Raw genomic sequence first — 125,807 nt, 5'->3', positions numbered from 1 at the left:
CACTTCAGCAAATTCAACCTCTCCATGATGGCAGTGGCTTCCTTCCATGCTCCCATAGAAAATAGCTTTCTATGGTGGGCACTTGCTGAAGAGGAGGAGCCAGGAGCCCAGTTGGGCACCAGAGAAGAGTAGGATCGGGGCTACTCTGAAGGTAAGTATAACATGTTTATTATTTAAAAAAAACAAAGCTTTAATATCACTTTAAGGTCTGAGGTGGGGGTTCCAGATTATCTTAGGTGAAAAACCTAGGAGGGAGTTAGGCAAGTACTTTAGATTTTTTTGCACATGAAAATTTTTATAGACACATTGCCACAACAACACCGAGCTGTGTGCAATTATATTATAATATGCTTTTCATCAGTGGTATTTCACTAATAATGTTTTTATAATATAATATATTGATGTGGATGAACTTACACTATAATATTGGGATACCTGCTTACCCAAACATACCAAAGGTATTGGGACGCCTGCCTTTACATGCACATGAACTTTCTTGGCATCCCAGTCTTAGTCTGTAGGATTCAATATTGAGTTAATCCACCCTTTGCAGCTATAACAGCTTCATCTCTTCTGGGATGGCTGTCCACAAGGTTTAGGAGTGTGGGAATGGGAATGTTTGACCATTCTTCCAGAAGCACATTTGTTGAGGTCAGGCACTGATGTTGGATGAAAAAGAGAGGAAGGTGCCTCTAAGTGCAGTATAGACAATTTATTAGTGAACAATAGATAAAATGAAGTGTGGAGGTCTTTAGCTAGTTACTCTGCACACAGTTGGTGACTTCTGCGCACTGTGCGCTTCAGCATGCGCTGATCCCGCTCTGTCATTTTACGTGGCCTGTTGTCATTTTATGAATTGCTGTTATTCCCAGTTGCTTCCACTCTGTTATAAACAGTTAACCATGGAATATTTAGTAACAAGGAAATTTCATGGATGGGCTTATTGCACAGGTGGCAACCTATCATGGTACCATGCTTGAATTCACTGAGCTCCTGAGAGCAACCCATTATTTCACAAATGTTTGTAGAAGCAGTCTGCATGCCTAGGTGCTTGATTTTATACACTTGTGGCCATGGAGGTGATTGGAACACCTGAATGATTTGGAGTGGGGAGTCTATTGACATTTACACTTGCTATTTGTGATAATGGCTCCATTAATGGGGAGCCATGCAAATTAGAATTTTAAGGCTAAAATCCTAATTTACAGTGCATCGAATGTGGAGAAGAGGTAGTGCAAGCACAATAGCACACAGCCTCCTAGCACAGTGAAAAACAAGATTTCTGCCCAGCCACCACTGCTAACTGTCCAGGTTATCAAATGATCTGAAATCTATAGTGGGAACTATTAATCATATGGGGAGGGTGAAGGGGTCTGGTTGTTTTAAGTATAGATAAAACTAAACATAATGCAGATAGAAAATCTCCATTTAGTCCAGCTAGTTATTCATTACCAAATGATAAGTTTTAAAAACTAGTACAATTACTTGAAAAGGACTTTAGCTTACTGCAAACCTCTGCACAATAGCACTTTGATTACATGAGGGTTTTGTTTCTTTGCACAGTGCTGTTTGAACTCATTTACACAATGGGAGTGCACTGAGATGACCTCATCACTGTGCTAATACTCCTTTATTGTCAAGGGCTAGAAAGGGTCCTGTTCCCTACTTACAGTACGAAAATAATAGGTCTTATGTTAGCCATACACTGGGCAATTCCCATGCCAATTCAACTAGCAACATTTTGCTTTGTAATCAACGGGGTCTAATATGCCTGAAAATTGCAAATCATATGTGTATTGAACCTTGCTATGCTGACTTGCAGGGGTGCCTAGATCTCAAGATTGGCTAATCAGATTTACAAATCTTTAAGTAGGTAAAACAGTTTGCATCTGCCTATCAGGCTGCTTATACCATGTTCAGCTTTAATAAGTCGTACTTAAATAAGCACATCATAGATGCTCTTCGGCAGGGGCGGACTAACCATTTGGAAACTCGGGCACTGCCTGAGGGCCCGGGTCAGTAGGGGGCCCCATGAGATGCCCCTGGTACCTTTTTCATAGGCTTTTTTGAGTTTGGGCAAGGACACAGGGGCCCCATGATCCCCTATTGCCCGGGGGCCCCATGAGTTGTCAGTCCACCCCTGCTCTTCGGTTCAGATCAAATATCTAACAAAGGATTTCCAAGGCTTCAGTCACTGGCTACTTTTCCATCAGATTCATATCTGTTCATTGGTGGCTTCAGAGTCCCCCATGCTGTGGCTACCAGTGCAGTAGATTCATGTCTGCCCAACAGTACCTGCAATTTCAGTGCTGAGAATGACTGGGTGGATTGATTTCTGATTGAAGGTACCCCTTCCAGAAACTGATATCACCATTGTAGAGCCGCACTGGTCTTCTAGGTACGTAACATAGGATGGAAAAGGAAATCATTAAATACCAGCGCAGATGATATTTTTGCCACTGAATGCTATTGCAAATGTATTTTTGCCACTAAAAGGCAATGCAAATATATTTTTGTCACTGAATGTCAATGCAAATGTATTTTTGCCACAGAACTCAGTATGTACCACTGGACGTGAAGAAAAAAAGTGATTTTACTAATGAATGCCTATGCAAGTGTATTTTTACCCCCTAATGCCAATGTAAATTTATTTTTTGCCATTAAATGCCAATGCAAACATATTTTTGTTACTGAATGCAAATGCAAATGTGTTTTTGCTACTGAATCTTTGTGCAGCAAAAAAAAAAAAAAAACAAGCAGAGGTTTCACATTGAAATAGTTGATTTTATTATTATCTTTTAAACAATTATATCTAAAATCACTGATCACAGGTACAAAGTTAAAGTACCATGAGATGTAGTTCTGAAAATTATATCAGGGGTTTCCCAGGGATTTAATATTTTAGGAGGGTTCCTACAGTGTAAAGAGGTTGAGAAAACATGTATCCAATTCTTATGCCAAGATTCACACAAGCAGTGATCAATATTATACATATGTGCAGCCTATTTCAGTAGGGTGTGCACCTCCAAGTCCAAAGCCAAGGCGAACAGAGGGTGTGGCCAAATTGTGTTTACAGTGTGGGGGGGGGGGCTTAAAAAAAACAAAAGCTTTATAGTACCCATAAAATATGCTTTTGTTCTTCTCTCCCACTGCTGCCTGTGGCCCAAAAAAAAAAAGTTCCATGGATGCCGGTACCGCCAGGCCTCAGGAAAATGTGGTCAACTTATTTTTATTTACTCCATGTGGGCAGAATGTGTCAGGGCACAGTGAGACCCTTTAACCTTGGGGCTCTTGTGCTCCTCACACACTGCACAACTGGATGAAAAGCCATTGGGACACGGGGAGATTAGGGTGACACACCTGGCGCACCCCGTGTGCATGCCTATGTCAATAACACATGTGCAGTCATGTGCTGATGTGTGTTGCAGTGCGCTGAGTTAACCCTTTGAGGACCGTAAGATTTTGCAACATCAAAAGAATCAATTTTTTTGTTTTTAAAGCTCGTACACTTCAGTTGCTGTAACTAAGCCATTTCACAAAATAATTGGCAAAAAACAAGATCCATTTGTTGTCTGTTGATAAGAACTAATATTTTGACTCAAACCAAAAAAAAAAGAGTTTAAGTTCTTAACCAGATGATACACGCAGATAAAAACATGTGACAAATACGTCCCTTGGTCCTCAATTAAACAGACTATTCATAATGAATGGGCACATGCATTTTGACTCCCAAGGCAAGTAAAACACAAAGCACATTTATAACATATATCTCTGTGCTTTTTAAATGTGCAAAGCTTTTTTTAATTTCACAGTAGGGCCATGGATTGGTATCGCTGCTTTCTAAATATACTGCTTAGCACATGCACAATAAAAATGCAAACAGTATAACCAGCTTACAGCAGGTTTAAAGTCAAAAATTGATTTTAAGTCAACTGTCCCCTTGGATGCTGCCATAAAAAAGTTAATAATAGACTCCCCTCTCCATATTCCAAATAGTTATTTATCTTCTGGAGCAGGTTCTGGCTGATTGACATTCTGTTGCTTGACTACAGCTGAGGTTAAAGTGTTACTAAACCCACAACAGTAAAATCAGTCTGGATATGCAGTAAAGCATGCTTGTTATGCTCACTGCAGAACCCTGGGGGTTAATCCTCCACATTGTTTAAAAAGGATGTTTGATCCTGTCTTCTCTAATCCTCTCCTTCTTCCAGTGTCTCCTAAGTATCTCCTGATAGAACAGAGGCTCCGGGGCAAAGCTGCACATGCTCGGTTTGGTGTGTATTGCTAGAGAGTTTTTTTTTTCCTCGGGAGAGTGCATGTGATCAGCACTCTCCAGACAGAGATCAGGGTCCTGTATCCTCCTACAGGAGAATGAAAACTCCTTCTACAAATTGTAACCAGTGCTCTGCCAGACACTGATAGAGGTAACAAGACTGCTCTAACTGCTGATGAGAAAAATTTAGCAGTTTATATTTACTTAAATAATTAATTTTCCATGTTCTGTGTACTGTGGGAGACTGGATGTAGTGAATGCAGGGTCCTGGGTTTAGCAACACTTTAAGGTCTCTGTGAGTTAGAGGCAAGGTTGGCTCACCCTGGGCAGTGCAGCTGATCAGTGTCTCCTTTTCCCACAGAATACAATCTCAGCCGTGACATACAGGCAACATATATAACACATTTGTGTAGAGGTATGAAATTAAGTGGGTACTGTAGAATTCCACATATTTTTGTACCTCTAGACATTTAATCTTTTTCAGATGTGATACCAAGATTTACACCCATTTCTCTATGGTACTAATTTTTTTTTTCACAGCCTTGTTGGACTTCAAGCCAAATTCTGACTTTAGGTACACTTTAACAAGTAGCTCTTAGCATCCCTATCCCAGATTTTCTTATGTTAGTGAACTCAAATTACAATGCTGCAGCATGTAAATTAATGATGCTTTGTGAATACCGTATAACTATATAAAACACATAGATTTAGACATATCAAAACTATATTTCACAATGCAGTGTGGGTATACCTAGATAGATATCATATGAATGGATTGTTTGGGTAGGAACCCCACCACTGTACTGAGTTGCTGGTAAATATTATTGATCTGAAAGCTCAAAACCTATGTGTTTCAAATGTATGGGGATATATTGGTCTACTGTATTTTATGAATGATCTTTTCACTAACAATTCGTGTTCATTCACATGGGTACACAGCCTGAAGAGCCAGTTGCATATTTATATGTACTAGCTCTGAGCTAAATTTATTGCTGATCGGTATAACTGTTTATCAGAAAAAAAAGAACAGATACATTCTTCTTCAAAATTTCAACAATTTCTGGATATTCTGCTGATTAGGTTGTTACAAAAGTAACACTTCTGTTTGTAGCTTGCTTCAATTTGGATACAATGTTTCTTGTTATTAAGAAAGCTCTCAGGTTCTATCAGAAGCAATGTTTCTTCCCCTTCCTATAGGCCAATCGAGGTAGCTTCTCTCATTTATTCTTTTTTGTATATTGTACATTCTTCATCAAATACATTTTCTATAGAACAGTTTCTCCTAGCTTGAATGAATTTACCCAACAGTATTGATTTTTTTAGTATGGGCAGGGTGACATCTTTGAGCCAATAATGCAGAATTATCTGCACAGGATTTACAAAAAATCTAGTAAATACAGTCTATTACCTGTTTCTGTATGACCTTCCAATGTCATAACTAAAAAAATGCATCTCTTTTTCATTACACCCATATGTAAATTTTACATTTAAATCATTCTTGTTCAGATACTTGACAAAATTGTACAAATGATTAGTAACTAAGATTACTCGTGCCCTTCCATAACAAAAGCAAGCTGTCTACAAATCTGAAGTGAAAAATAGTAAAAAATATTATAAAAGTGACCTGATCCACATGAGATCCAAATGAAAATATTATTAGTGTATAAAAGTGACCTGATCCACTAGGGATCCAATTGTGAAAAAGGTGAATAGTAATCCACTAAGGGATCTAAAGTGATAACGATAACTAAAATGTACACACCAATATTCTCACAAAGTATAGTGTATATGTGAATTGATCCTAAATTGGATCTATAGTGATGGTGAACAATCCAAACAATAAGATTGAATAGTCCAAATGGGACTAAAAAATGAACACTGTCCAAAATAGGACTACAGACCGAAGAATATGCACATACATCCAGGAGAAAACTCCTTAAAAAAATGTGAACAATCACTTACAAAAGAAAAATAACCCCCACAAAACAAATATCTACCCAAACACATAAATTATGTGAAAAGATCAGAACAAATACCATGTGACAATATAAATAAACATGGAAGTGAAATAACACACCATGTCACACTAAGTCTGATTAACATGCATAAATGATAAACGCATGACACTATAGAAAATATATATAAAGGTGAAAAACGTCCAAATTGATGTTTAGACACCACTAGTCCAATGTATAAAACACTTTTGCAGGTGGATAGTGGATGTGCACAGAAGTATATCCACAAATAGCTGAAATACCCGCTCACCTCCTTGCTTCGACCCATAAGGGTCAAAACACCTGTAGGATCACCAAACAGGATCCTCCATGTACAAGACTCCTCTGCCACTGAGCACCTCTCTGCAGCAAGCTTCCCCTCAGGAATATACATAATGATGGCAAAATCCTCTCCAGGTATACAGGTGTGGTATAGCCAATTTCTCAGTGAAAAACATAAGCAGAATCTCCCATAGTGTATTACCTTTTTAATGTATATAGAATAGAGCAGAAACCTCCAATTTTGCACTCACATTTCAAGCACAGATATACAAGCATTTAGAACCTCATGTTATGGGTGTACTTGCATGGGTTATACTCACTGTGGAACCAGAGGTTAATCCTCTGCATTCTGTAAAAATGCTGTTTGATCCTGACATCTCTGATCCACCCCTTCTTTCAGTGTTTCCACAGACAGAGATAAGGGGTTCTGAATCCTCCTACAGGAGAATGAAACTCATCTTACAAGCTGTAACCAGTGCTCTGCTTAACATTGATAGAAGTCACAAGACTGCTATATACTGCTGATGAGAAAAGGTATTTGCAGTTTATATTTACTAAAATAATTGCACTTCCATGTTCTGTGTGCTCTTTGAGACCAGATATAGTGAATGTGGGGTCCTGAGTTTAGTAACACTTTAAGGATTTTTTACCTTTGTGCATTCTCTGCATACTTACCTGGGCCTGATCTTGATTCAGCGATGTGCACATAAGCAGTGGATCTCTCCCTTCTCATTGGCTTAGAGACAGCGTGGGCTCCAGCTACTGTTAGTCACATCCAGTGAGGAGAGAGCTGGGGCAGGGATAGACCTGTTCTATGTGTCAATGGACAAGCAGGAGTGACAAGCCTGCAGGTGTGGCCCCCATAGCAATCAGCTTGCTATGGGAGAACTCATGGGGGACTGTTGAACACTGACGGGGAACCTGAGAAGAAGGGGATAGGCTGCTCTGTACAAAACCATTACACAGAGCAGGTAAGTATGGCATGTTTATTATAAATCAAAATGTTTTAAGGTTTACAATCACTATAAAGCAAAACTAAAGTCTGCTATTGGTGTTCAGGGGTTTAGCATATAAATATGCACAACGATGTAACAACCATGATTTTGCTTGTTTTCCGTTCAAGATTGACATCTTTCTTCAGGATTTGAAGTTTTCTTTCATCTTGAACAAATGAAAATGACTATTACATCAGAGTACACCCTTGCATCAGAGTACTCCTGTACATCCAATTTCCCATCAGAGTTCCCCCTTATATCAGTGTCCCTTACTACATCAGGGTCTCCATCACTGTGGCCATTACATCAGGGTCCCAATCAGTGTCCCCACTTACAGAATCTGGGTGTGGGTTGGGGGAGGGGGGTTGAAACGGAGACCATAGGCAACCTCTGCAGACCTTAACCATCAATCTGTGCACATTGAGGATATGCCACTGACCCCAGCAGAAGGCCAGATGTGGCAAAAAGGCCATAGATTGGAGAACCCCAATTAAATGGTAAGTATCCTTAAATTAGGAGGTTTATATGTAGGCATGTGCCTACAAGGGGGATGTTGTGTGCAGGGGCGGATTGACAACTCATGGGGCCCCCAGGCAATAGGGGATCATGGAGCCCCTGTGTCCTTGTCCAAACTCAAATAAGCCGATGAAAAAGGTACCAGGGGCATCTCATGGGGCCCCCTACTGACCCTGGGCCCTCGGGCAGTGCCCGAGTTTCCAAATGGTCAGTCTGTCCCTGGTTGTGTGTTAACAAGATAGTCAGTCTGCCCAGGATGGGAAGGGGTTAGGCATAGGAGGCCAGGTTCCCAGACTTTTCAGGTCCTGCCTTTTCTCTCATTCCAAATATAAATAGAAGGAAGGTGAGACTCTAGGGTGGAAGCTGGCACATAGGTTGGCTGGAGTAGGGCTGCTGCATCATGTAAGCTGACGAGGATCCGTAATCATGGAGGAAGATCACTAGAATTGGACGACACCAAGCAAGGACTTGCACATTTTCAGGTACCACCCAGGCCGTCACGACACAGCTAGTTAGGGATTGGGACTATGTCGCACTTAATCTTGTACTGCTACAAAAGGTTCCAGTAAAGTTAAGTAAATTGTTCGTAAGCCTGGTCTGAAGTTACTCTAAAGGGGTACAAGATGGTTTCTAGCGTATGGGAAGAATGGGGCCTGTAAAGCACCTACTGGGTACAGAAGTTTGGGCCTTACAAAGGGTTAACTTGGCAGAAGAGTCAGAGGAGGCTAACAGTTTTCTCAGGTAACCATGAACTGGCGGGAGTGTATAGCAGCCTGTCATTAAAGCATAGTACCTGGCTTAGGTGATTGGTCCTCCGGTAGTGAGAGGGTCAGTGTTTTGGCTCCCTCCCTAGTGGTCAGTTCACCAAAAGTATCTGGGACCAACCCTGTGACACAGAGCCTATGTACCTAGCCACATGATACGAGATAGCTGAAGAAGTTAACTAAGTGCAAGGTCGGGGCCCCATTCTATCACTGGGGATGAGGTGGCAGAGGTACGCTGGATGGATGGAGAGGGCACAGGCTCAGCAGTGTCCCTCCTAAATGCAACATACTTCAAGGAAGGTGTGTAATGACACAGGACAGAAGGAGGTAAGAGATTAGGAGAGGGGAAAGAAAAAAGAGGGTGAAGGAAGGGGGCTGAGTCGGATGCATCCTGTTCACAAATGATCTTAGGCATGTAAGAGAAAGTAAGTATCTGTCAAGGTGGGGATTGTGGTTATACTCCACCCAAGGAAGCCATGTTTTTAGGAATTTAGAATGAGTATCATTTCGTATCATTCAGTAAAGATGGAAGTTTTCATGTACCATGGTGCCCATTATTCATTGCTTCATCTTATAAGGTCCAGGTTGTCTCCAAACCTTACAATTGTTTGGTGTGTGGCTATGAAGCAGTGGTGGAACTATCAGGGTCATAAATGTTGCCCCTGCAGTGTGGGCCCTGGCGTTCTGCTTCCATGGGGGGGGGGGTCCGATGCCTGAAGGTTCTTCGAGTTACACCTCTCGGATGATGGGAGATTTGTATATTCTGTACACTGCCATAGTAACACTTGACTGCCCACCCTGCCTCTCTGCCAATTGGATAGATACGTTTGTCCACAACAAAGATGGTGGAGGTACAAGCAGATGGTGCATGGCTGTCTGGGGGCAGAACCTGGAAGAGAAAGTCAGCTGACCCATTAAATTAAGGGGTAGGAGCTAGAGGAGGTCTCTGTTGTGTGAAAAGGTTTGTCCCATCTCTGGAGACACATCCAGAGAGACACTGAGCATGGAGGTGGAACTGATTCTGAGAGCAAGTGATCACCCCCACCACTGATCCCATCCCCACCCAGCACTGCCACTGATCCCCTCCATATCAGCACTCCCACTGAACCCAATCCCCACCACTGCTACTGATCCCACTCCCCCCCCCCATCAAAACACTGCCACTGATCCCATCCCCTCTCTCCCAGCACAGCCACTGTTCCCAGCCATCCATCTCCCCCCAGCACTGCTTCTGATCCCATCCATCACCCAGTGATTCCATTCCCCCATGCACTGCCACTGATCCCATCCTGCCACCAGCACAGACATTCATAGCACCCCCCCAACACTGACTCTCATCCCATCCCCCTCCTATATCAACACTGCCACTGATCCTAACTCCCCCCAGCACTACCACTTCCCCTATTCTCCCACACAGCACTGCCACTGTTTCCATCCCCCCGACACTGCTACTTATCCCATTCTCCCCCACCGCCAGCACTGCCACTGTTTCTTTCTCCCCCCCCCCTTCCCAGCGCTGCCACTGCTTCAATCCCACCCCATCCCTGCAAGTGATCCCATCCCAGCACTGCCATTAATTTCATCCCCCCCCCCAGCACTTGGTGGGGATTAAGGGGGCCCTTTATGGTTTCTTTCACTGGGACCATAAAGGTTCTAGATATGCCTCTACTCAGAAGATAAGAGACAAGTTCCCATAGTTTGATGGACTCTCAGCCCTGGATCACACTAGTGCGCCCGTGCGGCCCACAATTGCTCTGGCACAGCAGGCCATTCATTTGAATGGGCTGCTGTGCTGTGTGTCCCACACAAAAAAGGAGCATGCACCTTTTCAAAAACACATCTGCAGAGAAATCACGTGGTCTTTTTAACAATGCGGTTTCCCTGTGGTTCTGAGATGCTTGGAGGTGCTGATCAGAAGAAATGGCAGCCCCCCCACGTCTGCCAAGTGCAGCATGATTCGGCTGGGGTTGTTGCGGGGGAGCACAAACAGATGTGATTCCTGCTCCCGCAGCCTGTGGGCCAGTGTGAACCTAGGGTAAATCACTCAGAAGGGAAGTTATGGATATACCATTGTTTGCAGATTTGATGGTTTAGGTTCCATTACACATTGATGGGATAATAAATGGCAGTTGGAAAGTTTGCTGGAATACGACATGTACCAAAGATCTTCACAGGGAATATTTTATTTTCAGTGTATTACATTACAAAAGCGAGGGTTTAACACCGCGTTAGGGCAGAAGTGCTGACACAGCACAGATCACAGCTCTGATACAAAGTTCAGCTCTACCAAGCAACTTTTCAACATCCTGAGATGACTTTGTATGAGACAAGACTCCATTGTGTCACCCTCCTCTGTGTCTGATACCAGGAACAGTTATCAGGGAGGGAGCAGCAGGAAGTTCTGTCCTGAAACCAGACAGCACAAGAGTATGAGAGAACAGAGACATCTTCCCGGCCACCATGACTAAGCCGTGACGCTGCCATGTTGTGACACACAAAACGTGCTATGTGAGGCCGCTGCGCCCCGGGGTACAACAGTCAGCGTACACTCAGGGCGCTTCTCATAGGCCCAGACGCACCACGTGACGTGAGACAAGCGGGGCTGCTGTAAGGGTGGGAGGGAGTTTCTCCTCCGTCAGGGCTCGGCTCCGCCCCCTGCTGGTGTATAGACACAACGCTCTTTCTCACGCACAGGAGACACACTCAGGGGGTCGAAGGGAACGCATCTATAGCCGAGCGGGCCGTTCTTTGTGCTGGCCTAGGCCTTATAGGTCGGGAATATACGTCTAAGCGGTGGGATAGAGCGGCGAGGGCCCTTTCTATATCGGCACTTCCAAAGCACGGTCGGATTAGAGCGAAGACAGCGTTCCATTGGCCGCCTGTGGCTACAACACTAAAAGACGTAAGGCTCGGACTTTGTTGTATGCGGAGGGAGGGAGAGCGAGCGATGGCAGCGCAAGGGTTACAGGGCTGCCCGGGGAGCGCCTTATATGGGCACACAGCTGGGACGGAGAGCAGCTGAGGGGGAGGGAGGAGGAATGGCGGCTGGGTGCTTGGTAAATGAGAGGGGAGGCCAGGGACAGAACAAAGAGCTCGCTGATGTGTCATGGGGGAGCACGGGGCTGGCTTCCTGTCTTACGATGACTCAGGGCTTTTCCTTAGGCCTTTATGGCTGCGGGCCTGGGTGGGGGGTGGTCTGAGAGGAGGGGGGAGCAGTACGGCTTCTCGCTTTACTGCCCCCGTGTTATTTGTGTGGCCCTGGTTTCCTGTCTCCATGGTGGCTCTGCCTCCTTTGTCTCCAGCTCCAGGCTCCTCCTCCTCTTTGTGTCCAGATCCTGCTCCTTCAGGACGTGTCCTAGGCCCTCTAATCTCCTTCACTCCCATGGCTGCCCGTTCACCATACAGCCCTGGGCCCGTAGTCTCCATGGTGATTGGGAACCCATGATATTCCTACTGGAAACCAATAACAAAAAGTCATCTGCCATTTGAATGTTATGCTTTTTATTTTTAAATACTGGTGATTTTGCCCTTTTTATGGGGTGACAACGCTCTTTCTCCCATTTTTTTTTTCCTGTGTAGTCACCCTGTTGTATGTGCTTTTGTGGGACAACCTTTCTCACTGAGGAACCCCTACTCTCTGGTCTTGGGGAACCCTTGCTAGTGGCCAGTGGGAAGAATGCTCCTTAGACTGGTGGTCATTGGGGAACCCTCCATCCACCCCCCCCCCCCCCTTTACAGATTGCTGTTAGTGGTTACTTATCTGATAGAAATTTGATAATTGCTCTAGGAACCTTTTTAGGCCCCTTTCACACAAAGGGCCAGGTCTGCTTAATTGTTTTTCAGGCTTGCCTGATCGGACCCTCCATTTCCCCCCCATGGATCAGCTGGTGTAAACAGACCATTTACACTTGTCTACCTCCAGATCCCCTTAAAAAAATGGAGTGGGCTCCATCTAGGTAGATTGGATCAGAGTACAGTTGGGCAGTTGAGTCTGTTTACGTCCAACAGCCAATAGAGCAGAGTGGACTCTGTCCGTGTCCGCACCGCTGTAACCAAGCGGACATAGATGTGCCAGCAGCCTGCTCTGATCAACAGACACATGCCCTGCTGATCAAAACAGAGTCAGCCTTGTTTGAAAGGGGCCTTAGCCACCTCTGGTGGAGTAAGACCATTTGCAATATTCCCAACACACGTTCCTGAAAAAAGCTGTTCCGTATTGATGGGTGCTTCAGTGACCACAGGCTGAGAACTGTGGACACTCAATGTGAAGAAATGTCACCAGTACACCAGAGATTCCTCAAACAGGTTCTGACCTTTTTTTTTTCATGGCCACATGGTACATAAAAAGGCAACGTTTCGGAGCCCAATAGGGCTCCTTCGTCAGGCAAGTGCTTGATGAAGGGGCTCCGAAACGTTGACTTTGTATGTATCATGTGACCATGAAATAAAGCTTTGTACCTGTTTAAAGAATCCCTGGTGTGCTGGTGACATCTTTACATTGGTTGAGTAAGAGATTTCCTTAGTGGCTATATGTGGCTGAGCCAATGCTTGATATGCAAGTATTTTCTGCTGTTGACACCATTAGGAAGCCTGCTCTGAGCAGCAATATGTAGTTACTGCTGGGGGTACATGTAATGAAGTTGCTACAAGGAGACTAGAAGAGATCAGCACTGAGGCAACAATGGGAAAGAAAGTGTTAACAGTGTTTTTAGAGCAGAGACCTTTTAAATTGTTTGATACAGAAAGGGGGAAACTTTACTAAGTTTGGAGGAGTCGTGTATGGCAACTAATTGGCTTCCAGCTTTTATTTCCAAAGCAAGAAGCAGATTCTCCTATTTTGGGAAACTCCATCCAGTTAGGACTTGAATGAACTTTAAAGTAAGTCTATAGATGTGTATAGGTACATACACATGGCACTATGCGGTGTGATCTGGAGACAGTTGAAGTGCACATTTGGTGTAATTGGGGCCGGTCTGGTTGGTTTTCCCCACACATTTGCTGTTTGATGCACACTGGATCCGTTGGTGTTTTTATAGTATGTGCTCCATGCAGCTCTTTGGAAATCTCTTGTCCTTAGGCTACAGGTATAACCTTGCTAGCTCACATCCAGGGAAGTACAATGTAATCTTGTGAAGAAAACTCCCTTGGAAAGTTTTATTTTTATCTTTCTAGACTAATCCAGTTACCAACAAGGTTGGCTTGGTGCCGTCCATGTCCCTATTTTGTGCAACTTGTTCTGCAGGTTCTTGGGAAGGCAGTGGTTGTCCCAGAGATAGGTGACGTCAGTCAGCTGCAAAACAAAGGTGCTTTTTCTGTGTCATTTATTCAAGTATCTGTTACACAACAAATTGATACTTGCAAGCAAGCAAAAATGCCTTTCTCCATGGTTTTCATGACCCTTTAGAATAATGAAATAGAACCAGTACCAAGATCTAAATGGCATACTTTATACTGAATGGTGGAGCAGTCTTGAATACTGGCTAGTGGACTGTCTTGGGGTTTTTTTTTTTTTTTTTTGTACTAGAAATGGATTCTCATAGCATGCTTTCACTGTAAGGGCATTTATTGTCTTTTGATGTCTAATCTGTTTTTCTTAATGGTCCACTATTGAAAATGCAGATGACCTCTGTTGGCAGTGTATAGTACAGTAAGTAGAGTTACTTCTCCTTGCCGTGTAGGAGTTGGCAGCAAACACGATATAAATAGCAGCTGATTTCAGAGGCCCCTGTTGACTAGGTTTTGTGTGTCTGAGCCTGCAGATCAGCCTGTCACATTGCAGCCTTGTGACAGACGGAAGCCAGTGTACCAACCCACGTGACCTAAGCTTCGGAGAAATATTAAATCGAGGACGCATGTTATTGAAAACTGCTTTCCAACACGGGAGGGGCAAACAGCGTAAGGTTCTACGGGGTTGCCTTCTTGGGTAATTAAGCATGTAAACAGGCTTTTTTTAGCTTTTCTATTAAAATGGAAAAGCTAACCGTAATAAAGTTATAGGTTGTCTTCTACACAAGGGTGAAAAATCTTTCAATCACTGTAGATGACAGATAGTAAAGTATTCTACAAACATCGTCTCCTTTTTGCTGTATGTTTTTACCTCCCTTTTTTTTTTTTTTTGTTATAAGGTAAGCAGTGAAATCATGGCTTTCTACATACAGTGTAGGGATAGTTAAATAGTAAATGACAAACCTAGAGACTGTAAACATATTTTTCTGAGTCAGCAGTTCATGCAGAGTGCCATCTTTGAAGGAGGAGCCTTTTTTGCTTAACTATAAAGCAGATCTGGTATTGGTTTTCAGTAACCTTGGGTGACATTTGCTCTGACTCTCAAAACAAAACCAGTAATGTCATGGTTTTTTGGATGCAGGCATTGTTGTATTTGAAAGGAGCAGAAAGACAGCCTTTATTGCCTTTTTCGAGATGCAGTCTCAGCTGTTTTTCTTGTGGAGAACCTATCCCTATAACAGACTTCATTAAATAAGGTTCAGTGGGTTAAAAGGTGTGGGTTTTTCCTTTCCTTCCAAGGCTTGAGTCCCTTGTTACCACTATGCGTTGTGGTACATGGTTACATCCACACTGCTGCTTATTCTGGATCTGTTAAAATTATAATGGGAGCAGATTGCTTGGTTCTTGCTTAGTTGTACTACAGACTTTAAGGATAAACCTTTTCTAGTTCATTATAGGTAACAACTGTTTTGTTCTGTTACCTTTTCACAAGTGTTTGTAAATCAGTCAGTTTGATTAGTTGTCTTGTGTTGCTTCAGCTGTCCTGGCAGGTGCTGGGTGTATACGCAACAGCCTGAAAGTTGGCATTACAGTGCGTTGAAAAAGTATTCATACCCCTTGAAATTTTCCGTATTTTGTCATGTTACAACCAAAAACGTAAATATACTTTATTGGAATTTTATAATTGTGAAGTGGAAGGAAAATGATAAATGGTTTTCAAAATTTTTTGAAAATATCTTACATGTGTGGCGTGCATTTGTATTCAGCTCCCTTTTTTACTTTGATACCACTAACTAAAATCTAGTGGAACCAATTGCCTACAGAAGTTCCCTAATTGGTAAAGAGTCCACCTGTGTATGTATGTATGTATATGTGTGTATATGTATGTATGTATGTTTATATATTTATTTTGTATTACACATTTTTTTTTTTCTCAGTATAAATACATCTGTTCTGTGAAGCCCTCAGAGGTTTGTTAGAGACCTTTAGTGAACAAACAGCATCATGAAGGCCAAGGAACACGCCAGGAAGGTCATGGATAAAGTTTTGGAGAAGTTTAAAGCAGGGTTGGGTTAGAAAAATTATATCCAAATCTTTTAACATCTCACGGAGCACTGTTCAATCCATAATCTGAAAATGGAGAGAGTGTGGCATGACTGTCCACCTAAACTGACAGGCCGGGCAAGGAGAGCATTAATCAGAGAAGCAGTAAAGAGGCTCATGGTAACTGGAGAAACTGCAGAGATCCACAGCTCTGGTGGGAGAATCTGTCCACAGGACAACTATTAGTGGTGCACTCCACAAATCTGGCCTTTATGGATGAGTGGCAAGATGAAAGCCATAAGTAGTCCCATTTACAGTTTACGAGAAACCATGTGGGGGACACAGCAAACTTGGAAGAAGGTGCTCTGGTCAGATGAGACCAAAATTTAACTTTTTGACCTAAAAGCAGAATGCTATGTGTGGTGGAAAACTAACACTGCACATCACCCTGAACATACCATCCCCACTGTGAAACATGGTGGTGGCAGCATCATGTTGTATGTATGCTTTTCTTCAGAGACAGGGATGCTGGTCAGAGTTGATGGGAAGATGGATGGAGCCCAGTACAGGGAAATCTTAGAAGAAAACCTGTTAATCTGCAAAAGACTTGAGACTGGGGTGGAGGTTCACCTTCCAGCAGGACAACAACCCTAAACATACAGCCAGAGCTACAATGGAATGGTTTAGATCAAATCTCCATGTGTTAAAATGGCCCAGTCAAAGTCCAGACGTAAATCCAATTGAGAATCTGCGGCAAGACCTGAAACCCGCTGTTCAGACGCTCTCCATCCAATCTGACAGAGCTTGAGCTATTTTGCAAAGAAGAATGGGGAATAAAAGTTCATTCTCTAGATGTACAAATCTGGTAGAAACATCCCCAAAATGACTTGCAGCTGTAATTGCAGCGAAAGGTGGTTCTACAAAGTATTGACTCAGGGATGAATACAAATGCACACCACACTTCATTTTCCTTCCACTTCACAATTATGTGCCACTTTGTTGGTCCATCACAGAAAATCTCTATAAAATTCATTTACATTTTTGGTTGTAACACGGCAATGTGGAAAATTTCAAGGGGTATGAATACTTTTTCAAGGCACTGTATGTTGTGGTCTTCTCTGTTACAGTGTTCACTTTGCAGTTCATATTACTCGAATAGCTGAACTTTATTATTGATTGAACATGAGTGTTTGCAAACTATTATTGAGTAACTTTTTTTTTTTTTTTTTTTCTGGGGTTTTTTATTTTTGCAATTACCCTTTGACACACATGCACAGTGTCCTATAATTGAAACATCCTGGGATGTGTGTAATATCTTTGTCTCTGCCAGGTATCTGGCAGTATGTAATTTGTCTGTAAGAGGCAGAAGTGAAGGCTGTGCACCATAAACAAAGGGGTGACTGTTTTTGTGTGAGTGTCAGCTCTGACTTGGTCGGAGATGCACCGATTTATAAAGTAGTGCATGCACTACTTTTGTTGTGATTTTGTATAGACATCTGTGTCAATGTCTTGCAAATCGCAATTGAAATCGGTAGGTCACCCAATTTTGAAATTGTTCGACTTCACTGTAAGTCGCACAATTTCAAAATCTGCTGTGATGTGACCGGCGGCTTAGAGAACTATACCCACTTGTCGTCCATGTACTTTCCTGCATCTCCTTTGCTATGTGGTCCTTACTTTGTAAGCGCTGCGTTGGATGGTGAGATCTTACATGAAGTTGATGTCACCACCTTCCTGCTAGTTTTTTAGGCTGGAGTACTGCATCATGGGAGATCACTTGCGCCTCCATCCCATGAAGCACTGGGTATTTCACAGCAGTTATGACAAAGCAACAGTAGGGCTCAATATAAGTGGATTAGCTTTTACACACCGAAAAAAAAAGTGCGTATTCCCCCATCCACACATTCAATGTAAATAGGGGAGTCCCCTCCCGTAGCGCTTTTGCATTCTGCTGGTGGTGTGGTGTTTTTTTTTTTTTCCTTTTTTTCCAATCAAAACCTTGAACTGACTGCGCTGGTGTACCGGGTCCATTTGAATACATGGAAAACACTTTGCATGCATTTCTGATGAGAAAAGGCTCTGGACAGCATCTGGATATGGAATAGTTAAAAGCTTCTAAACACAAATGCTTATAAAAACGGTTAGCCGCATTTACAAGCATTTGGTGTTTTTAAACGCTGATAAAATCTACTCCTGAACGCAAGTTTGGTGTGTTCAAAAAAATTACTGTAAACTCAACTGCCTGTAAATTACATAATGTACATGGACACATAGGAAAGCATTGGGGAGAGTTCAGGGGCTGCAAAAACAAAAAAGCTCCTGAACGTGGGTTGATCAGCTGCAGTGTACATTAGCCCTAAATCGGGGCCCCAATCTACTTGTCCTGATGATAAAAAAAAAATAAAATAAATAAATTTGGCAACTTAAATGCGTAATATTTTTTACCGTTTGCGCTGTTTATCTCCTCCTCCCTCCCTGCCTGTCTCCAGCACAGCATCCAGGGACTAGCAGGGAGGGGAGAGACCTTGCAGTGTGATGAACAATGATTGGCTGCTCATCAGGAAAGGGTGGGTCAGGGCTTATACTTTATCTTTTCGCTGCCAGAGCCTTTTTTTTTTTTTTTTTTTTTTGTAAAATATAAGACGAGTTTGCAGCGAGTAAATAGTATCCAACTTGTCAAACCTTAAATTTGTGCGTGCTCGTGAAATGGCGATTAACTTCAGTACCCTATATTTTCTATAGGTTGACACTTTTAAAGTCCTTGTAGTGTTAGAGGAGGTCTGGTGCTAGAATTATTGCTCTCATTCTGGCATGCGCGGCGATATGTGAGTTGTATCACAATCAACGGTTTTGTGCTTTTAAGTTTGTATGGGGGGGGGGGGTTGTTGGGGGTGGTATGTGCTTGGGTGTAACTTTCTTTTTATTGTAAAAAAAAAAAAAAAAAAAAAAAAAAAAAATGTTTTGGTGACAGGTTTTCTTTGCTACATCCAAGGTCTAAAAGACCCTGCATGTCTCTCCACTGAATGTAATGTGGTGCACATCTGCCGGGCTCACAGATGGGCAAGCGGAGCCTGGGAAACCTCACGCCCGGGCGTGGAGAGGATGGCACTGTGTGAAAGCAATCGGTGGCAGCGCTGCCGCTGATTGCTTCACCTGACAGGTGAGTCCTGCTGCTTTCCCACAGCAGGGCTATAGGGGGGGAAAAAAAACTACCTGCCCGGTGCCAGGAACTACATGTCCCTGGTGTCGGGCGATAGCAATCGAACATCCCTGTAATATATCCACCAACTTCAAAATGCCATTGTAATGAGATGATCCGTGTTATTCCCTTTACCAGTCATTGGCCATAATGTTATGGCTGATTGGTGTATAACCGTTATGATGTTGAGAGAGGGGAAGGCAACCTACCATTTATTGGACAAATTCCTGGTTTTGTGCTCAGGTTTGTAAGCACCTGGTAGCCGGGTCAACTGACCGCTGCCTGCCCACAACTGAAATGTTGGTTTTGAGTGGCGTGTGTCCTTAATTCACGTTGAAGCAAAAGCAATTCTAGGCTTTGTGCTAACAATATGAAATGTGGAACGGGTGCACACAACCAAACCATTAGCTGCATGTTTCTTTGCAAGTGCCTGCACATTCTCCTTATAAAGCTGACCCTACCCTGATTGAATTTCAGCTGCTTCCTGCTGAATCAGTCAACATTGGTTCCATGGCTGGCCCTGTCGGCACCACCCAGTTTGACAAGTTGAGTGTTTTGTGGTGGGGTGTTTTTTTTTGTTTTTTTGTTCCCCCCCCCCCCCCCCCCACAGGAGCTGGGTAGAAAATTCACAGCTCAATAGTTCCTGCATCCACTCAGATGCAGCCATTGTTTAGCTATTCTGACAGCTGCAATACTATTTCATCCACGCTATTTAGTGTGGGTTGGTGGATTTGTGCAATTTCTTCTTCAGCCCCCAGGGATAACAAGAAAAGTCTTCTGTATGACCAGCTTAAAGCGTATTTCTGCTTTTGCACTCAAATTGAAATGTCTGTTTTTATTCCCACAGCATATCGAACACCCTTTTTTTACCTTTTTAGGTGTTTCTAAGTAGGAGGTGTCATGGGTGAGGCTACGAATTTCCTGATGGCCCTAGTGTTTATCTCCTCACAGGCTGAGCTATACCTCATTAACCACTTGCCGACCGCAGATAGCCGAATGACGGCCACACTGCGGCCGGCCAGTTCTGGGAGGGCGTCATATGACGTCCTCCCAGAACGCGCTCTCCTGCGCACCCCCGGCGATCTCCGTGGTAGCTGTGTCCTACGGACACAGCTGATCATGTGATGTGGTAAAAGGCCAATCACAGCGGCCTTTTACCACGACAGAGCGTGAGGAAAGTACTGCCGAGATCCGGCAGTTGTCAGAGCAGGGATCGGCACCGATCATCAGGGCACTGATGATCGGTGCCCAGCAGTTGCGCCCTCCTGTGCCGCCCAGCGGTTGCGCCAGTCAATGCTATCTGTCAGTGCCGCCTATTAGTGCCCATCAGTACTACCATATCAACGCACATCAGTGAAGGAGAAAAATTACCTGTTTGAAAAATTTTATAATAGAAAGAAACTTTTTGTGTTTTTTTTTTTTTTTTTTTTTTTTTTTTTGCTCTTTTTTTGTTTATAGCGCAAAAAGTAAAGTGCCCAGCGGAGATTAAATACCACCAAAAGAGAGCTCTATTTGTGAGGGGAAAAAAATGCTAAAAAATTTTTCATATGGGTACAATCGTGCATGACCGCGCAATTGTCATTCAAAGTGCGACAGCGCTGAAAGCTGAAAATTGGCCTGGTAAAGAAGGGGGTATAAATGCCCAGTAGGCAAGTGGTTAAAGGATTAAAGGATAATTTCACCTTTTGAGAACATGTACCATCTGGTTTTTAAGGTGGAACATGCAACCTGTTCCCAATGCTGCAGCCCCTGCCAGATTTCTGCCACAGTTCTATGAATGCACCCCAACATCTGTTGGCTTGTAATTCTCAATGAACTACCATGGCACTGTGGAGTGCTGTGGTAGTTCATTAGAGTCTCCATTTCAGTGTATCTGCTTGCCCGTATGGGATGTACAAGTGCACAGATACACTTGCTAGGTCTGCAGGAGACCTGCATGGCATCAGCGATCTGTTGATCGCTGGTGCAATGCTTTTTCAGGCTCTTGCAACAAAAAATAAGTGCACCCCCTTTTTTTTTTTTTTTTTTTTTTTTTTTTTCCCCCCCCCCAAATAGAGAACTTGTCCTTTTTTAAAGGAGATATGCACCATAGAGGTGATGTCATGTTGCCTTGTCTCCTCCCTCCCTCTTACAATTACACTTTTTTTTTTTTTTTCGTCATTTTGATGTGGGCTGTAAAACATCACTTCTGTGTTCCTCACGTAGGTGAGCATTTGCCAGTTTTTTTTCTTCCATGGTACTTTTGGTCCCAAGTGAGTTCTGTGGCACAGCTAGGCACATGCTGGTTTTCATGACCATCTGCACACACGGGTTTTCTAAGCATGTGCAAATACAGCTGTCAGGGAAGTTCAAAACTTTCCCTGTCTTGCGCATTCACCTGAAGGCTGGTAGAACCATTCAACATCTTCACATGAACAATAATGGCAGAGGGTGGGGCTGGTGAAGGTCTGCTTTAACATTTGTTAGGATACGGTTTAGAGCGGATCATGAAGACCTCACACAGCACTTATTGAACCTCTTGAGGCAGAGAGGGGTTTGGGGGTCATGTGATTGACACTCATGGCAGTCACATGATCGGAAAGGTCCCGATCGCAAGGAGAGATTGGGACCTTTCCGTGGGATGCTGACACGCTCTCTCAGCACGTTTGTTTACAAATGGTACGCAAATATGCGGCTGCCTGGCGTCAAGGCCCAGCCACAGAGAGGCCGCATATTTGCATACCACCAGCGTAAAGAGGTTAAAATGGTTCTGTGCATGAAGGTAAACAAACTTTCAGTGCAGCAATTTTCCAAATCCTCTTCCGGGACAGCACAAGACTGGGGCTTTGCCTACCTAAGACAGGAAACTCATCATCCACAATCAATAAAGAGCACAGTCGCCTAGTGTTCTCTGTATTTGTTTCCTCTGGCCTGACAAGAACATCAAAAAGGTTTGCCACTTTTTTTTGCCTCAGGCCTTTGTACTCGTTGCAGAGATCTCCTAGTATATACTCCCACATGATTCCAGTGACAGTGGACTTGGATGGGTTGCAAGAGTTTTTTTTTTTTTTTGTTTTTTTTTTTTTTTCTAGGCTGCTTTTGATGGTATTTTAATAGTGGGGCCTTCTTCCCCCATCACCACTTGGGTTTTACCCAAGGTTCCTTGTCAACCAGAAGAAAAACCTGGGTGCAGATGCTCTAGTGGAGCCCTCTGTTACTCACATTTGCTTAGGCTCAAAGTTCTCTCCTCAGGAGGTGTGGGGTAGGGTGGAGCCCTTGGTGGCCAGCTGAACCCTTGATGTATGTTGCCGATTGGTATAGATGGACCATGGCCACCGACATCCCCAAATTTTCTGGGGGAGATGTACACAGCTGAAGCAGGATCATGTTCCACATCCCTGGTGTCTCTTGACTACTTAGAGATAGGGAATGCACATCTGCTGAGCCAAGTGATATACCTATAAAGTATGGGTTCTCCCAAATTGCTCACTGGTATTTTAATTTTTGCAGCCAAACAAAATCTTGACAGCTGTGAGGCAAAATAAAAAAGTGGACAGTGCCATCTCCCATATTTCTATTTCTTTTTGGCCAGATCTGTAATGTATGTCAGAGTTTGGGAACAGATCTCTTTGGGATTCTAAAGGGCAGAGGCTGCAATCCTGCTCTGCTCAGCAGTAAGTGAAACTTCAGTTCCTCCATCTGGAACAGTGTTGCTTTTGGCTGTTGTAATGCCAAAAAAATTCACCATGTTTGTATTGGATTAAAAATGTTATGGTTTGTTTTTTAAACCAGAGAATTGGTGTAAGCATAACTCTTGCTGGCATTTGCTTGCATTTGGCGAGTGGAAATAACGTGTGGGCGAGCAAGGCCAGGCTAAGTGTGGTGGGGGCAATTACAAGCATTGATATCCCTTTATGGCTTGTAGTGAAGCAGCTGAAAGATGTGGGAGGAAGAGGAGATGCGGCTTCCAGCTGCTTCATTGAAATTCATATAGGGGATTGGTGCTTGTAACTGCCCCACCGCTGCACCGATCATTCCTGACCATTTGTTGGATTTTAGTTTTTTTTTTTTTTTTGCTTGGTCTCTCCCCCCCCACCATGTACTTCTCAGTGCCCAGCCCCTCCCTCCTATCCTCCACACCAATAGGAGATGAGAAGCTAGATCTGCTCTGCCTCCCCCTGTGTCCAACCACACTCCAGTCCGTGCAGCTTCTGAACAGAGGATGCGTTGGCGGGAAATTATGTACAGAGCCAGCTGGCAGCTCTGTAACTTCTGACTGAGCATGTGAGCCAGGAACCATCCATGCAAGTCCAATCTTCCATTCCCTTATTCTTCGTAAAACATTTAACAGTTCCATTTTATGAGATAATTTACGATGGCGTGTTTAGGGGCAGGACAGGGTAAGGGATTTGGTGGGGCAACTGGTGACTACTAACTAAAGTTTTTTTACTAAACTCACAACAGTAAAATCAGTCTGTATATGCAGTAAAGCATGCTTGTTATACTCACTGTGGAACCTAAGGGGTTAACCCTCTGCATTGTGTAAAAAGGCTGTTTGATCCTTCCTTCTCTGCCCCTCCTCTTGAAATGTCCACCTGTTACAGACTGAACCTGTGGTGACATGCACATGCTCAGTTTGGTGTGGATTGCGAGAGGTGTGCGCTTTTTTTTTTTTTTTTTTTTTTTTTTTCCGGGAGGGTGCATGTGATCAGCACAGGGCCAATCAGCACTGTCCAGACAGAGGATCAGAGGTTTCACATCCTCCTAGAGCAAAAAGAAAACTCCTCCTACAAGCTTTAATCAATGCTCTGCTGAAGTCACAAGACTGCTCTAACTGCTGATGAGAAAAGGTATTTAGCAGTTTATATTTACTAAAATAATTTCATTTCCATGTTCTGTGTACTGTGGGGAGACCAGGTATAGTGAATGCAGGGTCCTGGGTTTAGTATCACTTTAAGGCCTGGCTAGTAGCTCAGGACTTGACATTTTGAGCCTTGGTTTATGCATTACTGAAGATGTGTGTGGGGTCTTGGAGGTGAATATTATTTTGGAGGCTTATAAGACAGGGTTTAGTAACCATTAGTGATTGTCTACAAATTTTAATTTTTTTTTTTTTGGGGGGGGGGGGGGGATCTGGCCTTTCCTTTATCCATAACTGAAAAAAGTGTTTTTGTTTTTTTTTTGCTGAACATTGACCTAAACCAGCAGCTTGTATCTAGTCTTCTACAAACACCATATGTGTTTTACTTGCTATGCTCTTCAATATAACATAGAAGGGAATTTCTAGTCTGGGTAAATTGCGACTCCTTTGCTACATAACTCTACTAGTTGTGGAGACCTTGAAATGTCTGAGCAATGCAAACATTTTGAAACTTATAGTACAGATTTTCCTAACCAGACAGTATATTATCTTTTGTGCAATCAGGTGACCAACAGTTTGGAATCTCTGTTTTTGGCAGTTATCCTGGTAATGTTACGAAGGACCTGTGCATGAATTTGGACACCTATGCATATTTTCACCTACATTACTGTGGGTTTCGTTGAACTGGATATGCACCTGTGGAATTGTAGATACAAACTGCCTTTTGTTTTTTAAAGACCCAGTTTATCAGATTAGAAAGGTTAAGCTCAGCTGAGTTATGTTGTGTATGCTTTTTGCATTAAGTAAATCTGCTCTTTGTTGGAAAGAAAACATGAACATTACTAACTTTCATAAAGGAAAAATCAGAAGCTGACTGAATATTTTGATTCTGAAATTGATTTTGGACACATTCCATCTGCAAATGTTGAGTATCTTTGTGCTTCTATTTACAGCATAGAAAATGGCTCAGGAGACCAATCAGACTCCAGGACCTATGCTGTGCAACACAGGATGTGGCTTTTATGGGAACCCTAGGACAAATGGAATGTGCTCAGTGTGTTATAAAGAACATCTTCAAAGGCAGAACAGTGGCCGGATCAGCCCAATGGGTGAGTTTGTACTTCATATTTTGTATCACTTCTAAAAGGAGCAGTCCACTTATCTTTTAAAGAATAAGTTCACCTTTTGCCCAAAAATAATAAATGCACATTTTTTATTTTTTTAATTTCCCAGGGGAAAAAAAAAAATTGTGCATTTGTTTTTGGTTGTAGGAGCCTGAGCATTGCACCAGTGATCTGATTGCTCGTCTTCTGTCACATGGAGGGGGAACAGCATCGACTGCACCTAAAAATGGGTGGAACGTGCAACTTGTTCCCAAAGTTGAATTTATTTCTCAAATGTCTGTATATTAAGTGTGTTAAATTCAACCCTTCCCAACTTGCACTTCTCATAGTTGTCCTAATTTATCTACTTGTTACTAAATGAGTTTTCCCTATTGGAACATACACTGCTCCAAGGAGATCTTCTAGAACATTTTGTTTATATAGTTATCAAGTGATGATGTAATACCTATCAGATGCCTGCTCCAGCACTCTGGGTTCCATGAAAAATGGTGAATGGGCAAATATGGATGACCAATGAAATGGTGTATGTCACGTGTTGCTATTTTAGATTGAAATTAGTGTATAGTCAGTGAGTTTGTTAGCTCTCACATGGATGCACTGAGCAGGCTAGATATGAAGTTGTGTGGAGCAGAAAAGAACTGTCAAAAGACCTGTATAAAAAGGTAATCAAACTTTTATAAAGATTTGAAAAGGATATAAAAAGATATCCAAAGCCTTGAATATGCCAGTCAGTACTGTTCAATCAATTATTAAGAAGTGGAAAATTTGGGGATCTCTTGATGCTAAGGTCATGTAATCCAAGAAAGATTGCAGCCGAAACTGCTAGAAGAATTGTTTGGAATACATAAAAAATCCCACCGGTAACCTCGGAAAAATATAGAAGAATACCATTCCCCACTGATGTTTTGGGGGTGTGAGCTCTAAAGGCATGGGGAATCTTATGAAAATTGGCAAGATGAATGCAGCATGTTATCGGAAAATACTGAAAAAGGTGAAGGTTCTGAAGTGGCTATCGGTATTCTGATCTGAAAATCATTCAGCTACTCTGGGGAGATCTCAAAAATATGGTTCTTGCAAGACAACCAAGACTGTGGATGACCTGGATGCATTTGCCAAGACTAATGGGCAGCTATACCTTTTGCAAGAATTCTGAGCTTCATAGACCACTCTTGTATATAAAAGAATGCACACTGCCATTAATGCTAAAGGGGAAATACACCGTATTAAGAGCTAAGGGTATGCAGACTGTGCCATTCTGGACCTACAGTTGAATGTGAATCACATAACATTGTTTTGTTTCGTAACAATGTGCGCATTTTAAGGAAATGACAGTAATACTGACGTGATCTCATTTGACTTGAACAATCAATAAAAATGCATATCCTATAGCAATACATAAGTGTCATTAATCATTTAGTGTTCCTAAGACGTTTGAAAGTCCACATCCACACGGATGTCAAAGTGAAAGTAAACAAAATCGTGCTCTAGTGTTCAAAGTGCTGTTCTGAAGTTTAAGATGTTAAAAATTTAAGTTTTAAAGGAATGGCACACTTTTTTTTTTTTTTTTTTTTTTTTTTTTTTTTTTTTTTTTTTTGTAGAATAGGAAGTTATTTTTTTATTTTCATCCAAATGGCAGGCGTGGAAAGACTAGACCACACCATCTAACAAAAGCCCCTTAAAGTGTGTATAGCCCCCTGCAGCTACCATTAGCCTCTTAAAGTTGTAATAAACGTGTATGCATTAAAAAAAAAAAAAAAAAAAAATCCAGGCCCCATGCACCTTTTATTCGATTGACTATTCTGTCAGAAGCCCTCCAGCACTGTGCTGTCAGTGTGAGGATGCTGCCAGCTTCACTCCATCTTCCTTCTGTGTTTGCCACTTCTTCTGGATGTTTTCAGTGGACAGGACTTGATACGGGGTTGGTCCTTCCTTTTTTTTTTTTTTTTTTTTTTTTTTTTTTTCCCCCCCCAGCCACTCTTAGGGGCGTCATTTTTTTATTTTTTTTTTCTTCCAAATGCTCTGCAATACTATTCTGTGTCCAAGCTGCAAAACAAAATTTCCAGTGGAATTGCCTAGGTGATTCCAGCAGATATGGAAGTGGGTACCTGACACAAACTAGGTGCAGCACCCCCATCCTCACAAAAAAGTGGAAAGGCGGGGGCAGGATATGAAGCAGAACCTCACATACAAAAAAAGGAAAGTTCCACTTTAAGTTTCAAATACAGTGATGGGGCTCCTTTGTAATGTAGATTAGTGTATAATGTACCGTATATTATACTCTTTTCTTATTAGTTATAGTTCTAAACTATATGGTTTACATACAAACCTGTGGCTATGTATGCTAATGTGCTTTATGTATTTCAACCCTAGTCCTGGTATTCTGTGGTCTAAATTGTTAATGATGTCACCAGGTTGACACTATTGTTTAGATATGGAGGTTAATTGTGCATACATAAGCTAATGACATTGTCTTTTGTTTGCGGAAAGACACATGCTTTGTGTTCTGTAAATGGGACTAGTGTTCTGGATTGGGTGATATTCATTTGAATACTGAAGAGACATTAAAAGCAAAAATCATGCGTAGTAATGCATAGAAGAGCATCACACAAGTGCACTACAATTTGATACATTGGTGCAGTCAATCTTTTGCAAGTGCAGCCTACATGTTTGATAGCTTTTGTAATTTGGTTCTATAATCTGTACTGAAGTTCATTCTTTTGTCCAGGAGCAGCCGGAGGTTCAACTAGTCCTACTGCTGAATCAGCATCTATACAGAGAGTAGAAAGTGCATTAAACTGTGAAAGTGATGTTGCCAGCCAGACTGAAAAATCAAGGTAATCTGAATCTTCAGACTTTTTCATTTGTCAAACCCCTAGGTGTGTATATCTAGGCAAAACGTTTCTCTTTAGAGAATGGGGAGAGGTTAGATATATATTATATTTTTCCCCCCCCCCCCGGTCTATGACCCCCATTAGGGGGGGAAGATCCAGAATTTTGTGCTCTTCCACAGAACAGGCGGTGGGGAAACCTGTTCCAGAGACACTTGGGAGTGCCCTTTCCCTCACTTTGGAAGTCTTCTTTCAATTCTTGTATATACTTTTTAAGGTTGATGTGAAAAACTGTCAGTTACCACCATATTTAATGTAAGGGTATTTAGGACTGGGGTCCATTTTGTTTTGTTGTAACCAGGGTGGATTTGATTTAAATCACTAGTCAGTAAGGCTTGATTTAAATCCTAGTTTTCTACATAGACTAATTCTTGCTGGTATAACTTTAATATGCAAGTAGATGAAGATTTTTAGAATAACTTTTCATATTAGTTTTTTTATCCCCAGTTTAATAGGTTAATCATTCATATTTGGACAACTTTTCTGTTGTACTTAGGAAGGAGAAAAATAATCATTACCTTAATAACAATTTAAATAATTTATTCAACTGAAACAATAACATTACAGCATGTGTTATTTGCTTAAACAAACATCCATGTTTAACTAATTTGGCTAAACAAAATATATATATTTTAAGAAACTTAGACTGTCAGCCCCTTCCTCCTCACACTTGGTTTCACTTTCTTCTTGTGCAGATCTATTCCACTCCAAACAATCAGAAAAATATTGTTTCTATTCACTGAACTTCTTGAAACTTAGCAGTGAAGGGGTTGAATCTGTATTCATAGGTTTGTAGAAGTTAGGATTAAGGTCTTTTTCTTAACTCTGTTCATGTTATAACATTTTTGCTGTGAAGAAGAGGCATGTGATCTCCGCTGAGTCAAATTCAGTTTTGAGAACTGCAAAAGTAAACCAAGCATCTGTGATAATATCTTGTAGGCAAAGAAACTGCCCAATAATCTTACAAAAACCTCTGGAAGAGCATGACATTGTGAATGGATTCATGGAATTTATTTACCAAAACAATTAAACATATATAGCCTTATTCTACATAATTAAAAAACGAATCTTTATTTCATGATGGAATAACCTTTGGATGGTAATATATTTTCCTCAAAGCATTTTATTTAAATCAAACAAATCTGATATAATATAATTTTTTTTTTTTTTTTTTAATCGATTTTTATCCACCCTGGTTGTAACTAAGTTTTAGTTGTCAGTTTACAGAAACTGCCCCAAACAAGTCAATCCACATTCTGCTTTTATTTCTTCTGATACTTCAAAGTAAAGTTGTACCATTTCTTTGATACAAGTGTTATTAAAGTGTATATAAGCTGCAGTGCTACCTCAAGAACATTAGTCTGATGGTTTGTTTTCCACTTTCTTAGAAATGTGGCTGCCTTGCCTGTAACTCAGCAAATGACAGAAATGAGCATATCAAGAGAAGACAATGTGACCTCTCCAAATTCAGAGTCCACAGAACCAGGTATGCTGGGTCTCTTGACGTGTGGACGTTAAAGCTTTCTTTGTCGTATTTCCTGTTGGACTTGTGTCTTTATACTATTGGCAGCTGACCATTGTAATGTAAAGGTATACCTCTCTTTTAACCCTTGTTCTGCATTGCGCAAAACTAATATCTGAATATAGTATGTTGGCATGTGATTGGTGATCTGTAACTCAAACCAGCTTTGTCAGTCCTACCTGCAGGACTACAGAACTCTGCCTTATTCCCACCTTTGGGAGCTTGTCTGTTAGGATCTAGGCTCCCAGCAGCTACCACTGCAAGATTTGTACAAGCCTGGTGAAGTCAGATTTAAACAGTGCTTTTCCCTGCATGTAAAGTAACAAGTACACTTAACTCCTGTTAACAGTGCGTTTTTTGCCTGCATTTGCTGATATGCTAGCATGGAAAAACAATGGAAGTAATTCTCTATTGTGTCCGAATCGGTGCAGCATAGTACAATGCACTTTTTCTTTTTTTTTTTTTTTTCTCTTTCCTTCCTCATACACGTCAATGGGAATGCATAGAAAGCACATGTAAAATGCATGTACTTTCCTTTTTGGCAGTTTTGTGTATAAAATCCTCCTGCCAGGGGGGGGAAAAACCCCCACAAAGCATGACAATTCATGAACATTGCATTATTATGAAGCAGCACAAGTGTGAACCTAGGCTTAATTGCCCTGCCGCTCTGCTCAGCCTTGGGAGCATAGAGGAGAATTTTGATTTCAGTTAAAAGCTATGACAGTCTAAACGAGTATCAAACCCAGTTACTATGTGATGCACAAGCCTTTACAAAGTATACCAAAAATTGTTCTTTAACCACTTCCCGACCGGCCGTTGCATATAAACGGACAGACGGTGGCACTGCAGGGTCGGGTGGCTGTTTAAAAACGGCCTCCCCGCACCCTTCTGGTGCGCGCTCCCTGGGAGCGCGCAGCACCGCGATCTGGTGCCCGCTGTGTCCTCCGGACACAGTGAAACACCGATCGTCGGACGGGACCTCTGTACGAGGTCCCGATCATGTGATCCCTGATTGGCCAATCAGTGATCACATGCAAAGTAGTAAGCAAGATGTCACTTGTGACATCATTGCTTACTACTCACAGAGGTCACATGGTACAAGGCTATTCAGAACAGCCTTGTACCATGTGACAAGCTGTGACCAATCACAGCTCACTCAGTACTTCTCAATGACTGCAAGAATGCAGACAGAGAAATCCTATATGGGTATAAAAGCAATCGGTGTAAAAAAAAAAAAAAAAAATCACCCCCCACAAGTAGTACAGTGTCACCATGGTGACACTGTACTGCTAGGGTGACAGTATGTACAAAAAAATAATATAGAAATGTAAAAAAAAGTTTAAAAAATTATAATTTTTGGTTAAACTAATTTGGATTTTTTTTTTTTACTAAAAAGATAACGGAATAAATTTTGGGCAAGATTTATGATGAAATATTTATTTGCAAAATTTTTATTAAAACACTTTTTTCAAAATTTTTGGACTTTTTTATTTACATAGCAAAAAAAAATTAAAATCCCAGCGGTGAATAAATACCACCAAAATAAAGCTTTACCCAAATGAATTTTACCATTTTTTTGAGACAGATACAGTGTTGCATGACCGCGCAATTGTCATTCAAATTGTTGAAAGCTGAAAATTGCCCTGGTCAGGAAGGGGGTAAAAGTGTCTGGTCTGGAAGTGGTTAACTCCCCTGAGTGAGCCAAATCCTCTTCTCTCTCCTCCCCTTTTTTTTGTTTTTTTTTTTGTTTTTTTTTGTCATGTTCTACCCCTTCCATGCAGCCTACGGTGGGAGAGGAACAGGGGTAGTACTATAAATCCAGATAGCGGTGTATAAGGCTAGGTGTGGCAGGATTCTGATTAATCAGCTACAGACTTGTAAGGCAGCCCATGCATGGGTTCCCCCCCCCACCCCCAGCAGCCTGAACAGAAAACTAACTCGCTTTCCCCATCCACGCGCTTGATGTGGAGGGGGGAATCCTTCCCACTGAGCTACTTATATTCTGACTGCATGGAGGATTCCTGTCAAAATAACACTGATCAGCACTGCCAACTATAGCCTGCAGTGCAGGGAAAACCCAACAGGCTGGTTGTATAGAAGTTGACCAGCCAAATTTCAATCCATGTATGGATGGCTTGAATTAACAGTGTTAATGCTGGTAGTGGGTCCACAGAAATGTTTTTTTTTTTTTTTTCTCTCTTTCCTTCAATTCAACTGTAATGCAAGCAGGCACCTAACTATATGAATGTCAGCTTTGCTCTGAATTCAGGAGCAGTGCAGTTTTGATGCCACATCACAGGAAGAAGTTGCATTAGGTGGGCTTCGCTGGCAGGCTCAACATGTGTTTGTGGAACTTTGCACAGGGGACATAAACCTCATTTCCACAGGGAAAAAGCGCTTTCCTGTGGAAGGTATGTTGCGGATTCTTGCAGCTGTAATCTGTGCTCCGATTTTAGCTGCAGCTTCTCATCCTGTACAACTGAATGACCATTCAACAGGCGTTGCAGCTCTGTTGTTCAAATTCATTTACATGTATTTGATCTGCACTGCCAGCGGTTATCTATGGTTGGAGACTGTTCCCCTTTCTCTACTTTAAGCTCCAAGTCAATCTGTTCAGATTTCATAGGGCTAAGGACTCTTGCTGTTTCAAAGATGACAGAGCCCACTTGTTCTCCCATGCTTGCATATCTAACATTTGACATTGCTCCAGTAGTTCCAATATGGAAACTGAGTAGAGTAGTGAAGGAGGTCAATATTTTCATGCTGAATTGAATGCTGCAATCTATTTTTTTTGCCTAGTCTGCTTTGCCTATAAAAGAAGGGTTGTAAGCTGCTATTAGCCTTCACAGGCATAAGATACTTTTTACAGGCATCGGCAGACTTTTTCATTTTTTTTTTTTTTTTTTATATGCCTCTAAATGCAGTTCTGTGTTTTGGCCTATGTTGCTATGCACATCAGGTGTTTAGATTAGATCAATGTTTCAAGATTAGCATTTAGAGACTTAAAAAAAAAAAAAAAAACACCAAAGCTGCAATCAGATGGGCTTATGAGCACCAGGGCCATGTTTAATATTGGTTGAACTCTGGGCAAACCTGAAACTGTTTGTTTTTTGGAATGTTGGGGTGGAGAGCACACACAGATTTTAATAATGTAAACATAAAGGTTACTGTACATCCTTAGCGCTCACTAATTGGTTGCCATCATTACTGCTAACTGGTTGCAGCTTATCACCGCTTACTGATTGGTTGTTATAGGTTACTGCTTATTACTGCTCACTGATTAATTGTTAAAGGTTACTGCTGGTTCATGCTCATCTGGAATATGCAATTCAATTTTGGTCACCAGTCTTAGGGAATGGTTACTTAAATTAGAGTTTAGTGAAGGGCAACAATTTTCATTTTTGTTATTACACTACAAGCCAGGGAGACTGTGTACCAATGAGCTAATACTATGAGTCTGGGTCTTTATTTTTTTTTTTCCCCCCACTTTTTAATAAAAAAAAAAGGAAAGCATTAAGAAAAATTAGCAAAATATAACACAAATGTCACTGTAAAAATATAAATGTAGCCAACCTTAGGAGTACATGCAGACTAGGAGCAGAAAAAATAGTAATGCCTCTGGCAGAAAACGCGACAGAAAATTGCTCATAGTGGCAAGAGTTTAGAGTTTGTGCGTTAGGCTAGGTTCACTCTGTAGCAGGTGCAGGAATCGCAGGGAAATCCCATGGTGAAAAAGCACCATGCGATTTTCCTGCAACTGCATTTTGAAAGGTTGCAGGCTTTTTTTTTTTTTTTTCTTTGCGCAAAGTGCAGGCACAACAGCTCGTACAAATGTATGGGCTGCAAACCCGCTCAGGTATGAACCTAGCCTTAGGATGTAGGACCGCTTACAGGGGTTGGTAGGATGTAGGGCAGAAGAGAGGGGGTTAAGAGGGTACAGTATGGAGGGGTCAGGATAGTGCAGGGAGTGAGGGAAAAGTACAGGAGGGCATAATATGGAGGTCGGGAGGGCAAACTCCAGGAGGATGAGGAGGGTGAAATATGTGAATTTGGAAGGCACACACGGGGGGAGGTGGGTGTATGCACAAGGAGGGTCAGGAGGGATTAATATGGTGTCTGGGAGGGAACACAACGGGAGGCACACACCAGAGGGGTTGAGGGGGGGGCACACACTAGTGGGCAGTGGAAAAAGCTTTAATTAGCTGAATTTCTCACAATGCCACATGAAACGTCCCATTTGTCAGCTAAGAGCACTTCTATGCTAAGTTGCAGTAACTCCACAGACTTGGCACAGAGGTGCCTGCAAGCTAATCCATGATGTGCTTGCTGCTCGATTATTCTACCTCCATCCACACTCGCTCGGCTCCCTCTGCTCCGCTCTCACTCCATTCTTCCCCAGGTGGGTGCAGTCCTGGAGGTCAGGCACATCCCCCATCCCGTCCACTCAAGCAGCAGAAGGCTCCACCTCCAGGATGTTCCTTAGGTCTGCAGCAGAGTTGCTGGGGGAGCGAGGTAGTGGAGGTTCAGGGGATGGAGAATCCAGTCCCAATGTCTGGACAGCAATTCCTAATCCTGGTACAGCTATCCATGACAGAAATAGCTGTATGCTGTCCCGATGACAGCTCTGGTTTCTGGGATGCAGCCGGGGAAAAGAGCATGGCTGGACAAGAGGCTTCTGTGACAGTTGGCCAGTATGGGTGGCACAGGCTCAGGGGGTAGCTGCTTTCGGCTCAAACAATGACTGGGCCTGGGGCAGCTGCCCTCTTTTTGCCCTGCGTTAAAGACTGTCCTGATGAGCACAATTTTTATGGATGTGCATGAACATAAATGTATTCCAGTGGCCAGAATAACTTGTATACTTCCCAGTAGAATGCATATATGCTTAATACCATGCATGCCTAAATGTTCAGACATGCATGACATCGGGGGCATTTTTCTGCCAAGTTCTGTTAGAAAAATCCAGTTTTGAAGCATAAATTCATATGCATGTGTGCACGAGACATGGAACAAGTCTTGTCTGGTTACCTTGCCTGATCATTTGTAAGATATATATAAAACGCTAACTATTTAACTCCCAAATTCACATGCAATAGAATAACACTGGGTGTAAGATTGAACCATAACTCCTTTTTTTTAGTCACTCCTGTTAGGTGCGAACTCTTCCATTAGCTAAAGTAGTAAATCAAATTGTAGGGACTTTTTTTTTTTTTTTTTTTTTTGTGCAGCACTATAACATTTATTGTGAATTTTTCTTTCTTCATAGTTGTGACTCAACCAAGTCCATCAGTGTCTCAGCCCAGCACATCACAAAATGAAGACCAGGCACCAGAGCTCCCAAAACCAAAGAAAAACAGATGTTTTATGTGTAGAAAGAAGATTGGTCTCACAGGTAATTGTACGCTGAAAATGACTTTTATTTGTCCATTTACTTTTTTTGTTTTTTAAAGGCCACCCTAATGTTAAATGTTTTTTTTTTTTTTTTTTTTTGGCATTTAGCCAGAAGTTTTAAGACTTACTAGCCTACAAAGTGGGGAAAAATAGGCAAAGGGCCATCTGGCTCTCCAGTTCAGACAGCAAAACTGATAAATGGTGACTGCTACTAGGTTACACCCTAAATAATGCACACTGAGCGTTTTTACAGCTGCTGTTCGGCTTTTGGCGGGTTTTTTTTTTTTTCTTCCAACTAAGGTACAGAATGTTGACTTTAGAGTTCATTTGCACTGGTGCACATCCAGTGTTGTGTTTTTTGATGAATGAATGCAGGTCACATTAGAACACTATTCTCATGCCCATTGGTTGTTCTAAATGCAGCATGTGTCCAATTACATTTATTTAAAAAAAAAAAAATTTCTCTTTCCATTGCAGGTTTTGATTGCCGTTGTGGGAATTTGTTTTGTGGACTTCACCGTTACTCTGACAAGCACAACTGCCCTTATGATTATAAAGCAGAAGCTGCAGCAAAAATAAGAAAAGAGAATCCCGTTGTTGTGGCAGAAAAAATTCAGAGAATATAAATGGCTTACAATTTGTGAAGACTGACTTTTTTTTTTTTTTTTTTTTTCTGATTTTACTATATCCTAGGGAAACATTAAAGAGCAGATGCATGTTTATTTCTTTCTGATGTAATCCTTTTTTGTGATGTCTTTTCTTTTATTTTTAGGATGTTTGCGTGTGTTACAAGCAAAAATCAATGACTAGATGATACAGCCCCCCCCCCCCTTCATTTTTTTTGTTCCCAAGCTCACAAAATGTGTACTGATCAGAATTAGCCTACATTTCATTGAATGCGTAACTGATTGGGGAAATGTTAACTAGTGAATGTGCCAAAATGTAGGCTTCAAAATCTGCATGCCTGCAACTAATATTGTGCTTGTAGTACAGACATTGCAACACAGATAACTAGTGCGCTCCCCTAATAATGTAATGTCCGTTCCAGCTTTCTTGGTGGACAGTTTATTACAGTAGTTAGAGTATACTATGAGTAAACGGCATGGGTTAAAATATGTCCACATACTGTGTGTGAGATGACCTATAAAATGTATACTCTAAAAATGATTTTTTTTTTTTTTTTGTCCCAGGAAGTTCTAGTATTAACAAATGTAGAAAGCGGCGAACATTTGTCTTAAGAACACCAAACTTCTGTAGGCCCAAGGAGCTAAACCACATTGGCACAATGTCTTCTGTCCTCGACTTGAGCTCTTACTTGGAGCTTTGGCTTGCTCGTGTGCTCCCACTTTTACATTGGCAGTTTTGTCTGCATTTCGTTCTGGGATCCTGGGTGGCATGTTGAAGCTCCTGCTCAAATATGTGGATAATGTGCAGAAGCTCCTCAGGTGCACAGACATTTTCCTGGCAGGTAAACTCAAAAGTAGGCAGCATTTTATGCCTGCTTTTTAGGGATCTGTTAGTTTTATGTTAATTCAAGGCTCATCTAAAAATTTCCTGGTTTCCGTTTTTTCCCTTTCTCTACAATTGGCAAATGTGAGCACTACCCTGGTATCTGTTTTGGACTGTTATAGCTGCAGGTGTGTTTTTGTGTTTTTAGTGGTCCCAGTATTAAGCAGTGATTCAGTTTATTATTTCTGTGAAAGTGTATTTTATTAGATCCACTGCTTGGTTCTCTTCTGGGATCACCCCTTTGGAAGTTTCAAAATGATGAATAATTGAAGTACATTGCATTTTACAATACTCTTAACCAGAGGGGTCTTCCCCCTATTTGTTAACGTTTGCCTTTTTTTTTGTTTTTTTTTTGTTTTTCCTCCTAGCACATCACTGCAGATTTTCAAGCAACGCTTGTTAACTTTTGAAAGCCCTCCTGTGCCTTTGTGTCTGCATTATTTTATATTTATAGTTCATTAACGGAGGCCATCTGAAGATTGAGAACATAGATGTTTACCTGTCAGCTTTAGAAGCAATTATACTAATACTTTATTGATGGAATCAAATCCATTGAAGGACAAGGGCTTCATCTGCAGCGCTTGGGCCGCACATTATGATTTTTTTTTTTTTTTTTGTAAGGTAGTCTATAAAATGGCTTTTATCCATAAATGGAGGTTTAACTATGTGATTCAACAGCACAGTTTTGCATGGAAACCATACCTTACTTGGCTGCTGTAGTTTTTTTTTTTTTGTTTGTTTTTTTTAAGGTGGTGTGCGGGCATATGTGGTGTTTTTTGTTAGGATTTAATTTTCTTTGTTCCGAGGGGTTTTTTTTGTTTTTTTTTTTCTTTTTTGAGCGTTACCAGGAACCCCAGCGAGGGCTGCTCATCTTCTGCATTTCAGCTGTACCTGAGAGCAGGACAAACTTTCTTGGTTATATTGCATGGGCTGCATTATCTACAGCTTTGTACAGAGACTCTAGAAAAGGCAGTAACTTTCACGAATGCTTGTCTGGTTATATGGTAATATCACTTCTGTGTTATAATGGAAGGTTTGTATGGCGCGTGTGTGCAGGGATTTTTTTCTTTCCATATTAAATTTTTTTTTTTTTTTTTTCTTAGAATAGTGCTGTGGTATTGCTTGGTCTCATTCTGTAAATAGTTATGTATGTTCACTCAGCTTCACTTTAAAATTTTACTTTGTGTTTTCTGTCCCTTTTGTTTACAATATATTTTCTGAAGCATCACTTTTTTTTTTTTTTTTTCTTTTTTTTTTCCTTTTCTTTAAACCTTGTACTTTTTGAGTTACTAGATATGCAAATGTGTACAGATAGTTCATATTTATGTATTGCACATAATCATGCTATTCAGCATTTATGCTATATTGTATTATGTAAATAATAAAGATAATGTACAGAGGGAATTGTGTGGTATTTCAATTGTTTTGCCAAGTTACATACTGTTAAATGTTTGTTCCAGATATGGCATTTTTACACCATTGACCAATGTACCTATGTATATACCACACCTGACTGATCCCTCTGGAAATCACTGAAGTTGACACTGTGACGGTTCATGGCGTCAGACCCCAGCCCTTCTCACCAACTTGTGACCGACGGACCAGCCGATCCCAGACAGCGCTGTCACTTGCGTAACAATGCCACTCTCAGCTGCGCCCTGCACAAAGATTTTCCAGCTTGCTGGACCACAATCTGCCAGCAGCCTGAGAGTGACTGTTTCTGGGTCAGGTTAATTACGCAATTAACCTTTCACACTGCCACACCACCTTTTTACAGAGGAGGAAACTCAAATCTTAGCAGTAACACTGATATTAAAATAAGCGTCTGTAATACACACTGCCACTGCAGACAGATGTATTCAGAGGGTTATACATACAGTAGCACTCTCCAGAGACAGGGATTCTTAGTTTGCATTAAAAGCTTTAGATACCATTTCAACACTTTTCAGAAAATAGGATTTATTACTAAAAAGGTCAAAATGGTGCAAATAAAATATTTACAGAAATTTTATGTGTGCGCAATAAGTTTCAGAAGGCAGGATACTTGCAAAAGTCCTTGGTTTGAGCAGAGTCCGAACAAAGGTTTCCTTTCTCCCAAAGATGTTCCTGATGTTAAAAGGGGGAGATTTTACTTCTCTCCAGGCATGTCAGCCTTTTTTCTAGTATCCCAAAGGGGTGTCTCCTGAAAGCAAAGAGCCAATCGCATCATTTGGGGATGGGTGTTAGGCGGGGACCCAGGTTATGACCAAATCTCTTACCAGTTCATACTATGGTCAATCTTCAATAGGTACAGGTAGCATCCTAGCAACTGGCAGATTAATATGTAGAATTATATTCCGAACGTACAGCTACTAGACAGTAGCACATCCTGCCACTCTAGATAAAAGATGTTTTCTGCCCTCTTGTAGATGCTACTTAGGGATGTAGGGTGTCATGTGACTCATATTGAAATTACCTATCTGAATATATACTTTATATCAATGTGCCCTAGTTCCTGCTGAAGTTAATGAATTGTATGAAAAATGACTCGTGGGATGTATGTTTTATGGCACCTTCTGCTGTCATGCTTCAGGTCGTGACCGACTGAGTTATGGTTTTACGACCCGGCAGAGGAAAGTGTTTGTCAGACACTCTGGAACCAGGCTAATTAGGAATAACAATCATGAAGTTTTTTTCAGCTTGTGCCTATGCACTTTTGAGCCCAGTTCACATACAGACCACATTCCATTCAGCAGGGAGGGAGTAGGATGGAGTGGAATGATATTTGCAGATTATGGTACAACAGGGTTGTCAGCGTCCATGTATCTAAGCGCACAATTGCCACAGACACGGCTACTTCAGTGATCTCCCCTTGCTTCCTGGTCCTATGCTTAGCAGCCAGGTCTGATGCATTGTGAATATAGGTCGGCCATTCTGCACAGGCATCATTCAGAGAGTGCTTATAATTTTCAAAAAGTGTCGCTAAACCCAGGACCCTGCATTCACTCACTCTATCTGGTGTCTCACAGTACACAACATGGAAATGCAAATATTTTAGTAAATATAAACTGCTAAATACCTTTTCTCATCAGCAGTTAGAAGTCTTGTGACTTTTATCAGTGTCCAGCCATGCATTGGTTAAACTTTGTAGGAGGAGTTTTCTTTCTGCTCTAGGAGGATGGAGAACCTCTGACCTCTGTCTGGACAGTGCTGATTGGCCCTGTGCTGATCACCTGCACTCTCTGAAGAAAACCTCTAGCAATACACTCCAAACTGAGCATGTGCAGTGTCTCCACATGATGTCTTGTCAGGAGACAAGAGGGGTACACTGGAAGAAGGGGAGGCTCAGAGAAGTCAGGATCAAACAGCCTTTTTACAAAATGCAGAGGATTAACCCCTTAGGTGCCATAGTGAGTATATCACAAGCTTTACTGCATATACAGACTGATTTTACAGTGGGTTTAGTAACACTTTAATGCAAAGCATTCTCTGGATGAGATTGAGAGCAGCGAAGTCTTGTTCTTTACCTTGTCCAATCAGGGAATACTTTGCTTTCATTCAGAAAATGCAAATCCTATGCTGAATAGGGCCATAGTGGCCATCCTATAACCAATGCATCAGGCCTAGCATGGGACCAGGAAGCAAGGGGAGATCATTTAAGTAGCCATATCCACTTCAGTGATTTCCAGCTTCCAGGGGCTTTGGCCAGGTAGTGTGTATATATAGTTGCACTGCTCCAGCTTTGGACTAATTTCTACGATGTAATACATAGTTGCACTGCTCCAGCTTTGGACTAATTTGTACGATGTAATACGTAGTTGCACTGCTCCAGCTTTGGACTAATTTGTACGATGTAATACGTAGTTGCACTGCTCCAGCTTTGGACTAATTTGTACGATGTAATACGTAGTTGCACTGCTCCAGCTTTGGACTAATTTGTATGATGTAATACATAGTTGTACTGCTCCAGCTTTTTGACCAAGTAACTATACCTGGAATGTAATTTTTAAGGAGGGTTGGATTGCTTCACTGACCCACATGCACACTTCTGTTGAGGGCTGTGGACATCTTAATGCTCAAATTGTGTTGCACATATGCACAACATTATATTCTGATGCAGCACCAAGGGGCTTTGTTGTGCAGCCTTTGCCATGTTTTAGTTTGACTACAGCTGCCAGTTCTAAATTTTTTTTTGTTTACCCTTTTTTTAAGTGAATGTGTTAACAGTATTGGAGACATGGTTGGTCTCTCATGAGACACACTGAAGTCACATAACTCCTAGTCTTTGAGTTGGAATGCTTTCTGAAACTGTAAAAATCCATTTATACTAAAGTGCTTTTAAAAATATTTACAGGCCATACTTTGCATTCTATGTGACAGTACTGTCACATGAAGTGAGTCACATACTCCCCATACTCCAGATGCACCTAGTATTTCCTTTTTTAGCACTTGGTCAACTTGCTATACGGGGCCTCAAGTGTAGCCCCTGATCTCAACAAAGGGCTGTACATAAAATTCGGTGTACAGTCATTCTCAGACAGCAGGCACAAAACAGGATATAGTTGGACTATAGCAGGGGTCCTCAAACTACATCCCGCCAAAGACATTTGCCCGCCGGGCCAGCCGAAAAGGGGCAGGGGGGGGGGGTGTCAGCCAGCAAATAGCTTGACAGCTCGCTGGGTCACACTGCAGCCAGAGAAGCAACAGGAGAGGAGGAAGAGAGCACACCAGGTACAGTGTATTAGCGTACAGTACATTTTAGTGTCCAGTGCATTAGTGTACATTGCATTGGGGGTGTCCAGCGCATTAGCGTCCAGTGGTTTAGTGTACAGTACATTGGGGTATCCAGTGCATTGGTGTCGTGCATGTTAGTGTACAGTGCATTGGGGTGTCCAACGCATTAGTGTACAGTGCATTGCAATGTTCTGTGTGTTAGTGTACAGTACATTGGGGTGCGCAGCACATTAGTGTACAGTGCATTGGGGTGTGCAGTGCGTTGGTGTCCTGTGCGTTAGTGTACATTGTGGTGTCCAGTGGGTTAGTGTACAGTGCGTTGCGGTGTCCAGTGGATTAGTGTACAGTGCGTTGTGCTGTCCAGTGGGTTAGTGTCCAGTGCTTTGTGATATCCAGTGCGTTGCAGTGTTCACTGCATTATTATTTATTTCAGGTACTTATATAGCGCTGTCAATTTACGCAGCACTTTACATATATATTGTACATTCACATCAGTCCCTAACCCTCAAGGGGTGTACAATCTAAGGTTAGTGTACAGTACATTTTGGTGTGAAGTTCGTTGGTGTCCAGTGTGTTAGTGTACAGTGCATTTTGACAACCGCATGTTTTGGTGTTCTGGCCAGGTCACACAGATTAACTGATTCCCATTCTTGGGATGTACCTGTTTTTTTCTTTTGCCCCCCCCCCCCCTCCTTCAAAGTAGAAATAATCTGAGCTGTCTCTGGCTTGTGAAAGCATCTGATAAAACCGGTCTCTGCTTTGGAGGCAAGAGAAGGGGGTCTAACAGACCACAGATCACTCTGTAAAGATAACATGTCATGGCACTGTGTTCTCACAAGGGATGCTGCTTATCCCTTGTGATAGCAAAGGGATAGTTCATGCGCAAAGGTGAACATGCACATAGATTCTGCATGCATATGTACACAGTGACTAAGCCACATGTGAGGTATCTCCACACACGTCAGCGCAAGAACAATAACTCTAGTGCCAGACCTTCTGTGTAACGCTAAACTGATAACTTATTTAAAGTGTCATCTATGGACATATTTAGGTACCATAGTTGGGTGCTGTTCCACAGGAGTATGCAATTTTAAAGTATGACATGTTGGTTATCTATTCAGAGTAACTTTTTTTTTTTTACCAAAAAATTGGGTGTTCTATTGTGTTTGTGTGCAGTAAAATTCAGTTAAGTGTATTTTTTCCTGAAGGTTTGTGTTTGATAAACTGCTGTCCAAATATCGTACAGCATAAATTGCAACAACCATTTTGTTGTCCAAGGGGGGTTCTAAGCTGATTTTTACATGCATGACAAATGTCTGAATTGGCCTGGGCTGAAATTCTACACCAGGTTACACCTCAGACTGTCCAGGAGCTCAGTGATACCCTGGTCCAGATCTGGGAGGCAATACCCCAGGACACCATCCATCGTCTCAGGAGCATGCCCTGATGTTGTCAGGCATGCATACAAGCACATGGGGGCCATACAAACTACTGAGTACCATTTTGAGTTGCTGCAATGAAATTCTATTAATTTTTTTCCACTTTGATTTTCGGGGTGTCTTTGAATTCAGTCCTCTGTAGGTTGATAATTTTCATTTCCATCAAACGATGAGGCATCCTTATGATTTTAACAAATTATCCAGTCCATATCAGCATTTCAGTATCTAAAACCTTTCAGTTTCTGCACTTCTTTATATGTTTTCCCCCTCTCCAATCAACTTTATAATCAAAGTATGCTGTTCTTCTGAACAATGTCTAAAATGACATTGCTCCTGTTTGACACCTGTTTTGTCACATCTAGGGGAGCGCTGGGGGCCAGATCCAGGGGATTGCTGGGGAGGGATACGCCCCCCCCACCTCAGATTTCCATTTTGCACCCCCAGACCAGCCACCCGATGGATGCCTGGCTACTTCCCTCTAGCCCAGCACTCAGCGCCGATACAAGCCTACAAGGGGAGGGCAGCCTGGAGCAGTGCAAGCTCGAAAAGGAGAAGGGACAGAAAGGAGAGCGAGTGTAGCGGTTGCTGTGCTTTCTCCTATCAAAACAGCGTTTCTTTATGCAGCAGACAACACAGGATTGCTCTTCCATTGGGCTGCAAACACGGTTTGATTACCCCCTCCCTATGTCCTCCAAGGGCTACTCATCACTTGGCAGCAGGACACATGGGTAGGAAGCGGGTAATCAAACTGCGTGTGCAGCCCGATCAATCCTGTGTTATCTGCCACATGGAGGAACGCTGTTCTGATAGGAGGAGAAAGCACAGCACAATCCACACCTGCTCCTAGCTCTGTAGCAGTTTCCCCCCTGTAAGGCTAGGTTCACACCTATGCAGTTTGCATTTGATCCATTTCTGCAGTGAATTTTGCGGTGCGTTTTGCTTTTTATACATTCGTTTTTGCTACATTTTTGATGCATTTTTTTTCTTGTTGCTAGGCTCATTTAAAACCCAAAACGCAGCAAAAACATACTACATGCTTTTTTGCAGCGTTTCCATTGAAGTCTACAGAACCAAAAACGCAACTTTTTGCGGTTAAAAAAGTATCCAAACCTTTCCAAAAAACGCAGAGATGTGAACTTGTCTCATAGGAAATCATGTTAAATGTATATAATCAGCCCAGACAGTGAAAAGGTCTCGTACATGTGGTATTGCCATACTCAGAAAGAGTAGCAGAATGTGTTTTGGGGTTTATTTCCAGGTATGCCCATGCTGTGTGTGAGAAATACAGTTGCAAGAAAAAGTATGTGAACCCCTTGGGATTATGTGGAGTTTTGCATGAATTGGGCATAAAATCTGAACATCATCTAAGTCACAACAATAGAAGAACACAGTCTGCTGAACATAATACTACACAAACATTAGATGTTGCAACTGTATCTTATTAAATTGACAATTTTGTGTAGAAAAAAAAAAATAATTTAAATTTTTTTCTGCATTTTCCAAAAAATTAACTCTTCAAAAGATTTACCATGCCTCCTAAAAGTCCCTTGGGGTGTTTTCTTTCCAAAAATGTGGTCATTTTGTTGATGTTTCTACTGTCCTGGTGCTCCAGGGCCTCCAAAAATGTGATAGGTAGACAGGAAAGTAGAAGCGCAATTTATCCCCCAAGAATTTGATTTTGGGCCCCTTTATGTGGCTAGTCTTTGAATAAGTCTAACACGTGTGGTATCATCATACATGGGAGGAGTAGCAGAATGCGTTTTGGGGTGTAATTATAAGTAGACATATGCTGTGTGTTAGACATATCTTATTAACTGACAACTTTATATTAAAAAACATTAATTTTCTTTCCTTAATTATCCAAAAAAGTTTTGACAAAATTATATTTTCAAAAGCCTCACTATGCCTTACAGAAAATACCTATTTTTTAGGAGTTTCTGCTGTCCTGGTGCTCCAGGGCCTCCAAAAGTGTTAGGAACTTAGATGCATAGTTTATGCTCATTGAAAGCCCAGAGATGCTCCTTAGATTTCGGGCCCCTTTATGCATTTAGGCTGTGAAAAAGTCTCACATGTGGCATTCTTACATTCATAGACATAGCAGAATGTGTTTAGGGGTGTAATCATACGTTTGCCTAGGTTGTGTGAAATTTTTTTTCCAAAAAATTGGGACAAAAAAATTCACAATTTCAAAAAACTCACCATGCCTCTTATTAAATAATTTGGATTGTTTATTTCCAAAAAAGGTAATTTGGGGCGTATTTGTACTGTCCTGGCATTTTGGGGCCTCAGGAAATGAGATATGCAGTCATGTACAGGATTGATCAGTTTTCAAATATATATTCCGTAGTTTGTAGACTATAACTTTCAACACAGACTAAATAATATACACTGATTTGGGTCATTTTGCCAAAGAAATGTAGCAGCATACATTTTGACCTACATTTATGAAGAAAGATTATTTATTTGCAAAATTTTTATTTTATTTTTTTTTTCACAGTTTTCTGCATTTTTTTGCTTATGTTACAACAAATAAAAATGCAACCAAAAGAAAGCTCTTATCTGTCTCAAAAAATGATACAAATTTAATTTGAGTACAGTGCTGCAGGACTGAGTAATTGTCGTTGTGTGACGCCACTGAAAGCCTAAAAATGGCCTGGGCCCAGGCAGAGGCGGATCGATTACTGGAGTCCTTGGGCAAATCCTGAGCTATTTTAAGTCTCCATGGCCTACTTTTTCTTAATTTTTTTGCTAAAGCCTTCCATATGGTGCCCAGCAGCTTTCTTCACCCCTGTTGACTTTCATTCTCTTTCCTGTTTTTTTTTTCCTTCACCCGACTTGTTGAAGAAGCTGCTGGATTGGAGGAAACTTCCTGATATTCTACAGCATGGCTGCCTCTTTTCGTTTCTCTTGGCATGGAGGAGCCTAATGTATAGTTTTTTGTGACTATTTCTTTTTTTGAACATTCCTTGTTTGGTTGGATGGGATAGGACTGTACCCCCAATTTTGATATTCTGGTTCAGGGTATAAGCTCATTTGTCAATTGGGGATTATGAGCCAGGTGGGGGAATTTGTTGGTTCTACATTTTGCATACTATTGCATTTTCTTGCTAAGTGTAGTAGCCCAGATGTTTATTCTCCGTTATGCTTTATGGCACTGCCTCTTGCTCTTTTTATATATATTTTCCCCCTAGTTTTTTGAGAGATGGCTATGCAGAGTGTAACGGTGGTCTCTTGGAATGTCAGGGGCCTCAACTCTAAAATAAAGTGGTCCCTAGTGTTTCAGTATATACAGAATTATAAACCACAGATCATATTTATACAGGACACTCCTCATATTGGTTCAAAGGTAATGGTTTGAAATGTGCATTTGTGGACAAGACACTGTATTCCACTTACTCCGATTAATGTAGAGGGTTTATGATGTTAATTTCCAAATCTTTATGCTGTCCTCTCAAAACGGTGGTTACTGCCCCATTTGGCAGATAGGTGGTAGCAGTCTAGCAGATTAATAACTCATCCTATACTTTTGTGGCCCTATATATTCCCGACTCCTTTCACTGTGACATTTTGGGAACAGGTTATGGCCAGAGTACTTCTAGTAGCAGAGGGCCCTATACTTCTAGCTGGGGATTTTAATATGGCGTGATCATCTGATCTAAATAGATTTCGTGCTGACTCCAACTTCTTTCCCAATAGTTAACTGTGTGGCAAAATATAATATTGACTGCTGGAGGTGGAAATATCCCCAGGCCAGAGGATACTCATGTCACTCTTCCACATATGATTCACTTTCTCGGCTGGACATGTGTTTTGTATTTTCAGACCTTCCTACCTATGTTCTGGAGGTTGGATACCTGCCCAGAGCTATCTCTGACCAATCCCCATTATTGAAAATGTACCTAGCTATCCCGGCAGGGTATGTTTTATGGCAATAGAGTCCATTATGGTTTCTCTCAAGACTGCTACTAACAATTGTGACTACAGGAATATCAACTCATCTGGCACTTCATTGGTTACCACTTGGGATGCCTTTAAGGCTACCTTGCGGGTTAACATTATGGAAACAATTAATTCAGATCTGGTAGGGCCTTAACTAGTGAACAGGCTGCCTTGGCAGCTGAATGGAACACATTGAAAACCCTTCCTCCAGTAATCATCAATAGGGATGGGCTGGATGTTCGAATCGAACGTAAGTTCGACTCAAACATCCGCCGTTCGTATGTTATCTATTGTCATTTAAGCCTTTAAAAATACTAGGAACATGGGAACAGTTTCTGAAAGATTCAACCAGTTTGGTTACTATAGGTTACGGCACTGTTGCTCATCATTGTTTGTAGTTCTGCATTATTTTGTAAACCCTGTTTTGTTTTAAAGTAATGTTCTAAATACAGCTCATGCCTGCCTATTTACTGAAAGCAGTCTGCAAGCTACGACAACAATGTCTTTGTTTGCTGAGAGACAAAGTTATTAATTTAGGTTAGGAAGTGTCAAGCAAAGCACAAAGTAATGACTTGACATTTTGCATTTGACTCATACTGTAGAAATCTAACAATCTATGCTCTTTCAGGGAGAAAAAAAGGCCTTTGGTTGACATCTGTTAAATGAAAGGCGTTGAGAAAAGCAGCTGCCACAAATTGCCCTGGCAATGTGAGAGCTGGCACCCATCCATCTTCAGCTGCAAAGGAGGACTACCGGTACTTGCAGTGCAGTACACTTACATTGTGCATTCCTCAAACCCCACTGTATTGTTTTACAAGGACACCCTAAATCACAGCATGCGAAATGTAAGTATTGATATGGATACTAGGTAATAATATTTTCACACAGTACTTTTTAAGGCTTGTTTACACCAATATGTTGTAACTGAAGTAATATAGTCCTTTACAGTGTCCCAAAGCCACAATGAAATGGTTTCCATTCTTGCATTTTTCCTGTTAGTGCTTTTGCATTACATTACAAGGCATTGCTCTTTTTCGATTCCTGCTTGCCGCATCTTTTGTGCATTTCTTGGAAAAAGCTGTTACGTTATAGTCAAAGGTTCCACATTGAAAGTGCACTAAAATTACAATGCATGTTTTTACTGTGCTTTCACTCACATGTGCATGATTATACATGTTTATGTAGGAGTTAGATGTAAAATGCATCTTGTATTTAATTTTAATGAACTGTAATTAATAATTCTTATTGTGTTTTATAGCATGGTGGTCTGCTCTGACCTATGGTGTTGATCCAAACAACAATAAACCCCTATGACCAATACATCTTTGGTTACCTCTTTTATATTTTCTCCCAATATACTGAATAGCTGAACCTCATAGATGTCTAATTTCTGGAAAGGTAAAGTTCTATTCAACTTTTTTCACTTGGTGGATGTTTGAACTAGAACTCGTAAGACCTTCAAAATTCTCATAATCTCCGAATACAGCCATTTTACAGTTACTTACAAATCCACCACTATCCTTATTCTTTAACTAAAATTTTGTGAACTGACAGTGTTTGAGAAAATCTGCCTAGCTATCCCTTCAAGTAAGGGACTGATTTCCCAGATCTATTACATTGTGAATTCTTTACCTCTCCTGCCTACTGTCAAACACTTATATTTGAGGAAATGGGAGCAAATTGAGGGTAAAGAGTTACCTTTCAAAATGTGGCAAACTATATGATTTCAAGCCTCTAAAAGCTCCATTTGTACTTTACATAAAGTGAGCCAATATAAGCTTCTCTTCCATTGATATCAAACACCAGAGTTACTGTGAACCATCTATCCTTCTGCTAAGAACAGATGCTGGAGATGTAGGAACAGCTTAGTATCGATCCAGCAAATACAGTCATGGCCAAAAATATTGACACCCCTGCATTTATGTCAGATAATACAGCACTTCACCCAGAAAATTGTTGCAATTGCAAATGTTTACCCATTCTCATGTTTATTTCTTTTGTTTGTATTGGTATGACACAAAAAAATGAAGAAAAAAAAATTCCAAAGATTACAATGAAGGATTGTTAGAATGGTGGATAAAGAACCTCGATCAACTTCCAGGCAAATTCAAGCTGATTTTCAGGCACAGGGTACAACTGTGTTAGCTCACACTATACGTTTCCATCTAAATGAAAAGGGTAGGAGACCCAGGAGGACCCCACTGTTGACACAGAAACATTTAAAAAAAAACAGATTGGAATTTGCCAAAACTTTTTGGGAGAATGTGCTGTGGACAGACAAAACAAAATTACAGCTTTTTGGTAAAGCCCATCATTCTGCTGTTTTCAGAAAAAGAAATGAGGCCTTTAAAGAAAAGAATACAGTCCCTACAGTCAAACATGGTGGAGGTTCACTGATGTTTTGGGGGTTGCTTTGCTGCTTCAGGCACTGGATGCCTTGGCTGTGTGCATGACATTATGAAATCTGAAGACTACCAAAGAATTCTGGGGTGCAATGTAGGGCCCAGTGTCAGAAAGTTGGGTCTCTGTCAGAGGTCATGGGTCTTACAGCAGGACAATGACCCAAAGCACACGTCAAAAAGCACCCAGAAATGGTTTCAGACAAAATGTTGGAGAGTACTGAAATGGCCAGCAATGAGTCCAGATCTCCATCCCATAGAGCACCTGTGGAGAGATCTCAAAACAGCAGTTGGGAAAAGGCAACCTTCCAATCTGAGAGACCTGGAGCAGTTGGCGAAAGTGGAGTGGTCCAAAATTCCAGTAGAAATGTGTAAGAAGCTAATTGATGGTTACAGGAAGCAATTAATTTCAGTAATTTATTCCAAGGGGTGTGCTACCAAATATTAAATTGAGGGTGCTAATAATTTGTCCAGTCCATTTTTGGGGCTTTGCGTGGAATGTGTCAGATTTGGATTTTTGTTTCTCCACGTTTTTGTGTCATATCAGTAGAAAGAAATAAACATGAGAATGCCTAAACATTTGTAATTGCAACAATGTTCAGAGTAAAGTGGTGCATTATCTGACAGAAATGCGGAGGTTCCAATATTTTTGGCCATGACAGTATATTAGTTTTTCCCTCTTACAAAACTTTATTGGAAATAGGTTCATTCTTATTGATTGTCTTTTTGACTCCTGGATTCCTTTCACTCTTAAAACATACATTTTGGGGTTGGCACCCCAAAATTTTTCTAAATAATCCAAAAGACTCTTGGCACATATACAGTACTTACTGTACATATACAGTACTTACTGTGTCTATTTGCTCTGAAATGGAAATGTGTGAATCCTACTTCTCTGGTGGAATTCCACACAAGAATCTGGGATGTCAAAAGCATGGAATATTTGACTACCTCTCTTATTGACTCTCTGGACAAATATAATAAGATTTGGGATCAGTGGCATACTATAGAACTATCTTCCAACACCTCTGTAGCTGGGTTTGGGTTACCGGTCATGTGGATAGGGGAAAGTGCAGGCCCCATGGGTGGTTTTCAAGGTGAAGATCATTTCTTCTTTTTTCCCCCTTTCTTTTAGCTTTCCCTCTCTTTCTTGAGAGGTTTCTACTCTCTACCTTTTTATTTCTTTACCATTCCTGTCTATATTTAACCTGAAGTCAACTATAGTTGATGATGTATTACATTTTATCCTCAATATCTAATATCAAGATAATCGTTCCATCTATCTCACTATCTGGAGTTTTATTTTACTTAAAGGACTTTTAAACGTATTTCTTTATTATTGTACTCTTCCACCCTGTGGAATTTGCAATACTGGACTTTCTTAACATAGTTTAACTTTTTTTCCTATCTGATTAGTCTCTGGGAGCATTTTGATACACTATTGCTGCTTCCTGCCTTGATGTAGATTCCTTTATAATTGAAATGTTGTATTATCTTGTCTATCTTGAGAAAATTTAATAAAATGTCAGTTATAAAAAAAATCAGCAGACTCCCTGACAGTTGGCGAGGCAATGAAAAGAGTAGCTGTGGACTAATTGTGACATATAGATTCTACACCATTACAGTAACCATGTCTCATGGTGTCCTGTGCAGAAATTTCACCTTAAATTTGGCTATTTATGGCTGTTCCTTTTTATCACTCATTGCTGTTTTAAAATCTTGATACAATTTGTGTTCCACAAACACCACTTCAAGGACACCTTAATTATGATACTCTGTCATGCACATAAGTATCTTACCATCAACATCACATAAAATCAATAATTTCTCCATTACCGTTTTTGCACAATCATTACCATGAAATTCCTCTGGACCATGAATTTTAATCGCATTTCTGAAGCGCACTTCGTGAGTCACTGAGGTGTATTTCCTGTCTGCCATCTTGGGAAAAATAGGCATTCTCCAACAGAGAAACCTCTTGCCACCAACCCTTATAAAATTCAACTAAGAAGCATCTTAAAAATCACTGGGGGACCTGGTACTGGGAACACTAGCTTTTTTTCAGGCCATGCCTGAGGGAATGACCCAGGCTTAAATAGAAGTGAGATGGTCTGATTGGGCTGGCCATGTAGCTAACTGACTAAACAGTAGGTGGATAATCAGTCTTGAACAGAAGTCTTGTGGGATAACAGCAGAACCATGCAAGATAAAGCTGTGGAGCTACATGTACCAGCTTGCCTGCTGATCTTTGAGAATAGAGGTGACATATCAGCAGCAAACTGCAGTTTGATAGCTTTCCTTGGAACAGGTTCCAATTTACTGACATTTTGGCTGCTCTCTGCCCCCTTTTATATTGAAAGGGATGGCCTAAAGTGTAACTTCGTCTGAAAAGGGAATTTACACTTATTTGCCCCCCACTGTAAACGTTTTTCTTTTCTGGCAGTGGGTACCTACTTTGAAAAGTACCTGTTTCCACTTCCTACAACCTCCTGTGGCCTGCCCACCCCTGCATAGGACAAGTCACAAGAATGAGAAATTAGGACTGGGACAAGTCACTGTGAGATTCAGAATGGACAGTGCATCTCACGAATGCAGTGTGGAGCCAGCTGTGAGCCAGCAGGAAGTCACAGCTGGCTTTCCACAGTCAACATAGCGAGACCGTGTACCTGAAGACCAGCGTAGTACCAGCACTGATTAAGACAATGCTGAATTCTTGGGTTGGTAACTGTCTGACTTAACCACTTGCCTACCAGGCACTTATACCCCCTTCCTTACCAGGCCAATTTTCAGCTTTCAGCGCTGCCGCACTTTGATTGACAATTGCGCGGTCATGCAACATTGTACCCATATGAAATTTTGATCATTTTTTTTCTCACAAATAGAGCTTTCTTTTGGTGGTATTTAATTGCCACTGGGCACTTTACTTTTTGCGCTATAAATAAAAAAAGTGCAAAAAATTTGAAAAAAAAAAAAATTTCTTTGTTTCTATTATAAAATTTTTCAAACAGGTATTTTTTCTCCTTCACTGATGTGCGTTGATGAGGCAGCACTGGTGGGCACTGATAGGCGGCACTGATGGGCACTGATAGGCAGTACTAATGAGGTGGCACCTCATTAGTACTGCCTATCAGTGCCCATCAGTGCCGCCTATCAGTGCCCACCAGTGCTGCCTCGATCTGACAGCGTGAGGAAAGTGCAGCCGAGAACCGGCACTTGCATTTCCCTGTGATCAGCGTGTCATTGGACACCGCTGATCACGTGGTAAAAGGCCGCTGGGATCGGCCTTTTACCACATCATGTGATCAGCTGTGTCCGTAGGACACAGCGATCACGGAGATCGCCGGGTGCGCGCCCCCTGGGGCGCGCAGGGGAGCGCGTTCTGGGGGGACGTCATATGACGTCCACCCAGAACTGGCCGGCCGCAGTGAAGCCGTCATTCGGCTATCTGCGGTCGGCAACTAGTTAAAGATCAGCAGCTACAGTATTTGTGTTTTTGTTATCAAGACAAGAGCTCCTCTTTAAACAGAAGCCCTTCTTTTTGTCCCTTCTAAGCCTGCTGGTCATAGTTGGCCAGGTGAATCTACACATATATTTATGGCACCTGTGAATTTCAAACCCACATGATTTGCCTCAAATCCATGATAGTGCTGAACCCAAACTTCATTCCTGCTATTTATGAAAGGCTCAAATATCAGTCTTGTGCCAAGCTCTCTGCACTAAAACCATCTGTTCCCACATCTGAACAATGCCTTAACCGCTTCTGGTACATCCTCTAGGGTTGACCCTTTTCCTACCCGGCCATTTATATATAGTATACGGTCAGGACAATAATTGATCCTGGATAATGTACTGGTATGTACGCCTGCTCTCGCCACTCGTGAATGGCCCGAGGCTGTGCAGTGGCGCAATCTGTAATCACTGTGTCCCTAAGGCACAGTGGATCACAGATCGAGGTACAGGGCTAATGTCATTACCCCTGTACAATGTGATCACTGTGACAAATTACAGTGATCACAGTAGTGGTAAACAAAGGCTTTCATTCATACAGCTGTTGTTTACTACTGCGATCTCTGTGATTGGTCACAGTGATCACATGGTACAGAGCCAATGAAATGAGTGATGAGAACAGGAGGATGTACCGGTTTGTCCTCCGGGATCAACACTTGTGCCCACTGTACTGCTGTGTTTGTGAATATATACAATGACTGCCTGCTCTGATATCACTGTATGTCAGTGCCACCAGCCATTGTCTCTGATCACCGCCACAGAGGTACAATGTCACCAGATCAGTGCTGTTAGTCCCTAATCACTGCTGCACCAGTCACAAATTCCCCAATCACTCCTCTGCCAGTCGCAGTGTCCCTAATCACCCCTGCACCAGTCACCGTGTTCATAATCACCACACCAGTTACAATGTCCCAGATCACTGCCACACCAGTCACAGTGTTCCTTATCACCACCACATCAGTCAAAGTGTCACCATAAGGACTCATTCACATGTGCGATGCTCTCTTTAAGGGTGATCCATGTTTGGATCACTCTTCAGAGAGCATTTGACAGGAAGTGTAGAAGTGTGGTTGAGTAAGCAAAGCATCACAGCTATGGCATGTGTACATCCCGGACAGCTGCCTGTGCAGCTAAATGGGGTAGCGGTTGAGGGGCAGTAAAAATGTGATTCAACCATGAGGTTTTACTGCTCACCAACCCTCATGTGTTAACAAGCCCTAATACTGCAGCCAGTTACAGTGTCTCTGATCACCACCACACCAGTTACAGTGTCACCAAAAATAGTGCAGCTAGAAATAGTGTTCCTGATTGCCACCACACCAGACTCTTGCAGCCAATATTAGTATTCCTGATCATGGCCACGCCAGTCCCAGTGTCACCAGACCAGTGTGTACCAGTAACTGTGTTCCTTATCACTGCCACACAAGTCACAGCATCACCAGACCAATGTAAGTCAGCAACTGTGTCCCTTATTGTCACTACACCAGTCCCAGTGTCACCAAACCAGTGTATACCAGTAACCGTGTTCCTTATCGCATCGCCGCCACACAAGTCTCAGCATCACCAGACCAATGTAAGTCAGCAACTGTGTCACTACACCAGTCCCAGTGTCACCAGATTAGTGTAAGTCAGCAGCAGTGTTACTGATTGCTGCCACACTAACCCAGAGTGTCACCGGACCAGGGACGGACTGACAACTCATGAGGCCCCTGGGCAATAGGGGATCATGGGGCCCCTGTCATGTACCTACTGATGGCAGCTCTATGGATCCACAGACCGGGATTCCCCAGGGCGCAGAGTCTAAGCCCCAGTCTGCTTGTTCACCAGAGTGGTGGGGATGGACTTGGAGCAGGCTGAGACCAGGTCGCGGTCCCTGGGTACACCCAGCTGTAGTAGAGGGAACCGCCAGTGGCACGTAGCTGGATAAGAGCCCGATGTGAAGAGGCAGAGCAGGCCTCAACAGTAATGGATGGATCCGTGCAGGATGGATGGACGGAACACACCGTGAAGCAATAGCGGAGTCAGACAGGCCGGGTCGGTAACAGTGGAGGCAGAACGGAACAGAGCAGCAGGCAGAGAATAGTCGGGTCACAGGCCAGGTTCAGCAGCAGGAGGTCGGTCAATCAGGAACAGGCAGAAGAATGGTCAAGATGAGCCAGGGGTCAGGGCAGGACACGGTCAGCAGCATTCAGGATCAGGCTGGGTTCGGCAACAACAAGACACTCTCACAGGAACAGGATAAGCAGAGAACAAGACCGTACGGAATGTGAGCATTGCAAAAGCCGGTTCAAATAGTCCACCCGGCATCGGCAGGCGCACCTGGGTCCTAGTGCCTGCCTGCCTGTATGTCTTGCCTTGGCGATCTTCTCGTTCCCTGACATTGCCTTCCCCTTATGGGCAGCCTCCGGATGCCCAACTGACTCCTCTTTTGTGGATGGTTACAAAAAAATTCCTGAATTAGTCTCGTAGCATGGACATTCTGAGCTGGTTCCCAAGAATTTTCCTTCGGGCCATAACCCTTCCACTTAATGAGGTACTGCATCTGACCCCTCCTTTTCCTGCAGTCTACGATTGCCTAGACCTCAAATTCCTCTTCCCCATCAATGTGTATGGCCTCTGGGGGTCTTGACCTACGATCAGGAAAGGGATCTGGTGCTGCAGGCTTCAGTAAAGACACGTGAAAAACTGGGTGTATTTTGAAGGATTCAGGGAGCGCTAGCTCATAAGCAACATCATTAATCTTGCGTCTTACCCGGAATGGGCCCGCAAACTTGGGTGCCAATTTCCTTGATGGACACGCTATCTTCAGGTTAGTTGTTGCCAACCAGACTTGGTCTCCTGGGTGCAAGATCAATTCCCCTCTTCTCCTTCTATCAAAGGCCCTCTTATTATCTTCCTGAGCCTTTGCAACTACCTCCTGCAACACCTTGTTATTGGATGAAAAAAAATTAATTGTATCCTGAGCAGCAGGAACCGAAATCTCCGGGATCAGATCAGGTAGGAAGGTAGGATGGAACCCGTAATTGGCAAAAAACGGAGATTGCTTAGTGGCTGAATGACTCGCATTGTTGTAGGCAAATTCTGCTAAGGGCAAGAGTGCCAGCCAGTCATCCTGGAGAAAAGAAGTGTAACACCTGAGGTATTGTTCTAGGGTTTGGTTAGTCGGCTCGGTCTGCCCATTTGTTTGCGGATGGTACGCAGAAGAAAAGGACAATTTGATTTCTAAAGTTTTGCATAATGCCTTCCAGAACCTCGAAGTGAATTGAACCCCTCGATCAGAGACAATATCTTTAGGCACTCCATGGAGCCTTACAATTTCCTTAATAAAGATCCGCGCAGTCTCCGGAGCAGAAGGTGTATTCCTTAATGGTAGGAAGTGGGCCCTTTTTGATAGGCGGTCCACTACCACGAAGATAGCAGTATGATCTTGGGAGGGTGGAAGTTCCACTATGAAGTCTATGGATATCATTCTCCATGGTCTATCAGGTACTAGTAAAGGTCGTAGTAGGCCCCAAGCCTTGTTTCTGGTGGACTTATTTCTATTACAGATGGTGCAGGTTCTTACGTATGCCTTGCAGTCCTTAGCCATACACGGCCACCAGAATGTGCGCTGTACCAGCTCTAATGTCTTGAACACCCCAAAGTGACCTGCCAACGGGTGATCGTGGCAGTAGTCCAGGACCAGAGTTTGAGCTTCCTTGGGTACCAGGATCTGCTCCCCTTTCCAAAGGAGTCCTTCTCTGTTCTGTACCGAGACTCCGGGTGGACTGGGCATTCCTACGGACGCCGTTTGTAATTTGACAAAAGTTCGAACTGTAATAATAAGAAATTCCCTGCAGGCACACTTCTATCATATCCTGCAGGTTTGGTGCACTTTCTGAAAGCGCACCAAAACTCCTGCATTCACATTCAGAACGTGCACCATATATTCAATATAGAAGTCTATAGCAAAGCACAGCTATCCTGCAGGAAATACCCAGATTCATTCTGCTGCACCTGCGGTGCGGGGCAACCATTAGTGTAAAGGCAGCATTATAGGGAGCTCAGGACAGTAAGGGATTGTTTACATTTGAAGTTTGGGGGAATGTAAAACCCAATAGTTGAGATGTGTTTTTTCCACACAACCCCAGCCACTGGTGTAGCAGCAGGGGTCGCAATGGTGACCCCACCCCATGCTCCAGGGGGCCCGTGTGGCCTTCCTGTTACATTCTGTTTTACACTTGGACAGGAGGGGTGTCATAAACAGCAAACGATCCCCCCCATTTTCCTCCTGCAACCGCTGAAAGCCAACTTCTCCTCCTCTCCCTACCACCAGCATTCAGCGGCTGCAAGAGGAAAATGTTTATTATGCCATTCAAAATATAAAATGAAATTCTGAACCATTTCATTTCATTGTGGCTGGCGACTAGTTCCCAGAAAACTTGAATAGCCCTTGCTCCTCAAAAGATTGGGCACCCCTGACTTATAGGAACGGGGACTGCTATAGATGATGCTACACTAAGCTTTATTCTCTAACCACTTGTATAGAGGTGGCTATAACAGTATGTTTTTTTTATACAACTGGTTGATTTGTGTGGTACACAAGAATCAATGTTCAGTACAAAATCAATCTCACACATGTGGTATCGCCATACTCAGAAGGAGTAGCAGAATGTGTTTTGCTGTGAAATTCTAAGTATGCCCATGCTGTGTGCAAAAAATATTTTATTAAATTGACAACTTTGTCAATTGCCATGTATTAAAAGCATCTTAATAACTGACAACTTTGTATAAAAAAAATGCATTTTAATTTTCATTCCAGATTTTCCAAAAACTTGTGGCAAAAAATGAAGTCTTCAAAAAATTCACCATGCCATGTAAAAAAATTACTCTCCAAAATGCGGTCATTTTGCGCGTGCTTCTACTGTGCTCCAGGGCCTCCAAAAATGTGATAGGTAGTCAGGAAATTAGATATGTAATATAATATGTAATTAGATATGTAATCCTTGGATTTGGGCCTTTCTATGTGGTTAGGCTGTGAAAAAGTCTCACATGTGTGGTATCATCACACTCAAAAAGGAGCAGCCAAATGTGTTTTGGGTTGTAGTTCTAAGTATGTCTATGTCATGTACTAGAAGTATGTTATTAAAATGACAACTTTGTGTAAAAAATTGCATTTTCATTCCACATTTTCCAAAAACTTGTGGCAAAAAAAGAAGTCTCGCCATACCTCTTAGAAAATACCTTGAAGTGTTTGCTTTCCAAAAAAGCATTTTGTGGGTGTTTCCACTGTACTGGTGCTGCAAGGCTTCCAAAAATGTTAGGTAATCAAGAAATTAGATGAGTAAGTTATACCCTTGGAATACCTGAAGGTGCTCCTTGAATTTTGGGCCCACTGTGCTGCTGGTCTGTGAATTAAATCTCACATGTGGTATCGCCATACATAGGAGGAGTAGCAGAATATGTCTTGAGGTGTAATTCTAAGTGTGTCTATGATGTGTGTTAGAAACATCTTATTAATTGACAACTTTGTTTAAAAAAATAAATGTTTATTTTCTTTCCTGCATTTTCCAAAAACTTGTGACAAAAAAACAATATTTTCAAAAGACTTACTATGCCTTTCAGAAAATACCTTGGGGTATTTGATTTCCAAAATGTTGTCATTTTGTGGGTGTTTCTCCTATCCTGGCATTTCAGGGACGCATAATTTTAGCTCTTTGAAAGCCAAAAGGTGCTCCTTGGATTTTTGGCATTACTTCAAAAAACTAGACATGTTTCTTACTAAATACCTTTGACTTTCCAAAAAGGAGGTGAATTTGAACTGTCCTGGCATTTTGGGGGCCTCAATAAATGAGATAGGCAGTCGCTACACCAGGGTTGATCCTTTTTTTTTAATATATAGATACCATAGTTGGCAGACGATATAACTTTCACACAGACTAAATAATATACACTGATTTGGGTTATTTTTACAAAATAAATGTAGTAAAATACATTTGGGCTAAATTTGTGAAGAAAATATTTATTTGCAGTTTATTTTGCAAAATTTTTTAACAAAAACTGAGAAAAATATTTTTTTTTCCAGAATGTTTGGTTTTTATTCCTTTTATACTAAAAAATAAAAAAATAGCAGTGATTAAATAAAACCAAGAGAAATCTCTATCTGTCTCAAAAAAATACATTTGGGTAGTGTTGCCTGACTGAGTAATAGCCATTCAAAGTGTGACAGCACTGAAATATGAAAATAGACTGGGCAGGAAGGGGATGAAACAGTCCAGGCCTTAAGTGGTTAAAGAATATGTTACTCCACCATTTCATATTCCTCATACTGTTTGTGTCTTTTGTACCATGTAATTCTGTTACAAGGTATCTTGTTCTCTTTTTATTGCTTCCTTTGTGTGAAATACGTGGTGACCCTGTCTGTCCCCATGGGCTACACAATCATTTTTCCTTTCATTTCTATTTCAAACTGGGTTCACATATACTTTAAATGATAAATACAATTTTACTTTAAATGATAAATACAACATTTTTTTAAAAACTAAATAGCTTCCAAGTCCTCTCTATCCTACAGTAAATGTACTTGCCCTCTGATGCAGAATCATCAGTATGCTGACCCAGGGCAGTCAGCGACCATGACCGTATAAGTGTCCTGTGGCCTCATAAAATGTTAATTATTTACATCTCTCTGTAAGGGAAGAGGTAGATAAAAATCAATTACAGTCAGGGCACATATGCCAAACTGAGGTAGTAATTTTAAAAAACATAAACAAATAGAGGTGCCTGGCAAGAGCCTTTTTTAATTTTACACTTATCCTTTAAACTTCATAATCACACTAATCCTAATCATAACTGTGGGCTATATTGACAGGAGTGGAATTCCTTGTCACTTTGCATTCTCATTTTCCACTCCCTAGATAAGAGAAAGCCTTACAGCATTAAACCAAGTACAAAAAGGCAGGTGCATTTTAACATAAAATACACCACTAATATTTTTTTTTCTTTAGTGATCCATGCAGTGCTTAACTTGGTATTATTTAAAACCGCAGTGAGCACTAGCTGACACTGCAACAAGACGCGACCCACTTTGTCACCTAGCAAGATCCATGATGGTGATCGTTTGTTTTCCACGCAACTGACTCCTCATGGCTACGCTCAATACTCGCATCTAGTGTATGTGGCCATTTACAACCTGCACAGAGGAAAGAGCCATCCATATGTGAACAGTATGAAGCCATGTTAGACCTCCTGTGTACTGAAGTCTGCTACTTCAGGGAGCTGGTTTAAGAGGTGGTGGCCAGAGCACTGGAACTGGTGAAAGTGGTTAAATGATTAAACTTCACAGTGGACTTTCTATTTGGAACTTTATTCATTGTGGATTTATTTCCACAATTCACAGTTAATTTCCTGGAATTTTGTATATAATATTTTGATATTATAGCTCTACCCTTTTGAGGGCTGCTGTGTTGTGGGTAACCCTAAGTCTCTCTCCTCACATCCAGGCAACAGGTATTTCTCACACCAACTTGCATCCAGAGACAATGACCAGTCCATGGGCTTTTTTATTTTATTACGGAAAATCAACTTTGATGGTGAATAGGGATAATGGGATGCCCAGTTTGGCTTGAAACAATGGATGGGGGACACTTCCCTTCTATGTACAAAGGTAGATCCTGGACTGTTCTTTTCTGAAAGCCGTCAGTCATTCCAGATCAGTAGCAGCTGTCTTGTACAGGCAAGGAAATAGCAGCCCCTCAAAAATGACTTTACTTCTCCTAGCTACATGCAGAGACGTCTCCTCTGCCCCTATAGAGCTGCTCCCAGCTCCACAGCCTGAAAGCACTACCAGCCCTCCTGGTTCCTCAGAAGATCTCCCAGGACAAGGATAAAGGATTGAGCCCAGCGCTGTCCTTAGAAAGTTTGCTACGTGTGGCAGTCTTTCCACTTGTAGATCCTAGAGTGTGCTGCTGTACTCACACTATCCTCTTTGCTCCCTGCTGCTCCAGGCCTTAATCCCATTCGTGCCTCTCCGCTGAATGTATCCTCCTGAGCCAGCCCAAGCCCAGCCTGTAGGTCGGCCCTTCCCAGACCTAGCGGACCCCTCCTAAACATCAACAGTCTCCTGAGCACTCCATCTTCTACCCGACTCCTCTGTCAGCCTGACTCTCTCATATTTATAGGCCATTCCACCACTCTACCAGGGCCTCCAAACCTGTGATACGCCGAACCCCCCATGAATAACCAGATTAAGCCTCCACCCCTTCCTACTTACGGACTTCTGGATGGCTCTATGGTCCTCTAGAGTCAGGAGGAGGCGATAGAGCCACAACCTGTTGAGTCATCCAGCTGACCTGCAATAACCCAACCTTAATCACATGACCAGGGGCGGACTGACCATTTGGAAACTCAGGCACTGCCCGAGGGCCCGGGGTCAGTAAGGGGCCCCAGGAGATGCCCCTGGTACCTTTTTCATAGGCTTTTTTGAGTTTGGACAAAGACACAGGGGCCCCATGATCCCCTATTGCCTGGGGGCCCCATGAGTTGTCAGTCTGCCCCTGCACATGACTTACACAACTACCATAAGTCGCACACAATGATTTGGCCTATACCACACTACGCTGTTCTAGTAGCACACTAGAGGGTGCTACAGTGTATTTTTAACAGTGCAGCACATTGCTTGTTTATATTAAGTACAGATATTAGATATTCAGATATCTGGGAGTTCTTCTGTTTTCACTGAACACTTCATTTATTAGTACTGAATTGTACTAAGCGCTGTTTACATTTTTATTTATTTAAAACCATAACTGGAATAACCATGCAGTGATAATTACAATCATTCAGCCTTGTGGCTAGATTGTCCACATCAAGCTCCATGTTTCATGGATGCTCTGTTGTTGTAACAAGTTGTTACATTTAGGCAGCCCCCCACTTCCTCCGGCACGAGGCACTGTGCCACTGTACAGATGGAGTGGAGACTTAAAGGGGCTTTAATCTCCCCAGAAGACTCCGTAGGTGTCACAGGGGAAGCAGCTGTCTGATTCGAGGCTGTAACTCCAGTGGCCATAAGGGGGGGGGGCAGTCCTTTTAATTAGGAGTGCCCTTATTGGGTTTCACACTCTTTTAGTGAATGGCTAAGTTAAGGACAGGATCCTATTTGTTAGGGTGAGACCTAGCATAGAGAAAGGATTCTGTTCGAGGAAGGACAGTGTAGGGACACTGCTGCTTCCCTTTCTGCATTCCAGTCTCTGGAGTCGCTGTCGCAATATTTTGTTCAGCCTAGAAGAACCACTTGTGTTTCCATTCAGCAACCCCTCCAGTAGACGCTGTATTTGGTAACACAGGCCTTGCCAGATACTATGCCCTCTTACCCCTGGTTCACATATATGCAGCCGTGCGGGCCGCATTTTTGATGGGCACAAGAGCCCATTGATTTGAATGGACTCTCATGACATGCAGGGAAGAAGTCCCTGAACTTCTGAAAACGCAGCTCGCATGGGAACCTCGGTTCCCAGTATGGTTGCGTTTTCCAGTGCGGGTGGCGTGCCATAGAACTAATGGCACCCGGCCACAGGTCCACATTCCTCTGTGTGGGTGGTGATTTTTGTGCGGATTCGCAGTCGCACCACCAGTACATATGTGAACCTAGCCTTACTGAGGCTGTGCCATTGCTGAATGACCTTCTGTTACAAATCAGTGCCTCAATGTATGGCTTATGCTGCAACCTGTGCTATTACTCACTGTATGTTTGCACTACCTGAATATATGCTGTATAGGAATGGAGTAATAATTCCTACAAGTGTTAATGTTAATGCAAGCGTTACTGCAATTTGACTTATTACTACTTATTCAAAAACAAGGCATTATACTTCAGTTTGGTCTCTGTGTGAGTGCTCCCTCTCCATCGGGTATCACAGTTACTGACCCTGCCCATATACCGATAGTGACAAGCTTTTTCTTTAATGATCTTGCATCCTGCCCAGGCTCTTCTTCCAGCACCACCAATTTAAAAAAGGACATCATTGGTGGCCAACTTCTTCTTTCTGTGCTGGCCCACCAATGACATCCTTGCCTGTATTATTATTATTATACAGTATTTATAAAGCGCCAATAGTTCACTCAGCGCTGTACATTACAAAGGGGGACAGAACATGTGACAGAACAATACCAATACAATGCAAAACATGAGGGGATTGAGGGCCCTGCTCTTTCGAGTTTACAATCTAGGAGTTGTATCAATCTCTCTTTGTTGAAAAAGTATTTTTTGAGATCTCACTGGAAGGCACTGGTGATGCAGACTTCCCAGGGTGCACCTGTGAGGCATTGGCTATGTCATCATTGTCTTTAGAAACCAGAAAGTGGACATCCCGTATGGGCAAGCAGATATACTGCAATACTTTACAAACTCCTGCAACCCAAATTATAAATGCACATTTTTTTTACATGCACAAAAATGTGCATTTATTATTTTTAGTCAAAAGGTGAACTTACCCATTAAGCCTTTAGATTTTTGCTAGACTTTCAGTGGCCATAGGAACACATCACAAAATTTGTCAATTTTTTCTTGCCTGCTGCTACTACTACTACATGTAATTTCTATCCACCCTGTATCACTAACTAAAGCTGGACATGCACTAATAGAATTGCATTAGACATTTTTTGTTATAAGAATGTTGGTTTTATTTTTTGTTAGTGGGGTCAAAGCGGCGTTAGCCATCAACCATAGCAATGACAAATTTTGAAGGATCAGGATAGAAATTTGTTCTCAAATGAACCAATTTCTAACAGTGTATGTGGTTTTTGTTTGAGAAAATCAATTCGCTCCAAAATCAAATGTTAAAAGCAAATAAAAGTTTGAGGTACTCTTGAATGACATTCATCAAATCATTGAAATTACTGAGAATTTTCGTATGAATATTCTCATGGATGTTCTTTTGAATATGTACTAACAGGGCTGCTGTCAGAAACCACAGGGCCCCGTACAGCCAACGTGACATGGTCCCCAAATAATCACAGTTTACTAAGCTTTAGTTATGATTGAACACAGTGATTGATCGGTACCAATCACTCATTGTGTTCATTCAGGAAAGGAAGGGTCTGGTAAATGTGATATATTTATGGACCCTTCCCCCAGTCTTCATCGTAAGGATCCTTTAGTGTGTTTGCAGCTGGGAAGGGGTGGAGAGAAGCTGGCAGCATTGAGGGGGTGGGGGGCACACAGGGCGGGCTTGGGCAGCATGGGGAAATGTATGGTGCACCGGAAGGTGCTGCAGAGAGAGCCATACAAAGGATCAGTTCCAGTAGTTTCCTCCCCACTATGACGATCACCCTCCCTGCCCATGTCCGATTCACCCAGCTGCCTGGGCCCCCCTGCTGGTTTGGGCCCCATACAGGAGGACCAGTGGTACCCTCTAATCCACGGCCCTGTCTAATAGTGTATGGCCAGCTTACCTAGCTTACCTCATATAGACTTATTTCATAAAAGTAACACACTAGAATAAGGCTCTTTATTTTCAAAAAAGTAACTGTTATATGCAGTCCAATTAGACAAGAAAATTACAGTCACATGGCCAAAATAAAGATCCTTGCCCTGGTATTAAAATGAGTTCTATAGTCTGCTGTAACCAAATTAACAAATTAAGATGCAAAACCTGCATCTACACTTCATAAACAATCCTCTTAAGCCAATGGAATTGGACGGAGCAATATGCTACTTTTATACAGCTGCTAACGCCCATGGTGATGATGTTAGTAATAACTTTGGCCAACACTGCACCTCCCCCACCCAGGTTAGAACAGCCAGACATGCTAGCCTTAGTACTGAGTACGGCTACTTCCACACTGAAGAGTTTTTGAAGTGTTTTTGTGTTAAAAAAAGCACCTGAAAAGCTCAAGAAAAATGCTTCCCTATGTATGTGAATGTATATCTATGTATGTTTTCACACTGAGGCGTTGCTCTTGCGGTGCGGTGTAAAAACTCCTGTTTGCAGCATCTTTGGGGCATGTTTGGTGAGTTAAAAAAAAACGCAATCAAAAACGGCACTTCCCATTGAAGTCAATGGAAAATGCCTGAAAAGCGCCTGAAAAACTCCTCTGAAAAGCGTTTTTGGTGCAGTTTTTAAGTCACTTGTACTTTAAAAAAATCTTAGCGTGGCAAAACGCCTATGCATTTTTGGGCAGATCAGTGTGAAGGTAACCTAAGACTCATGCAAAATCACAATTCCCATCACTGCAGACATTTCCACCAATTAAGGAGACCATGCTTATGTTGATTCTTTCAGCTGATAGTTGGGTCTGCCCATTCGGTAGTAACAAGCAAATTTTTCTAATGGCCACACAATGCAGGAAAGGCAAATATGGAAAATGATAGGCTTTGCCACCTGGTGCTTTTCCCTCCTTTTGTCATACTATAGCTAACTAAAGCAGTAGAGATTTCCAAGGTAGTCATGAGATATGCCCATGTTCAAAACAATCATTGATTACAACATCCCTAGTCTCAGCGCTGGAAGCAGAGGGGCATGGAATCAACAGATATTGTCTAGCACCTTATAGTCAGGGCTACTGTTAGAAAACATAGGGCCCCATACAGCTTACCTGACAAAAAGGGACTGAGAACATAGATTCATCAGTCCCTTTCTCTGCAGCCTCTGCTGCACTAGACAGTGAATGAATGGGAAGTGCTCTGAGGCTTCCTGTTCAGTCACAAATTGAAGCATAGTAAACACAGTTTACTATGCTTCAGTCATGAATGGACATAGTAGTGATTGGTACTAATCACTCACTGTGTTCATTTAGGAAAGGAAGTATCTGCTAAATATGACATATTTACACGCCCCCTTTCCCCGCTCTTCATCCTGAAACATCCCCCTGTGTCTCTGCAGCAGTCAGTGTGAGAGGAGAGGAGGGAAGCCAGAAATGCTGCAGGGGAGAGGGACCCAGACAGGAAGGGGGCACAGATTGTAGAACCGATCCCTTTGCATTTCAGCCAGAGGGAGAAAGAGGAGTAGAAGCCAGCAGCCCTGCAGGGAGATCCGCAAGTGTCAGCAATAAGCCAGTACAGCGTGCCCTTCTGCTCAGCAGTTCAGAAGTGGGGCCTGGGCACAATACAGAAGGGCTGGCTGTACTGTCTTATCATATAATGCTTCAAATCATGGATGAGCATTTCAATACAAGGGCTCATGTACACTGCAGCTGCTAAACTGACGTTCAGGAGCTGTTGAGTGTTTTTTTCAGCAGCCCCTGAAATCTCCTTTATGTTTTCCTATGTGTCCATGTACACATCGTCGCTTACAGTCGTTTACAGGCAGTTGAGATTACAGGCATGTTTTTGAAAGCACAAAAATCAAGTTCAGGAGTAGAGTTTTTTATACCTTAGATTATACACCCCTTGAGGGTTAGGGACTGATGTGAATGTACAATATACAGGTGAAACTTGAAAAATTAGAATATTGTGCAAAAGTTCATTTATTTCAGTAATGCAACTTAAAAGGTGAAACTAATATATGAGATAGACTCATCACATGCAAAGCAAGATAGTTCAAGCCGTGATGTCATAATTGTGATGATTATGGCTTACAGCTCATGAAAACCCCGAATCCACAATCTCAGAAAATTAGAATATTGTGAAAAAGTGCAATATTCTAGGCTCAAAGTGTCCCACTCTAATCAGCTAATTAAGCCATAACACCTGCAAAGGGTTCCTGAGCCTTTAAATGGTCTCTCAGTCTGGTTCAGTAGGAATCACAATCATGGGAAAGACTGCTGACCTGACAGTTGTGCAGAAAACCATCATTGACACCCTCCATAAGGAGGGAAAGCCTCAAAAGGTAATTGTAAAAGAAGTTGGATGTTCCCAAAGTGCTGTATCAAAGCACATTAATAGAAAGTTATGTGGAAGGGAAAAGTGTGGAAGAAAAAGGTGCACAAGCTGCGTAAGTTGATGGCGCTAGATAAGTACCTGTAATAATATTAATAATTTATGCACGTTTGCGGTTAGACTCGTTTTTTGACAGGTTCATATCCAAATGCTGTCCAGAGCCTTTTTTTCATCATCAGAAATGCATGCAAAGCGATTTCCTTGTATTCAAATGGACCTAGTACACCAGCGCAGCCAGTTCCAGGTTTCGCATGAAGGAAAAAGTGGTAGAACGTGCTGTATTATGCTCATGATGGAATCCATAGTAAATACAACCAGAAAAGACAGGTCATCTCAACACACACAGCAAAAAAGCACAAGGAGTGAGAAGAATACATCCGGAGGCATTACAGGCATTACAGCATTATGTAGCTCCCCCCACAGTGCCAAGCAGGTTTCACCAGCCACTTTTGCTACAGTTACAACACCCATCAGAAAGTAGTGCTCTCTCTGCTTCTGCTCTCTCTATTTCTCACAAAATGTCTGAAATAGTTAATTATTTACTATTTTTCAGTGCATTCTGGGCATTTGGGAGCGTCTCCCGAGGCTATTTTTTAAAAATGCTTCTCAACGCAAACACACAAAACACAGCTAAACGTGCATAGACACGGTAGGTAAACGCAGCTAAACTGAAGTTTTTGACTTACGTTTTCTAGCAGTCAGTTTCTAGCGTTCAGAAAAGTTTTTCAAACGCCCCGTGTACATGAGTCCTAATGCTGTCATTACAGAAAGGCCCATTCTGCTTGTGGTTATTGCTTTACTTTTTGTGTGGAAAATCTGTTCCACTGTTCCTTTTCAAATGTTTTGTTGGCATTTATTATGCTAATTTAATAAAAACAGCCAGTGTATGATTTCTTTCCAAGGAAGTAGTGTAACAACCTATCACATTTCTTGTAGGATTTAAGACAACGTTGTATATGGATTAATAAGTGCAATGTGAATGCTGCAGGCTGCATTGCATCATGAACTAGTTCATGAGTGTGATGACTAAATGCCTTTGTGCCTGTATGTGGCAGAGGAGGGCTGTGCCTGTGGGTGCCTGGCACTCTGCCATGACATCTTCCCACTCTTTCTGGGTTGGGATCAGCAATTCTGGAATTCTTTAATGCCAACATTCCATCATTGCAGTCTAATGATTTTTCCACTGCACTTTACCAAAAAGCTGTTCATTGTATGAATTAAATATAATCTGAATGGTGGGTAAAAAAATAAAAATCAGTAAAAAAAAAAAACACACATGTATAGAAGACGGCTCACAAAGGCACACAATTGCTTTTATTAAAAAGAACTTCTTTTGGAGTTGATTTATTAAAGACAAATACACTGTGAATTTTGCAATTGCAGTGTCACTCATTTTCCCCAGAGCTTAGTGAATGCAGGGCTGTCTTAACCGCTTCCACTTCGCCCTACAGCAGAAATACTGCTACAGGACAGCATGGGTGCGCAAAATCACGTATATATACATGATTTTGAAGTTCCAGGTAGGGGCGTATATGCACGCTCTATCTGTGCCGCCATTCGCAGCCTCGTCTGTTGATCACTGGGTCCTGGAAGGTGATTTCTAGCCAGCACCCAGTGATCGCTGAGTATCTCCGATGGGGGAGAGACCTGTGTACAAACACAGATATCTCCCCTGTCAGCTCCTGCACACTGCTTGGTATGTCTCTGAATATCACATACAAAGTAGTGTGCTTACAGTGGAAAGCATACACACAGCACACAGTGAAACAGCACACAGAACACAGTTAACCCTTTGATCGCCCCCCGATGTTAAACCCTTACTGCCCAGTGCCATTAGTACAGTGCCAGTGTTTTTTATTAGCACTGATCACTGTATTGATGCCACTACGGATGTCAGTGACAAAAAGTCAGTTCCTCCCCCCAGTGTCAGAATGCCCACCGCAGTCCTGCAGTCCCACTATAAGTTGCTGATCGCCGCCATTACTAGTGAAAAAAAAATTGCAGTATACAGTAAGGTCCATATATATATATTTAGACACAGGCACAATTTTAGTTTTTTCACATACAGTGAGGAACAGAAGTATTTGAACACCCTGCGATTTTGTAAGTTCTCTCACTTAGAAATCATGGAGGAGTCTGAAGTTCACATTGTAGGTGCATTCCCACTCTGAGAGACAGATGCAAGATCTCACCTCGTGGGGTATCACTGATGAAGAAAGGCGAGGAATCAGCCCAGAACTACAAAGGAGGAGCTGGTCAATGACATGAAGAGAGCTGGGACCACAGTTTCAAAGGTCACTGTCGGTAGAACACTACGCTGTCATGGTTTCAAATCATGCATTGCACGGAAAGTTGCCCTGCTCAAGTCATCACATGTCCAGGCCCGTCTGAAGTTTGCCAATGACCATCTGGATGATCCAGAGGAGGCATGGGAGAAAGTCATGTGGTCAGATGAGACCAAAGTAGAACTTTTTGGTCTAAACTTCACTTGTCGTGTTTGGAGGAAAAACAAGGATGAGTTGCATCCCAAGAACACCATCCCTACTGTGAAGCATGGGGGTGGTAACATCATGATTTGGGGTGCTTTTCTGTGAAGGGGACAGGGCGACTGCACTGTATTAAGGAGAGGATGAATGGGGCCATTTATTGTGAGATTTTGAGCAACAACCTCCTTCCCTCAGTCAGAGCATTGAAGATGGGTCGTGGCTGGGTCTTCCAACATGACAACGACCCGAAGCACACAGCCAGGATAACCAAGGAGTGGCTCCGTAAGAAGCATATCAAGGTTCTGGAGTGGCCTAGCTAGTCTCCAGACCTAAATCCAATAGAACATCTTTGGACGGAGCTGAAACTCCGTGTTGCTCAGCGACAGCCCCGAAACCTGACAGATCTAGAGGAGATCTGTGTGGAGTAGTGGGCCAAAATCCCTGTTGCAGTGTGTGCAAACCTGGTCAAGAACTACAGGAAACGTTTGACCTCTGTAATTGCAAACAAAGGCTTCTGTACCAAATATTAACACTGATTTTCTCAGGTGTTCAAATACTTATGTTCAGCAGTGCAAGACAAATAAATTATTTAAAAATCATACAATGTGATTTTCTGAATTTTTTTTTTTTAATTCTGTCAGAGTGGGAATGCACCTACAATGTGAATTTCAGACCCCTCCATGATTTCTAAGTGGGAGAACTTGCAAAATCGCAGGGTGTTCAAATACTTCTGTTCCTCAATGTATTCAAGTTATAGTTATATAATGGATATGGGCTGAAAGTGCACATTCTCAGGTTTAATTTTAGGGTATGTAAATTCAAATTAGAGGAAGGGTTTAGGAATTACAGCTCTTAAGAGTAGCCATCCCCCCTTTTTCAAGGGACAAAAAGTAATTGGACAATTGAATCAAAAGCTGTTTCATGGCCAGGTGTGGGCTACTCTTTCATTAATTCTTCAACAATTAAGCAGATAAAAGGTCTGGAGTTGATTCTAAGTGTGGTATTTGCATTTGGACTCTATTGCTGTTAACCTACATTATGCGTTCAAAGGAGCTGTCCATGCAAGTGAAACAGGCCATTGTAAGGCTTCAAAAATGAAACAAATCCATCAGAGAGATAGCAGCAACAGTTTGATACATTCTGAGGAAAGAAGAATGCACTGGTGAGCTCAGCAACATAAAATGGCATGGACGTCCACGGAGGACAACAGTGGTGGATGATCGCAGGATCCTCTCTATGGTAAAGAAAAACCCATTCACAACATCCAGACAAGTGAAGGACACTCTCCAGGAGGTGGACGTATCATTGTCAAAGTCTACAATCAAGAGAAGACTTCACCAGAGCAAATACAGAGGATTCACCACAAGGTGCAAACCATTCATAAGCCTGAAGAATAGAAAAGCCAGATTAGACTTTGCCAAAAAAACATCTAAAAAAGCCAGACCAGTTCTGGAAAAGCATTCTTTGGATGAAACTAAGATTAATCTGTACCAGAATGACGGGAAGAAAAAAGTGTGGAGAAGGCTTGGAACAGCTCATGGTCCAAAGCACACAACGTCATCTGTAAAACATGGTGGAGGCAGTGTGATGGCATGGGCATGCATGGTTTCCAGTGGCACTGGGTCATTGGTGTTTATTGATTATGTGACAGAAGGCAGAAGCACCTGGATGAATTCTGCAGTGTTTTGAGATATACTGTCAGCCCAGATTCACCTACTTGCAGCAAAGTTGATTTAACAGCGCTTCACAGTACAGATGGACAATGATCCAAAATACACTGCAAAAGCAAGCCAGGAGCTGTTGAAGGAAAAGAAGTGAAATATTCTGCAATGTCCGAGTCACTCACCTGATCTCAACCCAATTGAGCATGTAGTTCACTTGCTGAAAGCAAAACGAAAGCCAGAAAGACCCACAAAGAACAATTGGAGGCAGCTGCAGTTAGAGCCTGGCAAAGCATCAGAAAGGAGGAAACCCAGTCTTTCATTAATGTCCATGGGTTCCACACTTCAGGCAGTCATTACCAGTGAAGGATTCTCAACAAAATATTAAAAATGAACATTTTATTTATGATTATATTCATTTGTCCAATTACATTTGAGCCCCTGAAAATGGAGGGACTGTGTATAAAAATGGTTGAAGTTCCTAAAATTTATACTTGATATTTATGCTCAACCCCTTGAATTAAAGCTGAAAGTCTGCACTTCAAATTAATTTGGATTGTTTCGTTGTAATTTACCCTGGTGGCATTCCGAGTCAAATGTATGGAAATTATGCCTGTGTCCAAATATATATGGACCTACCTGTATATACCACCATTTGTAAACGCTACAACTTTCACGTAAACCAATTAATTTACAAGTATTAGGATTTTTTTTTTTAGCAAAGACATGTAGCAGAATACATTTTGGCCTAAATGTATGAAGAAATTTGATTTTTTAAGTTTTTGTATTGGACATGTTAGTAGCAAAAAAGTAAAAAATATTGTTTCTTTCTCAAAATTGTAATTCTTTTTTAGTTTATAGAGCAAAAAAATGAAAACGCACAGGTGATCAAATACCACTGAAAGAAAGCTCTATTTGTGGGAAAAAGGACGTAAATTTCATTTGGGTGCTGCGTTGCATGACCACGCAATTGCCAGTTAAAGTAACGCAGCGCCGTAATGCAAAAAATGGCCTGGTCAGGAAGGGGGGTAAATCCTCAGGAGAGCAAGTGCTTAATGCATGGGCATCCCAGGGCTCTGCCCAGGGGCCCAAGATGCATGGGGGTGCCATGATAGTCTTGCTTTTCACCATACTTGCCAACTGTCCCAGATTTGCTGGAACAGTCAGGCTTTTTACCAAGCTGTCCCAGGATGGCCAAAATAGTATCCCAGGACCTGTACCTTGCCCTCCTGATCTCAGTATTGTGCCCTCCTGACATCCCCGGTACTATGCCATTCTGCCACCGCCATCCCCATACTGTGCCCTTTGTGTTGATTAGTCTTTGATTCAAGGTATTTTTTCTTATTGCTTAAAATCAATTTTATTGAAAGTACTAATAAATATATGTTTAATTCTATCAACTATTTATACTTTAATTCTTGAGAGTAGGTGTGTAAAATGGGGCAGGTTGGTAGGGGCCCCAGTGCATTACTTTGCCCAGGGGCTCACGATGCTATTAAGACAGTCCTGAGTGAATGCAGTGAAGTTCTGTTGGTTTTCATTATCCAATCATGTGCAAGCAAAAATGCAGTTTTTTTTTATTTTGCCTGCACATGATTGGGTATTCTTTACAAAGTGAAGCTTCACCACATTCACTGAGCTCTGGGAAAATGAGTGCAACTGTAATTGCAAAGTGCACAGTCTATTTGCCATTTTCTAAATCAACCTCAATATGTGACAAGACAATACGAAGTGCAAATGGATGTCCAATTCAGGAAGTCAAGCTGAGCATGATAGTTAAATCTTTTTCTCCCCTTAATTAGTAATTAAACAGCTGAAATTTGATTTGCCAAGAGTTTGGAAAATTGCTTAACCTGTTGCCGCCCGGTCTATAGCCAGATGGTGGCCGGCGAACAGCTCGTCCCTCCAGGTGGACACCAGATGACGTCCTTTCTGGAACGCGCATTGCGTGTGCCTGTAGGGCCGTGCTGCGAATGAATCGATTTCATTCAGGTAAATGCTTGCTTATAGCAAAGTAATTCTTTGTAATAAGCAAATTGTGTAATAAAAAAAAAAAAAATACTGATCACTTCCCCAAAGTAGTACAATGTTACTATTGTAACATTATACTACTTTGGTCATAGTGAAATATGAAAAAAAAATCTTAAAAAAAGAGAAAACAATTTAATAAAAAATTAAAAATAATAATTTTTTTTTTTTTTTTTTTTCGTACTGTCACCAGTCAGTGTCCCTGATCACTGTCATGCCAGTTATATGATGATGCTGTACTGCACTGGTGACAGTATGTAAAAAGAAAATAGTGAAAATCATTTTTTTAATTTCTTCATTTTCCGAAAAATTATGACAACAAAATTACAACTTCAAAAAACTCGCCATGCCTGTTATGAAATACGCTCAAACCCTACTGAAGTACAGAAATCAATAATTGTAAAAAAAAGTGAAAACATATAGTCTCCAAAAACAAAAATTGTGCACTCTTGTCCAAAATTAAACTAATTCCCAATAATGATTCCAATATGGAAAAATCCTGGTTAGCGAGCCTTCCAAATGGCTCTAACGGACAATGTGGACCTCAAAAAAAGAAAAACTTATATAGTGCGTTACCCTTATAAACACAAATGATCAAAATAACAATATGCAATACACTCTGTGCAACTCCAAATCAAACTTGACCACATAAGTGAAAAGTGAACTCGTTGTGATGGTGAATCACTCTTGTGCAAAAAATAATATCCAAGTGTCAATAGCCGTGTACACTTCTACAATGTAAGGAATATATACCCTTACCAAATGGCCTTAAAACTACGCCTTAATACAACTAAAGGTATAATATATTTACTCCAATGACTGCCTTCCCAGCCTAAGTATTAGTCTTTATGATGTCATCACAGCCTCAAAGATGTTTCTCCTAGATGTCATCTGGACTTTTAGTAGGAGTACTCCATAGTACTCATAGTACCCATGCGCCACCGTTATACATGATATATGGAAAGGATATAGTGTAATTCCGTATATAATGTTCAGAATATACTTTATTATTGCTCTTACGTTAATAAAACCTTAAAAACGCCATATTCCCATGACTCCAAAACGTATTGTCCGAGTAGCTTCCAGGAGTGTTTGGTAGGAATTTCCACTTTCCAAGATGGCCGCTCCATCACTTCCCGTTCCTCCGTGTGCGTCTGACGTCACTTCCCTTGACGCATTTCATCACTTCCAGGACTTAATCATAAGGGGTCCCCTTTAGCCTAAGGCAATAATGAGTTGGTTCCAATAAAGATAGTGGCTAAGTTGCCTAGAGTCACTTGGGGTGAGGAAGCTGTTCCTAGGCCTTTCTTTCTATAAACAGACTGTAGAGAGAAGAAAATTCAGGTGCAGTCTCTAAGGTAAGTTTTCTGCCGGATACGTTGGGGCCCTTTGAAGATGTTGGCGCCCTTAATGGACAAAGAAGGATATCTCTGCAAACAGTGAGTCAGTATAGGAACAATAAACTCCTGAGAGCACTGATAATGGGGTGACCAGGCAAGAGTTAATACACAGAGATATGGGGATGATTTTTTGTCATGAATTCTGGCTAGCAGGACTGTACATATGCAGCTGTGGGCGGATGGGAGGTGTCAGTGAAGATGAAAGGGACAAAACACAATCTCTCAATGGGTTAGCATTGACAGATTACTAGAAAAGGACTGTAATCCACTCATCAGCTTCACTGTATCGACATAAGCAGGCTTTCTTTCCTAGACGGGGAAGTCTGTTGTGCTTGCTCCCTGGCAAATCCAGCGGTAGGCCTCTGAAGAGAATTAGATCACAGCAGACAGCGACACACCAACTCTAGCTCAATCCAAGGGATGCAGATGATCTTCCCACTCAGCACAACCGACAGACTCTGGTTTCGATGTAATGCAAAGTCTCTAATTGTACCCTTGGCTCAAACTCTCTTTACACAACAGGACCTTCCCGGACACACACTGGCAGCTATCTCTCAACTGCCTTGTACTTTCCCACGGTTTTTCTATTTATCTGATCCCTCCCATCTTCAGGCATGCTGGGCCTTGTAGTTTCTTGTGTCTGTAGTAGTAATGGCAACTCTCCTGGCTTGGACTACTTTTCCCAGGGTTCAATGCTGGAGCTAAGAATGAATCGGGAGTTCTAAGTCCTCGAAGTTCCATCTTCTGTTATAAAAAAGGAACTTCATGCAAAGAATGTTAACTATGCCAATACATAATTTACCTTTAAAAAAAGCTATAACAATACATTATGAAACCTGTGCATTTCAGTTACAATGGATCTTTTTACATTAAATAAAAACAAATTCTGGTAGCTTTAGTAGCAATACATGTGTTTTCATCAAGCCACAGCAAACAACAGATCTAAATGAAGAATAGCAACAGGGTACACAGATACACTTGTGTAATAATTGGCCAGCAGCTGAATATTTTGCCTACCAGTACAACAGACCCAAATATGAAGATGCAGGCTTTGTGAGCCAGTCGATTACCTCCTCTACATGCTGTAGCTGCATTGGTCAGTCACTTTGGCCAAAGAAATGCAGATGTGCCTGTCTTCAGCTGTGTATGGCCCTACCACCACATGGTCATGCAAGACCTGCTTTTGGAGTTGACCTTCTTCTATTAACTCCATGCAGATCACCGCTGCCTTTGCCTTAAGACCTGCTTTCCATTTGGGTATTTGATCAAGACTATACCCAGGGGCGGACTGACCATTCAGAAACTCGGGCACTGCCCGGGGGCCTGGGGTCAGTAAGGGGCCCCATGAGATGCCCCTGGTACCTTTCATAGGCTTTTTTTGAGTGTGGGCAAGGACACAGGGGCCCCATGATCCCCTATTGCTCGGGGGCCCCATGAGTTGTCAGTCCGCCCCTGTCTATACCTAATGTTTCTTTTTACTATAGCGATAGGGGGATGCATGTGGGTGATAGTGTGACATGGTTTCAGTCCACACGTTTTTGTTTTGTTTTTTTCAAATAATGCAGCATGAATAAAAATAATCTATCAGAACAGAATGTGAGTGAAAATAGAATTCAATATTCATAATCAATATTGACACAAAATAGGAAAACCCCAAACCCTGCAAAACAAACACCTGATATTTTTTTTTCTTTAAAAAAGGAGCTCCGTAAGGATGCGTAAGAAGCAAAAATGGACTGCTATCTTCAAAGTAAGTACACACTTTTATTAAAGAATAAAGAACCCCCAATAAAAGGAATACAAGGCAGCAAAAGACGTTGTAGCATTTACCCCTGAAGTAGCCGCTGTTGTGTGGGTTCCCCTGTTCCTGGTGTTAGCGACCCACAAGGCACTACCACACTCTGACACACCAAGGCTGAAGAAAGGGTTGTTTACTCCAACACACTCAGCAGAATAAGACAAGAATACCATTAAACAGTGGCTAAACAGAAGTGATTAGTGTATACAATAACACAACTTACAAACACGATATCAGAATCACATATAATGGGTACCCAAAGTCTGGTTCTAGGGGAAAATATTTGGACCTTTCAGGCTCTAAAGTGGTGCCCTAAATATGTGCGATACACACGGGAGCTATAAAACACAGCCTCTCCTTATCACTCCCAACCCCACCACTGGCCTGGTAAAATAGCTGTTAGCTGGGAAGTATTGTCTACATTGGAGAGACATAAACAGGTTTTTGTAATCCAAATGAGAAATAGAAAACAATAGTCAGAATAAATTCCTGGGGGTCCCAGAAAGGGGTAATGCTGCCCTTTAAGGAGGAATGTGATAAAGAGGATGGCCAAAGACCTCTTACCACTCTGGAGCCCATCATGGAGATTCTGCTCTCTCCCAGGGTGTCTAATATGGAGTCACTTGATTCAACTGTAGCCTGTTCCTGATGGGTCAGCAGAAGACCCAGCAGTTTATTGCTCAATAGGATCACAACAGTATAGTCTCTATCTGGGTTAATGCTTAGTCTCAGTCCCCCCACAGATTGCTGGTGGTGTCCTGGGCAGGTGGAATCTCATATTTAACAGCAGAGCCCAGGGAAACATCAAGGTGGCAAAGGCAGTCTCAGTAGTGCACATCAATAGTGGTCTCAAGGCAATGCAACAGTCCTGTAGACTGTATAGCAGCCTTGCCTGCTGTATGCACAACACAGCAAAGAGGGTCCTTTGTCCTTTAGCATTGCATTTATCACCCTTAGCAGCAGCCTGCGTCCTTTTTCCTTCAGCTCCCTACAGCATACAATGTTCCCTTGCAGGAAACTCAGCCATGGTAGACAGCACCAGCATCTCTGAGGTTTTTCGGGTTGTGGATACAGTCTCTTACAAAGCTTAGTGAGTAGTATGTCAGTCTCTTGGATGGGTGTGTTGACCTTTTTTACTCTTTGCTGCTTAGGCTCTAGTAGACATTTTTATGGGGGCTTTTTATCAGATTCAGAAGCTGGCTGAAGGATCTCTGCCTCCTTCTCAACCAGTTGAATAGAAGTTAAACTTCAGGGAATACAGGGCTAACAGTCCCTGAATAAGTCTTTGTGACAGAGGTGAATGGAGCGACATCCATTGGCTCAGAAGGTCACAGCCAATCTCTAAAAAACATCTTCTCCCTCACTGAACATCTTCTCCCTCACTGTCTTCATCCTCTTACTCAACAGATGAAGACTGTGATCGGGTTACTGTTCCTTGGCTTGAAGGTGATGCACTAGTAGATGATGGTTCAGGGACATCTGTACATCTCTACTCAGGGGCAAAAGATGATTTTGGTGCCAGACATTGGTCCCATTTTTCTCTTTGAGCAGATATGACACACTGGAAGACCAGACAGTTGCTTGCAGATGATGTAGGGTTGGGATCTCCACTATTCAGCTACAGTAGCTTGTGCTTGTTGAGGGATATCCAATACCTAATCGTCAAGCTTGTAAGTCCTGAACTCTTAAATCATAGTTTCTTTTGGTATGCTGGACACCTGAAACAACCTGGAAATTTTCTTATGCCATTTCCAGCCTCTACCTGAACATATCCACATATCCTTGGCATCCACATAACCTTGGCTTTGCAACAGAGGTTCATGGAGATACCAGTGACATTGTTTTCTGTACTATTGTATGCAGGCATGACTGCAGAGATCTACCTACAGAGTCTCCAACATGTCAAGGAGGGTACATTTGAATCTCTTGTGAGTCCCTTTGTGGGTGATAGAGCTCATGTTGGGCTTCTGAATTTCCAACAGATCTGCATCAATTGACTTTCCAAGTCTCTGCCATAATCAGAGTAGATTCTTTGGGGCAGCCTGTAGTGAAGGACTTCTCCACCAGAACCTTGACCATCATTGATGCTTGCTTGTATTTTGTTGGCAAAGCCTGGGCCTAATGAGTGAAGTGGTTTGTTAACACCAGATAATTTCCCTGTCCACTGTAGGCTAGGAATTAGGCTACAAACACAGAAAATCAATGCACACCAACTTAATGGGTCCTTGACTTTGTACATGACCCACTGGTGCAGATGAAGGATATACTTTTCCTTTGAATGCACCATACACAGGAGTGGCAGTCACCTTAAAATGTGGCCCTCATGCGGGGCCTGTAAAGCCTGTTTCTCACAAACTTTGAAAGTCCTCTCAAGTCCTAAGTGACCATTATCATCATTAAAAGCAGCTAACACGATTTCTCTATGTTTCTCAGAGAGATCATCGAAGATTGTCCAAGTTCGTCCAAGGGACCCATTCAACACACTGCCCCATCACACAGCTGTAATCAATCCCATTCTTTGTGAAGCCTCCTGCAGACAGTTTGTTGTTAGGAGCTGAGAATGATCACTCTCTGGGGCTTTGAAGGTCAAATATTCTGTTTGGGCCTTTTTTTAGATCTTAGAAAGAGTAGACAAACCTCCGTCTCTCATTCGAGTGAGGTCAGAGCAAAGCTTATGAACACCTTTGGCTCCTGTCATGCGCTTGATACAAGGCTTGAACTCCTTCCAACATTATTTGGGTCCACTTGGGGAGTTTTAGAATCACCTAGTCTCCTTTTCAGAGCAACTGCATCCCTATTTTCAACTCCAAGACAGTACTTCATGCTCAACCAGAAGCCATATACAGTGGCTTCACTAGGGTTGGTGTCATCTGGTGCTGTAAAACATGGTGTCATCCCCCTGACACCATACTGTATGTTATATACACTGGTCTGTGTATAATGTACAGTACAGTGTCAGAGTACAGACTGGTCTGTATATAATATACAGTATATACAGACCAGTCTGTACCCTGATAGCACCATACTGTAAATTATATATAGACCAGTCTGTACACTGATGACACCATACTGTACAGTATACCCTGACAGTGTACTATACATACACTGGTCTGTATATATTGTACAGTATGGTGTCATCAGGGTACAGACTGGTCTGTATATAATGAGAAGAGAGATATGGGACAGAGAAAGGGGAAGAAAAGATTTGGCGGAGGGAGAAGGAGGCAAAGATAGAGAAAGTGAGGTGAGAGAGAGGAGAAAGAGTGAGAGGAGGGGAGAAAAAGAGAGGGGGGGAGGAAGAGAGGGGGCAAGAGGGGAGAAAGAGAGAGGAGGGGCGAGAGAGAGAAAGGGGGAGAAAATATATGGGGGGGGGAGACTGTGGGGGGAACAGGGGGGAGAGAGATAAAAAAACAAAAATACAGTAGATTGGAGACAGAGGGGGAGAAAAAATTGAGGGGGCAGAGAAAGAAAAAGAGGAGGGTGCGGGGGAAAAAGAGGGATGAAAGAGGAGAGAGTGTGCGTGTGGGGGGTTGAGAAGGGGAGAGGGAGGGATCAGGGGTGGGGAGAAGGGGCAGAACAAAAGATGGTGGGGGAGAGAGGGGGTTGTTCTGTGTCCCAAAGGCTCACTCACCAATTATGTCTCCCTCCTCTTAGTCTGGTAAACCTGGGCAGCTTAAGCAGCTATAGCAGCAATTGTTTCAGATCTCCTGCCCAGTTGCTCTCAGAACCCCTTTCACAGCACACTGCAAGCACAAATTGGAGGCGGAATGTGGGATTGGACAGGTGGAGTGAGGGATGGGCTGGGACAGCAGTAGTGACAGGATGGGATATTGAGCACTTGCAGCCCAACTCCTAAGCAAGTTGTCTCTCTCAGTCTCAGGCAGAGTCTTGCTAGCTGCCCTTAAATGTTACTGAGGGCAGAGCAGAGATACGGCACTAGCCGCTTCCATCAATAAGGGATAAAAAATGCCGCAGCTCCTACCTCACCTAGGGCCCCATTAGCGGGCTGCGCACGCTTATGGTAGCACTGGCCCTGGTGTCACCCCTCTGACCCCCGCACACCAATAGCGACGGTACTGGTCATATATGTATATATATGGGGCAGCTATCAATGTCCTGTGGCATTAACTTTAACCACCACAACCCATTTCAATGCAAAGAATTCTAGCTTGTCAGTGAGAGTGAGTTTTTTTTCAAAGGATGAAGGCCTTGGTTCACAGGGGGGACAGACCATAGGTGTCTGTCGCACTCCTGATACAACATTCCACTTAGTCCATCCTGGCTGGTATTGATGTTGTTTAATTAGTTCATAGGACTGACCTGGGTCAGTGTAGACCAGAAGATGGACATTGGTAAAACACTGCTTTGGTTGCCATAAGGTCTGGTCACACAGATTGGACTATTCTTCTTGTATTGATTCCCAAGACTTTCTGAACCCTTTGACTTGACAGGCCTGTCTCAGCAATTCAGTCATCTTCGGTGTCCTCACTTCTTAGAAACTCATGGGGGGTACGATAATAAGAGCAGAACCCCAAGAATGACCTCAGTTCAGTCACATTGTGGGGCCTTGGCTAGGAGACGACAGCTTCAAAATTTTGGGGGTCAGTGGCCAATCCTTCAGTGCAGATGACATGCCCAGGAAGTCAAAGAAGGTTGGTAGAACTGACACTTTTCAAGGGACAACTTCAACCTCTAGGAGGGGGGCTGCTCCTTCTCCAGACGCTCCTTGTATTCTTCACGTTTTCTACTATTATGTCATCCAAGTACACAAGTGCCTCTGGTTCATTTGTCCCACCATCTACTACATCAGTCACTGGAAGGTTTTTGGGGCTTCAGACAGACTCTGGAGAAAGTGGTAAAATTTTTAAAACCCCAATGAGCAGATGAAAGTGGCCTTCTCCAAGTCTTTAGTATGCATGGTAAACTGATGATATTCTCTTCTTAGGTCCAACATGCTGAAGCACTTCTTAACCCCAGCCAGGCATTGCAGAACATCCTTTATACATGGAGTCGTATACTGGTCGGGGATAATTCTTCTGTTGAAGGGTGCTATAGTCAATGCACATCCTCACAGAACCATTTTTCTTCCAGACCACCACTATGAGGGAAGCATAGAGACTCCAAGACTCTTGAATGATTACTGTCCTCTTTAGCTCTGCCAACTACTCATGGATGTCTTCCAGGTCACCTAGTGGAACCTATCAAGATCTGTCTCCAAACAGAAGGTCTTCATTTGGTGCATATTTGGTGCTGAACACTCTTTGGTGACCACACCAACTTTATTCTTGGAAAAAAATCCCCAGTATTGCAAGGGATGGGCTTGGGCCCTCTGCTTCCATAAGGGCATAACTGGGGTGCTCTTTGGGTAGAATATTTCTACTGGAATTTTGTCTCCCCCCACCAAATCAGATGGTGATATGGGATAGCTGGGACTGTTCTCCAAGTATGAGTTCACTTGTGCTATTATCATTCAAGCCCATAACTTCTCATAGGAGTCAAGAAACATTGTGAATGCTGACAGGCATTCTTCCTTGGTTTTGTTTCTGTTGTTGTTTTCTTGTTTGTATATGATCTACTTTTTGTTTTCCTAGATGTTTTATTTTTGATATATAAAATGTATATTTATTATAATATAAATTCATCCAAAATGATTCTATTTTTTGTATTTTTTCAAATTTGTTGAATTGCTGGGTGATCAAGTCATCACATCCCTTTTTAGTATAAATAAACAAGAACTGGATTTTATAGGTGCCAGAAACAACAATACACACATTAAAATTATACTTTTTGTTGAGAGTGAATTAAACAATTATATAATTGCTTGTGGCCAGTACACTAGATTGCATGGCTTACATGTGCTTCAACACCCCATATTATATTTTAAGTCCTATTGCATTATGTATGTACATAGGTTCAATACCATCAGACATATCAGTACTCATATATATTTCAATTTAAATATACAGTAGCAACCACTGCATAGGGTTTCTTCAGAAGGCAGAATAGGAGTCCTGAAATTTGACGCATTTTGCTATAAGCTTCCTCAGGTCAACAGAGGAAAGCTATGATTTTATATCATGAGTAATTAGTATTCAATAGTCAAAGTATCAACACAGATTACACAACAGGTATATTATATACATAAAACTCTCCCCAAAAAACAGCAAAACTGAGCAATAGAAATGGATACAACGTACATTTTGCACATTCAAGTCAGATATGTAGTGAATGTCACAAACCCAAAGCTAAAAGACTCTTGTTCTCTGGGGAAGACCACAGGAAGAGACAAGAGGTGTTAGGATCTACAACATATAATTGTTCCTAGTCGATATATGTACACATATGCAAAGATAAACACTCGTTCTTGTTCATAAGGGTACAGTAAGTATAACCATACCTACTCTGAAGCATAGTATTTGCCAATTGAAAAAGTCAACCTATAAGAAAATCTATTGCAGTTCGTTGCCTGGGTCACTGGAAAACTGTATATACTATATGCATATATACTGTGTGTTTATAAAAATTTTACAAAACAGGCCCCAACAATAATGAACTACATATAACAAGGGAAGGGAACCGAATATTTACCTAGAATATTTCATCACAGGGGTGCATAAACAATGGGGTACTACAAAGCCCAGACGGCCACCCAGGCCCCACTTGTACTCAATGGCAGTAACCAGCCTAGGATTAGATCAGATTGTGCAGATACTGTATACTTATATTTCAATCTCACTCACCAGTATATGATGTACTATAAGAATAACCCAGTTAGCTCTCTATCAGGGTAGTCTCCCCCTAATCAACGAAGCAGGCTACTGCTATCATAAAAGGAAGCACAAGCAATAACCTCCTTCCAATATGCACTTTACCTTTAATCATCTCTCTAGGAGTTAGTACACTACCTCCAACAATCCCTGCAATTTTCCCCAAAAGCCATCCATGGAAAACCAAACGTTCGGTCAATCGTAAAACGAAAATGATGCATGATTGTGCCATCATTTGTTTCATTTTTCTAAAAAAAAAATCCAGCATGTTAGATCAATCACTTTCGATTGCGGCACGAGAATCGTGAGTCACAGCTGGCACACTAATGATGCAAAAAACAAAAGATCTGATGATCGACAAGAATTTTTGTTCGGCTTTTGACTTGTCTTTGGTCTGCTAAAGAGTCCACGGCTCTCTGCAAACAATCTCCACTATAATCGCCTTATAGTCATCCTGCACACAGACAGCCCCTAGCTACAGTTACAGTATCTCGCCTGCAGCTCTCCTTGTGCACTGGTTTGTGTATCTCCCAAGTGCTGACACCAACATAATGGTGCCTATCTTCCCACCCCTTATCTTCCTCCCACTGCTGCAACGCACACATGACATACGCCGTAATCGACAGTTTGGACGTGCGTGATAGACATGCGTGCATCATGGCCACAACACTGTACAACACTGATGGTGAATCACGTCAAACTACAGCACCCCTATTCTGGTTTTGAAGAAGCCCTTTTGCAGTAGTTGCTGTATTTAAGCTGAATTATGTACGAAGACTGATATGTCAGATGGTCTTGAATCTATGTAACTACATACGGCAATAGGACTTACAATATAATAAGGGGTGTTGACTCAGAGATATATGTAAGCATGCAATCTAGTGTACTTACCACAAGCAATTATATGTAAATTGTGATTTTACTCTCATTTATTAAATACACAATATCTTGCCAAAAGTATTGGGACACCCCTCCAAATCATTGGATTCAGGTAATCCAATCACCTCCATGGCCTAGGCATGCAGACTGCTTCTACAAACATTTGTGCAAGAATGGGTTGCTCTCAGGAGCTCAGTGAATTCAAGCATGGTACCGTTATAGGTTGCCACCTGTGCAATAAGTCCATCCGTGAAATTTCCTTGCTATTACCACTGTTAGTGGTATTATAAAAAAGTGGAAGCAACTGGGAACAATAGCAACTCAGACACAAAGTGGTAGCGCATGCTGAAGCGCACAGAAGTCACCAACTGTCTGCAGAATCAATAGTTAAGACCTCCAAGCTTCATGTGGCCTTCAGATTAGCACAACAGTGCATAGAGAGCTTCATCAAATGGGTTTCCATGGCAAAGCAACTGCATCCAAGCCTTACATCACCAAGTGCAATGCAAATCGTTGGATGCACTGGGGTAAAGCACGCCGCCACTGGACTCTAGAGCAGTGGAGACGTGTTCTCTGTTTGGCAATCTGATGGACGTGTCTGGGTTTGGCGGTTGCCAGAAGAACGGCACTTGCTTGACTGCATTGTGTCAATTGTAAAGTTTGGAGAAGGGAGGATTATGGTGTGGGGTTGTTTTTCAGGGGTTGGGCTTGGCCCCTTAGATCCAGTGAAGGGAACTCTTAAGGCGTCAGCATACCAAGACATTTTGGACAATTTCATGCTCCCATCTTTGTGGGAACAGTTTGGTGATGGCCCCTTCCTGTTCCAACATGACTGCGCACCAGTGCACAAAGCAAGGTCCATAAAGACATGGATGGGTGAGTTTGGGGTGGAGGAACTTGACTGGCCTACACAGAATTCTGACACCAACCCGATAGAACACCTTTGGGATGAATTGAAGCGGAGACTGTGAGTCAGGCCTTCTCATCCAACATCAGTGCTTGACCTCACAAATGTGCTTCTGGAAGAATGATCAAACATTCCCATAGACACACTCCTAAACCTTATGGTCAGCCTTTCCTAGATGAATTGAAGCTGTTATAGCTGCAAAGGGTGGGCCAAATCAATATTGAACCCTGAGGACTAATTAGGCTGGCCATACACTATACAATTTTCTGTTAAATTTTTGCCCAATTTCCTTTAGATTTACCTTCAACTATGTAGTGCAAGGGCCTGCCTAATTGGACACATTTGAAAGTGTTGTTTAGGTTTTACCTCATATTATATGGTTTTTGGTCAATCTAAAGCAATTTTCTAAAGAAAATTGTTTAATGTATGGCCAGCCTAAGGCTGGCCTTACAATATACAATTTTCTTACAATTTTTTGTCCAATTTCTGCCCAATTTCCTTTAGATTTACCTTCAACTATGTAGTGCAAGAGCCTACCTAATTGGATAAAAATTTAAAGTGTTCTTAGGTTTGATCTCATATTATATAGTTTTTGGCCATACATTGTACAATTTTCTTGAGAATTTTACTTTAGATTTACCAAAAACTATATAATATGAGGTCAAAACTAAACAACACTTTTCATTGTATCCAATTAGGCAGTCCCTTATGCAGGCCATAGACGAGGAGAAAAATACGTCCAAAAAAATAGTCGGCCGATTTTCATATCGTTCGTGGCTGAATTGGTTAGCCGGTTTTCTTGATTTTAACACATTTTTTTTATCGGTCATGTTGGAAAAAAAAACGATTTTCATGGCAATGATGGGCAAATCGGCTGATCTTTTTACCGATTAAAAAATGCGTATGAGCCGTGACCAAAGAAAAAGAAGAACATCTGTATCTATTTGTATCCATTTCGGATACAGATGTTTCTATTCGAATACAAATAGATACAATGTTTGCAGCCGCAATACTTATAAATGTCAAATCTAATAGCAGTGTCCCTGCAGAGAGCTCCGCTTTTATATTTGACATTTAAAAGTATAGGGGTCGCAACATTGTACCAATTTGTATCTGAATAGAAACATCTGTATCCGAAATGGATACAAATAGATACAATGTTGCAACTTGCTATACTTTTAAATGTCAAATATAATAGCGGAGCTCTCTGCAGGGACACTGCTATTAGATTTGCCGGCCGTAGACAGGATGAAAATCAGCCAATTTTTTTTAACAATGGTGGTAACCATTGTGAATTGAACGACCGATTTTTTGTTTTTAAAAAAAAAAACGGCCGGTTTTCTCCTCGTCTATGGCCTGCATAACACTACATAGTTGAAGGTAAATCTAAGGGAAACTGGGCAGAAATTGGACAGAAAATTGTAGGACATTTGTATAGTGTATGGCCAGCCTTAGACTGGGATGCCATTAAAGTTCATGTGCACGTAAAGGCAGGCATCCCAATACTTTTAGCAATATAGTGTATAAAGCACGGTTTTAGGGCTCGTTCACACTTTACTGTTTTACCAACTCTTGCCGAACGACCCTATAGTGTTTGGCAAGCATTGGTCCGGCGTTTGCGGAGCATTTTTTAACGCTTGGCAAACGCTCCGCAAATGCCGCATGCGCAGTTCAGCGGCAGTTGCTAGGCGTTTGCCGAGCATTAAAAACGCCCCACAAATGCCTATAATGAAGTTTGGATGGTGTTACCACTCCACAAACGCCCCACAACCGCGTTGCAACCGCCGGGCATTTGCGGAGCAGCACCATAGACTAGAATAGGTGGCTTCAACGCCTCCTGACTTGACCAGAGGCGTCCGTTTTGCTGCACCGCGACGCGCCACGACGCTACCGCTCCCATTAGAACAGCACCATGTTCTGCAATGGGCAGAATTGTCCGAGGCGTTGGGGAAGTGGTAAAAACACTTCCCAAATGCCTTTCTGCCGCTTGAAAACAAGGCTAGTGTGAACGTAGCCTAAATGTGCCTAATGTTGTTTCTGACACCAACAAAAGTCACATCATTTTTGATTCATACTTTTTTTTTTGGAAAAAGATAGACATCAGGATTTTAAATGTTTATGAACTATATGTGATTTTGAAGATTTGGGATAGTTATTCTGACCATGCTGTGGCTACTGAGCCACTAACCTGGAACAAGTAAGCAGGATGGAGTTTTGGACTTTTCAGGCATAACTGGCTGCATGCTTGCTCTAATTAGCAGAAGTTCCAACATTTCTATGCTCTCCGGTTCACTTTATTATAATTGGATTGATGCCCGTGAATTATTCTGTACCTGTATTGTGGTGCTCTTTTATCTGTATCTATATTATTGCTGGATTTTGTACATAGCAATAAATACAGGGACTCCAGAGATGAAGACTGTAACAGAATGGGCACACGGTACCATAATCACAGCTGCAAGAGGCATTAGTTCTGTTGCTATGCAGACCGGCAGAGAATGTAAGGGCACCAGCTGTAAGGAGTGCAGGCTGAATTGTGCCTCTTGTATCTTTGATCATTAGGAATGTAAGTAAACTTCCAAAGCATTGCACTGCCTAGATGTCTACAAGGGAGCAGAAATCATCTATTGTCCGCAGCTGCTGCAGCAGGGATCTTTGACTCCAGCAGATTCAAACAGATGGCAAGATATTTCCTGATGTCCAGTTCAGTTTGACAGTACCGAAAAACCCCTGAAATAAACCAATGCTAAGAGAAATCAAAGAATAATTCTGATAAAATAGAAATGAATGCAGTCTACTCACCCTGTCATTACAAATATAAAACAGACTCATTTAGATTTGTTTGGAAGCCAATGCAAAAGCTTGAAATAATTTCCTGTCCTTCATTCACGGAGGGTTACAGTGGCAAAGGACACACGATCATGTTTTTTTAGCATCCATCCATTAGATTATCCCACAGATTATTTGAACATGTTTCCCAAAATAGCAATGACATCACAAGCTGCTGTTATCAGATTTCACATTACAGTCTACTGAAGAAGATATTCCACAAGGAAGGATTGATGAGAATGAATTACAGTCTTCCTATCTGAAATCTGTCTAGTCAGTAATGAAGGTCACTTTAGTATATGCTCATAGCAGAAACTGTTATGCACCAACTTCAGATCTTTTTTGGTAGATCAGCATTTAAAGATTGCAATTTAATGGAAAAGATTATAATAAGATGAACACATAATTTAAGTGTTAGTTTTGGTAACCTTGTGCAATTAATTCAAGAAGTATACTACATTATTTTTTATTATTACAATTAAAGTCCAATCCAATTTAGTGCTACCCTCATGAGGGCCACTGTGTTGGGTATCCCTAAGCTTCCCCCTGCACAGCCAGCCAACAGGTATTTTTCACACAGACTTGCATCCAAAGACAGTGACCAGTCCATGAACTTGGTTTTGTTGTTTTATTAGGGGAATTAAACTTGGATAGGGAAATAGGGATTATAGGATGCCCAATTTGACTTGAAACAATAGAAAGGGTACACTTCCTTCCTATGTACAAAGCAGATCCTGGACTGTTCTTTTCCTGAAAGCTGTCAGTCATTGCAGATCAGTAGCAGTTGCCTCTTATGGGCAAGGAACTAGCAGCCCCTCAAAAATCACTTTGCTTCTCTTAGCTACATGCAGAGACATCTTCTCTCCCCCTCTCTCCCCTGCTCCCAGCTCTCCAGCCTGCAGGAACTACCAGCCCTATTGGCCTCTCGGAAGATCTCCCGGATCAAGGATTTAGCTCAAAGCTTTCCTGTGTCAGTCTTTCCCCTTGTAGATCCCAAAGTGTGCTTCTATACTCACACTGTGCTCTTTGCTCCCTGCTGCTCCAGGCCTAACCCCATCTGTGCCTCTCCACAGTATATATCCTGCTGAGCCAGCTGGAGCCCAGCCTAGAGGCCACCTGTCTCCAGACCTAGGGAACCCCTCTTAGTCTCAGACAGTCTCCTCAGCACTCCATCTTCCACCCGACTCCTCTGTCAGCTTGACTCCCCCATATTTATAGGCCAGTCCACCACCCTAGCAGGGCCTCCAAACCTGAGATTGGCCTGACTCCCTATGAATATGCCACCCCTTCCTTCTAACCGACTTCCAGAAGGTTCTATGTTCCTCCAGAGTCAGAGGAAGGCGATAGATCCATGACCTGTTGAGTCATCTAGCTGACCTGCAATAATCCAACCTTAATCACATGATTCACACAACTACCATGAGCCATAAACAGTGATTTTATATGTAATACTCTACACTATTCTAGTAGCACACTAGAGGGTGCTACACCAGGAATTACAAAAAAACACCTTTCCCATGGTACCTCCACCCCTTTCCGAACTGCAAAGGCCTACGGGCTGATGAATAAAGTGCAATACTTAATGTGGAACTGCACTGCATCTGAGCACCACAAACCAAAAATACTATTAATTCATTGTTAATATTCAAAGCAAATTCACCCATCCATCCATGTCTCAAAGCTTTATTTTGCTGAGAATTACACCCCTGGTATTTCTGACAGCGGCCATCTTGAGTAAGGGTAGGTGATTCATGTATCATTTACTTCCTAGAACCCATCTGCCCTTAGCTCAGGCATTGGCTAAGCTGAGAACCCTCGCCTCCTGAAGGCTTCTGAAAAGTGTGACATCATTTGCCTAGGCATGGAAACCAGGAAACAACTAAAGAAATGTACAAAAAAGTTTAAAAGTATCTTTTTACTAATTTTAGCAGCATAAGGATTAAAAAAAGTCAGTGCTGATTGAGAGAGTGAAGTTCCAGTTTAACTTACTCCGCACTCCAGCAGGCTGTGTGACTAATGCCCTGGAGCTTCTTCTATAAGGCACACTGTCACAAGAACACATCATCAAGTATAATGCTGGGCCAATTGCATTGCACACGAGTAAGACAAGGAATTGCCCAGAAGCCAGAACATAGTAAAGCCTGGAGCATGTTGGAGCGAGGAGTACGACAAGTATGACACCCTATTTCTCATCCCCTAGAGTTCACAACACTTAAAGTGTCACTAAACCCACAACAGTATAATCAGTCTGAATATGTAGTAAAGCATGCTTGTTATACTCACTGTGGAACCTAAGGGGTTAATCCTCTGCATTGTGTAAAAAGAATGTTTAATCCTGTCTTCTCTGATCCTCCCCTTCTTTTGCTGTCCCCAATCCATCTGCTTTAGTTAGAGCAGCAGTGGCAAGTCTGCACATGTTCTGTTTGGTGTATATAGCTAGAGAGTTTTTTTTTTTTTGGGAGGGTGCATGTGATCGGCACAGGGCCAATCAGCACTGTCCAGAGAGAGATCAGGGTTTATGCAGCCTTACAGGACAGTCAGGGAAGAAAAAAAACTCCTCTTACAAGATTAACCAGTACTTGGCTGGACACTGATAGAAGTCACAAGACTGCTCTAACTGCTGATGAGAAAAGGTATTTAGCAGCTTATATTTGCTGAAATAATTGCATTTCCTTGTTCTGTGTACCGTGGAAGGCTAGATACTGTGAATGCAGGGTCCTGGTGTTAGCAACACTTTAACTCTTAGAATATGTGTGCATGCAGGGGGTACTGCGAGGGTAGTTTATTGTCATTCCCATAGTTGAGCTTTACCATAAGTGAGCACTGTGAAATCATTTATTTGGCTTTGGAATGCATACCACATTTTCAGTCTCAAATGGCATGATCTCTTGATTATGTTTTTGCCACATCAAATCCTGTTTCATCTTCTGAAGTCTTCTGGACCCTATGAGGACCCTGTTGGTGGACATGCAATGGGAAGTGTCCATGTTCCCCAAGCAGCAAAGTCGGCACCCAAGGAAGGGCCCTCTCCTTCTGCAGTCTAAAAAAAAAAGTACTTGGGACCCATCATATTACATGGTGCCAGAGGAGTGGAGGGGTGAGTAAACTTCACAATCTCCCCCTGAACTATCACAGAACACCTTGCACTCTGTAAAAAGAATACAGGATGTTTACGGTGGAAGAGGTGGAGTGTTGGCGATTAGTATGTTAGCATTAGTGTGAGATATTGCTCTCCTGCAAAGCAGACATTCATACATTGAAAACAAAGCATTAGATTTCATTTATTGGTACATAGCATATGTGTGCTGTCAGCTGCATGTGAGGAGCGGCTGTATTTCTGTGCCTTCTCCTCCTCCTTTCTCTGCTTTGGTGACAGAGCAGGCTGTGTGTAATCTTTCCTCCTGCTGCTGGCTGCACTGGAGGCTGAGCTTCTGATTCCCCCACCCCTCGCCTTGAATGGAAGGCGGCAGCAATCACAGGGATGAGACTGGATGATGCAAAGGATTCTGCGAACTGTAGTCCAAAAACTGTACTGTGCAATGGAGGATATGGAGATTATTACCCAGGACTCCCTGCAAATAGGAGAAGGAGAGGGACAGCATTTTTCTTGGCAAATTACCAAAGATTGGGACACACCAGCGCAGGGAAAGGAAAAATGCAGGCCTGTTGCTGGGTCTGTGCACTGTGTCAGAGAGGACAGAGCCTAGGCAGAGACCGGTTGCCTTTGCTGTGTCCATGGGAGCCTGTGGACTGAATTGCAGAGAGACCATTTGCTGAGCTATGACTGCAGAGAATGTGCCTGATGAGAGATCAGATTGTGAGGACTGAGATACCAGGGGACCTGTTTTCAAAGGACAGCTGACTGTCAAGCATTCTGGACCAGATCCATTGGGTACAGGGAATGGTAAGCGGAACCAGCTGTTTTAGAAAATAAAATGTTACCAGAACAGCAGCACAATAAAAAAAGGGGGAGGGGGCAGTACTAATAGTTAGGCCACTAACTCACCAGTTCAGGTGAGGATCTGAATACCTGAGGCAGAAAGTGTATGTGTTTAGCCCTTTGCTGCCCACAGTTAATGACAGCTGAGACTGCCCCTTACTTAGCAGCCCATAAGCCATCCCTTGTATACAGTCTTAAAGGGAGAGCTACATGCGCACCACATACAGGTGGGTCCCAACGGAAACTGGCCTCACTCTGCTAGTCGAGGCACCAGGTATTTTGTGCTCAAGGTCTGTATGCGCAGAGTGCACTCAGAAACACTTTTTGAATAACCATTGCCAAGAATTACAGTGAGACTTTTTCTTTGTGCCATTCATGCTTGTGCAGTTAATGTTGTTCTTACTAATGCTGTGTATACTGCTTTATTGGGGTTTAACCTTACTGCTGTGTAAGTCAATGGCCGTAGGTAGGCCTAATATTTCCATCACTTAACCTAAATGTTTTAATTTACCTTTTTATTGGTATGTGTATTGTGTTTATTCTACATTGCAATAAAAGACTTAGTTTACCTATTATCAGTTGCCTCAGTGTTCTCCTTTAGATTAGGGTCCAAACAGTTCCATTTTACATCAGGATCCAAACAGTTCCCTTTATATCACAGTTCGCAGAGTTCTCCCTTGCATTGTAAAGGGGAACCCTGCATACTCTGATGTAAGGGGGTCTCTGTGCTGGGTTATATTAACATGACCTTCATGTAAATGGAGAAAAATGTTTTTTCCTTTTGTTATACATTAACCACTTCCATACAAGGCACTTTTACCCCCTTTCTGCCCAGGCCAATTTTCAGCTTTCAGTGTTGTCGCAGTTTGAATGACAATTGAGTGGTCATGCAACACTGTACCCGTATAACATTTTTAGCATTTTTTTTTCAAACAAATAGAGCTTTCCTTTGGTGGTAATTAATCACCTCTGGATTTTTTCTTTTTTGCACTATGAATGAAAAACATTTTGAAAAAAAAGTTTTCTAGTATAAAATTTTGCAAATAAGTAATTTTTCATTTAAAGTTTGCTGCACAACATTTAGTTGTGAAATACTGGGAGAATATAGTCTGGTCAGATGAGACCAAAATTGAACTCTTTGGATGCCACAATGCACACCATGTTTGGAGGTCAAATGGCACTGCACATCACCTCAGTGGGGCTGTTTTTCAGCATACGGGACTGGCAAACTTCATATTATTGAATGAAGAATGAATGGAAAAATGTACCAAGACATACTTGCTAAAAAACCTGCTGCCATCTACCAGGATCATGAAGATGAAACGAGGGTGGACATTTCTGCAAGACAATGATCCCAAACACAAAGGCAAGTAAACTCTCAATTGGTTTAAAAGAAAGAAAATAAAGTTGCTAAAATGGTCCAGCCAACCACCTGACTTGAATCCAATAGAAAAATCTTTGGAAAGAACTAAAGATCAGAGTTCATAGAAGAGGCTCATGTAACAGTCAAGATTTGAAGACTGTTTGTGTGGAAGAATGGGCCAAAATAACACCTGAGCAATGCATGCGACTAGTTTCTCTATACAGGTGGTGTCTTGAAGCTGTCATTACCAACAAAGGATTTTGTATGAAGTATTAAATACATTTCATTTAGCATATTCAATACTTTTTCCCTGTGTCATTCCATTTTTATTACACATAACGTAATTTCTAAACTTATTTGTTTTGGTTTCTTTGTATGTATAGATTGCATGGGTTGTTACCAACATGTGGTGAAAATTTCATGTCAATAGCACCTTTAGAAATATATTTACTGAAAAAAATGGTGATGTGTTCAATACTTATTTTACCCGCTACAGTATATATATACAGTGGGGAAAATTATTATTTGATCCCCTAGAGATTTTGTAAGTTTGCCCACTTACAAAGAAATGAAGGGTCTATAATTTATATCATAGGTGTATTTTAAATGATAGACAGAATATCAACCAAAAATCCAGAAAAAACATGATACAAATTTTATAAATTGAGTTGCAGTTCATTGAGTAAAATAAGTATTTGATCCCCATGCAAAACATGACTTAGTACTTGGTGGGGAAACCCTTGTTGGCAAGCACAGAAGTAAAACGTTTCTTGTAGTTGGCTACCAGGTTTGCAAACATCTCAGGAGGGATTTTGGTCCACTCTTCTGTACAGATCTTCTCTAAATCCTTAAGGTTTCTTGGCTGGCACTTGGCGACTCGAAGATTCAGCTCCCTCCATACATTTTCTAGGATTAACATCTGAAGACTGGCTAGGCCATTCCCTGACCTTAATGTGCTTCTTCTACCACTACTTTGTTGCCTTGGTGGTTTGTTTTGGGTTTTGCTGGAAGACCCATCCACGACCCATCCTCAGTGTTCTGGCTAGGGGAAGAAGGTTCTCATCCAAAATTTTACAATACATGGCCGTGTCCATTGGCCCCTCAATAAGGCAAAGTCAGTCTGTACCTTTAGCAGAGAAATAGCCACCTCCATGATTAACTGTAGGTATGGTGTTCTTAGGGTCATAGTCAGCACGGTCAGTTGAGCTTGTTCTGTTAGTGGATCCTGCTCAGATGCTCACACACTGTAGTTAACAGGAGACATTTCCTCTGCTCATCTCTGGGTGCCACTGTCAGGTCCACATACAGAGTAAACTCTTCCTTCCAGTGTCTCCATGTCTGTGAGAGATTGGAAAAAGTGACATCCAGTCTCTGAGGGGGTTTCAGGCCACTCTCCATAGTGCAGTCTGATAGGGACTCTGTACTTACAGTTGCTGATTCTCTGTACAGTTCCAGTGTCACACAATCTGTATTTGTAGACAGAAGACTTGCTATTCAGAGGTTCAGTGCCCAGCTGCCACCATGTTCTGTTAGTGGATCCTGCTCAGATGCTCACACACTGTAGTTAACAGGAGACATTTTATTAGGTGCTTCTAGCTGCCATTATACATGTGTCTGCCCTAGAACTACAACCAAAGAGAGGCAATAACACAGTTGTACCAGTATCTAAGTAGTGAGACCCCTAGAGGCCATACACAGCATATAACATATTGCTACAGAGCTAATGCCAAATAGCTCAATTTTGGTGTCATCTGACCACAGCACTTTCTCCAAATCCTTCTCTGAATCATTTAGATATTCAGTGGCAAACGTCAGATGGGACTGTACATGTGCCTTCTTGAGGAGGGGGACCTTGTGGGCACTGCAGGATTTCAATTTATGACAGCATATTGTGTTACCAATGGTTTTCTTGGTGATGGTGGTTCCAACTGCCTTGAGATCATTCACAAGCTCCTCCCGTGTAGTTCTGGGCTGATCCCTCACTTTTCTCATGATTATCCCTACCCTATGAGGCAAAATCTTGCATGGAGCTCCAGACTTAGGGTGATTGATGGTTATTTTCTATTTCTTCCATTTGCAAATAATCACTCCAGCAGTTGTCTCCTTCTCATCAAGCTTCTTGCTGATGGTCTTGTAGCCTGTTCCAGCCTTGTGCAGGTCTACAATCTTGTCCCTGACATCCTTTGGTCCTTTGAGATAGCTCTTTTCTCTTGCCCATGGTGGTACCCAAGAAAGAGGTTCTGTTGACAGGTGTCTTTTATACACATAACTAGTTGTCATTAGGAGCACCTTCTTAAATTGGCAGGACTAATCTGTGTATCACATGAGCACATAGCCAGTCTGTGGGACCCAGAATTATTGTTGGTTGGTAGGGGATCAAATACTTATTTTACTCACTGAACTGCAACTCAATTTATACCATTTGTATCATGTGTTTTTTTCTGGATTTTTAGTTGATATTCTGTCTTTATCATTTAAAATATACCTATGATAAAAAATTATAGACCCTTTCATTGTAAGTGGGAAAACGTACAAAATCTGCAGGAAATGAAATAGTTATTTTCCCCACTGTGTATATATATATATATATATATATATATATATATATATATATAGGTTTGAAACTGTGCATTGTTAGTGGAATGCAGATTTGTATTTAACCACAAAATGACAGTGTTAAGCATCACTGCTCATCACAGCCTGAATACACGTTTACAGAGACTGCTGGGATTTGTATGCTGAAAGCAGATTTTTTTTCTCACAGTGGAGCTGAGAACTACACTCACATTAACACTCATCACGGGGGCGCGACAATATAACAGTAAAAGCCCAGGAAGACAGGGGGGTACTAACAAAGGATTTCCCAGCAAAACTTACCAGCCAGCCTGCAAAACAACCAATTTGGCCCTGTCTAACAGTTTGTATGAAAAACAGAAGGTTTTGTTTGCCCACATTTGCAAATCCATGCGTAAGCCACAGTCCCGCGTCAAGGGTCTGTATACTGTGTACTTAACTTTAAAATTTGCAAAGCCTCCATAGTAGGAGCACATATATCAATAGAAAGGTTAAGGGCAGGTGTGCCTGGAGGAGCCCATCCCTCCTTAAAGGTACAGGGATGCACGTGCACAGTTATACCAAAATTACAGTAAAGGCATCCAGTGCGTCCCTGTGTCCAAATTAGCCAACTACACAAAAAATGGCAACCATCCCAACCTATAACTAGCCTTAGCAGTAAGGTGCACATGGAAGGGCATTTTTTGTGTAGCTGGGGAATTGGAGAGAGACTTTGCGGAGGCAAGGAGTGTGTGTCTTCAGCATAGGAATCTCCTAGTAGTGCATGTGCCAGTGTCCCTTACTGCTGCAGACTGCCATTCTTTAATCACCATCAGGGTCACTGTTGTGCAGGATACTGAACTAAGTTAACCCTTTCACCCCCTGCTAGGCAGAGCCCTGTAGCTGCATCTACCCATGTTCAAGCCATCTTTCTATGGTGGGAATTTTGCCACTAAATTTCAGCTCCATCATTTAAAAACACACACACCTGCCAATCTCACCGTCCTTATCTTAAAGCGACCATTACCTGTAATCCAACCAATAAAGTGACATTTGCTTGCAATTCAATATCTTAGAGTGATCTTTCTAACCAACTTCATATTAAGGAGCACTTCACCAACCATTTTGCCTCTTAAATTACTCTGAAAGGGATTGCACCAACGCAAGGGCCCCAAACTAAGCCGACAGAAAAAAAAAAACATTTTCCAGATTGTTTGTGCTCAGGGACTATTTTCTTAGAACTACTGGTGTACAGGAAATTTAGCACATTTCCTAGAGCTTAAGCCTAGACTTTCCTGACTGAGGGCCTATAAGTAATATAGCCTGAATGTCCTGCTACTCCTACTTGTCTCACTTAGGGAGTAATCTCTTAGTCAGAGGGTTAAGATTTATCTTCTCAGTCCTGCAGGACAAGTGGCCACGCTAATACATATTTTTATATTGTATCGATGGGTTTCTGTGCTGAATTGCCTAATTTCATTGTGAACTTTTGTTAACTGTTAAACTGTTAAACCTACCTTCCTTTTTATTGACCTTAATACAATGAATTCATTAATTTTACAATGGTGTGTGAGTATTTTCCTTGTATGGCAGATGGAAAACTCCCTGGCCAAGTTATTTTGTTAGTGTCAGCAGGAGTGTGGGTCTGTGTTGGGCCTAAGACTCAAATATACCAGTGGCTCCTGCGGAGGTAGTGCTACACTGATATACTGTATATACTATTTTTTTGTGTTTGAGGTTTCCAGGTCACAATTCTCAGACTTTATTGGCAAAAGCTGACTTTCAGGTTAATGAGGAAAGCCAAGTACAAAATTAACAGACAAGATGGTCACGAACAATTGTGGTCAGGGTAGGTGGAATACAGGCCAGGTCTGGCACATGATATTGAGACAGGACCATAACACACAGATAAGGAATGCTGCACTTAGGCAAGCAACAGAATCCAATTAACAACCAGCTGGCATCACCAGATATCAAATTAGATTTTATGTTTATCTATTATTTAAATGTAACACTAGGACAACACATAGCACTACATATTACCTTCAGATAACATTGTGATTGTACCACTTACAGTATTTCGCACATTCCTCTGAAGAAGTGATTATTTTCTCTGGATGTTCAGGATGATGGCACCAGTCACATTAGTTAGGTTTTTAAAGATTTTATTGTACTAGTGCATGGAGGACAGAATGGAAGGTGGGGAGAGCACAGGTTACCTGGGGGGGGGTTCTGCTCAAAACACAGTCTATGGTCTTCTGCATGACTTTTTAACCTTCTAGGTTTGTCTCTCACAGGTGTCTCTCTGGTGGAGAACCATCCAAGTGTATGTTATTTAACTAGGAGTGATTGATTTACAACTAGTGAATGTTTGTGAAAATGTCTGCTTTATAAATATTCCTCTTAAACTTCAGATGTGGATCCAAATGAGGTTCTAGTGGTATCCCAGTCTTAGTATTCAGCTCCTGGCAGCTTAGAAAGGTTCCTGTTATGCTTTTATACTCATTCAGTCACTAACCACCTCCAGTCTTGTTCATTGTGACCCAAAATAGCACTCCATGACATCCAATATCTTATAAGGGTGAGAGGGGGAGAGGGGGAGATCTTTGCAATACTCCAGGTTATGTGACCTAGGATAAGACAGAGGCTACACTTGCATCTGCCCAGAAAGGAAGACCATGTACCAACATGCATAAGCACCCCCCCCCAAAAAAAACCTACAGATTGGCCAGATATTATTATTATTATATAGGATTTATATAGCACCAACAGTTTACTATTAAACAGCCACACAGAAAATTACTAAGATCATACACTCCATGTCGAAAGAGCAATAACAAACACGCAGCTAAGTTGAATAATGCTTGTTATATTTTACTGAATTCCAAAAATACAAAGAGAGAATCTGGAAAAATACAACATCCCTACATTTATATTAATATTTATATTGAAAGCCAGCATTTTGTAAATGAGTTATGGATAGAATAGGGAATGAGGGATATAGCAGGTGAGATTTCACTTCCAGCCCCTGTAGATACTACAGGATGTCACTGCAACAAGTATCCCCATTGGAAGATATCTCCTCTATTCCTGTTCTGGTGACAAATAGAAGAGTGAATCTTCCCAGCAAGACACAGAGCAACCAATTAGAATTCACCTTGCTGCAGTTGGATTTGTATAAGAACGATGCCATGAGTAATACACTTGACACTCAGCGTTTGTTCCTTACACTATTTTATTTTACCTTGGTTGTTTCCTGTTTTGTTCTGTTTTCTTAATAGTGTACACAATTTCTACAGTCAGGTCCATAAATATTGGGACATCGACACAATTCTAACATTTTTGGCTCTATACACCACCACAATTGAAATGAAACAAACATGATGTGCTTTAAGTGCAGACTGTCAGCTTTAATTTGAGGGTATTTACATCCAAATCAGGTGAACGGTGTAGGAATTACAACAGTTTGCATATGTGCCTCCCACTTGTTAAGGGACCAAAAGTAATGGGACAGAATAATAATCATAAATCAAACTTTCACTTTTTAATACTTGGTTGCAAATCCTTTGCAGTCAATTACAGCTTGACATCTGGAACGCATAGACATCACCAGATGTTGGGTTTCATCCCTGGTGATGCTCTGCCAGGCCTCTACTGCAACTGTCTTCAGTTCCTGCTTGTTCTTGGGGCATTTTCCCTTCAGTTTTGTCTTCAGCAAGTGAAATGCATGCTCAATCGGATTCAGGTCAGGTGATTGACTTGGCCATTGCATAACATTCCACTTCTTTCCCTTAAAAAACTCTTTGGTTGCTTTTGCAGTATGCTTTGGGTCATTGTCCATCTGCACTGTGAAGCGGCGTCTAATAAGTTCTGAAGCATTTGGCTGAATATGAGCAGATAATATTGCCCGAAACACTTCAGAATTCATCCAGCTGCTTTTGTCAGCAGTCACATTATCAATAAATACAAGAGAATCAGTTCCATTGGCAGCCATACATGCCCACGCCATGACACTGCCACCACCATGCTTCACTGATGAGGTGGTATGCTTAGGATCATGAGCAGTTCCTTTCCTTCTCCATACTCTTCTCTTCCCATCACTCTGGTACAAGTTGATCTTGGTTTCATCTGTCCATAGGATGTTGTTCCAGAACTGTGAAGGCTTTTTTAGATGTTGTTTGGCAAACTCTAATCTGGCCTTCCTGTTTTTGAGGCTCACCAATGGTTTCCATCTTGTGGTGAACCCTCTGTATTCACTCTGGTGAAGTCTTCTCTTGATTGTTGACTTTGACACACATACACCTACCTCCTGGAGAGTGTTCTTGATCTGGTCAGCTGTTGTGAAGGGTGTTTTCTTCACCAGGGAAAGAATTCTTCGGTCATCCACCACAGTTGTTTTCTGTGGTCTTCCGAGTCTTTTGGTGTTGCTGAGCTCACCGGTGCATTCCTTCTTTTTAAGAATGTTCCAAACAGTTGTTTTGGCCACGCCTAATGTTTTTGCTATCTCTCTGATGGGTTTGTTTTGTTTTTCAGCCTAATGGTGGCTTGCTTCACTGATAGTGACAGCTCTTTGGATCTCATCTTGAGAGTTGACAGCAACAGATTCCAAATGCAAATAGCACACTTGAAATTAACTCTGGACCTTTTATCTGCTCATTGTAATTGGGATAATGAGGGAATAACACACACCTGGCCATAGAACAGCTGAGAAGCCATTTGTCCCATTACTTTTGGTCCCTTAACAAGTGGGAGGCACGTATGCAAACTGTTGTAATTCCTACACCGTTCACCTGATTTGGATGTACAGTTGTAAGAAAAAGTATGTGAACCCCTTGGGATTCCGTGGAGTTTTGCATGAATTGGGCATAAAAAGTGCTCTGAACGTCATCTAAGTTACAACAATAGAAGAACACAGTCTGCTGAACATAATACTACACAAACATTAGATGTTGGCATGGTTTAATTGCACATAACATGTAAACATTCACAGTGCAGGGAGGAAAAAGTATGTGAACCTTTGGACTTAATAACTGGTTGACCCTCCTTTGGCAGCAATAACCCCAACCAAACGTTTCCTGTAGTTGCAGATCAGACCTGCACAACGATCTGGAGTCATTTTGGACCACTCGTCTTCACAAAACTGCTTCAGTGTAGCAATATTCTTGGGATGCCTGGTGTGAATCGCTCTCTTAAGGTCATGCCACAGCATTTCAATCGGGTTGAGGTCAAGACTCTGACTGGGCCACTCCAGAAGGCGTATTCTGTGCTGTTGCAGCCATTGTCTTGTTGAATTACTTGTATGCTTTGGGTCACTGTCCTGTTGCATCACCCATCCTCTGCGGAGCTTCAGTTGGCGGACAGATGGTTGTATGTTTTCCTGCAAAATGTCTTGATAAACTCTGGAATTCATTTTCCCATCAATGACAACAATCCGTCCAGGCCCTGAGGCAGCAAAGCAGCCCCAAACCATGATGCTCCCTCCGCCATGTTTCACAGTGGGGATGAGGTTTTGATGTTGGTGTGCTGGGCCTTTTTTCCTCCACACACAGTGTTGTGTGTTCTTCCCAAACAACTCAATCTTGGTTTCATCTGTCCACAGTATATTTTGCCAGTAGTGCTGTGGAACATCCAGGTGCTCTTTTGCAAACTTCAAACGTGCTGCAATCTTCTTTTTGGACAGCAATGGCTTCCTCCGTGGTGTCCTCCCATGTACTCCATTCTTGTTTAATGTTTTCCTTATTGTAGATGTGTCAACAAAAATGTTAGCATGTGCCAGAGATTTCTGTAGGTCTTTAGCTGACACTCTGGGATTCTTCTTTACCTCATGCAGCATTCTGCGCTGTGCTCTTGCAGTCATTTTTACAGGACGACCACACCTTGGGAGAGTAGCAGCAGTGCTAAACTTTCTCCATTTGTAGACAGTCTGTCTTACCGTGGACACAGGAACATCAAGGCTTTGGAGATACTTTTGTAACCCTTTCCAGCTTCATGCAAGTCAACAATTCTTGATGGTAGGTCTTCTGAGAGCTCTTTTCTGCGAGGCATGGTTCACATCAGACAGTGCATCTTGAAACCAGTAAACCCAAAACAGGTGTATGTCCCAATATTTATGGACCTGACTGTATATAGCCAACTATTAGGCTCCATGCACACTGGTTTAAAAATCGCTACGTCTACATGAGTTTTGTGTTTAGCCTGCAGAAGCAGCTCAATAGTTTCTTATGTGTCCATGGATGATTAGAGGCATATTTTAAGCTCAGCATTTAGAGGCATTTAGAGAAAAAGAAACCCTTCTGGTTTGTGTTTTTGATTGGAGCTTTCTAGCAGAAAAAAATGCTAAACTCTCCTAAACGTGAATAAACTGTGTACAAAAAAAGCTCTTTATCAGTGTTTTTTCTGCCAAGGGAACTGGTGTTTTTTTTTTTTTAAAGCCTAGTGTGTGTGGAACCTTAAGCACATTGGAATATGGTGATTCAATGCAAAAAAAGATATATACAACTGTTTCCAATTGTATACCTTGTATACTTAAACAGATAAAGTGCTTATGCACATGGGCTTTTGTTTGCATCAGAACTGCTTTTCTCTCAAGCCTTCGACAGAGTAGACTGGGGATTTATAATGGATACATTAGAAGCTACAGGATAGGACCTAGAATGATGCAGTGGATAAAAAATTTGTATAGATACCCATCAGCAGATGTAAAGATCAAAGGCTCATTGTCATCAGTGTTTAAAATGTATAATGGAATTAGGCAGGGATGCCCACTTTCACCCCTGCTATTTGTGTTATCTTTAGAGCCATTACTTGCGACGGTCCGAAACAGCATAGGTATTAAAGGAATTTGGATTGGGGATGTGGAACATAAAGTTGCAGCATACACAGATGATATGTTATGCTGAGTGGTAAACCCTAGGTTAACATTACCAAACTTATTGAGAATATTAAAATACTATGGAGTACTATCAAACTTTAAAGTGAATCTTTCAAAGTCAGAGATACTAAATATTAGTGTTCCAAAGATAGAGGAAAAGGTATTACAAAATTAATTTCCTTTCACATGGAGGGAAAAATAATTAAAATATTTAGGAATAAAGCTGGTCTTGTCCCTTGAAAACATCTATCAGGCAAATTACATCCCATTAATAAATGAGATAAAGAGGATCACTCTCCTGGGTATGAAGAATAAACTTGGTGAAAATGGAGATAATACCAAAACATTTGTATACATTTAATCTGCTCCCGATATGTATACTGATTACATACTTTGGGATCTTAAAAAAAAGAATATTAAGGTATATATGGGCAAACAAAAAAACGAAAGTAAAATATGAAGTCCTGTGCAAATTAGATGGAGGTTTAAATATGCCAGATTTTAAGAAATATTATTATTTGGTAATATTATCACAGGTAGTAGATTGGGTGCATAATGCCCGAGGGAAAAGTTGGGTAAAATGTTTGGCACCAGAGAAATGGATAAAAGACAGAAATGCACAGTTAAAGGACATTATGAAGGAGGGGGAAATATGCTCTTTCCAAGGATTGAAACACGAAAAGGATTTATTTTATGTATTAGATGAGTGGCGATATTTTCAATTAAGACACTTTGTAATGGCACTTCCATAACCAGTAAGAGTGGTAAAGGATCTGTATCCACTTGAACAGATATTTAGTTCGGGTGCTATACAGAAACATAGTATTACTCGAATATATATAAAATATTTACCAAAATGTCCAGACCTATCTTTCCACCATTTTTGGAGAAATGGGAGATGGAACTTTGAATTCAATTAAACGAACAGCAAAAAAGGAAAATATTTAATTTAGCACACGGGGCGGTGGATATGAAAATAACTATAAATGCTTGGCAAGATGGTACATTACACCAAGTGTGGCACATAAACAATAACCAGAGAACTCACCATTTTGCTGGAGAGGATGTGGGATAAAGGGAATTATGGCACGCATATGGTGGGAATGCCATAACATACAGGAGTTTTGGCAGGATATAGTACAACAAATACAAAATATCTTGGGAGTTAAATTCTCAAAAGACCCATGGGCTTGTTTATTTCATAATACTAAGTTAACAGTGAAACAGTATAAGAATACGATGACTTTTCATTTATTAAATGTGACAAAAGGATTGATCCCAAAGTTATGGCAGGTCCAGGAGATCCCAAGAGTAAAATACTGAATATTTAGGGTAGAATATATCTATAAGATGGAGGAATTATATCATAGTGAAGAGGATAAAATGGAAAATTTTCAAGAACTTGGAAGGGATGGTGTGAATTCAAAGCTTCAAAAAGGTACGTAGAACTGATGGGAGTGTAAAATAGGGGGAAAAACAACCCGTGAGATGAGGTAGCGATGGGAATAGGAAAAGATGAACAAGAAGAGAGAAAGAAAATACATGTAGCATAGAACTGTAAAAGAGGAAAGATAAGAGAAGGTAATGCGGGAGGGGGAGGAGGGTTGGTGAGGGGGAGAAGGGACTGTGGGGATAATGCATTGTTAAAATTTGTTGAATTATATGATATTGTGTAAGTTTTTTTTTATATTTATTTGTAAATGAAACTAATAAAACATATAATAAAAAAAAGAACTGTTTTTCTCTCTGTGGAGTTGATGGGAATGCCAAAGTAGCCTGAAGAAGTTTAATGCAGAACATAGGGAGGTCAACTGCAGGTCAGAAGCACATGTGAAGGTCTCAAATGTATGCTATATGCCTCTGAAAGAATTGTGTATTTTCCCATTTACGTAATCTGTAAAGGTGTGTGTATAAGAATGTTGACCAAAGATATGCATGTTTCTCCCTTCTTTTCTTCCTCACATTTCTTTGGTGGTGCTGGAAAGCAGTCACAAAAGTTTCTGGCAAGCAGTCAATATTAGTGGACAGGCATCAATACACAAACACAGTCCCTATACACCAGCAGATTTATTTTTATGTATTTTATGTATACATTTTAGAATTTGAACTAGATCCATTTTCACATCCTGTAATTATCTAAAACTTCCACAAGATGGCATTAAAGTCCATATTATCCTTTACCATGCATCATCAGCAGCACATACTTTTGCTGGCTCTGCATGGAAATTATATACAATTTATGTACGCTTTCCTTCTGCATTCAGCTTTCTGTTTTATAAAAATGATCTAAATGGGGTGGAAATTGATCAACATGCTTCAGAGATGACAGTGTGCTGGTTTGATCTCCAATGGAGCCCACACACATGTAAAGCGTATCTATGGTCAAAATGTTCGTTTTCAAAATCATATAATTACTCCTACATTGATTTTTATTTTTTTCCAGCCTTCTCTTATTAATCTGAACAATCTTGAAGTTTCTAAACTTACTTAGTGGAGATCCCCACACATTTACTTCCTTGAATTCTGTGACACATATTTCCTATGCCCTGTGTGTAGGCACTGCTGTGTCACACATTTCACAGATTCTGCCTTCTGAACTACAGAGGTGCTGAGAGGAGGAGTTTTAGGATCAGCAGGCGTAGTCAGTACAGAAATCACTGCTTGCAGGCAGCAAGGTACCATGGGATATGTAGTCCTGAGAAATGTAAGGTAAACAGCAGTAGAGAAGCTGCAAAGCATGCTGGGGACCCAGGAAGTTGTGGAAAGAGGTGACCAGCAGGCAGGCAGAACTCACAACATGAAAGGAAATTTTTCAAGTAAGTTTATATCAAATTGTCGAATATAACTATTGTTTGTATTGTGATTACTGTGCTGATGTTATAAAATGAAAGTGTATGCTGTGACCATAGAATGCCTTCAGCCCTGGTTAACACTGCTGCGACTTATCATGTGACTTGCAACACATAAAAAAGAAATTCTGCAGAACCCTCTACACACTGGTATATACCTTTTCCAGCAGACTTTGCAATAAATGGGTATATTTGGTTCACACATATTGCAACACATGTTTAAGCTGGACAACTGAGTCAAAGTAATCCCTCTATGGCCAGTCCTACTCTGCCCTGCCTACGCAAATGCTACTGTGCACACAATGCCAATATAGGGGAAAAGACAAAGTGGGGGAGAAAAGGTATATACCAGTGTGCAGAGGGCTCTTCAGAATGTCTAGTGTTAATATGTGGTTGCACCCCTTTAGCACCTGATGGATAAATGCATGTACTAGCTGTTGTGATTTGAGCATAGGTTTATTTTGTTTGTTGCAACACATAAAATCACATTACAAGTCAAAACACATTAATTTCAATGGGTGTCCTCTTAACCGCCTCCAGCCCGCCATATAAGGAAATGACGGGCGCGGTGGTTCTCTCGTTCTGGGAGGACGTCATATGATGTCCTTCCAGTCTAACCACACGTGCGCGCCCCCTGGGGTGTGCAGTGCGGCAATTGGTGGTGCGCTGTGTCACAGCGGATCACCGATCAGTGGAAATAACCGATGACATCGGCTCTGTCATGTAATCAGCTGTGTTCAATCACAGCTAATCGCATGTAAATAAGGAAATGCTGGTTATTGGTATTTCTCTCCTCACGAGCTGTCATGCTGACAGCTCGTGAGGAGAGGAGAGCCGGTAATCGGCATTCCTCAGAATGGACATGTACACTGATCATCAGGGCACTGATGATCAGTTTAGTCCCATCATTGCCACCTGTCAGTGCCAATCAATGCCACCTGTTAGTGCCCATCAGTGCACATCAATGCCACATATCAATGCCTACCGGTGCACATCAGTGCCACATATCAGTGCCCATCTGAGCTGCCTTTCAGTGCCAACTATCAGTGCCAGTCAGTGACATCTATCAGTGCCTGTCAATGCTGCCTATCAATGTCCGTCAGTGCCACCTAACAGTGCCAGTCAGTGCCACCTATCAGTGCCATATATGAGTACTACCTTTCAGTGCCCATCAGTGATGTCTGTCAATGCCCACCAGTGATGCCTGTCAATGCCCATTAATGCCACCTACCAGTGCCTCCTCATCAGTGCCGCCTATCAGTGCCCATAACTGCAGCCTCATTAGTGCACATCATTGAAGGAGAAAAATTACTCATTTACAACATTTTCTAACAGAAACTAAGAAAAAACTTTTTTTTTTCAAAATTTTCAATTGTTTTTGATTTGTTTAGCAAAAAATAAAAAATCCAATGGTGATTAAATACCACCAAAAGAAAGCTCTATCTGTCTCAAACAAATTATAACAATTTCATATGGGTACAGTGTTGCATGACCGCGCAATTGTCATTCAAAGTCCGACAGCGCTGAAAGCTGAAAATGATTATTGCTATATACCTTACTAATCTGCTTGGTCAGCTTTACTGTCTGTTTTATGACAAAACCTGAAGGCACTCTTTGTTGCTTATAACAGTCCCTTTAATGTTGTTAATTAAGTAACCTTCACTGCAAGCATTAAAGGATTATCTGTTTGGCAGCTATGAGGAACATTAAATTATTTTTTCAGCATAACTGCAGGCAAATTTGACCTTTTTTAGTTTTTAGTGAAATGGGTCCCCTAAGGCAGCCATGTGCCAAGTATCCCGTGACTCTGTGACTATTAAGCCAGGCATCAGATGTGACTCCCGTGACTCTGTCAGAGAAATTCTGCCACTTCCTGTCTAGGTGAACAAACAGGAAGTGTGTGTGGGGGGAGGGGGGAATCTCCCTTAACAGGAAAATAAAAAAGAATTGTTTGTTCCCAGTTCCATTCAATTCATAACAAAGAATAATAGTATAAATTAACTCATAATAACATATGACAAATAACTTTTCAAACTGTCTATTACAGCCTACTTTGACTTTCTTCTCTTTTTGTAAAACCCCCTATTATGCCCTGGCAATTGCTCACAAAATGAGCATTTACATTTTTTGCAAGGAAAGCACTAGTAAATTAACTATATACCTAGACTTTTAACAATACCCACTTGTTCTACATATGCAGTATATTATATTATCAAAAAATGGGAAAAGATAAATGCCAAGATTTTTTTCTTCCTTTGAACACCTCTCTTAGTTTTAATGTGTGTAGTTAAGGACATATTTCATTTATGTTCAGAAGCCACTGTAACTGTGCTTTTATAACAGTCCTTGGGGCCATAGAGGTTCCTTTAGCTTGTAATAATATGCAGTGACTTGTGTCCACAATGGATTGCCAGTTTGCCTGACAATTAACCAATTTGCTAAAATGGTCAATCAAACCCTTACCAACATGCTGTACTTTGCCATATGTAGAGCACACTAGGTCTACTCTCTTTTTTAAATTATGTGGATATGTCCCACACAATTATCGCATTAAAAAAAAATGTTTAACTGAACATATATATCCCCCTTCCCCGTTTAGTACCTCGATTTAAAAAAAAAGTTACACCCGTACATGTACCATGTATCTTCCAGGCATTTGAGAGCTGGAAGAGTTCATGTGCACAAACTGTGGCTTACTAACGCTCTGTCCCCTGGGATCACTCTAACGTAGCAGTCCCAGGAGGTAGTGAAGCCTGGAAGTGAAGCAGAATTCAACAAAATAAAAATGAACATTTGTGCAAAAGGGAGGGGGATGGATAGGTGAGTTTAGTTCTGCTTTAACCACATTCCCACAGTTTTTATTTTTTTTTCTTACATACTGTCATCAGAGCATTGCAGTTTTGCACTTAGGCCACCCCTTCTCTAGGCTGTTTTGGGTATTTTGGGCATTTCAAAGCCATGGACAAGGGTAGGTATTAAAATACCAGATAATGATTAGTCTCAGCAAAGCAAATTTTGAAGCCAATGTAGAGGAAATAAGCAAAATAAAAACCGGTTATAGTAGATACATTATGAATGCTGTGTAATCAAGTCCATGAATAGATAACTAAAGGCAGGTGTGCGCTGCTATCGGAACACATTTTTCTGAGAAAGTCTAGGCTATGTCAAATAGGAGCTTAGAGATGATCTTTCCACCCTAATGATGACAACTGGTCTGCCACTGCACTGCTCTACCTACACATCATATGACCTACTCTAACATATACTATATACAGTAGATGTAAAAAATCTCTTTTATATACAGCTTTATTAAACAGATGGGAAGATAAACAAATCTTAAAGAAAAAAGCAAAGCTTCCGAATTCCAAGTTGTCATATCATAGGTGAACAAACATCACAGGGACTGTAATCACATCATGCAAATACTGTTTGAGTTCAACTATGCGGAACAAAGGAAATATGAATTTGATGAGGATGTACAAACAACTGGGAACATTTAGGCAAAACGTGCTTCATAAGTTTCCTGTACTGTCTCCTAGTTACTTGGAAGAGCTTTGACCTGCCAATTGATAATTTTTGTAAGATTGATCGTATGGAGAGCTTTATTTGTATGTACCGTAGTTTCTTTAGCATGTCAGGTCTGCTGCCAACGGAAACTGAATGACAGAGGTGAAAACTACCATAAGCTTGGAAGCAACTTTTTTTTAAATAGGCAGCTCTTTCTTATACAGCTGCATAACTTCTGCCAAACAACACATTTCTGTATGTCTTCCTTGAAGTTAGTTTGTACATAATGACAACAAAAAAAACTAATATAAAGGCTGCACATGCAAATAAAGGCTGCAGATGCCTGTACTTAACACATTACCCTGCTTGTATGGGCCAAATGTGATGCTTTCCACAACCCCCCACAATTCATCACTCTTTGCCTAAGCAGTCACTCTCCAGGCCCAAGTTTAGTCACCTGGAGGCATCTAGAGAAATTTTGAGTATTTTTACTTAGGTTTGAACCTTTAGAAAGTTGAGACCTGCACAGGTTCTGAAAGTGAAGCATGGCAGCCAAGAGTAGGTAAATGCAGGCATATTATTATTCCCAAAGTAACGCAAACCCCAAGCTGGTCCTGCTGTTTTGTCTCAGGTTCTATTCCCTATTGGATACATGGCAGCCAGGCACACAGTAGTTTCCAAATCTCTCAACACAATAACCAGGCAGTGTTCAGTAAAGTTCAATGCTGGTCAAACTTGGTTGGAGTGTAGGGTGAGCTTTGTGCTACTCCAAATGTATTGCAAAAGAGGACTCTCTCTGGTAGTAGCTAAACTCTTCAGGATGGACCTCTTGTGATAAGAGAAAGTGGACCTACAGCTCAGGGGACATCCACTATGGAAGCAGCCCTAAACCAGTAACTCTTTAAAAGTCTCTCCAAGGGTTAAGCAGCAACAGTCACTAGGATATCTCTTGCTCTCAAGTGTCTACTCATTGTGTTCCTGTGTACATGGATGCTTCCGTCCAGTACCAGCCAGACCCTGTACAGTGAGCCTTCTGGCCAGATCCTCAGCAGACTTTCTCCGAACTGTTCTCCGCAGCTTTAGAGACAGACCCCCAGCTCCCCCTGAGCTGGGACCTTGATTAAACTCTTTTAGTCTTCAGCTAATCTGCCCAGAAGGGCAGCTTCCCTTCAGGCTTGGTCTTCTTCTCCTGAACAAGAAACCTGCTGTTCCAGGCCCGAGACTATTTATATACACCTCAGCCCCTGCTGGTCATCCCTTGATCAAGGATTGGCTGGGGCTGAATAAAGATTCAGACCAGGGTCTGCCTCTTCCAACCCACTATATTCTATAACCTACTGGAAAACTGAGGGAAGTAGCTGAGCCTTCAACCACCAGGACCCAGAACAGCGAAAAGCAATCAAAACTCTGCTCCACTGGCTACAGAGGAGCGAAAAATTAAAGTTACCCATTTCTACTAGCAACCTATTAGAAGAGTGCTATACCAATAAGCAGTCTCAGCATTCATTTGGTTAGCTATCATTCTGTACAAAGTTGCCTAAAATACAGAAAGTTGTTTTTGTTCCAACTACCAAATAATATTCTATGGTATTTGACTCAGGTTTCACAGGGGCAGTAAATTCAAAGTTGCAATTAGTATTTTTGTCTCTGCTCAAGTATCCAGCCGAAATTTAACAACAGCCCATGCAGTAATTGTATATAAGACACATCTAGTTGCTTTTCAAAACTGCATTTTCCTTGACTTTTGTATGTTAACCACTTGAGGACTGCAATACGTATATTTATGCTTTCAAGTGGTATACCAGGACGATGCCTGCAGCAACAGTCATCATTCTGGTATTTTGTTTTTGTAACAGCCATCCTAGTGGCTAATTAGCAGCTGGATTTCTTTTACAGGTGGCAGAAGGGGTCATTAACCCCACCCCCCTTACACACACACACACCCCTCCGATGCCTCTCCAGGCTCTAGCGTCCCTCCGGCATGCCCAAACCAGAACATCATGTAATAAAATAAATAATTTAAAAAATAATAATAATAATTTAAAAAATAATTTAAAGTGTGTCATGTTAGGTATCTGTTTTACTTGGCATTTTTGCGCATTAAAATTTGTTAAAGTGTATTTTTTTCCAAAAGAATTGCATCTGAAAAACCACTGCACAAATACCATATGACATAACACATTGCAACACCCATCTTTTTATTATCTAGAGCCTCTGCTTAAAAAAATATAATGTTTAGGGATTCTAAGTAATTGTCCAGTAAAACATACTGATAATGAAAGGGAAACAAAAAGTGTCAGAATTGGCCTGATCTTACTGGTATTGCACATTTTTTGCAAATTATTCTTGCAAGCACATTTTTGTTGTATTACTTTACAAGCTAGGCACTCTAAATCTATGCATGTAAGCTCCATTCTTGTGCTTTAGGTGTTTCTCATACTGCTGTTGATGTCCTTCATTCTTCTTTCAATCGCTTTCTGTCATGCACTTCATTTATACTGCAGCTCAATTCACAGGGCAGATTTGCTAATGATGATAAAGCTGGAACATGTGTTGGCACAGCACTTATAGTATTCACCAAAAGCCTCAAAACATGGGAACAAAATTGAAAAACAGTGATAGAGTGTTGTCACCCCATAATAGGAAGTGCCTGAACAAGGACCCTCATGACAGGATCACTAGATATTATTTTACATCTCCCTTAACCAAGTACTCCTCAGTATTGGTCTTTAAGTCCTCTGATGTTATTGAATTTACTATCAGTGCCCTTTTAGGGCCCTTTAACGTGGAGCCTCTCCGCGGGGATTCCATGAGCAGATCCCCTACTGAATCAGAGTAGAATGTGCTGGATGTTAGTTTTTTTACATCCGTGCCCATTCAATTTGGCATTTAGTGAGATCCCGATATAGCTAAAAGACGGCTACAGCGCGGTTAGCTAGTTCTAGGATAGCATCCATGGACGTCCTCCCACAACCACATCCTCCGCGCACCCCCTGGAGCGTTCACTGCGTGTGATCTGTGATAGCTGTCCTTCGGATCACAGCTGATCACATGACTAAGGAACAGGCCAATCACAGTCGCTTTTACCATGTGACCAGCTTTGTCCAGTCACAGCTGATCACAGGGTAAATAGGAAATGCTGGTTATCTGCAGTCTTCTTCTCACTGACAGCACTTGAGGAGAGGAGAGCTGGTAAGCGGAATTTCTCAGGGGGACATCAGTGCCCATCAGTGCTGCCCATCAGTGCCCATCAGTGCCCCTAACAGTGCCCATCAGTGCCCATCAGTGCTGCCCATCAGTGTCACCTGACAGTGCTCATCAGTGCCGCCTATAAGTTCCTATCAGTGACTCCTTATCAGTGGCCATCAATGAAGTAGAAAATTTACTTACAGTATCTCACAGAAGTGAGTACACCGCTCACATTTTTGTAAATATTTTATTCTATCTTTTCATGTGACAACACTGAATAAATGACACTTTGCTACAATGTAAAGTAGTGAGTGTACAGCTTGTATAACAGTGTAAATTTGCTGTCCCCTCAAAATAACTCAACACACAGCCATTAATGTCTAAATCGCTGGCAACAAAAGTGAGTACACCCCTAAGTGAAAATGTCCACATTGGGCCCAATTAGCCATTTTCCCTCCCCGGTGTCATGTGACTCGTCAGTGTTACAAGGTCTCAGGTGTGAATGGGAGCAGGTGTGTTAAATTTGGTGTTATCACTCTCACTCTCTCATACTGGTCACTGGAAGTTCAACATGGAACCTCATGGCAAATAACTCTCTGAGGATCTGAAAAAAAAAATTGTTTCTCTACATAAAGATGGCCTAGGCTATAAGAAGATTGCCAAGACCCTGAAACTGAGCTGCAGCACAGTGGCCAAGACCATACAGCGGTTTAACAGGACAGGTTCCACTCAGAACAGGTCTCGCCATGGTCGACCAAAGAGGTGGAGTGCATGTGCTCAGCGTCATATCCAGAGGTTGTCTTTGGGAAATAGACGTATGAGTGCTGCCAGCATTGCTGCAGAGGTTGAAGGGGTGGGGGGTCAGCCTGCCAGACCATACGCCGCACACTGCATGAAATTGGTCTGCATGGCTGTTGTCCAAGAAGGAAGCCTCTTCTAAAGATGATGCACAAGAAAGCCCACAAACAGTTTGCTGAAGACAAGCAGACAAAGGACATGGATTACTGGAACCATATCTTATGGTCTGATGAAACCAAGATAAACTTATTTGGTTCAAATGGTGTCAAGCATTTGTGGTGGCAGCCAGGTGAGGAGTACAAAGACAAGTGTGTCTTGCCTACAGTCAAGCATGGTGCTGGGAGCGTCATGGTCTGGGGCTGTATGAGTGCTGCTGGCACTGGAGAGCTACAGTTCATTGAGGGAACCATGAATGCCAACATGTAGTGTGACATACTGAAGCAGAGCATGATCCCCTCCCTTCAAAGACTGGGCAGCAGGGCAGTATTCCATCATGATAACGACCCCAAACACACCTCCAAGATGACCACTGCCTTGCTAAAGAAGCTGAGGGTAAAGGTGATGGACTGGCCAAGCATGTCTCCAGACCTAAACCCTATAGAGCATCTGTGGGGCATCCTCAAACGGAAGGTGGAGGAGCTCAAGGTTTCTAACATTCACCAGCTCCGTGATGTCGACATGGAGGAGTGGAAGAGGACTCCAGTGGCAACCTGTGAAGCTCTGGTGAACTCCATGCCCAAGAGGGTTAAGGCAGTTCTGGAAAATAATGGGGGCCACACAAAATATTGACACTTTGGGCCCAATTGGACATTTTCACTTAGGGGTGTGCTCATTTTTCTTGCCAGCAGTTTAGACATTAATGGCTGTGTGTTGAGTTATTTTGAGGGGACAGCAAATTTACACTGTTATACAAGCTGTACACTCACTACTTTACATTGTAGCAAATTTATTCAGTGTTGTCACATGAAAAGATAGAATAAAATATTTACAAAAATGTGAGGGGTGGACTAATTTCTGGGAGATACTGTATTTACAAAACTTTATAACAGAAACTAAGAAAAATGTATTTTTTTTCCAAAATGTTTTGTTTTGTTTGTTTAGCAAATAATAAAAACCCATTGGCGATTAAATACCACCAAAATGAAGCTCTATTTGTTTAAAAAAATGCTAAAAATCTAGTTTGGGTACAGTGTTGCATGAGTGTACAATTGTCATTCAAAGTATGAGAGGACTGAAAGCTGAAAATTGGTCTGGGCAGGAAAGGGGTAAATTGCCCGATAGGCAAGTGATTAAACAGTGGATGGGGTGGACCCATGATAGCTTTATTGGTAGCTGGATGTAAATGGGCTTGTTTTCCATTTACATCAAGTATATCTCCAATCACAGAAAAACAGAAAAGGATGCAGTCCTTTTTCTTTTTTTTTTCCGGACCTGGACAGATGTAAACCAACACAAGTCTATTCACATCAGCCTGCCCATAGAACAGCATGAAGCTTCCAATCAGGTCCACCTGAAATACAAACAGGCCAACCTGTTTGTAAATTCATAATGTGTTTAATTTACCACAAATATTTCATCATCATTTTAAATGCAATTTTGTACAATATTCTAAACTCTACCCTGCTAAGATAAACATAAAGCAGACCTTTAAACATACATAACAATGATATGGTAGCCACCCCAATCTAAAACATGTAAAAATGTATTAGCAGTAAAAGATAAAAAAGCATTCCCAGGAGGTAGCAGTGAGTCTGAGAGATATCACCCGCACATAAGCAAACAGGCCTAAAGGCAAGCTATAATGTGCTTTAAGTATTTTTACTTTTTTGTTAACAGGGTTTTTTTTATATTAGAAAAACGCTGCATGCTGACTGAAGTGACAAGTTCTATATGCTGTTTGCATTGTGCTGGCTAAGCGTTGATCCATGAGATATCTCTGTGGGGATTGGTTTCAACTTATTTTCATATAAAACAGTGTTATACTATATGTGTTTTTTTAAAGGGGGTATTCCAAAAAGGGAAAACATTTGTGATGAGGAGAGGGATAGAGGTCTTTTAAATTCTATATGTTGGAATTGCTCCAGGTGGTGGAGTGCATGATTTGTGATGCATGAAAGTGTTACTAAACCCAGGACCCTGCATTCACTCTATCTGGCCTCAAAGAGCACACAGAACATGGAAATGTAATTATTTTAGTAAATATAAACTGTTAAACCTTTTCTCATCAGCAGTACATTGCAGTATTGTGACTTCTATCAGTGTCCAGCTGAGCATTGGTTAATGCTTGTAAGAGGAGTTTTCATTCCACTCTGACTGTTCTATGAGGCTGCATGACCCCTAGCCCTCTGTCTGGACAGAGCTGATTGGCCCTGTGCTGATCACATGCACCCTCCCAAAGAAAAAAAAACTCTTTAGCAATACGTACTAAACTGAGCATGTGCAGAGTAAGTCTTAGAGCTCTGTACTATCAGCAGATGGATTGAGGACAGTAGAAGAAGGGGAGGTTTAAAGAACACAGGATTAAACAGCCTTTTTACACAATGCAGAGAATTAACCCCTTAGCTTCCACAGTGGGTATAGCAAGCATGATCTACTGCATATACAGACTGATTTTACTGTTGTGTAACACTAAAGATGATATCACTGCACCATTTGGAAGAGTGGATCTCAAAGAATGTAAACAACTTTGTGATACATTGTTTTGTTTTTAATGTGTGACATCATTTATGCATTTACTCATGTTTACATTCGTAAGCACATGTCCTCAGATTCAGATTTTATGTTTTTTGGTTTTGAACTCAGCACATGTTTAAGCAGAGGTTTGCATGTATCCATTGAAAACAATACACCTGTGTTCAGATCCATAAACAGAAACACTTCTAACTGCATTTTTTATTGTCATGTGAATGTAGCCTTGTAGGACTTTGTGTTGTTTCACTTTATAATAGTGTGTAGATTGTAGCACTATATTTTACTTGCCACTTTTTTGGGGTTTTTTAATATGTTTTCACCTAGTAATTTTAAAATGGGGTGAAGGTGGAGGTAGGGATATCTTATAGTTAAAGCATAGTTGCCAACATTTCAAAAAACATTTTAGGGGCACTTTTTTCCTGTATGACCAGAAAGACAGTGTAGGTGGAGCAGTATGTTATCTAGGGGTATGACTTAATAAGAAAAAGAGGGTGGCGCCAAAAATTGGATGTTGTTTAAATTACACTAAATATTGGGCGTGGCTTAAAGGAGGTGTGGTTAAACAGAGCCTGAGACTCTCTTGGACTATGCAATTTTGCTGTCCACCCCAACATCCCAAAAAACAAATAAACACAATCATAGACGTATCTCAAAAAACATAATGTAAACATAAAAAACTGGTTCACACTGATTGGTTGCTAGAGGTTACAGCACATCATTACTGCTCACTGATTGGTTTCTAGAAGTTACTGCAGTTAGTGCAGGACTATGGTCTGAGACTGCAGGCGTAGTACAGGAGTTGGTTAGGGACTGCAGGTGTAGTACAGGAGTTGGTCAGGGACTGCAGGCTTAGTACAGGAGTTGGACTGAGACTGCAGGCATAGTACAGGACTATGGTCAGGGACTACAGGCTTAGTACAGGACTATGGTCAGGGACTGCAGATGTAGTACAGGATTATGGTCAGGGACTGCAGGTGTAGTGCAGGACTATGGTCATAGAGTGCAGGCATAGAACAGGACTATGGTCAGAGATTGCAGGCATAGTACAGGAATTGGTCAGGGATGCAGGTATAGTACAGGACTATGGTCAGAGACTGCAGGCATAGTAGAGGAGTTGGTCAGAGACTGCAGGCATAGTAAAGGAGATGGTCATAGACTGCAGGTGTAGTACAGGAAATGGTCAGAGACTGTGTACCTGGCACAAGAGATGATCAGAGACTGCGTACATGGAACATAGGATGGTTAGAGACTGAGTACATGGCACAAGAGATGATCAGAGACTGCAGACATGGCACAAGGGATGGTCAGAGACTGCGTACATGGTGCAAGGGATGGAAATAGACAGCGGACATGGCACAAGGGATGGACAGACACTGTAGACATGGCACAAGGGATGGACAGAGAAGGCGAACATAGCACAAGGGATGGACAGAGACTGCGGACATGGTGCAAGGGATGGACAGAGAAGGGGGACATGGCGCAAAGGATGGAAAGAGACTGCGGACACAGAGCCTCAAATTTAAAAACTGTCCCTAAACATACAAACAGTTGGCAACCCTGCATACACACTTACTACATTCACACATGCTACATACACACTTGCTACATACACACATGCTACATTCACACATGCTACATACACACTTCCTACATTCACACATGCTACATTCACACATGCTACTTACACACTTCCTACATTCACACATGCTACATACACATTTCCTACATTCACACATGCTACATACACACTTCCTACATTCACACATGCTACATACACACTTCCTACATTCACACATGCTACATTCACACATGCTACATACACACTTACTACATTCACACATGCTACATTCACACATGCTACATACACACTTCCTACATTAACACATGCTACATACACACTTCCTACATTCACACATGCTACATTCACACATGCTACTTACACACATGCTACATATACATACACTACATACGTCCCACCACCACAGCACTTACCTTCATTGCTCACATTGCCCTAGGTGAAAAGAGGGAGCGGGCGTGAATATCTGTGAGGCTGGCCACACCCCCTTCCACCCACTCACGCTGCCAAGCCTCACAGGGAGTCCTCAATCAGAGTGCCTGGACAGAGCTGCTGGGGGAGGAGGAAGAAGAGAGCACAAGAAATGTGGCGCTGGCTGCCTGGGACAGGGTACACACAATCCTAGAATATTTCCTATTTTCGGGATGGAGCCCGGGACGAAGGCTGGCTTTGACAGGGCTTTAAAATCCGGGACCGTCCTGGGTTTATGTTTAGGTGAAAAGTTTGCCTTACTGTAAGACACAGATGTCTCCTTTGTAATAAAAAATGCTGGGTGCAATAACTAAAAACAAGTCATATGCATGCACACAATCAACATGTAGTCATGCAGGTACCTTTAAATCAGCATTTAAACCATTACATATCTTAAGCATGTGAAAGACCATCTACCAAATGAACACCTGCCCTGGCATATAATAGCATTCATCCGGCACTCCAAGAAATAACAGAATCCAACTGCAATATTCTTGCACTGTCAAAACCTCCACTTTTATTATCACACGACACACAGGAGGATATATCTTATAGTCATCACAATCTGCATAACACACACCAATAATAATGTGAGCATTACAGCATGAAATAGACACATCTTTTGACAGCATTACAGCATAGAATTAATACATTACCAAAGCTATGTAAAAGCTCGGATGAACAAATCCCATCGGAACCAAACTGTCCAAGGGGTCACGGAGAAGCCTTAGGCGTGACCAGTCGATGAGCCCATATAGCTTTGGCAAAAATCCCAGCGTCAGAGCGTCCTCTGGCCATTAAGGGGGGCTTCTACTGGTCTCGCACAGACCTCTGTCTTAGAAAACCCATTTTATGGAAGCTGTCCAATAGTGGGCGGAGCCACACCCACCACAGGAGGAGCTAGCAGAAGGGTTCCGTGAGTATAGCAGAGTCACGTTCAACCATCATATTTGTTATCTAAAAAGTCACACTTTTGCTTCTTATCTACCCCAAAACCTCTTTTCATCTCCCCCAGACTTCGGGATTTCTAACTTAGACGTCTTTAAACAGGTTTTTATCTCCTAATGTGCGGTTACTAGATGTCATAAACACGTTTCATTCCATAAACAAGTTTTTATCTTGCTCTCAGCAGAATATCTTGTGACTTTGTTCCTTTGACCTAGAGAAATGACACATCAGTCACCTCTCATGCCCCTGGCATTTGGGCAACAATGCTTTTATTGTAAAAATTTCCCAAGAAACAAAGGGTCCAAGACCAACACATTTCATAGCCATTACACCTTGAATAATGATGAGGGAATCAATGATAGTGGGATTTGCAGACTTTTTCTTTTCACCTAAAAATATTCATGCAGAATTGTCCCATTCAATCATACAAGTTACACAAAATACATTAGAATCATACAAGATACTAATCATAATTTTCTGGATCCTGAATTGAGTGATTCTTCACACATCAGATAGGTCTACATGGAAACATTCAGTTAAACCAAATATTTGTGATTCACAGATCGATCCAGTGCCCTTGCCCTGAGAACTGGGTGAGATCCAGGTGGTACAGGGCCAATCTATGAACTATAGTGCCTCAGAGAAAGCCAAGTTTACTCTTTTCTTATGCTAGAGCCTAGAAGTGTGAAATTTCTCACCAAGCAAATGTGTCAAAGGATTCTTTGTTGACAGCACACAGTCTATTCATTTTTCTATGCTGTTCTTTATTTAATTTGAATGGAGCCAGTCCTCTCTATACCTTGTTATAGTGATGTCCCTGTTTGTCATTTCTCAATATATTGTGTTAAATCATTAAAAAGCTTTTTAGAAACTATAGTAATCTAGCAGAAAATAGTTAATTGCTTAATATTTGAAAACATGTTTAATCTAATACCAAACGAGAAGCTGTTGTAGTTTTTTCAAATACCTAAGTGGTACCATGAATAGTTATCCTATAGTTATCCTATACCAAAATGTGTCACTGTTATAATATTATCAACCACTTGAGTGTCTAATACCTAAAATATAATTTGGTATTGAAATAGCCTAAACCATCAAAATGTTTCAATGGACCCTCCAGCAGCCAACAACAATAGACCCCTCCTTCAGTAATAGATCCCTACCAGCAACAATAGATCCTCCACAAGCCAGCATCAATAGACCCTCCAGGCCATCTCAACACACCTTGCCATTGCATACGTTTCCCCACGTTCCCACTGAAAAAAAGCCCTGGAGGTCGCTGACTTGGCAGCCAAGGGTCGATGCACAAGTAGCATTAAATAAGGATACAGTGAATCAGTAGCAACAAAGAGCAAGAAACTGATATAAGCACAATAATCTGGCAAACAAGAAGTGCAGAGTCATGATTTAAATACAAAGTCTATGGGAGGGGGAAAAGAGTTTAGAGTTCAGCAAGAAATTGGGTATCTATGATTGTGGACCAAGACATTAGGCAGGGAACTATCTAGAACTTCAGGTAGCTTGGTAGGTAGAGCCACAACCTGGCGCAGAAAAATCCTTGTTCCTGGATCCTGATACTGTGTCTCTGCTGCAGAGATTTCCCTTCACTTTCTATACAAATATTAAAGGTAGATCTAAGGTTACAGTTATCACCAGAAGAGTTAGATAAGAGAAGTCTCATGATGGGAACCAGTTTCTGCAACTTCTATCAAAAGTAGGATTTTCCCTTACGTTTTAAAAGATTTACTCTCTCATCCCATTGTGTCTCCAAGACAGAAAATGAGGGGCAATTTACTCATTAGGGACAAAGACAGCAATAAAACTCTGCTAGAGATTGTACCTCTTCCCCTACCGACATGAGCAGTCTCTGCAAATAACAACCTGCAATTAACACAAATAAGGGTCAGATTTACTTGTTGAAAACCCAAAAACCTAACAAAATTTTTGTAATGTAGCTATATTTTATACATTGTGTTTTCAAACTGGAAGAGTATTTAAACAAGGAAAAATCATTTAAAGGATAAAAAAAAATAACTTGTGAGCCAATGGAGTCAATATTTTAATCAGTTATTGTATTAGGTCGCAGGCTCCCTTATGCACCCTCATATGATGTGCGTTATGAGAAGATATTAAATAATGCGTTGCCGCGCTCTAACACTAAATGTATTCCAATGCAATTAGCTATTGCCGTATAAAGTGCATATTTGATATAACAACTCTATATTGTGTTAAAAATAAAAAATATAATATATATATGTGACAGCTTAAAAATTAAATAATCCTTAAGTAAATTGTGATCACAAATAAAAAGCAAATAAAATCTCCGTTAATTATGAATCAATTGTGTTATGAATAGATAAAAGAAAAATAAAATTGTATCCACACAGGCTCATTCAGAAGCTGCACAATCCCAGACATCAAATTATAGGCTGCTTGGAAGGAGAGTATATCGTCATCTCATTTTCTGCTGAACTTTTACTTCTATTTTCATTAATTATTTGCACATTTACACATTGGACTTTTTTACAATTTTATTTTTCTTATATCTATTGATTCACAACACAATTGATTCATAATTAACAGAGATTTTATTTGCTTTTTATTTGTGATCACAATTTAATTATTTAAGGATTATTTAATTTTTAAGCTGTCTCCAAACTTTCTAAACAAAGGGCCAATTTACTGTCCTTCAGACGGCCTGAACTGTGACCTTTGGGAGTAGAAAATGTCCTGACGTCAGTGAGAATAGACAATGCCCCATCTTTGAAGTCAGTGAGAGGGATAGTGTCCCATTTTTGGTTTCAATGGGAAGAATTGCGACCAATTGTTTGTGAGGAACTGTGCCCCGTCATTAGTTATGGAGAGGAATTGTGCCCCATAGTTGGTGTCATTGGGAGGAATTGTGCCCCATCATTGGTGTCATTGGCAGGAATTGTGCACCATCATTGGTGTCTTTGGAAGGAATTGTGCCCCTTAGTTGCTGTCAGTGGGGGGAATTATGCCAGTGGATGAAACAGTGCCCCCAGGGCCAGAAAAAAGCAAGTAAAGGGCCGCATCCGGCCCCCAGGCCACAGTTTGGAGACCACTGTTCTAAAGAATTGCACCAGTGATCAGCAGATCCAGTGACTGAGGTGACCGGTCAGATCATAACATGTTACACCCTGAATATGGATCTAACATGTAACATGTTCTGAAAAGGTGAACTTGTCCTTAAAGTACTTGCGTGTGTTCATTTAACAAAACTGAATCCAGTAAAGATTTCCACAGCTTCCTGTTACTACATTACTAATTCTAGCCTCAGATTATACATATTATGTTCATGAGCATTTTTGTAATCTGAGCAATTAAAGTTTAACTTTCTACGTAAATCAATGACAATGACCTGTCACCTTTTATTTGTTTACCATGGGAATTTAGTAAGCCAAAGCTTTAGTTTAAGCATTCCAGTATTGTTTGTAATGCTTTGCATTCGGTGCTTTCTGGAAGGCGAGGATAAACACCGGTAACAAAGTTGCCACCTAAAAAAAATCCATCTATACAAAATATCACATTATAAATGTACATCTATACATCTCAATATTACATTAAAATTAGAAATACATTTTAAATTAACTGTTACATTTATAGTGATTTCAGCCTTTCAAAACCATCTTATATAGTTATTCAAGCAAAGTTAGAGGTGAAAAAAATAAAATAAAAGCCAGCAGCTACAAAAACTGTAGCTGCTGACTTTTAAAATACAGCCACTTACCTGTCCCAGGGTCCAGCGGTGTCCTCACCACGGCTGGTTTCACCAGCCGTCTTCTCTCCCTGGCGCCGGCATCTTTAGTGTGGGTACCCGGCTGTGACAGCTTGCAGCTTCACAGCCGGGTGCCTACTGCGCATGTGCGAGAAGCGCTGCACTTTGTGGATGGCCTGTAGTCTTCTGGGACCTGTCACATATCCCAGAAGACTAAGGGGAGGGAGGGGAGGACAACTTCTGCTTCCAATCGCTTAGGCGATCGCAGTGGAAGTGGGAGCGGGTACCTGTCAAATTCGGGTACCCACACCACAAAGGTGCCAATCCTTAATGGGGAGCGGGGGACAAAGCATTAAAGTGGAACTTTCCCTTTTCGGTGGAGCTCCGCTTCAATCACTTGCCCTCCAGAAGATTTTTCCCCCATTCTTGACCAAGTCCTCCCTCAGGACCAGTGAATCTCTAAAAAGAAAGGATTAAGGTACCCCCAGCATTCTCCTTTTTTTTGCTCATACCTAAAGGTCAGTGAATGCATGACGGTCATTCTTACCTCTGCCTCGAGGAGCTTCCGCCTGGGTTCAGCCTCTCCCAGTTGCAGTCCCTACTTTTGGGCAGTTAAAGGCTCTGATAAGGTAAGGAGTCCCTTCTGGGGGTCTTTTGTGACAGCAGTTGTAGCTCATCCTGAAGCACTGTATTTGCAAACTGGTTCATGGCATTCGCTGGGGCTCAGAACAGAGGGAACACCTATACCTGTCCTTTTTCCATGACTTCCTATGCACTTTTCCACTTCTTCTATGTTCTTGTATCTTGCTTCCTTCCTTGGTCTGGCTGTCTCTCCCTGGGTGTTTGTCCCCCCCCTTCCATTGATCTTTTCATTCTTTTCCCCCTTTTCCTGCTCTTTTGGAGCTGGCGCACTCCCAACTCCCAACTCCAGCCTTTTGAAAGTCCCAGCGTCTTCTTGGCCGCAGTGCACGTGTGCAGACACCCGCCGAGTCTACGCTGCCCGGCGGGGTCCTAGGGCCGCTGATTCACGCATGCATGGTGGAGCTCGATGTTACTGTAGGCAAACAGGCTATTTTTGCTCTTACTCGAATTTCAGGGTTTTTTCTCCTTTCAGGATGGGAGAGGAATATGTTTTCCTTTACTCTGCACCTTCCACTATTTACTCCCGGCAGTTTTAGTGTGACCACGTGCAGCTTTGATGCAGGTCAGCCTTGCTGAGAGCTCCTGGAAGTATTGCCAGTATTTCGCTAGCGGTAAGTCTCCTTTTTTTCTCCTTCCTCTTTCTTTTCTGTCTGCCCTCTCTTTTCTTTTTTCTCTTCCTCTACACCTCTTCCTTTTTCCCATGCACTCTCTTTTATTATTTCCTTCCCCCCCCCCCCCAAAAAAAGGGAAGGGAGGTGGGGAGGGGGGATAAGTGAGGGGGAGATGCAGTAATCTTAATCGACTTATTGTCCTATTGCTGCTCTTTTTGTCCTCTGACTAAAAATGAGCCATTCGCTGCCCTTCAAAAATAAGGGCCTGGGTAAGTAAAAAAAAAAGAGTGCGCTTATGCTGGTACATTTATGCATTTCACCCTGTACACCAGAAGAGGTCCAAGAGGACATCCAGGCGCCATGAGGAATCTGAGGGCAGCCCAAGCCAAGCTTGTTCTTCCAGGTCCAGATACAATTCAACTGGGGCTCGTTCTTCTGCCAAAAGAGAACGATCCTCACATTCCCCAAGCCCTAGGTCTCAAAAATGCTGGGCATGTGAAGCCACCTCTCTACTGGGCAAGCTAGTCTGCAGAGACTGCTTCAGGGTTTATGCAGCAAAAAGAGGTGCAGAGAGCCAGCAGGTTGCGGACCTACTAAAAAAAGTGGTCAAAGACTCCCTTGCAGAACTTGTAGCAGCTAATCTGTCACAGCTAATCATCACATCTTCCTCAAGAGGAGGCATCAGATGCGCTACTACCAGGCCCATCCTCGGGCGAACTCTCTCACCCAATAGTGGACCGGCCATCTAAACAATTTTGAGAAGAAGATCCCTTGGATGTATCAGATCCTTCAGGCTTTAGCTTTGCCCTGGTGCAGCCTTATGTCCAGGCAGTCAAGCTTGCCCTTGGTTGGGAGGAAGCTGATTCCCCAGCAAGGAAATCAAAGAGCTACTTCCCATTTCTTAAAAAACGAATCACCTACTTTCCTCTGGTGGATGAAATCAGGAACGTCATAGAAAGGGAATGGAAGAGGACAGAGAAAAGATTTTCTCTCAATTGCCTGGGCAAGCTATATCCACTTTCGGAAGCAGACTCCAGAACGTTGGATGCAGTGGTGGTCCGCTTAGCAAAAATCATAACATTGCCTATGGATGACTTAACCTCGTCTAAAGATCCCCTAGACAGACAAATTGATCTTGACCTAAAGAGGGCCTATCAGATGGCTGGAAATGCCTGCAAGCCAGTGATTGCACTGACATCTGTCTCCAATGTTTTTTGAGTATGGACAGACAACATAGAGGGGGCTATTCAGCAGGGAGTTCCCAAGGAAGACATAGTCAAAGCCTTTGATGAGCTCAAGCTCTTGGCTGACTTCATCGGTGAAGCAGCTATCGATACAATAAGATCTTCTGCAAGATCAGTGCTGCATGCCGTAATGGCAAGGCGGGCCTTATGGTTGAAGCCGTGGGCGGCCGACATGGCGTTAAAACAAAATCGGTATAAAATCCCTTTTGATGGTAAATCACTGTTTGGAGAGAGCCTGGAAAGGGCCCTTTCCCATGTTACTAGAGGAAAATTAGGTCTGTTTCCCCAAGAGAGAAGACCTAGACGTACCAGGGGATTTACTTCAAGATCTCAGAAGTTTCGAGGCAGAGATCACAGGCAGTTCAGACAGGGCAGAGACTCAAGGAAGGCCTGGAGAAGCACACAATCAACTTTTTGAGGACCCACAAACAAAAAGCTCTGCCTATCCCATAGGACACCGCCAATTCCTTTTGACGACAGGCCAGCCTAGGCAATCCCAGTAGGAGCCAAACTGAGGAATTTCGCCAAGGTTTGGATGCAAAGGTGCCAGGATCCCTGGGTGGTCTCAACAGTCTAATTCGGACACTTCTGGGCTTTCTCAGGACGGCCACCTTGTGACTTCTTCACCCCCACAAGAATACCAGTGTCTCCTCAGAAGAGGGAGATACTTCTACAGTTTCTGGATTCCCTACAGGCACAACAGGTGGTAATACCCATTCCTCAATCAGAGAGGTTTTCAGGTTTTTACTCCAACCTATTTCTGGTACCCAAAAGGAATGGCAGGTGGAGACCCGTAATAGACCTCAAGAAATTAAACCACTACATACTCTTGGAGAGCTTCAAGATGGAATCACTGCAGACTATTATCCACGCCATTCAACCTGGGGCTTGGATGCTGTCAGTGGACCTTCAAGACATGTAATTACATATACCCATACTCCCACCATTTCAGAAATATCTAAGGTTTGCAGTCAGCCAGATTCATCTGCAATTCCAGAGTTTTCCCTTTGGTCTATGTACTTTTCCCAGAGTCTTCACAAAAGTGCTGATCAAAGTCCTAGCCCCACTACAGGAGGTTGGGCTCAGAGTATATCACTACCTGGACGATGTCCTACTACTAGCGAAGAATCCAGCCCAACTAACAGAACACAGAGAAGTTCTGATTTCCACACTGTCAGAATTCGGATGGGTGATAAATCAAACAAAAATGGAACAAACTGTACCTATCCCAGCCCATACGTTTGTCAAGTTTAATGCACAGGGGATTAGGGTGGTGGATGAAGAGAGAAATGCTTACAAGACCGCATCCATTGCGATATCTCTCCTGGCCATAGTTTCCACAGATGCCAGTGCAATCGGCTGGGGTGCACACTGTGACCAGGTGTCAGTTTAAGGAAGATGGGATTTTCACGCAACAAGAATCATCTCAAATATTCTGGAATTTCGAGCAGCTTTTCTTGCTCTGATAGCCCTGGAGTTTCAACTCAAATGCAAGCCATTCCTTCTCCGAATGGACAGCAGTTACATACATCCAGTGTCAGGGGGGAACCGCAGCAGTTCCTTATTGGGAGAAGTGGAACCTATCATCCTTTGGGCAGGAAGGAATTTAATGGATTTAACCGCAGTCTATCAGCCAGGCCACCTA

At 41.8% G+C, this 125,807-nt stretch overlaps 1 protein-coding gene, 1 long non-coding RNA gene and 1 pseudogene across 3 annotated transcripts; 2 read left to right on the top strand and 1 right to left on the bottom strand.

Moving 5' to 3' along the window:
* The first annotated feature begins 11,484 nt into the window (after window positions 1–11,484).
* On the top strand, window positions 11,485–37,967 carry ZFAND5 (zinc finger AN1-type containing 5). Of its 2 annotated transcripts, none has more exons than XM_089691070.1 (6): window positions 11,485–11,726; window positions 25,086–25,241; window positions 27,982–28,090; window positions 29,533–29,630; window positions 34,930–35,055; window positions 35,532–37,967. In XM_089691070.1, exons 2-6 carry the CDS (start codon window positions 25,094–25,096, stop codon window positions 35,678–35,680), a joined length of 630 nt encoding a protein of 209 aa, XP_089547196.1. In that variant the 5' UTR covers window positions 11,485–11,726; window positions 25,086–25,093; the 3' UTR covers window positions 35,681–37,967. The 2 variants fall into 2 exon arrangements, with proteins under 2 accessions (XP_089547196.1, XP_089547197.1); XM_089691071.1 differs by lacking the exon at window positions 11,485–11,726 and adding an exon at window positions 23,995–24,121.
* Window positions 35,503–118,249, bottom strand: LOC149451069 (uncharacterized). Its single transcript, XR_016315151.1, has 2 exons — window positions 117,635–118,249; window positions 35,503–38,745 (listed from the first exon to the last, which is right to left on the bottom strand). It is a non-coding gene; the product is annotated as an uncharacterized LOC149451069 (long non-coding RNA).
* A 3,946-nt stretch (window positions 118,250–122,195) lies between these two features.
* LOC149451068 (uncharacterized) lies at window positions 122,196–124,580 on the top strand (annotated as a pseudogene).
* The last annotated feature ends 1,227 nt before the right edge of the window (window positions 124,581–125,807 follow it).

This window comes from Staurois parvus, unplaced genomic scaffold (assembly GCF_062004578.1).
Source record: "Staurois parvus isolate SC_StPar_1 unplaced genomic scaffold, SC_StPar_1.0 ptg000549l, whole genome shotgun sequence".
Taxonomy (NCBI): Eukaryota; Metazoa; Chordata; class Amphibia; order Anura; family Ranidae; genus Staurois; species Staurois parvus.
Note: the sequence above shows the minus strand (reverse complement) of the source record. Positions and strands in the feature narration are given on the sequence as shown.

Coding starts and splice junctions, on each gene's coding strand:
- ZFAND5 (XM_089691070.1), top strand. CDS start 25,094: ATGGCTCAGGAGACCAATCAGACTCCAGGACCTATGCTGTGCAACACA. Junction 28,091..29,532: donor AGCCAGACTGAAAAATCAAG/GTAATCTGAATC, acceptor CCACTTTCTTAG/AAATGTGGCTGCCTTGCCTG. Junction 35,056..35,531: donor AAAGAAGATTGGTCTCACAG/GTAATTGTACGC, acceptor TTTCCATTGCAG/GTTTTGATTGCCGTTGTGGG.